The sequence below is a fragment of the Tachysurus vachellii genome, chromosome 22 (assembly GCF_030014155.1).
Source record: "Tachysurus vachellii isolate PV-2020 chromosome 22, HZAU_Pvac_v1, whole genome shotgun sequence".
In the NCBI taxonomy this organism is placed as follows: Eukaryota; Metazoa; Chordata; class Actinopteri; order Siluriformes; family Bagridae; genus Tachysurus; species Tachysurus vachellii.
Genome location: NC_083481.1, coordinates 11427210 through 11571388, shown reverse-complemented (window position 1 = coordinate 11571388; position 144179 = coordinate 11427210). Strand labels below are relative to the sequence as shown.

General features: G+C 37.6%; 7 protein-coding genes across 18 annotated transcripts; 5 read left to right on the top strand and 2 right to left on the bottom strand.

Moving 5' to 3' along the window:
- Positions 1 to 3483: 3483 nt before the first annotated feature.
- Positions 3484 to 7947, top strand: lmod1b (leiomodin 1b (smooth muscle)). The gene is made up of 3 exons (XM_060858349.1): positions 3484 to 3933; positions 5152 to 6876; positions 7088 to 7947. Exons 1-3 carry the CDS (start codon positions 3667 to 3669, stop codon positions 7112 to 7114), a joined length of 2019 nt encoding a protein of 672 aa, XP_060714332.1. The 5' UTR covers positions 3484 to 3666; the 3' UTR covers positions 7115 to 7947.
- A 35175-nt stretch (positions 7948 to 43122) lies between these two features.
- On the top strand, positions 43123 to 48997 carry LOC132838460 (uncharacterized). The gene is made up of 6 exons (XM_060858781.1): positions 43123 to 43255; positions 44000 to 44710; positions 47341 to 47666; positions 47902 to 48085; positions 48254 to 48371; positions 48630 to 48997. Exons 1-6 carry the CDS (start codon positions 43133 to 43135, stop codon positions 48995 to 48997), a joined length of 1830 nt encoding a protein of 609 aa, XP_060714764.1. The 5' UTR covers positions 43123 to 43132.
- Positions 48998 to 51721: 2724 nt separating this feature from the next.
- On the top strand, positions 51722 to 60484 carry LOC132838386 (uncharacterized). 5 transcript variants are annotated; one of them, XM_060858679.1, is made up of 13 exons: positions 51722 to 51989; positions 53721 to 53763; positions 53899 to 53921; positions 54061 to 54191; positions 54340 to 54466; positions 55619 to 55782; positions 56559 to 56712; positions 56832 to 56918; positions 57136 to 57306; positions 58730 to 58792; positions 58982 to 59044; positions 59368 to 59436; positions 60109 to 60480. In XM_060858679.1, exons 3-13 carry the CDS (start codon positions 53909 to 53911, stop codon positions 60297 to 60299), a joined length of 1233 nt encoding a protein of 410 aa, XP_060714662.1. In that variant the 5' UTR covers positions 51722 to 51989; positions 53721 to 53763; positions 53899 to 53908; the 3' UTR covers positions 60300 to 60480. The 5 variants fall into 5 exon arrangements, with proteins under 5 accessions (XP_060714662.1, XP_060714665.1, XP_060714664.1 ...); XM_060858682.1 differs by lacking the exon at positions 60109 to 60480 and adding an exon at positions 59880 to 59969; XM_060858681.1 differs by lacking the exon at positions 56832 to 56918.
- A 2870-nt stretch (positions 60485 to 63354) lies between these two features.
- LOC132838390 (uncharacterized) lies at positions 63355 to 72101 on the bottom strand. The gene is made up of 17 exons (XM_060858685.1): positions 71835 to 72101; positions 68853 to 69306; positions 68445 to 68550; positions 68066 to 68283; positions 67635 to 67766; positions 67280 to 67447; positions 67027 to 67163; positions 66532 to 66643; positions 66352 to 66432; positions 65317 to 65496; positions 65094 to 65184; positions 64882 to 64959; positions 64628 to 64688; positions 64311 to 64349; positions 64037 to 64224; positions 63736 to 63920; positions 63355 to 63599 (listed from the first exon to the last, which is right to left on the bottom strand). Exons 2-17 carry the CDS (start codon positions 69021 to 69023, stop codon positions 63357 to 63359), a joined length of 2190 nt encoding a protein of 729 aa, XP_060714668.1. The 5' UTR covers positions 69024 to 69306; positions 71835 to 72101; the 3' UTR covers positions 63355 to 63356.
- Positions 72102 to 76720: 4619 nt separating this feature from the next.
- Positions 76721 to 89439, top strand: LOC132838307 (uncharacterized). 4 transcript variants are annotated; one of them, XM_060858570.1, is made up of 17 exons: positions 79712 to 79783; positions 80022 to 80140; positions 80539 to 80706; positions 80784 to 80882; positions 81342 to 81574; positions 81669 to 81847; positions 81931 to 82024; positions 82207 to 82547; positions 82755 to 82872; positions 82950 to 83039; positions 83131 to 83245; positions 83544 to 83660; positions 84189 to 84371; positions 84537 to 87434; positions 87516 to 87668; positions 88123 to 88319; positions 89075 to 89439. In XM_060858570.1, exons 2-8 carry the CDS (start codon positions 80098 to 80100, stop codon positions 82495 to 82497), a joined length of 1107 nt encoding a protein of 368 aa, XP_060714553.1. In that variant the 5' UTR covers positions 79712 to 79783; positions 80022 to 80097; the 3' UTR covers positions 82498 to 82547; positions 82755 to 82872; positions 82950 to 83039; positions 83131 to 83245; positions 83544 to 83660; positions 84189 to 84371; positions 84537 to 87434; positions 87516 to 87668; positions 88123 to 88319; positions 89075 to 89439. The 4 variants fall into 4 exon arrangements, with proteins under 4 accessions (XP_060714557.1, XP_060714555.1, XP_060714553.1 ...); XM_060858571.1 differs by having other exon boundaries at positions 88117 to 88319; XM_060858574.1 differs by lacking the exons at positions 81669 to 81847; positions 81931 to 82024; positions 82207 to 82547; ... (7 more) ...; positions 88123 to 88319; positions 89075 to 89439 and adding exons at positions 76721 to 76857; positions 76969 to 78243; positions 78553 to 78924; positions 79283 to 79415; positions 81088 to 81146 and having other exon boundaries at positions 79703 to 79783; positions 81342 to 81422.
- Positions 89440 to 93585: 4146 nt separating this feature from the next.
- On the top strand, positions 93586 to 102439 carry LOC132838346 (uncharacterized). Its single transcript, XM_060858624.1, has 17 exons — positions 93586 to 93639; positions 96594 to 96703; positions 97006 to 97111; positions 97273 to 97490; positions 97790 to 97921; positions 98109 to 98276; positions 98393 to 98529; positions 98914 to 99025; positions 99125 to 99205; positions 100064 to 100243; positions 100376 to 100466; positions 100601 to 100678; positions 100872 to 100932; positions 101211 to 101249; positions 101336 to 101523; positions 101640 to 101824; positions 101961 to 102439. Exons 3-17 carry the CDS (start codon positions 97090 to 97092, stop codon positions 102201 to 102203), a joined length of 1935 nt encoding a protein of 644 aa, XP_060714607.1. The 5' UTR covers positions 93586 to 93639; positions 96594 to 96703; positions 97006 to 97089; the 3' UTR covers positions 102204 to 102439.
- Positions 102440 to 105119: 2680 nt separating this feature from the next.
- LOC132838374 (uncharacterized) lies at positions 105120 to 113820 on the bottom strand. Of its 5 annotated transcripts, XM_060858657.1 has the most exons (13): positions 113546 to 113820; positions 111772 to 111814; positions 111614 to 111636; positions 111344 to 111474; positions 111069 to 111195; positions 109753 to 109916; positions 108823 to 108976; positions 108617 to 108703; positions 108229 to 108399; positions 106744 to 106806; positions 106492 to 106554; positions 106100 to 106168; positions 105133 to 105445 (listed from the first exon to the last, which is right to left on the bottom strand). In XM_060858657.1, exons 3-13 carry the CDS (start codon positions 111624 to 111626, stop codon positions 105255 to 105257), a joined length of 1233 nt encoding a protein of 410 aa, XP_060714640.1. In that variant the 5' UTR covers positions 111627 to 111636; positions 111772 to 111814; positions 113546 to 113820; the 3' UTR covers positions 105133 to 105254. The 5 variants fall into 5 exon arrangements, with proteins under 5 accessions (XP_060714644.1, XP_060714642.1, XP_060714640.1 ...); XM_060858659.1 differs by lacking the exon at positions 111614 to 111636 and having other exon boundaries at positions 105132 to 105445; XM_060858658.1 differs by lacking the exon at positions 106492 to 106554.
- Between the last annotated feature and the right edge of the window lie 30359 nt (positions 113821 to 144179).

The window sequence follows — 144179 nt, the reverse complement described above, 5'->3', positions numbered from 1 at the left end:
TACACACAGTGTCACTTCTTATCCTTGAACAGAAAAAAGCATACATGTCAGCAACATGACCATTGAGAAACAATGCTATCTTAATTAAAATACCAAATGTTAAAATAAAAGGCTGTGCTGTTTTAAACCCTGCAACTCTTCTTTCCTCTACAAAGCCACACAATTGTCTAGCAGGTGTAAAACAAAATTGCATTTCCTTTTAAAATGGGAGGAGACACCATTGCAAAATCCACACCTTGAACTTTGTAGATGTATCAGGCTTCACAGACTGCAGTAGGGGTACGCAGTAGTCACACAACATGAAATACTGAAAGCTGAACAACAAGCAGAACACCTCTCTGCCCAAGCAGCAGAGGTAATTGCTCTAACAGAAGCATGCAAATTATCACAACACAAAAGTGTTATCATTCACACTCATAGCAAATATGCTTTTGGGATAGTACATGATTTTGGCATGTTGTGGAAACATAAAGTTTTTTTTTTTATTTTTAGGTAAATCACATGCAATCATGCACAGTGCCTGGATTTTTGAGCTCCTGGAGGTAATCCTATTACCAAAGTCTACTGATATTTGCAAATGTGGAACACATACACAGAAAAATTATTCCATTTCACAGGGTAAAGCCAAAGTGGAAGCAGCAGCAAAGCAGCCGCACAAAAATCCTTTGTATGTTGAAAATCCTTGCGTATCCTTGTATCCTTGCGTATGTTGAAAATATGTACTCCCACAGCTGACCTTAAAGGTCTACAGGTGCCATACACAGCAGACGAAAGAGCAGCATAAAAAATAATAAATAGGGTTTGGTATGGAACCAGTGACAAACCCTGGTTGCCAAAGAAATTGTTTCCTTACTAAGTGCTAAGTTGACACAAGGGCAAAACCATGTGTTAAAAGCAGGGATGTCAACAGTATTTCCAGATACTGGTACACCAAGGGCTTTACAAGCATCGTTTACAAGGTTTTTGGGAGTAATTCATTACTCCAAAAAACATTGTAAAGATGCATAGTGTGTGCGATAAACAACAATGGCCAAGGTGGTAAAGGTAAACAAAGTGCTCATCCTTCACAAGAGCCACCCTTTGAACATGTACAGATGGATTTCATTGAATTGTCACCCAGTGAAGGGCAAAAATACTGCAAGCAGTATAGAAGTAGAGTGTGAGAATGGCACACTAAAGAATAAACTGGATAAATGCTATGATGAAACAGACCTGCCTTGGACAAACACCCTCCCCATATTATTATTGTACATGATAACAAGAACAAGCAAAACTAAGCCTGTTTGAGATGTAGATGCAGACCGCCAATAATGACCAGCCGATGTCAACATGAAATACTGTGTAATTGTGCAAATTTTCCTCTATTCTGTCTCAAAAGCAGGTGAGCAGGTGAAGGAATTGCTGAAAAAGATATCCGCACAATCTCAAACAAGGCAATTAGGTGGCGGCGAAGGACTTCAGAAGAAAAAAGTGGAAACCAGGCAGTGGCTGGGACTGTTCCAGTTACTTCTGACCATGCAGACTGCGGTGAAGATTGCAAATTGAGCAACGTGGATTCAAGTTAGCCACTGTAATCTCCCTGTAGGTTGGATATTGTAATGCTTTCTGTCTAGATGTTCAACATCTTTGACATTTCCCTGAGTAGCGCTGTTGTTCAACACAACACAAACATCCCTCAACACTTGACTGAGAAGTTGAGCCTGCTGGGCCTGAACACCTCCCTCTGCAACTGACTGGGAGACCTCTCTCATGGACACTTACATCACATGCTGCATCTGCAAAGACAACAGCATTGTGGATGACCCCACACACCCCTCACACACTCTTCAGCCTCCTGCCGTCTGGAAAAAAGGTACCAAAGCATTCGGGCCATCACGACCAGACTGTGTAACAGTTTCTTTCCACAAGCCATCAGACTACTCTAGAACTGAACTGAACTTTACAGAGCACAATACTGACACACACAATAACACTAAATACACACTCTTCCAGTTTACATCCATGTACACAGCATCACCATATCAAACTGTTTACATGCTGTTTTGCACACTGTTTTTGCTCTTTGCACATGCTGTCTGCTCTTTGCACATGCTGTCTTTCACATTTCAGTCTTTTGTCCTGCACTGTCTTTTTGTCTTTTGTCTTGCTTTGTCTTTGCACCAGGTTGCACAGATGCATTTCATGTGGCTAGGACTAACTTACTTAAGTCCTTAGCTCTGTTTTTGTTGTATGTAGCACCGTGGTTCTGAAGAAATGTTGTCTCATAGTGAAATAAAACAAAGTTTCTCCAGGACCATGGTGTACTGCAACAGCTATATATGGTTGAAATGACAATAAAAGCTTCTTGACTTGACCTGACTTGACGACATTGACGGATCTTCCGTGGAGATCATCAAGAGCATCAGGTGCTGATCAGGTGTTATAATGTACCCAGTGATTGAAAATGTTTTCCTTTCTTCGTTTGGTGTTTAATCATAATTATAAATAATCAAAGTAATGAATGACAGAGGCCCGTCCTCTCACATTTTTTGCAAGGAGTGTTGGGTCCTGTTGCATAGTAGTACAATAAATTGTGAAACCTTTTACTCTTGCCCTTGCCTATCAGTCTGATATTAAACTTGTGTAAAAAGTGTGCAGCTCATTCCAGAAAGGTGTGATTGAGTTTTTTTAAGTGACATATCAAAACACTTAGCACAATAAGGAGAACTGTTTTTTATAAATGCTGATGACATCCCTGCCTGTCAACACCCAAAATAAGTGTAATCACAAAATTACTGCAACATGGATATATAACATATGTCAAAACCCCTCAGCACAATGAGAACTTGTGTGATGTGAATTCTGATGAATCACAAAATTACCACATGACATAACAGAACACTTAGTTATAGAAGTGAAATACTTTTATAATCAATCTATTTTGTGTAATCCAGATGAGGATAGGTTTACTTATGATTCTGGTTCCTCTCAAAGATTAATCCTAACAGCATTTTAGGAGTATTTCCTTTTTACTGTAACTTCTGGCTTGCTCGATAGGATATTGAAGTTGAAGAGCGCTGTCCACACGCAGAATTGTGCCTAGGGTCCCTCTACTGGACGTTATTCTGGTATTTTCTGCAGGATCACAGGGCTGTTAGTAGTATCTATTATAATGCCGAAAATCGTTTTATTGGACTAATTGAGAAAAAATTTTATATTAAAGATAAAACAAAACAAGATTCTAGGCTGTATACAGTGTTCCCATACGCTTAATCTCAAATAATTCGTGCTATTTCATGAAGGATGGCAATAATTTTTGTGGTTTGTATTTACGTACTTCATCCTTGCATATGCTGTCGCACTTCAACACAAGCAGGAAGGAGTATGTTTGTATCTAGGATGCCTTGGAGTTTTAGTAAACCACGAACTCCCCATCGCCTTTAAAGGAGTGTGTACTGGCGGCTAAATATGGGCATGGGATCGGAATGGATTTCGTGGAATTTCCAAGCACTCCACAGCAGTGATGATAGCAGTGCCGAAACGGAGTCCATTTCACTCAGTAGCTTTTTCTTAAATGTTTGGTCTAGTTTATGGAAATACATAAACAGAGACTAACAACTACGGCTATTTGGTGAAGTGTCAAATAACCTTATCTTCTCTATCCTTCATCTTTTCAACTTCGTGATCATGTCTAGGAGAAAAGTAAGGGGACTCACTCGAACCGGGCGCCAGGTAAGCGAGGATCCGGATCTCGACAACTTGCTGTCAAACCTGTCGCCTGAAGAGATGGAGGAGCTACAAAAGGAGGTGTCGACAGTGCCCGACCCAGACCCGAGTGAGATTATCATATTAGAACAAACCGATTTAAAGCAATCCATTCCTTATGAAAGAGATTCCATCTTGACCAATAACGGCGAGTTAAAGACGGGTTTCCAAAGAAACCTCTTCACTGAGGTATGAAAATATATCCGTTTTAATGCTAACTGGTTCTTGCATCATCTACCGCTCACATACGTTTGCTGTTAAAATATAGACAGGCAGGCAGACTTTTGCTGTTAAAATATCTATCTAAAATATTTGGCTGTACTCTATCTATCTATCTATCTATCTATCTATCTATCTATCTATCTATCTATCTATCTATCTATCTACATAAATGATTATAGTGTTTCAATTGCAATAATTGTTAAATTGGCATTTGTGCATTATGATTGTTGTTGGTTCTGAAGCTAAGCTTGATTTATTGGTACTTTATACACTACCATTTAAGGTTACATCTAGCAAGGCATTGTACAGCAAACAGACTGTATCTTACAAATTAAGCCATCAAATGCTTACCAGTTGTTGCCACTATAAAATGCTTGCTCTATCTAAATAAAATATCAGATGCTAAATGTACTGTTATCATCTCACATAATTAACTGTACAACAAACTGTATATCTATCTATAGAGCGCCTGCACAATTGTAAAACTGCACAATTGAAATGTACTTGTTTTCTGTAAATGCTCTTATGCAACTGCAACTTCATCCCTGTTTGAAAAGAAGAACAAAGTCAAAGACATTTTGTCATATGCGTAGTATGCCAGAAAACGAATTTTACATTGAGGCAGAGATACAACAGAAAAGAACTCACACATCTTTAAGAGACGTGACTAGTGGTATTCGTTCCAAATGTGCATGCTGCATGTTTGTGAGAACCATAGGTGCAGAATTCAATCATTATAATCATGGTTACTATAACAAAAATGTGGAAAACAAAGAATAAAAAATATCATCTTCACCACAATTCAGTTACAGTAACTGTTGGTAATTGGTAATTATTCTGCTTGAGCTTCTCCACATTTGCATAATGACATGACTATCCTCAAAGAAATATCACACAGAGTAGTGATAGCACACATTACAATTGACTCACATGATGTCATAATTTTGCTACTGTGCAGGCCTATTCATAACACTGGACTTCTTTTAGGTTCACTGAAAATGTAGCAGGCAATATTGAAAAACTGGATGTTTTGTTAGGAGCATGAAGTATTTAATTTAAATGTTAAATAGAATTTTATTGTATCTACTCTGCCTTGCTGTTATTTATAATGAGCATAATACTTCTGCATGAAAATTCACTAAATGCATGAAGCCATAAGATTTCATGGCTATGTTTTCTTATTAGGGTGAGCCTAGAAGGGAAAGCCGGAAACAGGAATATCTCAGAAAAATGGGCCTGAGTCAGGAGACAAATGTTTCCAGTAATGACAGCAGAGAAGGAGACGTATTCATGTTCAATGCTCCTGTTAAACAAGTGAATAATGTAGAGAACAGGAACACAAGAGCCACAGATGTTCCTAAAGATGTGAGAGAAAGGCAATTCAAGAGGAATGAGGAAAGTGAAATGGGATTTGAGGTCAGGGTGAAAGAACAGGATGGCATGCACAAGGATAAACGGAACAAAAAAGAAGGCAGCAGCAAGACAAAAGAGTTGATATACAAGCTTCAAGAACAAAAAGAGGTGTGTAAAGAGGAGAAAAGAGGTGAAAGCTGGAAGAGAGACTCAGGAGACAACAAGACAAAAGAGATGATTTCTAGGTTACAAGGGACGCAGGTGAAAGAAGAAAGAATGGAACATGAAATGAAAGCAGAAATCAGCAAAAGACAGGAAAGTAGGACAAAAGGCCTTTTTTTAGAGGAAAACCAAAATTTGGTTGTTCAGACCAAAAAACAGGAAAGCAGCATAGATAAAGAAAAGACAGAAGAACAAGTAGAAATAGTTAAGTTAGTTGGCAAGGAAAAAGAAATTATTCTGATGGATTCTAGTAAAAATATTGAAAGTATAGATAAAGAGAGTGAGAAAGAGAAGAGAGAAAATAGAGTGAAAGAAGTATTAAAAATGAGTTCTACTGACATTGGAAAAAAGAAACCAAAAGCACAAAATGAGATTCAAAACGATACACATGAATCCACCAAAGAAGAAAAGGTTGGAAATTATGTGGAAGAAAATAACACAAAAACCATGTCAAAAGAAGAACATGAGGAAGAGTCTGCTAGCATGTTTGCTGAAGATCTAGAGAAACTACTAAGCAATGATCCAAGCATGACCGAGGTCAATGTCAACAATTCAGAAGTCATCAATGTTAAAACCCTTATTCAGTTTGCTGAAGCATTAAAAAACAACACACATGTCAAGACATTCGCCCTTGCTAATTGCCGTGCTGATGACCATGTGGCCTATGCTATTGCAAGCATGTTATGCAGCAACAAAATCATCACTAGTATCAACATGGATTCTAATCTTCTCACCAGCAAGGGCATCATGGCACTGGTCCAAGCCATTCAGTACAACACTTCCCTAACTGAGCTACGCTTCCATAATCAGCGGCATATCTGTGGAGGCAAGACAGAAATGGAGATGACAAAGATTTTGAAGGATAACAAAACTCTACTCAAACTTGGTTACCATTTTGAATTGGCTGGCCCACGCATGACCATGACCCACATACTCAGTCGTAACATGGACCGGCAGAGGCAGAAGAGGTTGCAGGAGCATAAACAGACTACAGCCCATGGAAATGGAGATAAGAAAGATTTACTACAGGTCCCAAATCCTGGCTTCAAAAAAGGTTCCCCAAAAAACTCACCAAAGCCATCTCCTACTCCATCTCCTGTACCATCCCCTACATTAACCCCAAAGGCCTTTAAAGTACCTGGTGGTCCTCTACTCCCACCACCTGGAGGAATACCACCACCACCAATTCTAGACGGCGAATTCCTGAAGAACTCTCTGACCCCTATGTCACAGAGAAAGCTTGAGGACAAGACTGGAGGCCGAGGTGGAGGTCTAAATTCAAGGGATCAACTTCTAGCCTCTATAAGGGGTGCCAATACTAAACAGTTAAAAAAGGCAAGAAATATTTTATCATTATTTTAAACTTTAAACATTATCATCCATTTAACGTGTTAAAATATTTTTGCATGCAAGATACCTAACAAACAACACTGGATATATGTTTATACATTGATGGCCTTGTAACATTTAATACTAAGAATATATACTCCAATACTCCATATCATTACTAAACCTTCATTGAGCAATTTTCTTTCTTTTCACATAGGTTGCATTACCAAAACTACTGCAATAATCAGACAGGGAAAAGTTAAACACAAAGTGACAAGCAGGTTGCAGACATCTCACCTTGTGAAGATCAGGCCTTGGCATCTTCTACATTAAGTGTACTATGGCCTATAAGACAGGCAAGGATGTGTTTGATGAATACAGTATAATTCTGTAGGATACAGCTTCAGCCCAGTATTCTCCATAAGCTATGGAAAGCAAGGGAAGCCTGGTACAGATGTTGTGCCCCAGACTGTGTTGATATTTGCACTAAGTGAAGTAATTCATATGGTAAACAGATGAATGTGTGTGATACAGGATATGTGTCTCTATGTGTATGGAGAACTCTGCATGCAGGAAAACTGATTGTGATAAAATTGCAAGTTATTTATAAATTATTATAAATTATATGCTAATGATAACTCTAATAACCAAATATTTTTGCTAAGTTAGCTGACATTTAAACAATATGGAATGTTTAATGATTTTTTTCCAAAAAATGTAAAAAAAAAAAAAAAGTTTTCCAGTTTTACTATATTGTACACAGTTCATCAGTGCACATTGATATAATATTATGTATTACTGCTTATGCTTAATTAATGTTGATCATTTTTGTTATTTCCTAAAAAGTAGTATATGGCTTTTAGTTACTACATATATTACCTTTGACATAGTAAGTACTGTTGAATAATCTGTTCTACATTGGATTTTATTGTGCTAATCCTCTTCAATATTAGTATCGCCACAGCCACATATTTGAGTGTCACTCTTCTCACACTCTTCTCACAGCTGGGCAGGTGAAAATTTTTATTTTATAGTAAAAAAGATTTATGCTATTTTAATAAAGCTATCTGTTTTGAATGGTTTCTCTAAGATTATTCCAAGAATGCAATAATATGCTTACATAAGAATAAACTTTTAAAATGTTATTTTATTGACACAGCATAATTAGTAGACAATAACTTATTTGTTTAAATGGGCATAAATTTTTTTTATTTATGCTACATCCCAATTTAGGGTTGAACAATAAGAGATAACTGTGATGAAATTATGTGGATGAATAAAGAAGATACTGGCAAATAAAAAACATTCAGAATGACTATAGGAATATATAGAATGACTGCCTTGCCTAGACAAATAAAGAAAATAAACAAATGACAAAAGCATCCTTCCCTTTTTAGCAAAAACACCCACACCCAGCAGCAAATGGCAGCACTTCACCCAGTGACTTGGACACTACACAAGGATTTGTACCAAAATTTATGGTCAAGAGTCACAAATTATAAGCAAATGAGCAGACAAGATGCTGTAATTCACTCTGGCAGTGCTATAAATTCTGTTGCAACAATATAATGACATGTCAGGACTCTGGAGGTAAGCCAGTAGACAAACAAGACACCTGGAAACAACATAGGAAACACAGAATCACTCATAGCACACAACCATAATGTGCAGAGCAACACATAATGCATAATGCAATAATACAGACAGAATAAATATTATTTTATTATATATGTAATTATAAATATAAAATTAATTTGCCAATAAATTTATTCAGTTCTCTTCATCAAAACAATGGCAATGTTTCAGAATTTTCTGAATATTTCAGAACATTTACATACTGCTGTATTATCAAACCCCCTCACCAATATTAGAGGTAGTGTTAAAATGTTATAGCATTTGTCCAGGAGTGAATCCCCTCTTGAAATGTGAAACTGGGGATGAACAGCAGCAGCGCAGTTTATATTCAGCTTTCTAGTGCTTACCCTCAGCACCCATGAAATGCCTATATTTGGCCATTTTCAATGGCTGCATTTCATTCCTTTCCCCTTTCTAATAAGGGGAATGACACAGCCAGCAATGTTTGAATGTCCACAGCCACAGCGAGTGAAAGAAAGAGAGAGAGAGAGAGAGAGAGAGAGAGAGAGAGAGAGAGATTATAGTTCATATTTTTGTTTTAAAATACCAAGGTGACTGAATATGCCTTGACATTTTCTTTCTTGGAGAATTTCTGTAAACACGTAAATTGTGATTACTTGTTCATCAGCAAAACTGTAACTTTTTCGAGTTTGTCTGTTTCATTTAGGAAAATATGTGATAGGCATCCTGAATAGTCAATTCAATTTTCATAATCACCTGAAAGCTTACCAACATAGTAAACATAATGGCGAATGGCATTTGTGAATGTTTAATAGTTCTGCTCTGGAATATGTTTTATTAATTCAATTCAATTTAATTCAATTTGTTTGTATAGTGCTTTTGAAAATTCACATTGTCTCAAAGAGGCTTTACAGAGCTATAGAAATATAAAAAGGTAAATGCTCTAACAACTATCTCTAATGAGCAAGCTGGAGTCAACAGTGACAAGGTAAAACTACCTGAGATGACTTAGAAGGGAACCCACCCTGATTCCAGTGCAAATTCCGAGTTCAACACAGACTCAACACTAATTCCTTCATAGGTATGATTGTAATCATTTGATGGACAATGTACATTATCTGCAAAATGCAGACAGGGACTCTGGCAAGACCAGCTAAGGCAGCATAAGTAAAATGGAGAGCCAGGAGGTGACACAGACAAGAGGGTTTCTGAGACATAAAGCATCCCACCAGTCCACAGTCAGCAAACCTAAGTGACTTGTGAGGGTGGTAAGGTGACAGCATCTAGACATCTCAGTTTACCAAACACTCTACGCCCATGAACCTTCCAGATTCACTCCTTTAACTGCTGGGCTCTGTAAGAAAAAGGTCTGCCCCCTGCTGTAGACTTTAGTACATGTGGTACTACCAAATAGCCTGCAAAGTTTGATCGAATTAGGCATGACGGATTATAACAAAACAAAATGTACTGTCTCGTGAAACCATTTAATGCTTCATAGGTTATTTTATAATTATTTTAATGTTATTTAATTATAGGTAGTTTATAATCAATGTGGAATGTGACGGGAAACCAATGCAGTGAATTTGTATTTTGAATTTGTATGATTTTGACAGGAGATATTTTTATAGAGAGAAAAATATTTAAAGATATATAAAGTTTAAGTTTATTTTTTTATAAAATGGCACAAGAGCAAAGGAAACTTTTGCGGCATGTTCATAGTTGTAACTTGTATAATTTTGACAAGGGATTTTTTGATGGCGAGCAAAGTATTTTGTTATATAAAGTTTAAGTTTATTTATTCTGTAATAATATGCCTATCTGTTTTTATTCATATTTATGTTCAAAAAAACATTTAGTTTTAGCGTATTCAATAAATGTTTATCCTGTTCGGCCCGTGACCTAAAGTGTGCTTTGAGTTTTTGCTGTGCAGTTGGGTTTGACACCTCTGTTCTAGATGTTTTTAAAAAGCCTTATATGACACAAACACACACTCAGGAAATAAATGGAAATAAAAATATTAAGCCCCCTGACACACAGATACACATAGTTAGTTACAATCACACCCTTAGACAGAGGTCCCTGTCCAGAGCGTCATACAAAATTTTGTATGTGTATCTTAGGCACCGCCCTAGTGGCAGCCTGTTGCAGCAGCTCCTGTTAAGTTTGTACTCTTTTTATTTATTTTATAGTGTTCAGGCACTTTTTGTTTTTTCTTTTTTAGTGTATGTGTGTGTACCTGTTAAACTGCACAATGGACATCAACAAAGTCACTGAGTTTGCGTTACTTTTCCTGCTTTTTTGGACTTTGTTTACAGTAGCGTCTGGAAACTCTGCTCACAGCCACGGTCCTATTGTTTACACCAGGGATCAGCTGTTAGCATTCCGCAACACGGCGATGCTACCACGGGAAAAAAAAAAGGACATTCCTCGCGAGCTAAGAAGGAGACGATTGGGGGAACCATGCTGGGGCTCTTTGTCAGACTAAAAGGAGACGTTACAGACCAACTCTCCCGTTCATCGTTATGGGAAATGTGAGATCTTTAACCAACAAGATGGATGAGCTAGCGGCTCTTACCCTGCATCAGAGGGAATTCCGGGAGTGTAGCATCATGGCTAACTAAGCTAACACCAGATACGACTGGAAAGATTTCAACTACTGCCTGCAAACAGAATGAGGGAGAGCGGTAAGAGAAAGGGTGGAGGACTGGCAGTTTTTGTGAATAATAGATGGTGTAAATCTGGTCACATCACTATTAAAGAACAGATCTGCTGTAAGGACATTGAGCTGTTAGCCGTGATCATGAGGCCGTACTATCTGCCCAGGGAATTCTCGCATGTTATCGTGATAGCTGCATATATTCCCACCTCTGCTGATGGTGAATCAGCGTGCGACGTTCTACATTCTGTTGTTAACAGACTGTTAACACAGAGCCCAAATGCCCTTCTCAATATCTCTGGAGAATTCAATCATGCCCCTCCATGCTCCACTCAGCCCACATTCACCCAGTATGTTTCATGCCACACCAGAGACAATAAAACATTGGATTTATTTTATGCAAACTCAAAGGAGGCTCACACTTCAGCACCCCTCCCCCCTTGGAATGATTGGATCACAATCTCCTACCTGTGTACAAACCCCTTGTATGCAGGCAACCAGCTGCCTCCCGCACAGTGAGGAAATGGTCTGATGAGACCAGTGAGGCTCTGAAGGACTGTTTTGAAACAACTATGTGGGAGGAATTGTGTAATCCTCATGGGGAGGATATTGACAATCTAACAGACTGTATTATGGACTATATCAACTTCTGTGTGGAGAATACTGTACTGTTCCTACCAGGACTGTACTGTGTTTTCCCAACAACAAACCATGGATTAACCCTGATATAAAGACTCTTCTTAAAGAGAAGAAGAGGGTTTTTAAATCTGGGAAACAAGGAAGAGCTGAAAACTGTCCAGAGAGAACTGAAAACGAAGGAAAGGCATGCTACAGAAGATGGAAGATCAGCTGCAGCAGAACAACGTCAGTGGTGTGTGGAAGGGGCTCAAAACCATCACTGGTCATAAGGAGTCCAGCTCTCAGGCTGAGGGTGACCAGAAGTGGGTGAATGATCTAAATCTATTCTTTAACAGATTTGATCAGCCACCCTCCCCAGGCCCATCTAGTCCCCTCTGCTGCAACCCCCCCGCTTCCACAGCAAGCTGTTCCAGCCCCACCTCTCTCTGCACTGCTATCAGCTCACAGCCTACACACAATACACCTAACCCCCCCCACCGCCAATTCCCTCCAGCCCCCACTCCAACCAATACACACTGCCCCTTACAGAAGCCCAGGTGAGAATGGAGCTCAGGAAGATCAAAGCGAGGAAGGCTGCAGGTCCAGACGGCATCAGCTCCAGGCTCCTTAAGACCTGTGCAGACCAGCTGTGTGGCATACTGCTGTACATGTTTGACCTGAGCCTGAAGCTGGGGAAGGTGCCTGTACCAAAGACGTCGCACCCAAAAGACCTTGGGGACTACCGACCAGTAACACTGACCTCGCAGCTGATGAAGACATTGGAGAGGCTGGTGGTAACTCATCTGCAACCTCTGGTGAGCCCATCAATGGCTCCACTTCAGTTTGCCTACCAACCTGGCATTGTAGTGGAAGACACCGTCATCTTCCTCCTGAATCGGGCTATTTCTCACCTGGAAAAGGCTGGGAGAACAGTGACAGTCATGTTTTTTGACTTCTCCAGTGCTTTTAACACCATCCAACCTGTGCTCCTGATGGATAAGATGGTGTACATGGGAGTGGACCATCATCTGTCTGCCTGGATATTGGACTACCTCACAGATGGACCACAGTATGTGAGGACTCGTGACTGTGAGTCTGACATGGTTGTCTGCAACACTGGAGCCCCACAGGGAACGGTTCTGGTCCCGTTCCTCTTCACCGTCTACACTACAGACTTCATGTTCAGCTCAGCAACCTGTCACCTACAGAAGTTCTCTGATGATTCTGCCATTGTCAGTCTGATCACAGATGACGATGACAAGAGTACAGAGGACTGATCCACAACTTTGTGGACTGGTGCCAACGGGCCTGCCTGCAGTTAAATGCGGGGAAAACCAAAGAACTGGTGGTGGATTTCCGTAGGCACAAACAAAATTCATTACCACCAGTGAACATTCAGGGAAAGGACATGGTGAGAGTGGACTCTTACAAATACCTGGGTGTTCATCTGAACAGCAAACTGGACTGGACAGTCAATACTGAGGCAATCTACAAGAAAGGGCAGAGTAGACTCTTTAGGCTGAGGAGACTAAGGTCTTTTGGAGTGCACGGAGAGCTACTGAAGACCTTTTCTGACTCTGTGGTGTCCTCAGCCATATTCTATGGCATGGTATGCTGGTGCAGCAACATCTCTACTGCAGAAAGGAAGAGACTGGACAAGCTGATCAGGAAGGCCAGCTCAGTCTTGGGGATTCCTATGGACACTGTACAGGAGGTGGGAGAAAGGAGGATGGTAGCAAATCTATCATCATTGCTGGAGAACAACTCTCACCCCCTGAATGAAACGGTTTCAGCTCTGAGCAGCTCCTTCAGGGAAGTCGTGGCCTAATGGTTAGAGAGTTTGACTCCTAACCCTAAGGTTGGGGGTTTGAGTCTCGGGTTGGCCACAACTGAGGGGCCCTTGAGCAAGACACCCCCCCCAATTATTTCTTAATATTCACTTGAAATAAACAGTATTTTGCTAGCTTATTCACTTATTTTTGACACAAACACACACTCAGGAAATAAATGGAAATAAAAATATTAAGCCCCCTGACACACAGATACACATAGTTATTTACAATCACACACTTATACAGAGGTCCCTGTTCAGAGCGTCATACAATATTTTGTATGTGTATATTTTGACCCTAAGGTTACAGACTTAGGATATCATCAACTTAAAACTCTGTTCCTTTTTTTTATTATTTCTTAATATACACTTGAAATAAACAGGGTTATGCTAGCTTATTCACTTATTTTTAACACACACACACACACACACACACACACAAACAAAGCTCCATTTTCTAACTTACTTTACCTACACATTATAACTGATTTGTTTAATGATAAACTACACTAATGAATTAATGAAAGCAACGCAATGAAAATATTCACAAATTGCTTAATGTGGAGAGAGGAAAACACAAATAAGCAAATTCATGTACGTTAATATGAAACAATTCCTTATTCAATATTGTTCCTGGGGCTTAATATGTTCCTGGGGCTTGAATATTGCACAATCATTGCAAATTTAAAGAAAAAATCATTTAACTTTGTTTATGTCTGTTTCCTTTGCCTGTTGAAGAGACTAAACATGGAGGAAGCTACAGATGAAGGAAGATCCTGAAAGTTGGTTTTAGGTAGGCTAGAGAGAGTTATCTTAAAGGACTGAGGAGTGTGTCAGTTTCTTCCAGGAATTCCCCTAGGAAGAGGTAATTGAAATTGAATGGTATTTAAAAGAGATTAAAGGTTAAACAAGACAAGGTAAGACAGTAGACCTGTACCACCATCCCTGCCTGTTTCTAGTGGTGATTGAGAGAACACATAGGCAGAGGATAGAGCAGCCGGTGTAGTACTGTTCTGTGTGGATATCCAAAATCAAAGCAGTAGTGGGAGTTTAATACCAAGATAAAGTCAGCTTTCCCTATGACAGATTCCAGTCTGCCAGAGATTAAAATATGATTTAGGAAAAAGAACTTAACAGGAAAAGTATTATTCATCCATTCATTCATTCATTCATTCATTCATTCATCTTCTACCGCTTATCCAAACTACCTCGGGTCACGGGGAGCCTCATCTCATGTGTCATCGGGCATCAAGGCAGGATACACCCTGGACGAAGTGCCTACCCATTGCAGGGCACACACACTCTCATTCACTCACACACTACAGACAATTTTCCAGAGATCAACCTACCAATCAAAGTCTTTGGACCGGGGGAGGAAACCGGAGTACCCAGAGGAAACCCCCGAGGCACGGGGAGAACATGCAAACTCCACACACACACAAGGCGGAGGCGGGAATCGAACCCCCAACCCTGGAGGTGTGAGGCGAACGTGCTAACCACTAAGCCACCATGCCCCCAGGAAAAGTATTACTTTAGACAAAAACAAATGAGCCTTGGTCCCATTTACATTTACAGAGGGCTTTTTTTATTATTAAATGGAGTCTTTTGTTTTTTGACATTTTAGAAAAAAAGAATTCTACATAAATAACTTATTACATCTCATAACTAATTACATTTTTACATTTACAAAAACATTTAGTGAAGCCTGTATGATTTGTTCAGTGGCAGCAATGAGTTATTTTGCTTAAAGAGACTGAAAGTCAGAATATATACAGTATTTCTAAAAGATGTGGTGTGATAACCAGGATCCCTTGTTTTAAAACCTTTTTCAGGGTAAAACTCCTAAACACATGTGCTCTGATCAGCATCCAAGTTTGAATCCATGAAGGCATGCCTTAATGTATTAGCCAATCATGGTGTTGAGGCAGATGAGTGCAGGGTCGATCTTATAGACTCAGAACACTCATCTTTATCTATGAACAAAACACTGCCATTTGCCATATTTAATTCCATCAGTTACTGGAAGCATTATTGAAATTGTAATTATTTTTATTAGCCCAATAATACTATGTGAATACTAAGTCAGTGAGAACAGAAATACTTAAGATATATTTAAGATATAAAATGTCCATTATATTTGTTACATTATTTGGCTGCATTTTTAGGGTAGCTTTAATTATTATCTTTACTTGTTTAATTTTATTTTTTATCCTTAGCCAGGAAAAATGCAGAGAAACCCACAGGTAGGGTAGGCCCTGAGTTCACTTAATTAGTAAGAAGTGAGACCAGTACTTTGGTGGCAGGTCTGAAAATAAGACTATTCCCTGGATGAATGTGTCTCTTTGAATCCTTGTCACCAATGTACTTATTCACTGTAGTGGAAATTTTCACTTTAGAGATGTTCAAAATAACCTGTCCTTCTATGCTTCTATGCTTCTCATGGCTGGTAGTTATTGTGACTAGAGATTGCAGTTGTTTTCCTAAAACAGCTTCCAGCAGACCTTTCCCATGGGACCTTGGTAGGTACAGGTTAGTTTGATCGGGAGATGAGCAGCCGTTGTGCATTTAAGACAATGGTTAATGATGTTTTGCTTTTACATGTCTATTTGTCTGAATCCTGTATAGAAAATCTTCATATAATCAATGATCTGGGCCCTTCCTCTCTCATGTTACATGCAGAATGTTGGGCCCTGCTGTGCAGCTGAACACAATAAAACCATGAAACCTTTTTTACTCTTGCCCGTGCCTACCAGTGTGATATTTTATAGTTTAACTCTCTCAAACCTTAAAACTTCCACAAGTTGGCGTTGTCGGGAGGATCCCACACTTGAGGATCGGCTATGGGAAATCCTGAGGAGGTGTACTGCAGGCACCTTGGAGGCTGTTAACTTCACCCCGAACCGCAAAATTGGCCATAAGCGTGAGAGGACTTGGTAGTTCACCATGAGCCACCTCAGCGCTCGAATCAAAGTAATTGGACACGTGGAAGGTGAAAGAATTTATTTTTATTCGTGTTAGAGAACACTGCTTAATCTGAGAAGTAATTGTAAGGTTGTAAGGGTTTTTCCAGAAAACCATAGTTAAATTCATTAGTGTTGAATAGTAAAATTATATTTTTGGTTGTCTCTGTGTGGAAAGGGCTGTAAAGACAGGATTTAGACCTGGTTCTGTCGACAGGTCAGGGACCTGGATAGGCACCTAGTGCATGGCCTAGAAATAAAAAGTAAAGCATGGCACTAATCTGGGATTAAGTGCTACAGGTGTCTTGTTTGAGAGGTTAGGAGCTGACGAGCTCGGCGTAGACTCTCCGGAGAGCAAAGCAGGTTAGGGGTAAAGAGAAAAGTATACACACATAGCACAGAGTACAGATAGAGACTAAGAGACTAAGACAAAAACAGGCTTTCTGGCACAGAGACTGTCAACATTAAACTAAGATGGTCATGGGCAACAGTAAATCTAAGAGCAAACTCAGGTCCAGTGACACACACTGTGTTTTTACTGAGTTTGCTCTTAGATTTACTGTTGCCCATGACCATCTTAGTTTAATGTTGACAGTCTCTGTGCCAGAAAGCGTGTTTTTGTCTTAGTCTCTTAGTCTCTATCTGTACTCTGTGCTATGTGTGTATACTTTTCTCTTTACCCCTGAGAAATATTATATGAGAAAGAATTATATGAGAAATAATTATGGTCCTGATTCTGTATCACAACTGATGTGGTGAGTGACGGAGTGTGTCTTCCCTCATGGCAGCAGTTTTAACCTGAAACACTCACTGAAATATTATATACTCCAAATTGAAAAAGATAATGTCAGGAAGAAGGAGAAGAACAGGATAAATGTAAACTGGACAGCTTTTCACGTGAGGCAGAGACAAGTTTAAGAAAAGCACAATCTAATCCAAAGAGATTTACACAATATGTACAGAATACACAGAGTGCACTGAGAAACTCACAAGGTCTCTAGTGTCTTAAGTCCTTCTCAGATGATCCTGACCTGGATGGACCGCCTCCTCGACCACGTCTGGGAGCGGCTGCGTCATGTCGACAGGTGCGCACGGATACGGAGCTGAGGAGAGTTCTTCTTTACGAAGAAGAGTCCACCTGTCGAAGAAGAGTCTTCGACTTCGGACAATAAAGAGCAACTTCAGAGTGTGATTACAATGCACATGGTGGAATTAGCAGGGCCGGATTGAGACCCCATGTAAGTACACCGTCCCTGGACACTAAAGGACATTGAGCATGCTCATGAGCACCTCCCTGACCAGAGAGAAGTCGGGGGGGGGAAAGGTTTGGTGTGGAGTGGGAAAGTTTTTGCAAAGAATTTCATCCCACCTCACTTGAACTGAGGCGCCTGTTGGGAAGAAAAATAGCAGATGACATAACGCGAATTGAGTAAGAATGACCATATGAAAATATGTGCATGAGACACTCAGATCATGAGAACGGGAGGAATGCCACTGAGCCTCATTGAACAACATGCTCTGCATGTGGAAAAGCTGCTTGCGCAAACGAAGCAGGAGCAGGAAATGAAGAAAGAAGTGCAGACATACAGATTTCAGCTGACAATGATGCAAGCCGTGGTGATGTCCTGAACACATCAAGGACGAGGGAGATATCGAGGAAGAGGAAGTGGCAGAAGAGGAAGAGCGGGAGAGAGAGTGGATGTTTTATTTGCGGAGGACAAGATTGCTGGGCAAGGGAATGCCCTAAGAGACGCAACGAGGAAAGTGCATGACCATCAACATCTCAGGACGGGGTCAAGGAGGTCAGTCCTGAAGGGATGGGTGAGTCAAAATCTTTGATGCTTTGCAATGAAGGAACACTTCAGCTAACTTCTGATTCCATCTTAAATGTTAAAGTTTTGAATGCTATTGATTTTCTTGCAAAGAAACATTCTCCACAAGGCACATATGCAAAGTAAAGTTTTGATGCCTACAAGCACAGTACACATATTAAATGTAGAAGTTAAAGACATTGTGTTTTTAGTACATTCTGGTGCAGGAAACTCTGGAAATCACTTTAGAGATGTTCATAAGAACCTGTCCTTCTACGCTTCTATGCTTCTCATGGCTGGTAGTTATTGTGACTAGAGATTGCGATTGTTTTCCTAAAACAGCTTCCAGCAGACCGTTCCCATAGGACCTTGGTAGGTTCAGATTAGCTTGATCAGAAGATGAGCAGGCGTTGTGCATTTAAGCCGATGGTTGATGATGTTTTGAATCCTGTCTATAAAATCTTGATGTAATCAATGATCTGGGCCCTTCCTCTCTCATGTTACATGCAGAGTGTTGGGTCCTGCAGATGCATAGGAAAAATACAACCCCTGAAGTAGATCAACATACTGTATAGTTAGAAAATGAATAAATTACTGTAGTGATAGTTTCATAATAGTGACATAGATATAGAACAGAATCATATCATAAGAATTATATATCACAGGTAAGGTGAGGGAATGACTCTTCAGGCTTGTGAGGGATTGATTTTGAGATAGTTGAAATTGAGCTGAATGTGATAGCCAAGAGACTCTTCCAGAACCCAGAGCTGAAAAATGTTCAGGGTAATAAGGAGATTTTTACTCACCATACATCACCGACTGTATACAAAACTCTATATTGATTGAGATTATAAAAGTCAGGCAAGGAAAATGGGGGCTATTAATCCTAATAAAAAAAAAAGTATGTAAAAAACAATTAGTCTATAATAATATGTATTATTTCATCCAGTTGGGTCATTTTAGCTACCATGGTTATATTTTAATGGGTGAACAAGGGTGAATGAAAATGGAAATCGCTACTAAGATGATCAAATAAGACCTTCAGTTACATTCCTTACTTACCAGTTAGAGTTTACTCTAACAAAAATCTGTATCAATCCAATTTGATGCTCAAAACAGGCTATTGTCACACCGGGGGGAGGAAGTCAGACCCTGATACAGGATAGCTTCAAATAAATAGGGTTTAATAACTTAAATACACTAAACAGGAACATGGCAGAAAACTAGACAGGACACAGGACGAGGAAGAACGACATACTCTGAAGTTTTTTAACACATAGGGAACAGGTGTGCAGAGACAGGGAGGAGTAAACAAGGGCGGGGCACACATGACACGGAAGATAAGCAGAAGCATATGGACAAGTCCGAGCTGAACCGTAACAGCTATACAGTTATACATATTTAGTAAATGTATTTAGGTCAGTTACAATGAGCCTGTAGTAAAGGGTGTGTCCAATAACCTGTGTGAATGCAGATGAAAAAAACACAGATTTAATATAGCTAACACTAATTTATATTTTATCCTCTCCATTTAGTAGAGAGACACACAGATTGACTACATTTATGTAATCCTAAAACAATGTAACTATTTAATTTAACTTTTATTAACTGTATAAACTCACAAAAATGAACCATAGTCTGATATTAAATTCCAAATTAATGCAGTGTTTAAAACCAAGCTAAATAAAATAGAAACCCAAGAGCAGTACAAACATGGGGAAATAGGTTTAGATGAATAAACTGAAGGCTCATAAAAGTCAGTTTTTTGTAAGATTTGTGATTAATGTTAAATTAATAAGGATATATAATAATAATAATAATAATAATAATAATAATAATAATAATAATAATAAGCATGATATTTAAATGCTATTTACATTTACACAAGAAATATTTTTAAGGGCTCCAGATGCAATGTATGAGAAAGAAATAAAACTGGACACATTTCCGGTCCAGTTGAGGAGTTCATTTTCTTTTTTTAAATGGACTTTGTAAATGAAAGAAATACAACATTGTCCACTGAGCTGTTGATCAAGAGAAGAGTTGGACTGGTCTGGTCACGGACCAAGGTGCATTTGGTATATTACAGATTTACTGAAACCGATGTTGTTTTTGGATGCTGTTACTGAAATCGATGAAAAAATAAAAATCACCAAAAGACATGGAGGAGTCTTTAAGAATGCTGCAAGCTCGACACAGACAGCGTTTCCTTTGGACGTCCTCAATGTCTGGAAGTAAAGTTCCAGTGATGAGCTGAGCAGTTTTTATCACCTGCTGCAGTGCTTTGTGGTCTGTGGCTCCCATACCAGAATGTGATACTGTACAGTTGGTCAGGATGCTCTCAATCACAGTGATAAAAGTTCACCAGGATGGCTGAAGACATGTTCAACTGGCAGCTTGTTGATGTAAGGGGTGTGTGCATCCTCTCTCTCTTCTGAAGTCCATGATGAGCTTCTTGTTTTGGAGGTGTTAAGATTGTTGCAGCCTACAGGGAAGATACCTCTTCCCTATAGGCTGTCTCATCGATGGCCCATTAGATTAGCGGGCTAACACAGCCCTGTGCAAAGGGTGATGAGGCAGAGCAGATGTAGCCTGATCTGACATGCTGGGGTCTGTTGGTCAGAAAGTCCATAAACCAGTGACAGAGAGAGGTGTTGATGTCTAGAACCCCAAGTATTTTAGAAAAGTCAAAACACATGCTGATATCTAAGATTTCATGAAAGAAACTCAAAATAATGATCAAAATAAATGAGTTGAGTGAGATGCCAAAAATGAGTGGTAGATCCCTGCATTCATTTGGAGCATCTGGGATTACTGTGAAAGAGAAATTTACAGCACCGTTAAGGTGTTTTGGGAATAATCAACAGTCATTCAAATTTTCATTTCTGCTATCTGAATGCTGCCCGATTAATCTGATGGGCAGGGATTTATTAAAGGTATGTACAGTACAAGTCAAACAGTTAAATTTCAGGACCTTAAGTGGGACCCCAGTCCTCTTCTGTATGTGTATAAGGGGAAACTCAGCTCCTCTGCTGTGAATTCAGTGAATCAAGCTCTCATAGATAAGGCCAGTGCTGCTACTAACACTACACACAGAGACAATACATGAACACACATGATCTGCACTGCACAGCTCACACATGCTTAAGGGACTAGATGCACATTATGAACAATAGGTTTTGGTACAGCCCCAATGACAAACCATGCTTGCCAAATAAATTGTTTCCTTACCATAATAAGTTGATGCATGAGTAAGACCATGCATCAAAAGGAGGGAGGTACAACAGTATCTCTAGATATCGGTACACCAAATATTTTGTGCTCCGCATTTTTCCGCAAAGAACATCTGTTCTGCTCCCATCACCCTTGGCACGTCCTGATTTTGCCAAGTCTGTGTCGCCCTGAGACCAAATTTTTTTTATGATGACCCTGGGACAACAACTTCCTCAGCCAATCAGAGTTTACGACGTCATCACTATATGCGACCCAATTACTATCACCATTTTGCAGAGTCCGCAAAATACAAAATAAACAATGTTCTGCTCCTGCACCGCACCAGTGGCAAAATCAGGACGTGCCACCCTCAAAAAGTTAAGACCGTGCCTTAATTTTTCATAAGGTATTATTTTACAGAAGTATATATCATTCAGCTCTGACCACCATTAGACAGAATTTGAGACCCTACTGCGATCCGCTGTGAGATCCAGGTAGAACCGATTGAAACAGATCATTTATTCTGTTACATATGTATATGTTGACCTCAAGTCATCACTGATTTATTCTGTTACATATGAATATGTTGACCTCAAGTCATCACTGATTTATTCTGTTACATATGAATATGATGACCTCAAGTCATCACTGATTTATTCTGTTAATGAATATGCACTGTAAATTCGAATTAGTTCATTTTACTTAAAAAAACTTTGGAAACCGATTGCCTTATTTTTTCAAAGCAAACTTAAGGCAAAAATCTAAGTTAAGTTAATAATTAGCTACAGGTAAGCTGAATTTATTATTTCTGAGTAAATTTATTAATAAATGTCAAGTAAGTATAATAAGTAAATTTAAGTTAATATACTTCTAAATGGTTATTAATATTTAAAATATAATACTTATTAATATTACAGAAAAAAATTAAGTAAGCCTACTATATTAAGTTAATATTCCATTTTAAGTAATGACAACATAAACTATGTGCAATCAGTTTCCAAAGTTTTTTAAGGTAAAGTGAACGATTTTTTTTAAGTACTGCTAACAAAAGACAAAGACACTTATCACAAATCTAAAACTCTGAATTTTTTTAATAAACAACAGAGTTTTAAGAACAATACAGAAGAAATACAAAAAATATAAATACTGTATATACTTCTACTTAAATAGCATGGGGACCTAATCAATAACTGCCACTTGACATCAAACAAATAACATGCAGTCAAGTGATGTGTCACCCCAAAAAAACACAGTCAAGTGATAGGTCACCCCAAAATGAAAATTCTGTCATAATATACTCGTTCTCTTGTCATTTCAAACCCATTAGACTTTTTTCTGCAGAACACAAAAGACATTCTGAAAAATGTTGGTATACCAAAGAACCACTGGCACCCGCTGACTTCTATTGCCAAATGACAAGTGAAAGAGTGCCAGCAGTTTTTTTTCTACTTCTATTTTTTCATCTTTTATGTTCTGCAAAAGAAAAAAAAATCACACGTTTAAAATAACAATAGGGTGAGTAAATGATTACAGAAGTTCCATTTTTGGTTGAACTAGCCCTTTAGATTCCAATTCTCAACTTTAAATAAAAATGACAAAGTCTAAAACAGACATTTAGCTGAAAGGTTTAGTTATAACAATTCTTTAAAAAAATGCTGAAAAGAATTTTAACATGTCTTTGTAACATGTAATATGTCAAAAGCAAAAACAGCAGCTTAGATTAAAAGCTGGTTTTTAAGAGTTTGAAGTTTGGGCTTGAGATTCTTACTTCCCAATGACAGAAATACTCTCTGAATAGCATCAAATGTGCTTCTCATTGTCTTTGGGTAGTCTAAATTTAGAGTATAGATCAAAGCAAAGAGAAGACATACAGCATGTGGCAAGTTTGGGACATCACCAACCACAATTTTTCCTTCGAGAATGATTTCCCTTAATGAGTCGACATTGAGGGCATGTGGAGTTTGGGCAGGCATGTCTTCTGGTAAAACTGTGAGCAGGCCAACATCAGCTGCACTCAGGTCTACATTCACATCTGAATCCTACAGAGAAAAGTAACAAGTGGTAATTTCTCCATACCTTGGAACAGTGTCCTGTGTAAGCATGAAGCATAAGAAAGTGTGATCTTGTTTTAAAGGGAAAGTTGATTGAAAAATGCTAATTCTGGCATTAATTACCTTTATATTGTTTTACACAAGATACCAATTATGATATCTTGAGCTTCCCTGACCAGTTTTGGACATCATTTTCACTTTCAACATCCAGAAAGATAGTAAAGACATTGATAAAACCGGCCATGTGATCATAGTTGTTCAAATGTAATCTTGAAGTCACAGGGATACTTTGCTTGTAGAAAAACAAACTTTATTAAACAATTTATCCTCTTCTGTGTTAGCCTCCACTGTTACTATTATTGTCACTTCATCAAACTACATTTGAATGACTATGATCACAAAGACTATTTTAATAATCTCTTCCCTACATTTCTGCACATTGAAAGTGATCTCTGAGATGCTGGCTAGGTCAAGAGACAAATAACTACTAATAGCTAATACACAATTTAGCATTAGCACAAATAACAAAGAAGTAAACACCAACATATACTTACAAAGCATGTCCTGAAAAATTCCACAGAATCATCCACCAGGAGGATTGGAAGGCCATGAAGTACTGCGGTGCGCACACAAGTTACATCAGATGACTATGAAAAACAGAAAATGAGGTTAACGATCATACACAGACTATACAATAAAGACAACTACATGAAGGTTTACCTTTAAATCAACCTGACGCAGAATTGCATCAAGCATTCTTCCTTGGTTTCCTCCTTTTTTCCTGAAAATTTCAATCAAACGTGTAGAGTGTTTGTCCAATGCTTCATTCTCAGATTTTTTCCAGATATGCGATTAAATTCTGCAAAGATCTGAGAACAAACACAAAGTGGTTATTTACAATAAAATAAGATCCTGAATAATAAGATGTTTAGATTGTAAAGAGAATACATACCTGGCTTTCGGTGAAAAGTGCAGGCCACTTTTCGAGGATCTCACAAATAGGAGGTTCAGAATGAATGATTTCGTTCCTTCTCAAGGCAAATGTGCTGTCCATCTTCTGGCCAATCAGGCTCATGTTTCGGGTCCTCTTCTTCATTTCTTCTACAAGTTCTACTCTTGTGCGTTCTTGACTTTCTTCATTTTCCCCATTGGGAAAATTTGGCAAGAAATTTACTTCAAACCGTCTAGGTTTTTTAATGCCTCTCTTCTGCACGTTGTCTGTTGCACCCCTCTTTCCCTTGACAGCAACATCACTACAGCCACATTTACGCAGCTTTCTTCTATAGTTTGCCATTTTAAATTTCAGGCTGTTTTTCCAACCAGCTGCGCCTGTTGAGGAGCCAGGTTCGGTCAAACATGGATGTGCTTTGACAAGAGCTGCGGCTACTTGAGCAAAATCTTCATCTCTTGGATATGCCTTAAATGTGTACATAGCCCCTGCAAGTGCTTCCAGTATATCATGTTTTAGGTCTCTTCCAACAGTAAGACTTGTTCCATCTTTCAGAAAAGCAAGGTTTCCTTGACGGAGACGGTACTCAACATTTACAGAAAAATTGGGAATTTCAAATTCCTCAGGCCAGGCACACTGTCGTTCAGAAGACAACTGTTCTGATGTCTCAGAACCTGAGAGAAGTACTGTGTCAGCTTGACTTGAGGAGGGAGACGTGAATAGAGGAATTATTTTCAGTGTTGCCCTCTCTGGCAAATCATTGATGTCGCTGAGGTTGCATAGTGCATAATTAAAATCAGGGTCTTCATACTGAACGTTAAATGAATATGACACTTGCAGCTTCTCTTGCAGCACATGTTTCAAGCCATCAACATCAGCTGGTTTTTCAGAAATGATTACTTTCCGGATGTCACCATAACGTAGCACAATAACGTGAAGTATCATTGCCATGGTTAGATGAAATTCTGAAGTAAAAAAACTAAATTCAAAATCACAAATAATAAAAAAAAATATCGTAATCATGTAATTTAGCAGCAGATGTAATGTTTCAATGTGACTAACAAATGACCTCGGACATTGTACGCTCTCAAAGGGAAGGGGTCATTAAGGTCAGAAGGCAGAATGACTTGCACTGAATGCAAACTACACAATTCATAAGAGCGCAACCGCTCAATGTACCATGCAGTCTGGGGTTTACAGAGGAACATTATGTCAGTGTTGGTTGCCAAAATCTTCTCAATCTGCATGAATTCTGGCAAACCTGAACAAGATCCAACTGATACTACCATGTCCGGGCAATACTTAATACCATCAATGGTAACACTGGGCGAAACAAGCACTGTACAGCAATTCGGACTTCTCAGGCGCAGATATTCTTGAACATTGTCAGGAAAAGCTGTTACAAGTGAACTACAGACCCTATCCATTTGTATACCTGGCTTGAAAAAAGAACTTGCATCCATGTGATAGGCTGCTGTCATTTGATGCTTCTTGGCTAGCATTAAGGGGACATTTTTGAAGTTTTGTGCATCACGGATCACTTTCTTAAAAAACTTATGTTTCCAGGGAAAAGTAATGTTTTCCGATTAAATCCTGCAAACATAATGCCATCTCTACAGGAACAATGCCCTCCAACAGATCATGTAACAGATCTGGGGGGGAACCACCAATTGTGTGAAAGTGTTCCAAACTGTCACTCAATGGACAGCTACTCTTCACACCATACTGCGCAACCAAAGTACTGTCCTGTTGAACATCTCGTACATGCTGCTGATGTTTTTCTTTTGTTCGTATTTCAAAGCAGCCTGACCTAATTTCCTTTACATTAATGTCCTCCCTTGTGGCCATGCAAAATCTACATGGGAGATTCACTCTAAAGCTCTCCTGAAAACCTGCTAAGGAATGTGCACCCAAATTATCTGCCAGGACATGCAGAACAGACCCCCTGATACATGACCCCAACTGCTCAACAAATACTCCTTGCTGTTCAAGACATTTTAGGTCTTTAATTAGAGGGTCAAGTATTTTTGAGTAGCCATGCTTCTTAACTACACTTGTTTACACAAAAGAGCTAGCTGAATGGTGTGTAAAGATGACGTGTGCTTTGCTGGCAAGTTGGCAAGAACCCAGTAGATAGCACACAATTTGTGCTTCTTCCGTGATGTTCCGAGTGGATTAGCCACCTCGAAATCATCTATGTATAGGTTAAGAAATATTTTAACACCATCTTCTGCAAAAAATTAATTCTCTCTATAATGTGTACCATCCATGTAATTGCTGTATCCCTTTGACGTCTCAATTGAAGTCAGAACCTTATCAAGAACTTCTTGTTTATTCAGCAATTTCTGCAACAATTCAATAATCGGGACATACACGTAATACTCATCATCATCAATTTTGTATTCAACAGGCATGATAACCGGAAATTCATCCAAGAAGTATGATGTTCTCCTATTGGTTGTGGAAAGAGGACCTCCTTCCTTTGTACATTGTAGCAGCACACTGCTGTCACTGACTGCCCTGACAATTTCTTTCACAACTAAGTTGTCTGCCCCACCATAGTGTTTAACAATAATCTGTTGTATTGTGCTACGTAACAATGACTCGGACAGCAAGTTAATTTGATTCAACTGCTGGATTATTTCTTGTGTTGCACTATCGGAAATATGCAATATGGTTCGCATTTTGAGAAACAGGGATGCCAAGTTGTATTCAAGCTTTTGTTGTGTGTCATTCAGCTGGTCTTGCTCCATTGCCACATTACATCCATCTTCACTGTCTGAGCTGTCAGAAACAGGGGGAGTTGAACCTTCTTCTGTGTAGCTTAAATGAGTATTTGAAGCAATTCCCAACTTCAAATGTTCAGGACATTGGTGTTGGTGATGTGCCTTACTTTTATGGGCGTTAAATGTGGAATAAACATTTGTCTCAAATGAACAGTCTTTATAAGGACACTGCACTTTTTCATTATTCCTCAAATGAGTACGCAAATGGGCAAAATAATTAGATTCACTGCATAGCTCCACTAAATCACAAACATGGCATTTGTAACATACTGCACCATTACTAGACCTCCCTGATAACACACTTCTTTGTGGGGGATGGATTTTTGAAAGATGTACTTTCAGTGCATTAAATGACTTAAAAGTACATGGGCAATCTGAGTGGAGGCATGGTATTGGAACAATTTGAGTATGGTTTATGCGATAGTGCTTAAGAAGTTGTGCCCTTTTCTCAGATGTAAAGAAGCAAAACTTACAATTCCACTGCATGGCAGAAGGCAATCAACAGGAAACCTAAAAAGAAAAAAATAAATGAATTACTTAAGTTAAAGACAAGGTAAAGGCAGAGTAACTTGCAATGAAGTTCACATGCTCATTTAGCATTAAATTTTTACCAATAAAATGAATTAATCCACAACTTTAACAATGAACAATACTATTGAAAAAATCAAATTATCATGCAAGTCATATGAAAAATGTTTGGTGAACTATTTCTTTAAAACTAAAACACGCAGCTTTAATCTGTACTATTCAGTAACCTACACTTCAACGCTTTCTACAACGCTGTCTTTTAAAAGATTCACGCCCAGTGCACGCGTTGGTGATATTCAGACCGGCTGTGTAATTAACGTTACTTTTGTATTTCCGCGCGGTGGTTTCGCGCGGTGGTTCGCAAGTCATCACCTAAATCAAAATCTGATTTTTGAATGCAGTTCAAATGTAATTACTAAGGGATCTGTTCTTTTAAATGTGTTGATTTTTCTAAATACATTCAGTCATGTATATTATGTGCTTAGAGCTGTCATTTTTATAACGTTATATTTTATCATCTATCTACGGTGGCCGAGAAGTGCAAAACTCATTAACAAATCCAAAAACACATTAACAAATCCGAAAACACATTAACAAATCCAAAAACACATGAACAAATCCGAAAACAAATTAACAAATCCGAAAACACATTAACAAATACGAAAACACATTAAAAAATCCGAAAACACAACGACAAGTCAGACAACCTGGAAACAGTAGTGTATCGTTTTTGAATGGAAACTTACCGATCATTGGATAAGACACCTGTCACTCAAGATATACAGGTATGGAATCTTATGTGTAATGTGTAAAGTTCTCCATTTAAATATAAGAAAATAATCCATTCCATTCATCCAATCCAACTTTTCCCTGCTGCAGACTGTTAAACTTCATGTATACCTTGAGTGACAGGTGTCTTGTCCAATCACAAACTATACCAACCGCTTCCGGGTTGTCTGAAATGTCGTTGTGTTTTCTGATTTGTTAATGTGTTTTCTGATTTGTTAATGTGTTTTCTGATTTGTTAATGTGTTTTCTGATTTGATAATGTGTTTCGTGCACCCATTCAGACAACCTGGAAGAGGTTGGTATAGTTTGTGAATGGAAACTTACCGATCATTGGACGACACCTGTCATTAAAGATATACAGGTGAATGAAAGGTGTCTCGTCCGATGATCGGTAAGTTTCCATTCACAAACTATACCAACCTCTTCCGGCTTGTCTGACTTGTTAATGTGTTTTGGGATTTGTTAATGTGTTTTGGGATTTGTTAATTTGTTTTGGGATTTGTTAATGTGTTTTGTGATTTGTTAATTTGTTTTCGGATTTGTTCATTTGTTTTCGGATTTGTTAATGTGTTTTGGGATTTGTTCATTTGTTTTCGGATTTGTTAATGTGTTTTCGGATTTGTTCATTTGTTTTGCACTTCTCGGCCACCGTATCTATCAAACTAATTTCATATAATGAATGTCAGTAATCTAGAAGACTTAAATGTTTTCCAACTCTTGCGCAGTACATTGTAACATCATGAAATCCATAATTCCGGATGGATAAGAGGAGGTCTATCAATTAACAAACTCTGTTACTTCTGTATTTAAAGGGCACCAAGTGACCAAGAGCACACAATGGAAGGTATGATTTTGTTTCATTTATTGTAATTGAACAATTTTTATTTCCACAGTGTATACCTTGCTCGTGGTTGGGGGGACGGGTTGCTTCCACATAAGCTACATGAGAAATAACTTATTTCAAACAGTCCATATTCCTGACATACAGTATATACTGTATACACACACTGTATGTGGGTCAACATTTTATAATAAGTTTCATTAATAAAATTTTAAAACTTTATAAAACTGCATGTTGTTACAAGCTTGCTACCAAAGTTTCATGAATAAATAAGTATTAAAAAAAATCAGGTGAACAGATCTGGTCCACAACACAAAATAATCATTGAATCTATAATAATGACCCTCTGAAAAAGTGTGCATAGCCATGCATTTTTTGGGGTGTTATAACCTTGGATTATTTTTAGGTGGGTCACTGTTTTAGTTGCTGCCTATTGTTATATTTATTTAATCTGTGATATTTAATAAATCATAAATAGTTTCAGATAGTATAATCCATGAAAAACATTACAGATTCTCAGTACACTAACTACACATACACTACACTAATTTACGAAAAAGAAATATCATTTTTAAATTATTAAATATAGCATCTCATACTATAATATATAAACTGATATTATCTGTTTTGTACCACATTCATCCACATGATAAAAGTGTGACACAAAATCACAGTAATTTCTTTCCTTGTTTCCTTGTCCATTTTACAGGAACATGAATTTAAGAAAAAAGCTGAGATGTTTTACTGCCATTTTAAAAACTTAAAAGATGTCTGCAAGTACTTCAAGGACCACTGGGAGGCAATTGGTCATCTGTGGTCTAACCTCGGAAGATGCTACAGTATAAGCATGGAGACTCTGACACAAACAATATAATTGAACGGTATATATCATTTTTGTGAATGTTTACTTCATTATGCATTTGTGGGCATTTCATGTTAGTTTCATGTTAGTTGAAAGCTAGTATAGTGTCTTGAGTATGTAATAGTTTGATTAAAAGTGTACAATTTTATAGTTCGAACCTATTGCTACACTTTAATCCGATCTTTGTCCCCCTTCTAGTTTCTTTCACCGTTTAAAATACAAATTCCTCTGTGGCATCCGAAATCGTAGTTTGGATCATCTTATTGATGTGCTGCTGAACAAGACTGACAAGTACTTCAATATAATACAGGATTTGCAGTCTGTTGGGAGGGTCAATAACCCTCTGGAATGCAAAATGGAAGAAATAAATTACAGTAATTCACTTGTAGTTTACAGTGTGTGTCCTGTAGAACAGTTCTGCAGTTGTGTAGCTGGTACAAGGAAACAAACATGCAAGCATCTCTTTTTAGTAAGCCTTCTCACTTGTGCTAGTCCAGAGACTTTTCCTGATTTGGACACAAACTGCAGGCCCATGCCAGTATGTTGATTCTGAGGCATAAGTATAGCATTGAACATTTCAGTAGAGTATAGCATTAAACATAAGTATAGCATTGAACATAGTGCTATATAGCATTGAACATAGTGCTATGAACATTTCAGTAGAGCTGATACACAATGAAATTGAGAATGAATGGCTAGATGAAATTAGGTATCACACAACTATCACAAAATTGGAAAGGGAATTAAAGATTCTACAGACATGGGAGAACATTCCTGAGGATATTGCCCAAAAAGTGAATGAACTAGAAGTGCAAACAAAAAAAGAAAGTATGAACATTAAAGGATTTGGGAGACATTGTGATGCAGACAAGTCACGTAAAATACGTCAACTGTTTGCAAACAGAAAAAGAAAGACAGACAGAAAAACAACCCCAGAAACAATGACAGATGTCACATTAAGTTTTCCTAAGTCAAATAGAAAACGCAAAGCTAACAGTGGCCAAAAATAACTAAATCAATTAAGGTTTGAGAGAAACTTTTTATTAAAGTGCATGTTTTTGAACATTTTGAACATTGTACATATTGTCAATCAGCCAAGAATAAAACAAAAAACATTGTATTTCGTGTCTAAAATGAAATAAAAATGAAATTGTGATCAAGAACCTTTCTGTTTTTATTTGCAAATCTGATCCAAGTATATGTACTGAAGCAGATTATCTCATACAGTCCGCTAAAAAGGATACAAACATATTAGCTGCTGTAGGCCCAAAGCGGTGAGTGGCCAAATCCAGCTCTGATTCAGGGCCATGGTTTTGTAGATTAATCTTCATTTGTTCAATGCTCCTCCTGCCAACAAACAAAGCACAATATTCATGTTACATTATATTCATATGTACTGTAAGAATAAATCAGTGATGACTTGAGGTGGGGGGCACGGTGGCTTAATGGTTAGCACGTTCGCCTCACACCTCCAGGGTTGGGGGTTCGACTCCCGCCTCCGGCTTGTGTGTAGAGTTTGCATGTTCTCCCCGTGCCTCGGGGGTTTCCTCCGGGTACTCCGGTTTCCTCCCCCGGTCCAAAGACATGCATGGTAGGTTGATTGGCATCTCTGGAAAATTGTCCGTAGTGTGTGATTGCGTGAGTGAATGAGAGTGTGTGTGTGTGTGTGTATGTGCCCTGCGATGGGTTGGCACTCCGTCCAGGGTGTATCCTGCCTTGATGCCCAATGATGCCTGAGATAGGCACAGGCTCCCCGTGACCCGAGGTAGTTCGGATAAGTGGTAGAAAATGAATGAATGAATGAATGAATGACTTGAGGTCATCATATTCATATGTAACAGAATAAATCAGTGATGACTTGAGGTCATCATATTCATATGTAACAGAATAAATCAGTGATGACTTGAGGTCATCATATTCATATGTAGCAGAATAAATCAGTGATGACTTGAGGTCAGCATATTCATATGTAACAGAATAAATCAGTGATGACTTGAGGTCATCATATTCATACTGTATGTAGCAGAATAAATCAGTGATGACTTGAGGTCATCATATTCATACTGTATGTAGCAGAATAAATCAGTGATGACTTGAGGTCATCATTGTTACGACCGGGTCTAGGTCAGATCGTAACATACAGGTAAAAATTAGAACTCAGCATGAAAAGAGAAAGGGAACAAAAATACAACTGGCACGACAGTTTCACTTCTTGGATTTATTCCGTCTTCTCTTAGGTGGTTACGGCTTCAGAGGTCGGAAAGGCCAAAATAATAAATAAAACTCCCTCTAACTCAACAAGTAGTACTCAGCTAACCTAATCCAAAGAAAAGAAAAGAAAATACATGTTCTTCCCTCGCTCCCTATCTAGCCAAAAAAACAATAATAAACCGTATAACAAAACTGGCACCGACTTCCTACTAACCACCGAACAAGGTGTATTTACAATATCTACATATATCAATATTTACAAAAACTACATAGAAACACATACAACAGGACACACACAACGAGGCAGAAAACACAAAATGTCTAAGCCAACCCAAAATTTCGACATACAACACAGCATCCAAAACCGGCTTTTTCTCTCTTTCTCTCTCTCCGTTTCACTCTCGCTGACGTGGTTTAAATGTCCAGCTGCAATTCCCATCCAGCCAATAGCACGACGAAGAGGCGGGGCATCGTGTGTCATGTGACGATCGTCCAATGACGTACAGGCGGATATATGACGTAATTGGAGGAGCTGAAAGGAAAACAGACACCGAAAAACACCTACAGTAGCCACCAGTGACGATCACAAAATAATAAGCAACATAAAAAAAAACACGCTAAGGCGTAACAATCATATTCATATGTAACAGAATAAATCAGTGATGACGAGGTCATCATATTCATATGTAACAGAATAAATCAGTGATGACTTGAGGTCATCATATTCATATGTAACAGAATAAATCAGTGATGACTTGAAGTCATCATATTCATAAGAAACAGAATAAATCACTGATGACTTGAAGTCCTCATATTCATACTGTATGGAACAGAATAAATCAATGATGACTTGAGGTCATCATATTCATATGTAACAGAATAAATCAATGATGACTTGAGGTCATCATATTCATATGTAACAGAATAAATCAGTGATGACTTGAGGTCGTCATATTCGTACTGTATGTAACAGAATAAATCAGTGATGACATGAGGTCATCATATTCATATGTAACAGAATAAATCACTGATGACTTGAGGTCGTCATATTCGTACTGTATGTAACAGAATAAATCAGTGATGACTTGAGGTCATCATATTCATATGTAACAGAATAAATCAGCGATGACTTGAGGTCATCATATTCATATGTAACAGAATAAATCAGTGATGACTTGAGGTCATCATATTCATATGTAACAGAATAAATCAGTGATGACTTGAAGTCATCATATTCATAAGAAACAGAATAAATCACTGATGACTTGAAGTCCTCATATTCATACTGTATGGAACAGAATAAATCAATGATGACTTGAGGTCATCATATTCATATGTAACAGAATAAATCAATGATGACTTGAGGTCATCATATTCATATGTAACAGAATAAATCAGTGATGACTTGAGGTCGTCATATTCGTACTGTATGTAACAGAATAAATCAGTGATGACTTGAGGTCATCATATTCATATGTAACAGAATAAATCACTGATGACTTGAGGTCGTCATATTCGTACTGTATGTAACAGAATAAATCAGTGATGACTTGAGGTCATCATATTCATATGTAACAGAATAAATCAGTGATGACTTGAGGTCATCATATTCATATGTAACAGAATAAATCAGTGATGACTTGAGGTCATCATATTCATATGTAACAGAATAAATCAGTGATGACTTGAAGTCATCATATTCATAAGAAACAGAATAAATCACTGATGACTTGAAGTCCTCATATTCATACTGTATGGAACAGAATAAATCAATGATGACTTGAGGTCATCATATTCATATGTAACAGAATAAATCAATGATGACTTGAGGTCATCATATTCATATGTAACAGAATAAATCAGTGATGACTTGAGGTCGTCATATTCGTACTGTATGTAACAGAATAAATCAGTGATGACTTGAGGTCATCATATTCATATGTAACAGAATAAATCACTGATGACTTGAGGTCGTCATATTCATACTGTATGTAACAGAATAAATCAGTGATGACTTGAGGTCATCATATTCATATGTAACAGAATAAATCAGTGATGACTTGAGGTCGTCATATTCGTACTGTATGTAACAGAATAAATCAGTGATGACTTGAGGTCATCATATTCATATGTAACAGAATAAATCAGTGATGACTTGAGGTCATCATATTCATATGCAACAGAATAAATCAGTGATGACTTGAGGTCATCATATTCATATGTAGCAGAATAAATCAGTGATGACTTGAGGTCGTCATATTCGTACTGTATGTAACAGAATAAATCAGTGATGACTTGAGGTCATCATATTCATATGTAACAGAATAAATCAGTGATGACTTGAAGTCATCATATTCATAAGAAACAGAATAAATCACTGATGACTTGAAGTCCTCATATTCATACTGTATGGAACAGAATAAATCAATGATGACTTGAGGTCATCATATTCATATGTAACAGAATAAATCAATGATGACTTGAGGTCATCATATTCATATGTAACAGAATAAATCAGTGATGACTTGAGGTCGTCATATTCGTACTGTATGTAACAGAATAAATCAGTGATGACTTGAGGTCATCATATTCATATGTAACAGAATAAATCACTGATGACTTGAGGTCGTCATATTCATACTGTATGTAACAGAATAAATCAGTGATGACTTGAGGTCATCATATTCATATGTAACAGAATAAATCAGTGATGACTTGAGGTCGTCATATTCGTACTGTATGTAACAGAATAAATCAGTGATGACTTGAGGTCATCATATTCATATGTAACAGAATAAATCAGTGATGACTTGAGGTCATCATATTCATATGCAACAGAATAAATCAGTGATGACTTGAGGTCATCATATTCATATGTAGCAGAATAAATCAGTGATGACGAGGTCATCATATTCATATGTAGCAGAATAAATCAGTGATGACTTGAGGTCATCATATTCATATGTAGCAGAATAAATCAGTGATGACTTGAGGTCATCATATTCATATGTAACAGAATAAATCAGTGATGACTTGAGGTCATATTCATATGTAACAGAATAAATCAGTGATGACTTGAGGTCATCATATTCATATGTAGCAGAATAAATCAGTGATGACTTGAGGTCGTCATATTCGTACTGTATGTAACAGAATAAATCAGTGATGACTTGAGGTCATCATATTCATATGTAACAGAATAAATCAGTGATGACTTGAGGTCATCACTGAGGTCATCATATGTAACAGAATAAATCAGTGATGACTTGAGGTCGTCATATTCGTACTGTATGTAACAGAATAAATCAGTGATGACTTGAGGTCATCATATTCATATGTAGCAGAATAAATCAGTGATGACTTGAGGTCATCATATTCATACTGTATGTAACAGAATAAATCAGTGATGACTTGAGGTCATCATATTCATATGTAACAGAATAAATCAGTGATGACTTGAGGTCATCATATTCATATGTAGCAGAATAAATCAGTGATGACTTGAGGTCATCATATTCATATGTAGCAGAATAAATCAGTGATGACTTGAGGTCATCATATTCATATGTAGCAGAATAAATCAGTGATGACTTGAGGTCATCATATTCATACTGTATGTAACAGAATAAATCAGTGATGACTTGAGGTCATCATATTCATATGTAACAGAATAAATCAGTGATGACTTGAGGTCATCATATTCATATGTAGCAGAATAAATCAGTGATGACTTGAGGTCATCATATTAATATGTAGCAGAATAAATCAGTGATGACTTGAGGTTGTCATATTCTTACTGTATGTAACAGAATAAATCAGTGATGACTTGAGGTCATCATATTCATATGTAACAGAATAAATCAGTGATGACTTGAGGTCATCATATTCATATGTAACAGAATAAATCAGTGATGACTTGAGGTCATCATATTCATATGTAGCAGAATAAATCAGTGATGACTTGAGGTCATCATATTCATATGTAACAGAATAAATCAGTGATGACTTGAGGTCATCATATTCATATGTAACAGAATAAATCAGTGATGACTTGAGGTCATCATATTCATATGTAACAGAATAAATCAGTGATGACTTGAGGTCATCATATTCATATGTAACAGAATAAATCAGTGATGACTTGAGGTCGTCATATTCATATGTAGCAGAATAAATCAGTGATGACTTGAGGTCATCATATTCATATGTAGCAGAATAAATCAGTGATGACTTGAGGTCATCATATTCATATGTAGCAGAATAAATCAGTGATGACTTGAGGTCAGCATATTCATATGCAACAGAATAAATCAGTGATGACTTGAGGTCAGCATATTCATACTGTATGTAACAGAATAAATCAGTGATGACTTGAGGTAATCATATTCATATGTAACAGAATAAATCAGTGATGACTTGAGGTCATCATATTCATATGTAACAGAATAAATCAGTGATGACTTGAGGTCATCATATTCATATGTAACAGAATAAATCAGTGATGACTTGAGGTCATCATATTCATATGTAACAGAATAAATCAGTGATGACTTGAGGTCATCATATTCATATGTAACAGAATAAATCAGTGATGACTTGAGGTCATCATATTCATATGTAGCAGAATAAATCAGTGATGACTTGAGGTCAGCATATTCATATGTAACAGAATAAATCAGTGATGACTTGAGGTCATCATATTCATACTGTATGTAACAGAATAAATCAGTGATGACTTGAGGTCATCATATTCATATGTAACAGAATAAATCAGTGATGACTTGAGGTCATCATATTCATATGTAGCAGAATAAATCAGTGATGACTTGAGGTCGTCATATTCTTATTCATATGTAATAGAATAAATCAGTGATGACTTGAGGTCATCATATTCATATGTAACAGAATAAATCAGTGATGACTTGAGGTCAACATATACATATGTAACAGAATAAATGATCTGTTTCAATCGGTTCTACCTGGATCTCACAGTGGATCCCAGTAGGGTCTCAAATTTTGTCTAATGGTGGTCAGAGCTGAATGATCTATGCAGTGCTCAAACTAGCGTTGCTTTGTTCCGCATTTCGTTCGTCTTTAAATGCAACTATTTAATCGCATCTCTTTGACAGCTATCAACAGTCGTTATCAGACTGTTTTAACTGGCGCTAGAAAGTTAACGGAAACTTATATCAGTGAAAGGCTAACGCGGTTAACTTGGCAATTCAATCTAATATTACAATTTCTGCTGTGAAATCCCCACAAATCTAAAAAGAAATATGAAGCTTACTATCATTAATATACTTCTGTAAAATGATACCTTAAGAAAAATTAAGGCACGGTCTTATCTTTTTGCTGGTGGCACGTCCTGATTTTGCCACTGGTGCAAGTGCAGAACGTTGTTTATTTTGTATTTTGGCGGACTCTGCAAAATGGTGATAGTAATTGGGTCGCGCGCATAGTGATGACTTCGTAAACAATGGTTGGATGAGGAAGTTGTTGTCCCAGTGTCATCATAAAAAAAATTGGTCTCAGGGTGACACGGACTTGGCGAAATCAGGACGTGCATCACGCTTGACACAGGGCTGTGTTAGCCCTCTTATCTAATGGGCCATCGATAAGACAATCCCTGTAGGCTGACAACAACCTGCTCCTTAACACCTACAAAGCAAAGAAGCTCATCATGGACTTCATAAGAGAGAGAGGAAGCACTCACCCCCTACATCAACAATCTGCCAGTTGAACATGTCTTCAGCCATCTTGGTGAACTTTTATTGCTGTGATTGAGAGCATCCTGCCAACTGTATCACAAACTGGTATGGGAACTGCGCAGCCGCAGACCACAAAGCACTGCAACAGGTGATAAAAACCACTCAGCTCATCACTGGAACTTTACTTCCAGCCATTGAGGACGTCCAAAGGAAACACTGTGTCGTGTCGAGCTTGCAGCATTCTTGAAGACTCCTCCATGTCTTTTGGTGATTTTTATTTTTTCATCGATTTCAGTAACATAGCATCCAAAAACAACATCAGTTTCAGTAAATCTGTAATATACCAAATGCACCTTGGTCCGTGACCAGCCCAGTCCAAATCTTCTCTTGATCAACAGCTCAGTGGACAATGTTGTATTTCTTTCATTTGCAAAGTCCATTTAAAAAAAAGAAAAAATAAACTCCTCAACTGGACCGGAAATGTGTCCAGTGTTATTTCTCTCATTTATTGCATCTGGAGCCCTTAAAAATATTGCTTGTGTTAATGTAAATAGCATTTAAATATCATGCTTATTATTATTATATATATCCTTAATTTAACATTAATCACAAATCCTATAAACAGACTTTTATGAGCCTTCAGTTTATTTATCTAAACCCATTTCCCCATGTTTGTACTGCTCATGAGTTTCTATTTTATTTAGCTTGGTTTTAAACACTGCCTTAAATTGGAATCTAATATCAGACTATGGTTCATTTTTGTGAGTTTATACAGTTAATAAAAGTTAAATTAAATAGTTACATTCTTTTAGGATTACATAAATGTAGTCAATCTGTGTGTCACTCTACTAAATGGAGAGGATAAAAAAATAAATTAGTGGTAGCTATATTAAATCTGTGTTTTTTTGTTTTATCTGAGTTCACACAGGTTATTGGACATACCCTTTACTACAGGCTCATTGTAACTGACCTAAATACATTTACTAAATATGCATAAATGTATAGCTGTTACGGTCATACGGTTGACCATGTGCTTCTGTTTATCTTTAAGAATGTGAATAATTACACGGCCTAAAGAGCGCAAATATCCCATTCGAAACAGAATCCTGTGTGGCCAACACCCAACTTCTGACCTCCCCTGCTGCCCGTGGGAGTAGTGCGAAACTAATTCAACCTTGTAAAGGTTGCAGAGCTGTTGAATAAAGGAGGACACAGAATTGTGACCCTGATCAGAATGAATCCGACCAGGGGCCTCAAACTTATAAAACCACTCCACAACAAGCACCTGGGCCACTGTCTCAGCCCGTTGGTCCAGAGTAGGAATAGCCAGAGTGTATTTGGTAAAAACATCAGTCATTACCAGAATATTTTCCAACCCTGAACGAGAAGGCTCAAGCACAGTGAAATCAATTGCTAGTATTTCATTTGGCCTTGATGCCATTAAATGGCCCATAAAACTACGTGCAATGGGCTGTAAGTCTTTAGCAGACTGACACCTTTTGTATCTCAGTGGACATACCTGGCCAGTAGCATCGCTGACGTACCAACTCTGTGGTGCGCTCGATACCCTGGTACCCATGCTCCTGATGAAGCTGTGTCAGAACCTCAGATTTTAAGACAGCAGGCAAAACCAACTGGAAGACCTCCTCATCCCCATCAGGGCGGAACACACAGCGGTAGAGCAACCCATCTCTCTACCAAGCTACCCCACTGACAGAGCAAGATTAAACTGGGTTTGGACAACAGTCTACGTTCCTCCACTCCAGGATATGCCTTTCGTTTCCAAAATTATCAAACTTCCTCAATAACTGGGTCTGCCTCTTGAAGCAGACCTAAATCTGCTGCAGAGTGACTCAGCAAAACAGTAATCAAGTGACAGTAACAGTCGCTTGAAGAACAGTCTCCAACCCCCCACCCCACCCCCCAATTTGCTTAACCGAGAGAGGAATTTCAGTACCTGGAAGCAAAGTCTCCTCCACATTATGGTCCGTTGGGTGCTGCCTTGACAGGGCATCTGCATTTCTGTTACTTCTGCCTGATCGATATTTCAACTCAAAATCAAAAGCAGCAGGTTGCACTGCCCAATGCTGCTCAGTTGCCCCAAGCTTTGCTGTCTTCAAGTGACTGAGAGTGGTCGATTTACTCTTTAATGCCTCAAAACTACTCTGGCAATGTTCAGTCCAGGCATTAAGAAAACACTGCTCCCCTCGTTTCCTAGATCTATTATCTGCCAACTCGGCCACCAGTTTATGCGGAGGGGCTGCCAACTTAGCAAACCCCTCTGCACTGCATATTGAATCTCATAAGCCAATGGAACAGATTGACTGCGTCCCCTTGCACCCCCAGGCATTCCCTCCCATTCCCACCAAATGGCCTCGCTGCGCACCTCCAAATGGGTAGAAGTTGGGTGACGGCAGACTAACTGTTTAAGCTCACGGCGAAGACTAAGATCAAGAACATGCTCGACAAACTATTGCATAATAAAACATCTGCATTTGGTATGGCGTGGGGCGTCTGCTGTTTCACTTTCTCAAGGAGGCCCATCAGGGTGAGGGAGAATTCCAATAGAGTCTCCCCCTCCTGTTGCCCTCTAGAGAAAAAGGCCTGCTGCAGAGCTACATAAGACAAAGAGCACCCATACAACTCTCTCAAAGCCTGAATTATTTTGTTTGGGTCTCCACGCTCTGCATCAGAATGATACCGGATCTCATCCTGTGCCTCACCCTCTAGATGGTCAAAAAGGAAAAAGGCTTGATCAGCCATAGACAAATGACTAGCATGCATACATGCTTGGGCCTCCTCAACCCATTCACTAACAGTAATGCCAGACCGGCCACTAAATTTTGGGCATTTTCGATCTCTGGGCACAAAAACGAATCTCTCGGTTAACGACGCACCAGGACCAACAGGTTGAAGTATATATAGAAAATAGGCAAGGGGAGAACACCAAGCCCAATCAAGGAGGCGGTGACAGACAAGTACCTCAACGGATGTACACTGCTGTTTTGTAACCTATAAATAGCAGAAAAGAAGAGAAAAAAAAACGCAAACAAAACAAACAACACCATAAAATGAAACTTAATTCTAAACAAAACCCACGTCTCTGCCAAAAGTAGATCCTGCTGACTAAGCTAGAATGTGGTGAAGTGGTATGAAGGAAGAGAGACACAATATGCAAACCTTAGATTTAAAGACTAACAGACTACACCACCCAGGGAACTATGTATCACTTCACAATACTATAAGGATCACAGGTTTGTTCTACCAATAAATGAGCAAGAGACATGTGTACAAAAAATAAAATTTCCTTTATTAATACAAGACAGGCTGAAACTAAAGTAGATTTAAATATCCACACCATGCACGTGCTCAGTCACACACACACTCACTCAGTGCTCGGTGAAATTACTGTTGGTGGTCACACAGTACACGGTATACAGAAACACGCTCAAGAAAGAGAAGGAAAGACAGCCCTCTCTGCCTTTAGGCCTACAGCTCCTGCAGGGAGTACACAAAAGAGCAACAACATAGATCAAAATTGACAATGTTAAGCCAAGAAAAAACAAATAAACTAAACAAAAGAATAAAGATTAACAAAACTCGGGAGAAACCCAAAAATATAAATCAGACTTCAGGCTTAATTTATTTGGGATGATCTAACTCAATTGTATTAAGTAATTAAAACTACAGTTAAACAAATTGGTTAATGCTGAAAGAGAGCCATTGAATTACATGGAAATACTTTCCATGATTGATTTAAGTACATTCTAAGTAAAGTATTACATTTCAATTTACATTAAAAGGTTGAAGCACAAAGTCTACTTGGTGTTAAGGGTAGAAATATGAACACAAAACCACTGGTCATTAAGTTTAATTAACAAAGTGACGGGATGAGTCACATAAGTGCACACCATTCTTTGCACAAAGGTGTTGGTTTTGTAACATGTCTACTTTACAAATTTCTTGAAAACATGAAACATAGTACATAAAAAGGGTATATGAATGAACTATAGTACCTCGTAATGTTTAAACTTAAAATTGTTTTAAAGCAAACCAGTATAAAACTAGATTTGTAAAGTTTGTCGCGACAAACTTTGACGTTGGCTTTGATGAGGCAAGTATTTGCAAAGGCCGGTGCTTTTTGTAGGCGAGTGGACATAAGGGTCAGTGTTACTTTTGGAGGGAAGTGGACAGAAAGATAGGGTGCCAAAACATTTGGAGGCAAGTGGAGATGAGCATGTGACAGCATTCGAATACTCCTGAGGAAGTTCCCCTCATTGGGCTGAGTATGTTGATATGTCACATGTTCATGTTGTGCTAATTTTTGATTTTCACGTCACATCACGTGACGTCACATGACGTCATCAGAATACCCGCGAGGCAGTTCCCCTCATTGTGCTGAGTGTTTTGATATATCCAGTGTTGTAATGTAACGGAGTACAAATACTTCGTTACCGTACTTAAGTAGAAATTTCACGTATCTGTACTTTACTTCGCTATTTAAATTTATGTCAACTTTCACTTTTACTCCACTACATTTCCTAGATAAAATGTCTACTTTTACTCCGTTATATTTCCACTAAGCGTCTTCGTTACTCGTTACTACAAAATAAAATCAGAAGAAATGTGTGCGACTGCAATAAGGGAGGTTTGGCGAATCACTGCTCCTAGATTACATTACGCAGCTCCGCACGCTCTATTTCAGCATAATGTTACCAAAGGAGGAGGAAGCACAAATAAAACCGCCATGGAAGCACCTGCTGGAGGACCTCCTGTTATCGAGGATGACCACCCCGATGATAGTGGTGAACAGGGTGAAGAAGTTATACACCCGTGGCCGTATTTACAAGAAATGTTTCTGTACAATGGTATAAAAGATTCTTCCTACCGGATGAAGTGCCTCTTATGCCTACCGAAAAGCACAGAAATTTTGGCATTCAAAAACTCCCCGTCCAACCTGAAGAAGCACATCGAGGTAAGTTAAATTAATAGTTATTCAGTAAAGCCACAATGTCAATGTGATTCAACATTAGTTATCATAAGCCGTATCAGATATCTGGCTAACGTGATAGCCAGACTAACGTCTGCTTGTTAACGTTGCTAATTAGCATGGCGCACATGTTTAATTTACGTCAACTTTAACGTTACACCGCTGATTTTCCCCTGGATTTAATTCAACCGAGAACTCTCAAAGACATGCCCATAATACTGAAACATTCTTAACTGTTTATGGTATATCATAACTGCCGGGCCGAATATTAAAAACTGCTATGTTAATCAGTGGCAGGTTAGAAAGAAAGTGTTAAGGGCTATTCACGTCTTCAAAAGCATCATACGTTTTGTCAAACTTGAGATTTCCTTTTATGTTAATTAACTCAAACTCAGTGGTTGTAGGATAATGTTGGGCTAAAGTTATAAATTGTGAATGTACGCTTGCATTGTTGATCAAAGTCACAGTGCTTTTATTGCCACAACGAGTTGGCGGATTTTATATTAGTAGAGCAGCTATCTTAAAGGGATATTTCACTTTTTTCAAAAATCTGCTCATTTTCCAGCTCCCCTAGAGTTAAACATTTGATTTTTACCGTTTTGGAATCCATTTTATAAACATTATCTAACTGCAAGTAAGTTAAGCAGTCAAATGACAATTGTTTGTGTTGTGTGACTTTTAAATCTTGTAGCTAAAGTTGCTCATTAAATGTCTCTCCCTCTGAAACAGAGAAAGCATGTACACCACCTCAAAAAGTATGAAGGGCTTACATCAACAAAGAGAAAAAGGGCTCCTGAGACTCCTACCACCACCTCCAGCATCAAGCAGACCACATTGGTGAACTCCAGGACTGTGTCTCAGAGGTCCATTGACAAAGGTATAATGACTTATGTGGTCCAAGGACTCCGGCCATTCCATGTTGTTGAAGAACAAGCATTTCAAGATTTTGTGAAGGAACTGCAGCCTAATGCTAAAATTATGTCACGGCTGACTCTGCGCTCTATGATTGATGATGCCTCCAGGGGAATGAAGAGGGCTGTGACTGAGGCCATGAGGGGAGTTGACCATATCGCCACCACCACCGACTGCTGGTCTGTCAGAAGGCGGAGCTTCATTGGTGTTACTGCCCATTGGATTGACCCCGACAGTCTCAAAAGATGCTCAGCAGCCCTAGCCTGTAAACAGCTGAGAGGTTCGCACACATTTGATGTGTTGGCAAGTGCCCTGAATGACATCCACTCTGAATTTGAAATTCGGGGGAAGATTGTGCGAACAACAACAGACAATGCCTCTAACTTAATAAAAGCGTTCAACATTTTTGGTGAAGATGAGAACAATAATGCCATTGGAAGTGATGGTGATCATGGCAGTGCATCTCAACCAGGAGAGGAAGATGATGATCAAGAAGGGGATGAAGAAGTGGAGTGTGTTGATGTGTCAGCACTTCTTTTTTTTTTTTTTTTTTTTTTTTTTTTTTAATAGTTAAATATATTTTTATTTTATTTTATTTTTTTTTTTTTTATTGAAAAATCAACAATCACAAATACAAGAATGTATACAGAAATTCTCCATTTTCCTTTTTCAAACAACAAAGAGCAGACACTCCCACCCCGCCACCCAAAACAAAAACAAACCCCCAGACAAAGACACACACACACACACACACTCACGCGCGCACGCACAAACACCCCACATCCCTCTGTTAAAACAACTGAAGAAACGGAAAAAAAGGTTATGCATACAGTCCAATTATTGACCGAATTAGAACTCTAATCAGGTAACACCTGTAGTCTCCTAAAGTAAGAAATAACAGGTTGCCACTTGCAAAAAAAGGTATCAGTAGAACCCCTCAGTGTATATTTTATTTTCTCCAAGTTAAGAAAGAACATCAGATCCTTAAACCACTGAGAGATGGAGGGACATCTTATTGCCTTCCAGTGCAGAAGTATACAACGTCTGGCCAACAAAGATGAGAAGGCTAAAACATCTTTGTGTACAGAACTCAGTGATACTGACTCATTGGTAATACCAAATATAGCGATCAGAGGGCATGGCGTCAATTGCACTTCAAATATGGAGGACATAATGCCGAAAAAACCTGTCCAGAATGCGTGTAATTTTGGGCACAGAAAAAACATATGACTTAGATGACAGGGGGAAGCATGACATCTGTCACATCTGTCCTCTACCCCAGGATAGATTTTTGCCTGTTTAGATTTGGAAAAATGAATTCTATACAAAACCTTAAACTGAATGAGACTGAGGCGAGCACAGGAAGTGGTAGACCGTATCCTATCTACGGCTTTCTCCCAATGTTCATCGCCTAACTGCAGCCCTAACTCCTCCTCCCAAGCCGTCCTGGTTTTATCTATATTACAGCTATTGAGAGATAAAATGAAAATGTATATCTGGGAAATCAAGCTATGCTGGTGTGGAGTGAACATGACTAAACTCTCCCAAGGTTGCTTGGGGGGTACAGAGGGAAAATTGGGAAGGCATTTAGATACAAAGCTGCGGACTTGGAGATATCGAAAAAAATGAGCTGAAGGCAGCCCATACTCCAAGGACAGGCTGGCAAAACTTCTAAAGATGCCATCTTCATACAAATCATAAAGTTGCTTGATGCCTTTTTCGTGCCATAGTGAAAAAGCTGAATCTAAAAAAGACGGGGGGAACAAATTATTTTTATTCAGGGGGCCCAGTGCTGATAGAGCCCTAAATTTAAAATGACGCCTAAACTGAAACCAAATCTTAAGTGTGTTCAGTACGACTGGATTGTCAGTGTATTGAGATGGTTTGATCGGAAGGGGTGAGCAAAGCAGAGCTGATACAGAGGATGATCTACAAGACAGTAGCTCCAGATTGCACCAAGTGGATTCCGTTGAATTGGTCCAGGAGTTTAGTTTTTGGATATGTGCAGCCCAGTAGTATATTTGAAAATTGGGCACAGCAAGCCCACCACTGAGCCTACATCTCTGCAATAGAGTCTTACGGATTCTGGGAGGTTTTCCACCCCAAAGAAAAGAATTAATGATTCTATCTAAAGAATCAAAAAAGTACTTAGGTAAAAATAATGGAAGCGATTGAAAAAAATAAAGAAACTTGGGCAGAACAATCATTTTAACTGCATTGATTTTTCCCATTAAAGACAGAGGTAGACTGCTCCACCTCTGAAAATCCGACTTCATGTCTGCCACAAGCGGAGCTAGATTGGCATGAAAAAGTTTGGGTAAGGAACGGGTCACCGTAATACCAAGGTATTTAAAGCCTGAACAGTTGAATTTGAACGGCAGATTCAGGTGCTGAAGTTGTAGAGCGGTATTGTTTACCGGATAACACTCACTCTTAAGAAAATTCAGTTTGTATCCTGAAAAAGAGCCAAAATCATTTAAGATAGATAAAATAACAGGAACAGAGCTTGCAGGATCCGTCACATATAGCAACAAATCATCGGCATATAAGGATACCTTATATTCCGCCCCCTTGCGAGTTATACCTTTAAAGGCTAATGAGGATTTACGTTTAATGGATAATGGCTCAATGGCAAGAGCGAATAGCAGTGGTGACAGTGGGCACCCCTGCCGGGTTCCACGCCCGAGACTGAAATAATCAGAGCTAATATTATTTGTACGAACACTGGCTTGCGGGGATTTATAAAGGAGGCGGATCCAGGAGACAAATGCATCACCAAACCCAAATTTCTTCAATACCGCAAACAGGTATTCCCACTCGACTCTATCAAACGCTTTCTCAGCATCCAATGAAACGACAACCTCAGGAAACGGAGATGACTGCTTAGAGTAAATTATATTGAAAAGTGTACGAGTGTTAAAAAATGAATGCCGCCCTTTTATGAATCCAGTTTGCTCCATAGATGATACGTGGTAGTACATTTTCTAACCGGGATGCAATTACTTTTGCCAACACTTTCACATCGGCATTCAGCGGTGACAGCGGTCTGTACGACCCGCACAGGTTGGGATCCTTGCCCTTCTTCAAGAGAAGGGCTATTGAGGCTTGATTAAAAGAGGGTGGTGTGTCAGCACTTCTGACTGAAGATGATGGTTTAGAGTTCCAGCTCCCAAAGGCACCAGCGCTGTGCTTGTCACCTACTCAACCTAATAGCTACTGTTGATGCCATGAAAGCAACATCCAGTGAGGTGTACAAGAAAGTGTACCGTTCAACATTTGGGAAGTGTAGTGCACTTTGGAACAAATGTGGAAAATCCACCCTTGCAGCCGAAATTGTTGAAGATGCTTGCTCCCTCCAGCTGCTGTGCCCGAATTCCACCAGGTGGAACTCCCTGTTCCTGGCAGTGGAAAGACTGCTGAGAATAATTAAAGAAAAGGGAGAGGGGACCATCAGAGTCATCTGCACTGACTTAAAGCTTCCAATGTAAGTAGGAATTATGTTTAATTTTGTTTTATTTAATCATAATCAAACATCTGGAATGTCTTTCTTTGTCCCATTCCTTCGTGGACACTAAAGCTTTACATTACATCACATTGTATCCCAACTTCCACTTATTATTGGTCAATTTTACCGAATTACTCTTCCCGCAGTTATTTTGATGAATCCAATGAAATGGTTAGTGTGTTATAAAAACAATGTTGTGTTTTGTTTTCAACAGGTTTAATCCAGCTGAACTCGCCTTTCTCGCAGAGTATGCCGCTGTCATGAGCCCTGTTGCCCAGGCTACCAACATCTTGCAAGCAGAAGCAAATGCCATGATGGGGTGGCTACTTCCAACCATCAACCTGCTCACTGTCAAGCTTGACAGAGTCAAGTTTCCACTGAAGTACTGCAAGCCTCTGGTGCCCTTTATTATTGTATTTATTTTCTATTGGCTTAACTCTTCAATGATTAATTTTAATTATATTTAAGTTTCTTTGGCACTTTGTCTCAATACTTAAATGTTTTATGTTAAGTACATTTTGAATTGCCTTGTTGCTGAAATGTGCTATAAATAACCTGCCTTGCAGGTGGGAATCATGAACCGTTTTGGCCACATGTCAGGAGAACCAGAGTTGATCGCTGCTGCAATTCTGCTTCCGAAATTCCGAACGATGTGGACAAAGGATGAAGCCACAATCAAAACGGGTAAGATATCATGGTGATGGTGAAAAATTAGGTGTTTATTTTGACAATTTGTCATACTGGCAATTCAAAAATCAAGATTCTGATTGCTGCACAACAAATTTACCCTTAGTACTAATAAAGAAACCTTGAATTATAGGTGCATGGATAGTACATGAAACTAAAATAACAAACCTGAAATTAAAAGTTTGTGTTGGGGTCATGGCAGATTAGACAGTTGCATTAGTTGTATAATTTATATTTTTATCCACACTATTTCAGGAACTGACTACATCAGGCAGCATCTAGAAGAGCCCTCACTGCAGATAGGCCATGCCAGCAGGTCCACTTCGTTTGATGAAGATGACTTTTTCTCTGCCCTGCAGTCATCTCAAATACAAGATGGCGCCAAACCGCTGGATGGGTACTTGGCCTGTTCAGCAGATCACATGGACTTGCTGAAGTCCTTCCCAGCAGTGTGCAAGCTTTCTGTGAAGCTGAACACTCCTCTACCTGCCTCGGCGGCCTGTGAAAGGCTATTTAGCATCGCAGGACTTGTCTTCAGTCCAAGAAGAGTAAGACTGAATTCTGGCAACTTTGAAAACCAGCTTCCTTTGAAGATGAACAGACACCTTTTCAGTTTAAACTAATGACTGGCAAAATTTTGGTCATGTGGTATGAGCATTTGTAGGGCTTACTCCCCAGGTCACAAGCCCTACAAATGCTCATACCACATGACCAAAATTTTCACCCTACCAGCAGTTAATTTATTCATTTATTTTTTTTAAGAAATGTTATTTATTTTTCATTTTTACCTTAAGTTCATACAATAGTGAAATTTCTGTTTCTCTTTTTTTCTTTGATGTCAGTTCTAAAAATATGTGAGATTAAGAAGATATGGGAACCCTGAGTATGCTTTACTATAAGAAAGTCAAAATAAAGTTCACAATCAAAGTTACTTTGTACAGTAAATATCAGATACTTTAAGACTTTTACTTAAGTAATATTCTAAAAGGTGACTTTCACTTCTACCAAAGTCTTTTTCTAGTACGATACTTGTACTTTTACTCAAGTATTGCTTTCTAGTACTTTATACAACACTGGATATATCACATGCCCATGTTGTGCAAAATTTTTTATTTTCACGTGACATCACGTGACGTCACATGATGTCAACAGAATACACGTGAGGAAGTTCCCCTCATTGTTCTGTGTGTTTTGATATGTCACATGTCCATGTTGTAAAAAGTTTTTTGATTTTGCATATTTTGGGGCGGGGCTGCGGCACAACCGAAAGGTCAGTCGGTACACCAATTTAAAACTTTGTTCAGAGTATCACCCTAAAGGAGCTGGCCGAGTTTGGTGTAGATAGTTCGAAAGCTTGCCGAGTTATAAACCTCAAAATTTTATAATGGGAATCTATGGGAAAAAAGGCCAATTTGAGACCCGGTACCGGAAGTACCGGTACTCGGATCGCTTAGAAAATTAATAGCAACAAACGTCAGACCAGGGTCTACAACATATCTGAATTTGGTGCATGTGGCTCGAAAGCCCTAGGCCGCATTAAATTTTATATATTTTTGTCTAAGCTTAAATAGGAAAACAGAATGTTGGCTTCTACAAAGCCAAAATAATGATCATAAAATCTGAAACAGAAATACTGCATGTAAAAAAAGGTTACATTTAAATTTTCAACTGTCTTATAGCACCTCACCTCAAATAATTAGAACTGTCCCATGAAATGTCAGTGAACTTAAGACTTTAACAAAGGGATGATTGGATAATATCCACTTTACTTCAAGTGGACAATCTTCAACGCAACAGAGCCTGTATAAGCCTGTATATAAGATTATTTTCTGCAAAGCTTCAAACGTATATTTATGTTCTGGAGGGTAGCATAGATTTAAAGAATACACTAAGGAAAGCAATATGGCCAATGCAAAAGGTACATTCCCCAGTTCACAGAGTACAGTCACCCCCTCTAGAATGACTCCCACATCCTCTGGGGGATCACTAAGCTCATCACCTTCATGTCGAATAACATAGATGCCAAAGAGGGTCTCTTCCATGGCTGTGTCTGCTTACATCCTCTGCCTATAAAAAAATAATCAGTTCTTTTAAACCCTGATGTTAATTACATCCCACCCCATCCCGTAATTAAATTCCTTTTCATAACGTTATAAACATATTAATGTACAACAGCTAACAGTTAAATTATCAAAAAAATGGAACCAGATCTTTGAAATGCCTTTCTTATACATATTTTAAACTAATGTGTCCCACAAGGAACACTCTTGAATTATCACAGAGACTATTCCCTTACTTAAGCTAAAGGTATAACAACATACCATGTATTTCTTCACCAGCTTCTCCTGATCTTCATTCAAGTACACACAAAGTCCACTTAGGATGCATTCACGTCCAATATCAATGATATTTTTCTGCAAATCAGAGAATAAATATGTGAATTTCTAGATGAAAGTGCAAAATGAAATTATATAACTAGTTATAATATAACAGGAAGAAATATGGTCTATCAAGGATACAATTTCTGGAAAAAGAACCATGACGCTAGTTTTTTCCCCAAAGAAATTAAATTTCACAATATGTTTAGACATACATGTTTTGTAAAAGGTTTTTTGGACCCCCTTTTAAAATATTCTCATTCATTATTTCTTCTTAAAATGTTTTGGACGACAATTAAATAAACCCAAATAGGTTTAATAGATTTAGAGAGTCCACAAGAATCCACTCTCTAAGTATATGAAACATTAAGTTCCAGCTTGTGCTAGATGCTACGACTTGATAGCACAAGCTGGCTTGTGCAAGTATGACTTGACTTGAGACACAGACAGCATGTGTAGTTTATCTTTATAATCAAGAGATTTTGTAAAGGTCACAGTTAAGAGCTGCTTCTAAACTTTGAACATGGCAACTCACACATGATGTGTGGCTTTTCTCCTAATACCATATAGAGCAATGTCAGTAAGTAAGAATGTCATCAAATCATCTCCCTAATCAAAGCAAAAAAGACATTTCTGTGAGCGTGTGTCTTATTTTTAAAACTCAATACCTGGGTCAAGGGTGTCATGATGCTCTTGAGTCTCCTTCCTATTTATCCACCTTTCTTGCTATATGCCTTGATTAGATTTGCAGGGTGAACATCCAGCTGGGAGAAAAACTTGCAAATGGACTGTAGTGATCCTTTTGAATTCTGCACACACCTATGAATAAACATTTTATTACATAACCCATGTATTAATAAGTGAATACACAATTACAACTACTGAAGTGTGACCATTAGCAAATCATCAGTTCATGAGTCTTTTCATTGTATTCTAAATCCTCTAACAAAAAGAAGTATGTTGTTTCACCCGCTTCGAATGTTATCACACTATTGAATGGATGTTATCAGTGGTTAATGGGACCATCGATATGGTCCAGTTGGGGCATGCTGTGGCTACTGGAAGGCTCAGAAGGTTGTTATCATCTATCAAATGCTCAATCAATGAATACAACTACAAGAGAAGACTCCAGATCCACTCAGAGGAATCCAGTTGACCGGGAATCCAGTTCACCGATGACTGGACGTCGACTGGATAACGCGGCAACGTTGGGCACTTTCCTGGTTAATTGTTTCAGGTAAGACCAATTAAATGATAAAACAGAGCATTTAAACTGTTATTAATTAGCCAATAAGCGAAAACAATACAGAAAACGTGTTTTAAGGCGGCGATGCATGAGTGTTGACATGAGATAACCGTGTTGAAATGGTGTTTGTAAACGTTATATATTACGTTATTAGCATGTTGTACGTGCCTGTGGCCTGGTATGAAATAAGAACCGTGTTGAAATGGTGTTTGTAAACGTTATATAATAAAGTTTCGTGACATGAGATACTATTTAGGCTGGTCAAGCTGGACTTAGCTGGTCAGGCTGGAAGACCAGCTGACCCACCAGCTTGACCAGCTTTGCCAGTCTGGGAGCACCAGCCCACCGTCACCTGCTTGTTTTTTTTTTTTTTTTTTCAGCATTAACGTTATTAATTACCATGTTTTACATGTCTGAAGCCAATGAGGAAATTTAGTTTAATATTAAAACGCAAAGTTAGCCTGTAAAATGACGTTTTCCACACTGTAAGGCAATAAGGCTGATTGCTTATATTGTTTATCTGCTTTTTATCGCTTGGAACTTGGAAAATAAAACCCAAAGGCACAGGTCTGTCTGTCTGTCTTGCTTATCTGTTTATGTACTGTACACTGTAAAAAAAACTCTGTAAAAAAGGGAAAAAATTACCAGAACATTCTCCATTTTGTTTACGGACATTTCCTTTAATTCAAAAAAACAGAACATTCTGTAGATTTACAGTACATTCTCCGTAACCTTTAGGGACACTTCAATCCGCCTATGAAACGCAACAGTGGTGACAATCAACAACAAAGCTTCATGCCGCAATGCAGGCTGGGTACCAGGATTGTAGAAAACTCATTCACAACACCCATCATGCATTGTGACATTACAAAATTGTGCAACGTTCTTACCATTTACTGTCACCATTGTTGAGATTTGTATCCAAAGTGTTGATGTCTCTCTGAAGCTAAAAAAACTAGCACATTACAGCAGTCTTATTCAATACAGTGTCATTTGCATAGAGCATCACTTTTATATGCTTTATCTCTTTATTGTTATTTTATCATTTCATGTTTAAATAATAGGCAGCATAACATATAAACAATCAATCTTAGATGACATGATAGTTTTTCCTCTATAGTCTTAATAAAATATTGTTGCAATTGCTAAAAGAGGAGAGTTACTGTAGTTCAGTGAAGGTCAAGAGACAAATGCCTAACTAACGGAAACAGTAATCACCATAATGGTGACTTCAAATGAATCTAAAATAAACACAAACTGGAGATTTAATGTGATAAATTTGGTGGAAAATATCCATTTGACTTGTGATCACATTACTTATCATCCATGTTTAGAAAATAACTCTGCAAGCAAGTTGTAATTTTAGGTTTCAAACAGAGATGGTGATAGAAAGGCAAAAGTGAAAGATTAAAAGCTGATTAAAAGGCAAAAGTAAAAAGCTGCAATCACAGAAGTGTGCGAAAAGTAGGAACTTTATGGCAAACGTTTGCATGATGACCTCATGTAATGGCCGCCTTGCTGTCTCCTCAGGGGTTATTGCACCCACAATTCAATGCATTATTAAAAATACGGATAAAACACCTGTAAAACAGAAATCACGGAAAATTCTTTTATATTTATACGGTACTTTGTCCGTTTTTTTACTGAATTTTTTTACAGTGTATTTGTCTGCCTTTGTAACATTAATTCATCTTTACCTAACTTTTTGGTCTTGTTTTACAGCATCAGTTTCCAACGGGTTTCCAGAAGTACAAGAACTTCTTTGGTAAGTTTGTTTTATTACTTACATGCTCTATGTCTATGTTGAACAATCCAAAATTAGGTTTTGGGCCAAGCTGTTTAGAGAGAGGGCCCATTCACAAATCTGTCTAGTGCAAGTTTCTCTCTGTTCATGTTTTAGGTGTTTGAAGATGGCCCAGAGAGGTAAGTCTTACAATTCCTAATCTAGAAGCATTAGGCGAGTGTGTCTGAGAATGATGGTTACGATCTGCAAAATCCACACTTACCCTCAACACTGTCTACTATAACTACCTAGCCTTTTCTTTCTTTGTTATTCAACAAGAGAGAACATACATTAATGAGGAGCAAAGGGAAACCCTGAAATCCTTTTTTAAGGAAGGAATGACACGTGTTGGCTCACCCATAATAATAAGAGCTGCTTCAACTACTGGATTGGACACCAGTGTCATAGAAGTAAGGTTTACTTTAGTGCCACACTAACAATAAACAGGTCAAATAAATATATCATTCTGCTGTACCGTTGGTATAAATTAAGTGTTTTGTTAACATTCAGTTTAAGTGGTGTAATACTCTTTCGTTATTTTTAATTTTTCTCTTTCAGAACTGGATCGGTAATTACAAAAGGTCATTAAATGCTTCATCTGAGCCCCGACCATTAAAGGCCAAAGTTCACATCCGAGAGCTGTCCCCATACAACCTTTTTTGTAGGGACATTCTTAAAAACAAAGGTGAAGGACAACATTAACATATACTTTTAATTGTTATACTAAATGATTTGTTGCTGTACATCAGAGTTGTAAAACAGATTTTCAAGATTGTTGTGTGTATTGAATGAATCATCAGGTCATCTACTTCACACCTTACTGTATCTTGTTTTAACAGAGTTGTTACAGAGAAAAGGGTTTCACAACACAAGTGAACCAGTATGTATACTCGCATTATGTGAACCGTACCCGCATACGTTTGACTCCAAAGTACGGTTCATTTTGCTAGTGTGATCGCTTACTGTACCAGGGTGCGGTACCCTTAAGCTTTCCCTGGTATGCTTTGCAGAGGTGGTGTTGGGTATGGTTCCTGTCCCTGTAAAACACTCTGATATGCGCGGCACAAATACGTACAACCATGTGTCACTGCATCCGCACAGCATAACAGAGGTGTGTTTGACATTATGCGCGCTGCCTGGACCGATTTGCTTATGACATTAAAGCAGCTTGTGAGTGATTCACAAGTTTACATGTACATGAAATCAAAATAAAGTAATTCGTATATATTCATTTTATGCATATTTGCGTGCTGTCCGGGGAGGTCTCCGAGCTTGGAATTTGGCCCGAACCCAGTGTATCCCCCTTTTTTTTCTGGGAAAACAAAAAGCCAAGAGTGAGGCAATGGGGTGGTGTAGGGATTTTGTGAAAGTTGTCGAAGGATAGAGGTGAGAGACGGCTTTACAGTATATACCGGCTTCCTCTTGCACTTATTGGTTGATTACTATTGGTTGATTACCTGAATGTGTGCCTCCCAAATTTTGTTAAATAAAACCTCATTTGGGAAGCAGACTGCTCCTAATATGCTTTTAAATCTCTCTCGCGGTTATTTAAAGTCATACGCCAAACAATCTGCAAAGCGCGCATGATTTCAAACACACCTAATAAGCCATAAACTCATTATTACGATGAACTCCGTTGTGCATATCTTACAGTTTTCTTCAAAACAATTGCATCTTACTCGGGTATGGATCATAAAGTGTGGATCATAAAGCTGGGGAGGGGGGACAATCGTACTTTGGTACGGTTCGGTCTGGTTAAGTATAATGTGAGCATGCCCTGAATTTACTTTAAAAAAGAGAAGCTGACTCATTTCTGTGCATCTATTTTTTTCCTCAGGCACAATGAAAGATATGGGGAGGTGGTCCACATTAGGGAAAGAGGACAAAGACAAATACTGTCAAGAAGCAGCAGCACTGAGGGCACATGGCCAGGCACAGGACCTTAGCCCTGAGATGAGGGATCACCAAATTAAAATGCACCTGAAGAAGCTGAAGTTAGAGGTTTGAAAATAAGTGTCATTTGCTAGGAATTAGTGGTATTATAGTATTAGATACAAGGGTGATCAACAGCAATTGTGATGTGAGCAGAACATGTGATAGACAACTAGATTATTTATCTGTAGATTTTTTTCATCATTTCAAATGAATTCATCCCCAAAAAATATTCCATCTGATTTTTGTTTACAAGGCTATCAGCATCAAATATTCTCACATTGAAGAGATTGTCAAAAGCACATACAACCTTCTCAGACTAAATTCCTACTGGTTGGGCTAGTCTATTTAGATCAAGGTGGTCAATTGAAACATTAGTAGTCAAATATGGCCATGAGTCAAATATTAGTTGGATATTGGACTCTATGCAAGCACAGCTAATGTATAGATGGTTTCAGCGGCAACAACATAAACAGATTGGTTTTGTGGCCCAAACGTAACTTCCGGTAAACTTCCGCAAAGAATCAGTAACAACAGAGCCCCTCTAGAGCAGAGCCACTGTCCTGCAGAGTTTAGCTCCAACCCCAATCAAAAAGACCTGAGCAAGCTAATCAAGAGCTTCAGGATCACTTGTAAATTATAGGCAGGTGTGTTGGCGCTGGGTTGGAACTAAACTTTGCAAGATAGTGTGCCCTGCAGGAGCAGGGTTGAAAACAAGTAAATTACCTTAGTACAAATCATAGCTAAAGCATATATATACTACACTGAGCTAATGTTACTGTGAAAAATGAATGTATACAATTATTTACTATTTTTGTGGTTGTCTTTATATAAATATTGTAAAGGTGTCCAAGCTTGAGGATTTAAGTGTGGAAACAGCTGTTTTATCTTTTGATCGACAAAAGTCCAGCTTAGAGGTGTATGAGCTGAGCAGCAAAGGAGCTGCAGATTTCCTGCACTCAACAGACACAGTTAACAACTTTGCACTGCATTTCAAAGGTAATATTGGTTATATGAAATATCCATATATTCACAGAAATGGACTCAGGTTTGTAATAGTGCAAATATACATAATACAGTTTTATAAAATTAATTGTTGTCTGTTGTTACATCTGTAGCCAGCTCCTCAGCTGCAACATCGAGTACCAGAGTTGAGGTCAATGTGCTGCTGAGAAAAGTGCAAGATCTGTTTAACCAAAAATATACTAAGCATATGTTCAAACACTTTTTAAGTCTTGACAACCTATTATACCTTCATGAATGCATGGCATTATTATCAAATCAATAACTTATTTGTGTCCATCAACCATAAGATTATGACACCTTACCAAAATGACTGTTTACAGGATGGAAGAGTCACAATTTTCCAACTGTGTTACAATGTGTAACATGTACATGCATGTGTTTGCCCGTGTCTTTCAGAGGAGGCCGGAGGTACTGGAAGGCTCCCCTACCAATCCCTGGTGAATCAGGGAATGACAATTAAAGTTGCTGGACTTCCCAACAGCCTTACTTTCAAAAAGCCATCCTATTATGGAAGGAATCAGTTGGAGGCCATTTTGCAAGCTGCTGAGGAGATTTCATTTGAAATCAGTAAGTGGGATTAACAGTGGTTGTGTTTCTCCACTTGTGTTTTGGCAGATCATTTGGCTCTATGTAAAGTGGGAAAAATATGTTAACTAAAGAATAATACAGGCCTACATGTGAGTCTATGTATAGTGCTGCACTCTAAAAATGGCCGGGTTCTTTTTGACCCATAATGGGTAAATATTGTACAGAGCACATGCTGGGTTAAAAATGACCCATAATGGGTAAATATTGTACAGAGCACATGCTGGGTTAAAAATGACCCATAATGGGTAAATATTGTACAGAGCACATGCTGGGTTAAAAATGACCCATAATGGGTAAATATTGTACAGAGCACATGCTGGGTTAAAAATGACCCATAATGGGTAAATATTGTACAGAGCACATGCTGGGTTAAAAATGACCCATAATGGGTAAATATTGTACAGAGCACATGCTGGGTTAAAAATGACCCAATGTTGGGTTGTTGTTATGCAACCATGGGGTATAATAATGCAGTAGTTGGGTTAAAACATCCCGGTATTGAGTCAATGTTAACCCAGCGGTGTGTTCTGTCCAATATTTACCCAACATGCGTAAAAAATAACCCAGACATTTTTAGAGTGTGGGCCATTGCATTTCTCTCTGTCCCTTCACCCCAACCAGTAGAGGTAAATGGCTGCCCATTCTGAACCATGGTTCTGCTTGAGGTTGCTGCCTATTAAAAGGAAGTTGCCACTGCACTTTTAGAAAAAAAGGGTACAAAAGTTGTACCTTTTTGTCACTGGTACACTGCCTTTTAAAAAGGTCCTAAAATGTACCATTTAGGTATTTACATTTACGGCATTTAGCAGACACCCTTATACAGAGTGACTTACAACTGAGATTTAAGGGCCTTGCTCAGGGGCCCAGCAGCAGCAGCTTGGTGGACCTGGGGTTCGAACCCATGACCTTCCAATCAGTAGCCCAACACCTTAACCACTGAGCTACCACTTCCAGATATGTACAAAAGTGTACTCTTGAAAAGGTACTGCCCCAATGACAACTTTTTCTGTGAGGTATTTTGTTATGAATTGGCACTATAAAAAATAAATGTAATTCAATTGAAACAGACACATACAGAATCCATAACCTGAATCTATGACAGTTTGTAAGGGATGTGAGTCATGTGACACTATTTCTCAGTTGGAGTTTCCTCATTATAGTGCAACACATTTTCTAAAAAGGCACCGCTCCAGAATATCCTATAGCTGTTTAGTTGAATTTGACTAGTGATTGTGAAGCCCTTGGCAACGTTTGAATTCTACGTATAAAATTACTGTGAATTATATTCCTTCATTAATACTGCTGTGTGATTTTTTTTTTCCTCCTGTAATGCAGGAAGACCAATTATTTGTTATGCTTATCCTACTAAGTGTTTTTTTTTTTTCCTAAACATATCAATCAGATGCAGCACAATGCAACACCACTGACACAGCAGAAGGAATGTCAGAGGCCATGGACGCAGAAGGTACGCTGAGTTGTTATATATTTATTTAAAGATAAAATAAAAACATTAAACTTAAGAAGCATCGTTTACTAGATATGTAATTTTGGTCATTACACTGCACATTTGACCACTGTACACATTATTGAAATAATGAAATGAAGTCAAAAGATGAAATCTGTGTGTGATAGTTTAATATCTTCAAATCAACAGACACCGCAGATGTTGTCCAGACGCAGTCAGCAGAAGAAATTTTAGAGGCCATGTGTGAAAATGGTATTTCTTTTAAGTCTGCCATTGACATAGGACACAAAGAGAAAAGCTCACTTGTTTAAAAATTACAATTTATAGATACAATATTTATTCAGGTGACATTTAACATCTTTTATATGATTAGTGTTCTGATAATTTTACACTTTAATTTACGCTGTTGAGATATAGTTGCAAACACTGAATGATACTGTATCTATTTTTAATCTACAATTTACTAATTAACTATTGACAGTACAAATGCTGACAAATTGCATTATGAATTTGTAATTTAGATTTAGAATTTGTATTAATAAAGTTGTTGTTGTGTTGTGTTTTATGTTCTTTAGGTACAGAGCTGGAAAAACAGTCCTCAGAAACAGCCACTACAGTAGCCATCGTGATGACTGCAGATGAAGGTACAGTATCTTTTCAAATTGTGGTGATTTTTACGTCCCATTGAGAATAATAAGCTCTTCCTCAAAGTAGACCAGGCCAAATAGACCTGGTTTGGAGGCAGCAACATAGATAAAAACAGGTAGTTTCAACAGATTACACTACTTTATCCAGACCAGATATTGGAACAGAACCATAGGCCACAACATTTTAAAAGGGAAACAATCCAGTAGACAGTGACACATTGTGACAAATCAGACTCAGATTCTTTCATTTAGGACTACGACCTACGACTGTATGAGTTATGGCATTACAGTTATTAATAAATCATAAACCTGTATCAATGTGAAGTAGAGCTGAAGAACAAAGTGGTGGTGAGATTTTTGAAAATTGAGTTACACTTCTGAATCAGGTTTGATTTACATAAATTTATGAAATGGAAAACCAAGAGTTTTCCTTGTTTCAGGGCTACACTAATGCCGCTTTCTGAAATGGGCCACAGGAATTCTTCTTTGTTGACCTGCTTGTATCGTATGATTGAGCGTCAGCAAGATGGGTATATGCAATACCCACATTTTATTTTGGCAATGGTTACAAATGAATAAACTGCCTTTGAAATGTTACTTTAATTATGCTCATGAGTATAATTTCAACTAACTGGCTTGACTTAAAAATATTTGTTTTTTATTTGATAGATGGAGGCAATCTTTGCTGTGTCTGCCACATCCATTTCGATGACAGGAAGAAGAACGCTTCAAAGAAGTGGCGTTCATGGGCACAGTGTGCCAATCATGGTCACACACTGCATGTGGTTTTAAAAAAAACATGTGTCTTAAATGCCAGTGTCAAGACACCATGCAAACACCCTGAAGCGCTGCATCAGTGATAGGAAACAAGATGCGTTAACAAGATGTTTTATGTTCCAACTTGTTTGAGTTGTTTTTACTTTGTTCATGACCCCATCCCTACAAACACACACACACACACGTTTTTTTTTTAATGTATTAAGTTACATGTAATGTTGTTATTGCAAATTTATTGTACCGATTACAGTTATCAGAATAAAACTGATTTTTCATTCACTCTAATTTTTATTTATTGTTGTCATTTGTTGGCACCATAAGCGTGGTCCCCTTTACCTGGGACATGTGGGGAACAATTAATATGTATTGTATTGAATTTAGTCCCCAGGTTGTAAATGATGAGTAGCCTATTGTTTCATCTTTTATCAATGGTTCAGTAGGGTTGGGTGTTGGCAAGGAGCTCACCATACTTTTCAATACAGTGAGTCACAGTTCGTTTTCATTTTATGATTAGATACTTCACATAACTTTAACTTCTTTTTCGCAGTCTTGCTGTCACTGAGAGGTATTTGGCAAAATGAATATTGAAAAGTTTGTTTGTCAGAGCAGTAGTGATACTTGTGGATACTTAGATATACAGTTGAACAGTACAATTAAATTTTTAAACTTTAAATATAATGGTTGCTATGAACGATGATGAGGATGATGATGTTATATGTATCTGCTTTATCAAAGTTATTTTCCTCCATAATACAGATAAATTTGAAGCAAATCTCTATTACCACATTTAATGTAATGAAATGAACCGTCATGACAGAAATATATATTTATATATGAATTGAAAGTAATACAAAAAATTTGAGACCAGAAATCCATCATGAGTTAAAAAACTGGCTATGATGCTCAGTTGTAAGGAATGTTTTGGAATGATTAAGTAATTTCACATTATATGTCATTTTGTGTTAAAATTAATCATTGACAACCTAAGTAACACAATATGTGGTGTTCCAATAATAACACAGAGATGCATTTAGTGTGTTCCCAAAATAACACTGATTGTGTTGTTTTAACACATCTGTTTTCAGAGTGTAGTTATTACTCTACAGTATGCTGTAGCATTTATTAACAAAGTTTTAAATAATATATACTGTATACTACAATTTACTATAGTATGGGTATTTACTACTTTAACTATAAACTACTTTAGTACTGTTTTATGTGGGCAGAATTTTTATGACCGGACACACCTGATCCATAGACATTCATGGTATAGTTTGCATACTGCTCAGGCCTGTCTTTGTGCTTAGAAACCTGGACAAGAAGGAACATGAAACAATACATAGGCTTCATATACTAGATTTGGTACACATAGCTGAAGCATTTACTTTCTCACAGTGACAGGTTTTGGAAGGAGGGAAATGGTACTCTAATGGGTAAACTAAATAGGCCTGTTTGCCATTTTTAGTAGAGCTCAAAAGAAAACATTTTAACAGAAATAAATAGGCTAGAGAAGATGCAAGAGAGCATACATTATGTATAATGTTTGCTAATCTAGGTTTTGGCAACCAATAGGCCTAATAGTCATCTACTACAAGTAGCCTACAATCGGAGACGACTACCCATCAGACTATGGTCTTAGTTATTAATTATTATAGCAGCATTAACATAAATAGAAAGCCTATGCATATAAGCCCAAACAGAAATGCAGTTTGTGTGTGTGGACCACTGACCAGGTATTCCTCAAGGTTTGGGGTCTGTTTACACAGCCAGAAACAAACAAACAAAAACAAACAAACAAACAAAAAGCTATTTTATCTAACCCTATTGAGCCTTCAAAGTGCTCTCTGAAACTACACCTGAGATGGCTTGTGTACGTTGAAATGAGAACATGAAAAGTTTGTTGTAGAGCTAAGCCAAATACATCGTTACAAAGGTCTTGACCTGGAGAATAACATATGTCAGTATGAAGAATCTACATGGCTCCTGCTTTGAAATATTGACCTTTGAATCATCACCTTTGTGCATTTTTGAAGGCTTATAATTAGGCAACAAAAGGGGCTACAGACATGGGACCAACTGTTAATGAGAGCTCTTGACCTCAGTTATCATGTCAATATAGTCAACTTGGGACACTGTCAAATATGGTTAAAATGAATTTATTTTAACCTATTTAACAATTAAATATTTAAAATCTGATTGCATAAATGTGTTTACAATCCCCTAAACTCCTCACTGTACTCTCAACTCACTATTTACAACCTCCAATTATAAGAAAAACAAATGTTTTAAAAAACTACAATTCCCAACAGGTGCGCAATGCAACTTGACACAAATCATCACTAAAATTGTAGTTTTTCTGGTTTGCAATGTAGGGCTGTAAAAACATTTATCTACTGAATATCTCAACATCTAGTTCAGACAAACTATTAATTATACTGCATCTAGATGATTAACTACGTTAAGCAAATGTACATAAGTTGTTTTTTAAGATATTTTAGCCGAAACAGTGTTTTTGGTTAGATGGGATACAGCTACGCGATTTAGGGTTAGGTTTGGGGTAGAATTCGGATGGAAACAGAGGTTCTGGTTTCAGTGATAGCAGGGTCAATAGCAACCACCATAGCAACGAACTATATAAAACTAAATGGAATAAATTCACTGAACAAAGAATGTAAAAATAAAATAAAAGCAGCCAATGGGAAAATAAAAAAATAATTAATCCACATAAACTTAGTTCAGGAGCATTTCAAGCCAATAATCGTTATGTAAGAACCTACTGTATGTGACACTGTCTTGTGGATTATGACTGTAAAATCATTGTACAAGTCATTTATTAAGTTAATCACGTTTCATTGACCTCAAGTGTGCTGTGACAATGGCTGAAAACATGACAATAACTCATTGTGGAAAACATTTTATTTTTTACAAACTTATACAGTATTTGTTTCAAAGGATTCAACTGGAAATTAAAAAAAAATCTGCAGTGCTAGTTATCATATTCATCCTCACTGTCATCCTCATTGTCATCATTATCACTATCATTGTATACCAGTGTCTGTATGCTTGGCATGGGGAGGGCCTGACACAGGGCCTGTGGGGGTTGTCTGCAGGAACAATGTCTGGTACATGTGGGTGAAACATCACAATGGCTTGAAGTCGTTTTCTTTACAGCTGATGGAGACGTTGAATGAGAGCAGCTTTTGCACCAGGCTGCTCAGTGTCTTTGATGGCAGAGCACAGAAAGGCTGCTGCTGATGGAGATGTTCAGTTACACTTTTCATTTCTTGGTAAAGCATGCGCTTTTCCTCAGCTGCCCGAGTCTTCATATGCAAGGCATCAATCCCTCGCCTTTTTAGACTCCTCGAAACATTATCTTCTTCAATCTAGGAGACAAAAGAAAACAAAGTGCTATGTCAATGTTACCAGGTGGTTTCTAATACGATTGGCAGGTAGTTAGTTTGTCAGATGGTTACTAGAGTGACTGCTGTGTGGTTACTAGGGTTAAGTAACTATACTTACAGTGTCATCAAAGCAGAAATAGACATGCCAAGAGGGATCACATGCTTCCTGAAAATCAATTGTCGCAGGGAAGATGCTCATCTGCGGGGGCCATTGAATGCTGTTGTATTCTTTTATTGCCTGTCTCAGTCTCTTGTTGGAGCTTGCTACCTGCTTGGAGAGTCTAATGGCAATGCCCTGCCCATCTGAAGCAAAGTTAGGAAACACGCATGCAGAAAAATGAATGTATTAATTTGTATTATAGTCCTTTTTAAGTTGAAACTTAATGTTTCATTGTATCTACTTATCCACAGCACTTTACCTGGATATTTTCTTTTCAGGTGGAGGAGGACTGCTCTCTCCCTTGATTCAGTTCTAGCCTTGCAGATCAGTCGGCCTCTGAGCTCACGGTCCACATCTTTAAGAGTAGACTGGAAGTCTGAATCAGACTCTTGCCATCTTCTCCTAATGTGGTGTTTTTTCTCCATGTTCAGCAGAGAGTCCTCAATTCTACAATGGTCAGCAAATAATTATTATTAAATGGTATGTACACACTTGATCAGAGAACAGTAACAGACAGATTACTGCTTACTTACTCTGTTTCACCCTCCTTGTGTGACTCTCGAGTCCCAGATCTACACATTACAAAAAGTTCAGTAGCTAGCAAGCAGAAAGCATTACTGTGGTACACCTGACCAAACATATGTTACAAGTAAGGCCTTGGTGGTAATTGATTACTAATTACACCACATTCAAGTATTGCAGAATTATTGCAAATCTTCATTTATAAGCACTGGTGACAGTTTCCTTAAAAACTATGCTGTTACTATGATCACATGTTGAAGCACATCAGCAGGGCACATAAAGACAGCTGTAATTACCATAGTCTTACATAAACACATTAAACTCTTACTTGAACTTGTAGAACTGAATCAGTCTGATGATGTAGTCCCTTTTCCATCTACAGACAGTGTCTGGAGAACAAATAAAGAAGACATTACTACCACTCTAATAAAATAATTAATTTCATGTTACTTCTTCACATAGCTTACAGGATTATATTTTATTACTGTACATGGAAAGGTAAGTCTAACATTTGCAATATTCTTTGTTAATAATATTCATGACCTTCTTACAGTATTCAAGACATTAACTTAAGTTCCTTACTTATTGGTTTCTGTTTCTGTTGGGCTAGCTCCATCTCCCTTTTTTTCCATCTCTCCATGTCTCCTTCAGAAACCAATACTACACAACAAAAATAACAGAAACCAAGACACACGTCAATCCTACATACTCTTGTGCAAAATGCACTTGTAAATGGAATGTAAAATTCTCCCATCTTCAACTATTGTTACCTGCTTCTTATGTGTATTGTTTACCTGGTGCCTCTCTGATGACAGAGGAGATATCTTCTTGAGCGAGAATCGATATTTTCTCTGCTTTGTCTAGTCTTTGCAGGAGCTGCACTTCCGAAAAGACGGTTTAATCTACTTATGCTTCCCAATTTGTGTGTGATTAGCTTCACTCCAGAAAATATAAAATGTATAAACAGTGAACAACCAGCACAAAATTTTGAAAGGTTATAGAGCAGTGGACAAACCTTAGGTCAGTTGATTTCCTCCATCCATAATGCAAAAGGGCATCAGTCAGTAGGTCAAGGCGATGAGATGGAGTCATCTCCTTTGTGACTCTGGCAAATCTTCGGAGGAAAGACCACAGCCTTTCCATTCCTTCCCCATCTGTGAGCCCAAACCCATCGAGCCGTCTGGTACTGTACTTGATCTATGATTAAAGCAAAGTGGTAAAATATCACATACTGTACACTGACACTGAGCATGATCCTACTGCTTATAGTGATCACGGTTACAGTGTTCAACCACTTACATGAATCAAAAAGCTTGGGGCAGAATCATTCCTATAGAAATGCTGTGTAAATAATTTGTTTATAGTAATCAAGTAGTCCACTTACGATGTTCATATTGGGTATGTTTGTGTGTATATGCATATGCCTGCTGTGCGCAGTTGCGTGTCATGTGATGTTTTCCTTTACTCACACTGCTGTTGTCTAGTGAGTTATTTCCCACCCATTCCTGCGCTGCTGGTGTTGTTATGGGACTTTTATGGTGCATAATTAAAATCCCCGCACTCTCACAGCAGCAGGTAGGTATACTGTATGTAATGTAAGTGGAGTGTAATGCCTTCACCTTGACCATTCAGACAAGGCCCAGAGCAGGAGAGGGCCTTAGGGGTCAGCTTATGTTATTTTATCTTTAAATTAATAAAAATAGCAAAGCTGTTCATTACTTTATATTCATGTAATTATTATAAAAATTAGATGGTAATCTGCATAAAAATAAACAAAGGAAGCTAAATTGGTTAAAACAATCCTCTGCTTATAGTGATTAGTTTGACCCAGACAGATTTGAGATAAGCAGTTCCACTGGATTGTCCTACACATTGCATCTCTGAAACAAGTTTAGACAAACACCAGGTTAGAAAAATGTTAGCTTAAAGATTATTTTTAGGCATTTCTAACTAATTTCAGCTTTGCAGTGCATAGACAGGAAAAATGGAGTGAACAAGGAGTGAATTATGTGTGTAACATGTCCTGATGTCCCTATGACGTCAATGAATTACCTGGCAGGGCAATTTGTGTCCATAAACATGAAATGCTGGTACGGCCAACGAGATGTTGTGTGGTACGCCCTCCCCGGATTTCTGTTTGACCACAGTATGACAATTTTGAGTTGATGTGTCAAGGTATTTTCTCAAAACAATAATTCAGTTTTACACAGAAAAAAAAAAAATGGTACTTACCTGCAAATGTGAGGCAACAACACAGGCAATGTCATAGACTACTCGCAGTTGTATGTTCTTGTCCTCACATCTTTGAAGTAGCGCATCGATGACATACAGGGGATAGGCTAATCTATTTCAACACAAAAATGTTAATGATAAAACACTTTATACTGAGGAAAAGTTAAAAATAATTATACAATCTCCAGCATCACAATCAATACCTAAATACTCAATAAGAACACTCAGAATGATCCAAAACATTTTATGTTTTCTTATATTAGTGAATATTATAGAATTGTGGTAAAGTTTACATTTTGTAATATTTTGGAATCTCTAATATACATTCCATGAGGTTTCTATTTGGTGACTTAAAAAAAATGAAATAAAATATGGCTTATGTTAGGGTCATGCTATTTTAGGCATTTTATGAATAGCTAGAATCAAACAAGGGAATTATCATTCTGGAACACTGGGTAAATAGTAAGAGATGTCACTACAATGGCATAGACTTGCCGTTCTCCTTGGCTCATGTTGACAAACATTAGGGGCATTTCATGACGACAGGATGCTCCAAACACTCCTGTAACATCAAGTTTCTTTGCTTGTTGTTGTGACCTCAACACATTGCCAGCCTTAAAGTTACTGCAGTCCTAAAGATTTAATAAAAACATTGAATTTATGGGAGGAATAATGGTCTTTTTCCACAAGTTAAATCTAATATTTTATGGACTCCGACCTAATAAAGTATTCTGCAACTATGACTAACTTCGTGAGGCTTTGAGCTGTCAAGATGTGATAGCAGGTAGTCCTCTACATCCTTTTCATCAACAAACATGCGGGTTCCATGTAATGGCTCAACCGCACTTGTCCCTGAGCTTTGCTTCCTCACAAGGCCAAAGTTGGCATCCAGTGTCACGATCATATCTCCATCCGCCTAGAAAACAAACAGTTACAGTAATCCTGGTTTTGTGTCTGCACCAGGTTTATACACTTATGCTGTTACTGTTTTATTATAATACTTTAACCATAATTGCATTTTCCAAGACCATATGGCAATTGATATCTGCAAATCAGATAATTCTGTATAATCAAAAAAGAACCATGTTAGAACTAGAACCAACCTTTGGACATGCTGGGCATGTGGTCCCATCATCTAATTGTGGGCAAACATCTACCGAACTTCTTTGTCTGAAGTGGTGATGCCTAAAATGGGATATGGATTCTCCCACCAGGGCTCTGTAAAGGGTGTTGACCTACGGTATAAGCAGCAGTCAGTGAAAACATTACAGGTTCACATATTACATCTGGTGATGGTGGTAAAAACACTCAGTTGTTATTTTATAGAAAAATATTTTGCACAAAAACTGTTGCACAATATTGTTTTACCTCAATTATCTTGTTTTTGTAATTGTTTGAATCAAAATTTAAATTGAAAATCAAAAACAATTAATTGTACAGCCCTACAATATGGACTCGTTAGTCTTCCATGAAAGTAACGGAAATGTTCACTTCACAGACAAGGCTTCAAACTGACTTCTGTAAACTGACTTACCTCTGCAAGTGTGAGGTTATTTTTCCAGCGCAGGGTGTTGCAAAAACCCTCAACAGAAACCTGACACTCCAGTGACAGACAAACAAAAAGCTCAAGCAGAGGGATGGAGAAGGCTGTCTGGGGCTTGTCGGCTGTTGCTGGCCAGAGCCCATACCTTAGCAGTGTGCAGGTTTCTGGTTCACACGCACACATATCGACTGTGACAGTGCAGAGCCGTCCTGCCAAATTAAAAGAGGTAAATAAAGATATAAACAACTACTACTATTGAGACTACCATATCAGCATAGACTAAATCAATTGAGTGTGTCACCTATAGCTTAATGATTGATATTATTGGAATCAGGATTTAAAGCAAGCAGGATTTTGTAAAATGACAAACCTGTGCTAACAATGACCTTCATGTCCTTTGTGTACACAGTATGGGTGTTATGGCCTTCAGGTAAATATAGGAATAACCCCAGGGAGGATGGCTCATAGTAGGCATTCTGTAAGAAAGATTTTAAAACTCAAGACATTAACACAGAGGTTCTCAACTCTGGCCCGCGAGATCCTCTTTCCTGCAGAGTTTTGTGCCAACCCTGATCAAACTCACCTGCCTGCAATTATCTGGTATTCCTGAACACCTTAATTAGCTTGCTAAGGTGTGTTTAATCAGGGTTGGTGCAAAACTCTGCATTAACAGTTGATACGCCATAGTACCAAAACAATTTAGAAAGAATCGAATGAATCTGTTGAAATTACTGTGACTTTGCTGTCTGTATGTATGAACATATGCTATTTTACTTACATTCCACTTATCAGGAAGATGCAGTGAATTTCTGTGAGTCCTCTTCAGACAAGCCTCACAAAACACTGCAGTGGTGCTGCACTCAATGCACCTATAATCAGCATGTTTTTCTAGGCAGACAACACACTGGGTTGTGATTGGTGCTGAACATTCAAACGACACCTTAAGCATGTCATCCTTGACTGCATCCCAGGCATGAAGCTCTCTCTTCTTTGCCTTACTGTATGCAGTCTCAGAATATAAACTACAGCTTGGTGCCACATCGTCAGGTTCAGCCTGTTGAGGCGTAATAGATGTGGAAGGGTCCAAAGAGTGGGTGTGTTTGGAGTTGGGCTGAGGAGGAGCTTGACCAAGGTAAGAAAACTTTGCAGAGCCCGTGATAGAACCTCCTCACCACCTTAATCTTAACATTCCTGAAGCGTGTGTGCTTAACAGCTTTTCCCATATCTGAAATCTAAATATTAGGCAATTATTAGATAAAGCAAAGTGCAACCCATACTGTACTTTTTTATCACCGCCTAAAAGACTGAAACGCATCAGTAAACATGCGATGCAGGTGAGGTATATGTATTTGGTAAGACAGATAGAATAGATTGATAGATAGATATATAGATAGATAGATCGATAGATTGATCGATCGATCGATCTTTAAGGTGGCAGTAGCTGGTTTAAGCTGGTCCTCCCAGCCTGGCAAAGATGGTTAAGCTGGTGGGTCACCTGACCAGCTAAGTCCAGCTTGACCATCTTAAAAGTGACAAAAACACATCTAGACCAGCTTGCTACACCAGCTAAAACCAGGCTGAAAGACAAACTAAAACCAAGTTATGCTGGTTTTAGCTGTTTTTAGGTAAGGATAAGGCTATTAACGTAATATATAGCATTTACAACAATTACAACACGGTTGTTATCTCAGGTCACGCCACTTTAAAACACATTTTCTGTTCAGGCATGTAAAACATGCTTATAAAGTTAATGCTCACATATGTAAAGGGCTAATAACGTAATACAGTAATCCCTCGCCACTTCGCGGTTCAAGTTTCGCGGCCTCAGTGCATTGCTGATTTTTCAAAAATATTCATCAAAAAATAAAAATAAAAACGGTTTCCCAGGATGCCAGACAAAGAGAGAAACTCTCTCAGAGGCTTTGTACATACCCACGGGCACTCAGACAAGGCACATGATTGGTTCCCGGCGCGAGATCTGAGCTGATTGGTTGCGCATCATCGCATCCTCTCCCAGCTTCTTCCCTTGTTTTATCTCGGCACTCTCGTTCACGCTATCAACTGTGTCTCGCGTATTGTGTTCGAAATTAACTTTTTGTTAAGCCCTTACAATGCCTCCTAAGCGCCGTGCCCCTGTGAAAGATTCCTCTAGTGAGCACAAGAGGAAGAGGAAGATGATGACCATCAGTGAAAAGGTCAAACTTAGGGCCAATCCTACTTTGCGGATTTTCACCTATCGCGAGGGGTTCCGGTCCCCATTAACCGCGATAAACAAGGGATCACTGTATATAACGTTTACTAACACGATTGCAGCACGGTTCTTATTTCATACCAGGCCACAGGCACGTAATAACATACTAGTAACGTTAATGCGCACGTATGTGACGTAAAGATAGGCTAATAACCATAGGCTATATACCATTTACAAACACCATTTCAACATGGTTCTTATTTCATACCATAGATATCTACACTTAGATGTCGCTTTGGGGTTCTAAAAATGCATCAAAACCGCCGCCATCTTGGAACAGGGGTCTTGTACTTCAAATTCATGGACGATGCCGGACTTTTGTGCTGCGTTTGGATGTTCAAATGAATGAAATCTAAAAACCAGACAGCAAGGGATTACATTTCACAAGTGAGAATGTGTTTTATGATATTGAATGTTACGAAATTATATTTCTGGTTACGTTGGTTTCTTTCAGTCCTTGGTTAACGACCGCAGCTAATCCATGCTAGTTACCCTTTAGTTTTGTAGATTCCGAAGCTCTTAATAAGGAAATTAAAAATTGACCCATGCTTTTTTGTTTAAAGGTGAAGACCCAACTTCATGTATGTTTTGTAAGATTCCCTTATCTGTCAAACATATTTTATTAGATTGTCCTGGACTTAACACAAGCACGTTCACTTAAGGACATATTTAATGAGATTATGCCTGAAAAGGTTTTGGAGTTTTTTTTATCGTATGTTAATTTAAAAAAACAAGTATAATATGACTTGCTGTTTATATTTGTTTTGGTTTTATTGCATTTATATGATATTTGTGTTTTTGTAATTGAATTTTTGCCATGAAAATAGCTTTGATTGCTGACATGGCATTAAATAAAATAATCTGAATCTGTTTGTAGATTCCCAAGTGATAAACAGAGATGTCAGTCATGGACAATAGCACTCAGGAGAGAAGGCTTCGAGCCAAAAGACTGCAGCTTACTGTACAACTGTCATTTTCGTCCTGAAGATTTACTAGCACTATGCATTATATTTTGGAAAAGTAGATTATCTTAATATCAAAAACTTAAATTTTATCTGGACTCAATGATAAATACATGTCTGACCGTTGGAACGACCAAAAAAAACTAGAAAATCGCATTCATGACGATTTATGATGATTTTATTTCTTTGCCTACATTTACACTGATGCATTAAAGAGGAGGGGTCCCGTTTCCAAGATGGCGGCTCTATTGACGCATTCGTTCCAATGAACTGCAGTAGCTAAGGCGACATCTAAGTGTAGATATCTATGATTTCATACCAGGCCACAGGCACGTAAAAACATACTAGTAACGTTAATGCTCACGTATGTAACGTAAAGATAGGCTAATAACGTAATATATAACGTTTACAAACACCATTTCAACACGGTTATCTCATGTCAACACTCATGCATCGCCGCCTTAAAACACGTTTTCTGTATTGTTTTCGCTTATTGGCTAATTAATAACAGTTTAAATGCTCTGTTTTATCATTTAATTGGTCTTACCTGAAACAATTAACCAGGAAAGTGCCCAACGTTGCCGCGTTATCCAGTCGACGTCCAGTCATCGGTGAACTGGATTCCCGGTCAACTGGATTCCTCTGAGTGGATCTGGAGTCTTCTCTTGTAGTTGTATTCATTGATTGAGCATTTGATAGATGATAACAACCTTCTGAGCCTTCCAGTAGCCACAGCATGCCCCAACTGGACCATATCGATGGTCCCATTAACCACTGATAACATCCATTCAATAGTGTGATAACATTCGAAGCGGGTGGTTGTTTCACTTAACTCATGCAAACTGAATAGTGCTGGCCAACTTGTTTTGAAATCTGCTATCATGGGTGCATCTCGAACCACTTCTTGCCTTCTGTGAGCAAATGTCTTCTCCATCAACATTGCCACCTTATATTCATTGTTTCTTTTTTCCACTTCTGAGAGGAGATCTACTCTTAAAAGTTCTTGAGTCTCCTTTGTTTCACCAGATGGATAAGCAGGACAGTAATTGACTTCTGCTTTTTTGGGCTTTTTTACACCATAAGCAGGACTGCATCTATCATTAGGTTTGTTTATAAGGGCATTTACTGATACTTCTAGGCATCCAAGACGTCTCAGCTTTGTAGTTACCAAGTTTATACTTCAAGCTTGTCTTCCAGCCGTCATATCCAGTGGCTGAACCAGGCTCTTTCAAACAAGGATGAGCTGACACAAGAGCTGCAGCTACATCCTTAAACTCTGCATCAGAGAGGTAGACTTTGTACTGAATAATTGTTTCAATTAAGCCATCCAGAATGGAAGACTTGAGTTTAGTATCAGGACTCAATAAAGTTCCCTTTTCTTTAAATGCAGCATTGGCCATTTCTAGCTATACTTCAGCGTCATAAAAGAACCTGGGCACCTTGAAGACCAAGGGCCATCCAGAGAATCTTGAGGAGATCAACTCGGGAGAAGACAATATGTCTGTATCAAATGAGGTAGAAGATGAAACGGACACAGAGTCATCTGAAGAGTGAGCGGAGGCAACAGGAGAATAGAGCTGGGAATAGAGCTTTTTGCGATGGACTGTACTCCAATGAATGTGCAAAGCATTCCATGTCTTAAAGGAACACAGACAATTTGTGTGTAGGCAAGGGTAGCGTTGCCTGTGACGGTGCTCTAATCTAATATGTTGTAGTAGCTCATATCTACTAGATAAAGTTACACTACATGCCTTACACTTCCACATCCTGATCCTGAGTAATAATTCTTCCTCCTGTCCCCCTACTTCAATCTCTTATACAGACATTAATTGTTTTAAAAAATCAAATAAAAAGAAACATTTCAATTATAAATCTAAATTTACTAAATTATGCCTATAACCTGTAATGACTGATGCAGATGGACTTCAGACAAGTGCAGGTTGAAGGCACACTTGCAGCTGGACAGACCATCAGAACACTATGGCAGTAACCAATTGCTGTGATAAACAGAGACGGATGAATTAATAACAGTGATTAAAATTATTATTTTTTATCAACATTACTATTATAATTATTAGTAGTAATAATACACTATTATTATTATTTATTTATTTTATTGTTGCATTTATACAACCAATATAATTTTAATATGGAAGTGTACACACTCCTACCAGCTGTTAGACATATCCTCTGATGGTACTGAACTTGATCTCATCTGGTGTTTACGTATTCACAATGTACCAACTCATCTGCACTAATGCACAGCACAGTACTACACTAACATAACCACATAACTAGTATGTACTAACAAATTGACAAGTTATTTGGTGACTATTCTTCTTTTTCTTCTTCCGGGTTTTTCATTCAGGGGTTGCCACAGCGAATCATCTCTCTCCACCTATCCCTATCTTCTGCATCCTCAACACTTGCACCCACTAGCTTCATATCCTCATTAATTACATCCATATACTGTAGCTCCTCTTTGGCCTTCCTCTTTGCCTCCTGCCTGGCAGCTCCATGTCCAACATTCTCCTACCAATATCCTCACTCTCCCTCCTCTGAACATGTCCAAACCATCTTAATCTAACTTTGTCCCCAAACGTCCAACATGAGCTGTCCCTCTGATGTACTCGTTCCTAACCCTGTCCAATCTTTCACTCCCAAAGAGAACTTCAACATCTTCAGCTCGGCTACCTCTAGCTCTGACTCCTGTCTCTTCTTCATTTCCACAATTTTCACAATTCGGGGTGAAACAGAGAGCGATTGGGTAGATGAGGCTTCCACAGATGATAGTGAGCTGTTCTCGGGAGTGTGGTGTTTAAATGACAAAAAAAAGATTATAATGATTCACACTGTACAATATTACACAATGTCCATGTCTGCTTTTATTTTGAATAGTTGTGTTGTGGTGTGTGGTGTTTTTACTTACATTTTTGTTTCCAAACAGAAAGACGCTTTCTGGCTTGTACAGGTCTTAATGCAGTCAACAAATCAGCCTCCGTTATGAACATTAGATCATCATACGTCTCGACTCCAATGGACTGTAAGTGCTCTTCCAGGATGTTTTTGTTTATTGCTTGAAGTTGTGGTAGGACTTCCATGATGGTGACATCTAGGAAGGTTTGCTCTGAGTCACTCATATTTGCATTTTGCATATTAAATGCCACCTTCAAACAGAACAGAAAAAATATATAGTACATGCACTTAACAGAGCAGGGACATGCATCAGGTAACACTTATATTAATGTCAAACTATTTACAATGAGAAGTGAGCTTTAATTGGACTTTATTTTGCCACAATACTGTGTTTTAGTGGAATTACTTGGTATCAATTAAGAATGTATGATACCAAAGGATAGAAATCGGGCAGGTCATTAATGTTGATACACTGTAACCCAAGACTGTCCTTTGTCACAGAATACAGATGGTATTCTGAGAGGAAGATGCCTTTGTGGATATCCATCAAAACATACACTGATGTGTCATTTTGAATCAAGATGAGTAGAAGTTCACCAAACTCCATATACTCATCATTTCTGTTCACAAGAAACTGTCCTTTTTTATATGCAGTGCCCTTGTACTGAATGTCTGTGGTAACTGTATTGCTTTCTGAAAAGGCTAACTCCCTGACTGCATGTTTAATAGTGTTACTGTAGAGATTGGGATATAATGCACAGCTATCTTTCACTTGCAGTAGTTTACTGCATTCTTGCCCAGCTAAAAGATATACCTGATACATCTGATGACGCTCTGACAAAGTTTGGCAAATGTTTTTGAAGTTTTTCAAGTGTCTGGCACATCTTTCAAAATAGATGTGTTTACTTTCAAACCTGAGCGTCCATAACCTCATCAATGGACAATATTTCTAAAGCAGTGCTGAATAATGGCGCAAATAGTGGTGCTTGGGTTTTAGTAGAATTCCAGGAAACAACCCCTGCTGAAAAATCCAGCATAAACGAGCATGAATTCCATGCTGGCCCAGGCTGGTTTTTACTGGTTCATGCTGGTTATAGTGCTGGTATAATGCTGGTCAGTGCTGGTATAGTGCTGGTATAGCTGTGTGGCCAGCATAGTCATGGTGCTATCAAGCAAAATGGGGCTGGTGTAGCTGGTTAACCAGTATGATCTTTCTGGAATGAGCTTTATGGGAACAACCTTTATTTTTGCTTGTGTATGTTTCTATGTAACACATTAATATAAGATTAAAACACAATATATTGGAATATATTTAATTATAAGTGTGTTATTTCTTTTGCTCCCTCTTTTGAATAAAGAACTGAAATAACAAAGCTCAAAAAGCTTTGAATAACAAAGAATAAAAACATTAAAAATCGTTCATTAGGGATTAAAGTGCCTCCACAAATTAAATATAGTAATACCAACAAATGTTGACTTCCCGGCCTCCATGAGGGAAGCAGCATATAAATCATACAGAATGATGGTTTATGGTTTTTAAAAGATATATATATCTTTCAAATATCTATATATACCTCATCATGGATTATATATATATATATATATATATATATATATATATATATATATATATATATATATATACTGTAAAAGTAAAGTAATTAAAGACAAAACCCTTAGACAAAACTGTCAGTGCAGTAGATGGATTAAGAACACAATGTAGTAAAGATGTGGTCCAGTTTGATACTGAATCATGAAAGTTTATTCAAAATATTGATCAGTTGACTTTTAATTGGCCCTCATGTAAATCGTCCTTTACAGCTTTTTGTATTTTCTTTACAGAGAAAAATATGGAGAGACTCTCAAATATTTTGGCATCATGTCTTTCTGCTGAGTCTCAGTCTCAAAGAAGCTATGCTTCATCATGGTCTTTTCGGAAGCAGAAAGCCTCAGAGCGCTGGAAAGAGGCAAGACCGTACCACCTACAATGCCTTATCGCAAAGGAGGCTGTTGGTCATCCCTTGTGTTGCCTTTGCCACGAGCCTGCTGTTATTAGGTTGGCTTTCAATAATATTAAACTTTAATTACCCAGGGTTGGTTTGCTGAGAATTAATGCTCAGTGGCGTGCTTTATAAGCTAAGTATATATAAGTATATATATATAGCTATATATATAATCCATTTGTGTCAATTAAGAAGTAGTTAAGTTGTTTGTCTGTTTTTTAGTATCTCTATGTGAAGAGATATTACCCAGCATCAGCCTTTCAACCTTTAAAGCAACTATGTTCATGAAGGTAAATGTAGTTCCTGCACTTTCCAAAAATAAATCTCGCAATGTTTTCGACTACATTATATACCTTACAGTGTTTTTCGAAATTGGTATAAGTGCACGTGTTCCAGATCATCATGTTTTTGCCACCGTAATTAGGACTTTGTTTTGGGTTAAATAAAAAGCTTCCGCTTCTACACGACGAATCTGCTGATCACTTGGAATCAGAATGTTGGCATACGTGAGGTACCTGGATGACGGCTGCACGCCAGTTGTTTCGACTAGCGAAATTAAGGACATTAACTACGACATGTTTGACCAAACTCAGGTTTATTCGGTACGATGGAAGCAAGACTTCTTCAGGGCACAAATACTAATGCTTAAAGGTATGTAACTTAAGCAGTAGCTGTTTTATCGTAACTCGTTCACTGCACAATATAAACAAAATAAGAGTGATATATAGTTTTGTTTCTTATTTTGTTTCTATAATTTTTCAGAGAATAAAGAAGACATAGAGCAGGGGTTGTCTACAGGCAAACGACTCCGGATAGCACCTCTTAACAAAACATGGTCGTCGCTACTTGTTACTCGCTAAAAGAGAGAGTGGAAGCTAAGAACAAAAAGGTGTGCTGTAAAGGTTATATTGTATAACGTTATTTGTGCACATGCGTATATTACAGTGTGATGCAACCCAGTCTCACGGCAGTTCGTGTCACAGGACACGAAATGTAATCTATTCAATTCGTGTTCGTGGACACGAATTTCCCCTTTTTTTCGTGTCCCTCAGCACGACTTTCGATCTAATGTATTTCAATAGGAAACTTTTTTCGTGTCCCTCAGCACGACTTTCGATCTAATGTATTTCAATAGGAAGCATCTTTCGTGTCTGCACCACGTTTTTTTCTGCCACTCGAAAGCATTGTTTTTGCTCATTTGTTATTCATTTTAATTCATTTTTAATCTTTAAGCACTACATTACTCAACATTTAAGCAGGAGATTTTTATCCTTGTTATTATTGCTTTGTGCTATGGTCTACTTTACTTTTACTGTGTTGAAGACGTCAGCTAAAACTACATGATGACCCACCGCCGATTCTCTTTTAATGACATCCTCATCTTTCTTTCAACACATAAACACGAAAGTGTGCTTGATAATGCAACAATACGATGTCATGACCATCCGTATTATTTTATTTTCCTTCTACTACAACCCAGTCTCACGGCAGTTCGTGGCATAGTCACGAACTGTAATCTGTTGATTCGTGTTCGTGGACACGTATTTCCCTTCTTTCGATCTAATGTATTTCAATAGGAAGCATCTTTTGAGTCCGCTCCACGTTTTTCTTTCTGCCACTCGGAAGCATTCGGACAGTAAACTAAATACTACAGTACCCATGAGCCTTTTCTATTTTTACTATGTTGATGACGTCAGCTAAAACTACCTGTTGACCCACCGCCGATTCTCTTTTAATGACATCCTCATCTTTCTTTCAACACAAAAACACGAAAGTGTGCTTGATAATGCAACAATACGATGTCATGACCATCCGTGTTATTTCATTCTCCTTCTATTGTGAGAACGGGGGATTAACTGTGATGATTATTAAGTCAATTAAAATAATATAAAAAATAAATTAAATTAATTAGTGGACGCCCGTATTACCCGTGAGCCTTAGCGGAGACGGCTGCTATGGAGACGGAGCCAGCCCGCTTTGCGATTGGTTGATTTCTGCAGGCCGCGAATTCTCCATTGCGCTCAACCCACTTCCCAGGTAAGCCACGAGACTTGAATGTAATGGTCAAATTTGTTTAAATGTTATAATTGATGCTTTTCTTTGGGATTAGACTCACATGGTTTACATGTTAGAGCAAAGAATTAAAGGCCGACCGACGGTTTCCATATTAACAGTAACAAAAAGAAGAAAAAAAAACCACGCACCTTTTGTGCAATCATACAGAAAATGGGAAAAACGTGAATTTTATTGATTTAAGTATTTTAAGGATAATTTGTCACATTTTAAACATTTTTTCAACATGTCTAGCCTTCACTACATAATGAACTTTTTCTGTTCTCCCTGCAGATCCCGTCAAACTTCACCTTCACCCTAAATAATCACCTCATTCCCAAAAACCAAAGGCACTTTTAAGAGCCAACCTCTATCTATCTATCTATCTATCTATCTCTCACTCACACACAACTTCTCTGTTCATCTATATTTCTATCAATTTCTTCAATATCTATCTGTTCTCTATCTCTATTTCTCAATCTTTCCTCTCTTTCTGTCATTGTCTACTTGTCTGTTATCTGTCTCTGTCTGTCAGTCTGTTTGTCTGTATTTGTCTGTGTTGCAATGGCCACCAGATATGTCTTTGACCCACAAAACCCCCAGTACCAAGAGGGGAGACGCATGGTTCTTGAAATGGAACTTGACCACCTTACAGCTGAATCCAAGGTCAGAGTTTTTATATACCTCAATCATGTTATACTTGAACATACAGACGGGGACAAATTTAAGTAAAAACATAATGAATGTGGAAGGATGAGTGTATTAGATTTCAGACAGGTATATTGCATGATGAGTTAAGCAATTAACATCCTATCATATTCTCTGGCATATGTAAATGAGGGAATATATTTTGGAAGAATGGAGCTCCATCCCCTGAGTTAGAGACTTCTATGCCAAGGCTCATTCAAGCCGTTAACACCTTACTAACACACAATGCTGTTTTCTTTTTACTAGTTACATTTCTTTTGGTTCCAGTACATTCAACATTATCAGTCTTACAAGAAATATTCACTCCAACACACAGAGAGCAGCTTTGGAGAGGAAACGTGCAGGCTCTGGAGGAGAACCTCCACGGACCTCCAAAAGGGTCTTTAGAGGGGTAGGTCGTGGCAAGCCAAGGGGAAGGCGAGGAGGGCAACGCAAAGCCTCAGCTACAGGTTATATGTGAATTATTTGACGTTTTTTGGAATTTACTATGTAAATAGTGGACCAACTGAAATTAGAACACTGTGATTGATTGATTGAGAATGTAAAATACTCCAATATCCAAAAAGATATTAAAAAGTTCATAAACCTTTTTGTGGCACTATTATAGAAGACATTACCAAGTACTTAACAGAAATGTCTGATTTCAAAAATTGTTCAGTATATACAGTGGGTTGAAAAAAAAAAAAGAACATGAATGCAGTTTTAGCCTAACCTGTTATTCTTCTGTGTTTTACAGTCACATACCCTCCGGTTGAGTGTTCCCTGTCATCCAGTGTGGAGGTTCCCTCAGAAATACTAAATCCTCAAGAGGAATTTGGTAAATAACAGTGATTGATTTAAGTTTAAATCTGAAAGTCATGTAAAAGTAAAGTAATTAAAGACAAAACCCTTAGACAAAACTGTCAGTGCAGTAGATGGATTAAGAACACAATGTAGTAAAGATGTGGTCCAGTTTGATACTGAATCATGAAAGTTTATTCAAAATATTGATCAGTTGACTTTTAATTGGCCCTCATCTAAATCGTCCTTTACAGCTTTTTGTATTTTCTTTACAGAGAAAAATATGGAGAGGCTCTCAAATATTTTGGCATCATGTCTTTCTGCTGAGTCTCAAAGAAGCTCTGCTTCATCATGGTCTTTTCGGAAGCAGAAAGCCTCAGAGCGCTGGAAAGAGGCAAGACCATACCACCTACAATGCCTTATCACAAAGGAGGCATTGTAGGTCATCCCTTGTGTTGCCTTTGCCACGAGCCTGCTGTTATTAGGTTGGCTTTCAATAATATTAAACTTTAATTACCCAGCGTTGGTTTGCTGAGAATTAATGCTCAGTGGCGTGCTTTATAAGCTAAGTTGCATGTCTTGTGGAATGGTAGAAAACTTGGATACCCAGTTGAAAACCACATTAATGACAGGTTAATGTCATTAAGGAACTTTGTGCTGTGAGGAGCTACTACGCAGTCCTATAAAATCAAAACAGAACTACTCAAAGTAAATTTGAAATAACTTAAATTATTCACCTGAAATAATGTATTATATTAGAATGTTTTTTTGTTTTGTTTTTTTTCTCCCTAGGTGCAGAGTGTCTTCCTGAGGATTGGTTCTGTGGGGACTGTGATGTATTGCATCACAAAAAACAGCCACTCCACAACAGGGAAAGTGTGATTCATGGGTTTTTTGAAGCCATTCCTCCAACCTCATGCATCATTAAAGGAGAAGGTGGATATTGCACCCATGAGCAAGGTACATTCTCATGAAAGTCTTAATTTTGCTGTTCATGTGTTTCAGCAGCCAGTTACAGATAATCAGCTTTTTGCCAGCTTGCATTTTGTCAACTGTGAAGGTGCCAGACTGCTCCTGTGAAGGCACAAGCTTCACTGTATTACCAGGCAAACCAGTGATTTTGATTACCATCAATGGTAAAAACAATATACACTATTTAGAATTCTATTTTAGATTTGATGTTTTTCACACTGGTGTGCTGTGACATTGTGCCCGTCAACACCCATGGTATTGACATTAACTGGAACAAATACAGACATCTTTTTTTTTATTTTTGTCCTCTGGAAACAAAAAAAAATAGTTAGCTGTTGCAAAGCAGTAACATCCTTTGCCTGCTTCCAGGATGAAGTCCAATCGACACAGCTGTTTGGAATTTGGTGAATTAGACAAATGTAAACAATGTAGGTGTGATACTCAAGAAGTATGAGTGCTATACTGGGATTATAGGAACTTAAGCAATGTCTCTCAACCATTCACAATGTGCAGAATGAACTGTTGTAAAATAAATTATGTGGTAAATTTATTTATTTATAAATGTTTATGTTTATATGTTTAATAAATGTTTATTTGTTTGTTTATTACTTTTTTGTTCCAAGGGCGTTTTGACTTGCATCAGCCACTATATGAATGTCAAACATGCCAGCAGCAGTGGACTCCTGATTTGAAGGACCTCCTTAGGAGTGGATATTGGCCAGCCTCTGTCAGCAATTCAACGCTATATACACTGGACCTCCTGAGCTCCTTTCAGGAGCTCAAGGTCATCGCTCCAGGATTCTCCAGACAAGCCTTTGCAAAGCTGCTGGAGCATCGGACTAAGTGTGGAGGAAGAGTAAGTGTAATTGTTATTATTGTTATTAATTATAACATGTCTTTCCATAAGCAGACAACATCACAAATACTATTTCTTTCTATATATCTTCCAGAATGGACATATCAACAGCGATGCACTGCAGCGGAGCTTTTTGGAGTTTTCCTACGCTTCTTTTGAAGAAGACCAGCTCTGCTGTAGTGCACCTTTCACCTGCCCAGCCTGCACGCCGGAAATGTTGGCTGTTTCCGCCGATGGGAACAGAAAGCTATATCGCTTTCACCGAAACACAAGGTGGTTTTTGTTTCAGTCTTTTTATTGATTTATTTATTTTATATATGTAATGGATGGATTCTCTATTTTTCTTTCTTTCTCAGCTCTGATGATCCTAGTTTTTTTGAAGGGCTCTTTGTGGCTGAAGACAGTGTGGTGTCTACATTTGTTGACACCATACAGAAAGCAGTGAGAAATGCAAGTATTTATCTTAACTTGACAAAATAGTTGACAAAAAAAATAACCTTGTGTCTGTCCTTGATTTCCTCCCCACTTCAACTACTTCTGCCTACCAAGTACTCTAAAATCAAATTGAGAGAATAAATGCTATATATTGTAAGACACCATTGCTTTTATTTGATTTGTTGTTTGTGTCATAGACACAGGGAAGAGGCGCATGTGGGGACTCCCAGTGGACAGCAGCGAGGGAGACGTCAAGGAAGGCTTCCAAATTGGATGAAGAGGGGATGGAGGTTGCTGTGTGTCGCCATGGGTTTCTTCTGAAGGCCCTTAATATGTACAGAGGGGAGATATATACCCCCTGTATCTTCAAAAGGAGCTTATGCCAGCCAAGGCAAAATTCTTTGCTATGGATGTGGCTTGCAAATATTGGCCATACTTGGAGAAAGCTGCTCGAGTCCTTCCTGCCCTTCAGGAGCTCAATGAAATGAAACCCTTCCTCAGCATAATGCATGCTCGAGCCCATGCTACAAAGTGTGAGGTATGTATAATATATTTGCATCATATGTACATTTGTAATGTTTACACGCACATTAATAATATGAAATGAAAAGGCTACTATACTAGGTAGCCTTTTTGCTTTACAATTTCTTGTACAGATTGTAGAGCATTTTGAGGCAATTTGTGATATAGGGATATATAAATAAAATTTACTTGAATTGATTTGAATTCCACCCTTTACTAACAGATTAAATGGAGCGGTAGGAACCAGGAAGGAGCAGGAACAACAGCCGGAGAGGAGGTGGAGCAAGTGAACAGCTACCTGTCACGTTGTGCCCTGACTACCAAATATATGTCCAAAGCAGGTGATCAGAGTGTTTGCAAAATTCCTAAATACTTTTATTAGATTAAGCATCATAACCTCATTATTTGCTTTCAACAGCACGGGTGGACATGGTTACTTTGCACGCAGTGGGGTGGAACCACAAAAATAGTCTCTCTACATCAGGCACTTTCCACAAGATATGTGAAGGTAAGTCTACTGTTAATTGTTTTGCGAGTCCTTTTGTTGTGTGCACTTGGCAAGTTTTAATCCTGCTTATTGTATTAACACTGTTTATCAGACTTGTCAGAGACTCCAGGATGAGACTGCAAGGCTAGATGAACTCAAAACAGAGCTATACTGCACTGAATTGGTGTCACAGTGGCTCTCTGATGTGAAGGAATGGGCAGCTGATGGTAAGCATGACCAAATAAAAGAAACAACAAATTTCCTTTTTACTACTATTTGAAATTTTAAGTTTGATTGATCATCGCTGGATTACAACAGTTGGTGACATCACCTGCCACCAAAGACCACCATCCAAGGTTATGCCACATATATATGTCTGGTTTATTTTATGTTCCAGTTTCCCTGCAGGAAATGCACATACCAAGTTCAATGAAGTTGGATTCAAATGAGTTTTATGTATAAATTCAAACACTGAAACAGTTCTGTGTTTTAACAGTGAATTTGTTTTCACTATTAATTCTACAGAGACACCAGATACATCTTATGCCAGTCAAGGCACCACACACAGAGGACTTCAGCAGTCAATTGAGGGGCTTTACCTTAGTGTGAGCCAGCGGAAGCAAACCCTCTACCGCCAGAATGGTATAAATGTATAATATAAAAATTGATAACATCAAGCTACTGTACTGTATGCATCCTACTCAATCAAAAAATACATTGAAATACAAATAGTATTATACTTTTTATTTATTAATTTATTTATTTTTAAAAAAGTAATTACATAGTGTGTGTATATATAAAGTAATGCTATTAAAATGTATATATATATATATGTGTGTGTGTGTATATATACTGTATAAAGTGTATGTGTATGTATATATATATATATATATATATATATATGTGTGTGTGTGTGTAATATATATATATATATATATATATATATATATATATATATATATATATATAAATAAATAAATAAATAAATATTTTTCATTCTTACCAATAGATCACCCTAAATGTTACACACTACACCTTTGAGTTACCGGTTTGCCAAAGTAAATTAGAATTTTCACATGCTTCAGTTTTGCTTTCATATTTTGGGAGCTATATAATTTTTTCTTATTGAACAGTCACAAACTTCTATCCCTGTACTTCATGTTTTTGTAGACAGCAGCAAGTTTCGCCACCGCCTTCGAAGGAAGCTGGCAGAAGACAAAAAGCTCCTCCTTCAGGAGATCCAGAAATACAATGGTCTTGTACAAGACTGCCACAAACATAGATGTAGCTACTGTGGAGTATTCCCTTAATGGAGAGAGCAATGTGTCTCAAATATGGCCATGGGAGGTTCATGTATGTCAGTTTCCAGAAGCTTCTCACAAATTTATTTACAGTTCTGCTGTATAGACTATACTGAAAAAACACACAAACTAAATGAATATTACAACACTCAATACGTTACATGCATGCAACGTATTGAGTGTTGTAATATTCATTTAGTTTGTGTGTTTTTTTCAGATTTTTTTATTATGCATCAACTTGAAAAGGTGCATCCATCCATCTTCTACCGCTTATCCGGGGCCGGGTCGCGGGGGCAGCAGTCCAAGCAAGGACACCCAGACTTCCCTCTCCCCAGACACTTCCTCCAGCTCCTCCGGGGGAATACCGAGGCGTTCCCAGGCCAGCCGAGAGACATAGTCCCTCCAGCGTGTCCTAGGTCTTCCCCGGGGCCTCCTCCCGGTTGGACATGCCCGGAACACCTCCCCCGGGAGGCGTCCAGGAGGCATCCGGAACAGATGCCCGAGCCACCTCAGCTGACTCCTCTCGATGTGGAGGAGCAGCGGCTCTACTCTGAGCTCCTCCCGAGTTACCGAGCTCCTCACCCTATCTCTAAGGGAGCGCCCAGCCACCCTGCGGAGGAAACTCATTTCGGCCGCCTGTATCCGAGATCTTGTCCTTTCGGTCATGACCCAAAGCTCATGACCATAGGTGAGGATCGACTGGTAAGATCGACTGGTAAATAGAGAGCTTCGCCTTGCGGCTCAGCTCTTTCTTCACCACAACAGACCGGTATATCGACCGCATCACTGCAGAAGATGCACCGATCCGCCTGTCGATCTCCCGCTCCATCCTTCCCTCACTCGTGAACAAGACCCCAAGATACTTAAACTCCTCCACTTGAGGCAGGAGCTTTCCACCAACCTGAAGGGGACAAGCCACCCTTTTCCGGCTGAGAACCATGTCCTCAGACTTGGAGGTGCTGATTCTCATCCCTGCCGCTTCACACTCGGCTGCAAACCGTCCCAGTGCACGCTGGAGGTCCTGATTTGAGGAAGCCAACAGGACAACATAATCTGCAAAAAGCAGAGACGAAATCCCGTGGTCCCCAAACCGGACACCCTCCGGCCCCCAACTGCGCCTAGAAATCCTGTCCATATAAATAATGAACAGAACCGGTGACAAAGGGCAGCCCTGCCGGAGTCCAACATGCACCGGGAACAAGTCTGACTTACTGCCGGCAATGCGAACCAAACTCCTGCTCCGGTCATATAGGGACCGGACAGCCCTTAGCAGAGGGCCCCGGACCCCATACTCCCAGAGCACCCCCCACAGATCACCACGAGGGACACAGTCGAATGCCTTCTCCAGAGCCACAAAGCACATGTGGACTGGTTGGGCAAACTCCCATGAACCCTCCAGCAACCTGGTGAGGGTGTAGAGATGGTCCAGTGTTCCACGACCGGGACGAAACCCGCATTGTTCCTCCTGAATCCGAGGTTCAACTATCGGCCGAATTCTCCTCTCCAGTACCCTGGCATAGACTTTTCCGGGGAGGCTGAGGAGTGTGATCCCCCTGTAGTTGGAACACACCCTCCGGTCCCCCTTCTTAAACAGAGGGACCACCACCCCAGTCTGCCAGTCCAGAGGCACTGTCCCCAGCCGCCACGCGATGTTGCAGAGGCGTGTCACCCAAGACAGCCCCACAACATCCAGAGACTTGAGGTACTCAGGGCGAATCTCATCCACCCCCGGTGCCTTGCCACTGAGGAGCTTCTCAACCACCTCAGTGACCTCAGCTTGGGGGATCGATGAGTCCTCAACTGAGCCCTCTGCTTCTGCTTCCTCAGTGGAAGACATGTCGGTGGGGTTGAGGAGATCCTTGAAGTACTCCTTCCACCGTCCGAGAATGTCCCCAGTCGAAGTCAGCAGTTTCCCACTTCCACTGTAAACAGTGTGAGCAGGGCACTGCTTCCCCCTCCTGAGGCGCCGGACGGTTTGCCAGAATTTCTTCGAGGCCAACCGATAGTCCTTCTCCATGGCCTCACCGAACTCCTCCCAGACCCGAGTTTTTGCCTCTGCAACCACCCGGGCTGAAGCTCGCTTGGCCCTCCGGTACCTATCAGCTGCCTCCGGAGTCCCCCGAGCCAACCAGGCTCGATAGGACTCCTTCTTCAGCTTGACGGCATCCCTTACTTCCGGTGTCCACCACCGGGTTCGGGGATTGCCGCCACGACAGGCACCGGAGACCTTACGGCCACAGCTCCGCGCGGCTGCGTCGACAATGGAGGTGGAGAACATGGTCCACTTGAAGCTCTGCCGGAGGTGGGAGTTGAAGATCTCTCTGACCGGAGACTCTGCCAAACGTTCCCAGCGGACCCTCACAGTACGTTTGGGTCTGCCAAGTCTGTCCAACTTCCTCCCCGGCCATCGGATCCAACTCACCACCAGGTGGTGATCAGTTGACAGCTCCGCCCCTCTCTTTACCCGAGTGTCCAAGACATACGGCCGGAGGTCAGATGAAACAACCACAAAGTCGATCATCAACCTCCGACCTAGGGTGTCCTGATGCCATGTGTACTGATGGACACCCTTATGCTTGAACATGGTGTTTGTTATGGACAAACTGTGACTAGCACAGAAGTCCAATAACAGAACACCACTCGGGTTCAGGTCGGGGGGGGCCGTTCCTCCCAATCACGCCCCTCCAGGTGTCACTGTCGCTGCCCACATGAGCGTTGAAGTCCCCCAGTAGAACGACGGAGTCCCCGGTCGGAGCACTTTCCAGCACCCCTCCCAGAGACGCCAAGAAGGTCGGGTACTCTACACTGCCATTTGGCCCGTAAGCACAAATAACAGTGAGAGACCTCTCCCCGACCCGAAGGCGCAGGGAAACGCCCCTCCTTGTCCTGGGAGACGGGCCAGACAAAGAGCGGTTCAAAACCCCTTTATGAAGAGAAATATAGCAAGGTCCGTGACGTCGCCCGGTATGGCGCAACCGGGGCCCCACCCTGGAGCCAGGCCCGGGGTTGGGGCTCGCATGCGAGCGCCTGGTGGCCGGGTCTTACCCCATGGATTGGGTGGCAGTCGAAGGCGGGAGCCTCGGCGACCCAATCTCCGGACACGGAATCTGAAAAGGTACATTTATAGTTAAAAAACATTGCAATGCTATTATGCAAGATTGTCTCATGCATACATACAACTGTTATTGATTCTTAGCCAACATTTCAATCAAGAAGCAATTGCATGACCAAGTGATGTTGGAGATGCGACTGCAAGAGGAAAAAAGCATTTTGGTTTTGGAGATGGCACAACACTGCACATGGTTGCAGAGCCTGGCAGTGGTTCTCAAGAACAAGATGACTGAGGAGGGTAAGTTGAATAAAACCGCTATTCATTTAAAGTATGAATTTCAAATGGAAAAAATAAATAAACATTATCAGTCTCAGCCACACAATTTGAATGGCGTAGAAGGGTTGTTGCTCTTTTTGCCACAAATGGGGATTATAATTTGCGATGGTAACAAGTCAGTAAGGTTTTAAAGCCTTTCACATTTGCTTGATAGATTTGTTGTATTTGTTGTACTGTGGCTGTTACATAAAAGGAGAAATTAACAAAAGAATTTTGAACATTGAATTCAGCATCATCAAACACACCTATTTCTATTGCCATGGCAATGATACACATTAAAATATGCCAACCATCCTGGTATGTAGATTTGAATGGATGAAATCTTTTAACTCCATTGAAGTTCTTTGGCCTCATTAAGAAATCTTAACAAGCAGTTTGTCTTTTAATGTAATCTCCTTTGTATTTTGAGATGTAGACAAGGGAAATGAGGGACTTTGCTGTCTCTTAAGAAGACGACTGTCAGAGGTGTCAGAACGGTTGCAAGTTGTCCTCCAACAGTACAAGACTGCTTTAGGTCCTGAGGCCTCTGTCCTTCTACATGTTGAAGCAGAAGATCCAAGTGGCTTCAGTAGTCCAGACACCAGTGAGGATGAAGAGGAAAACACAGTTTAGGTATTTTATTTGTTCATATGTTTTTGTTCTCAAGAATAGACTGGAGGTGTTCCATCAAGGTGGATAAAGGAAAAGCCTGGCTTATTTTGATAAATCTTAATGATTTAAGTAAGAGTTCCATGCCATTACTGTGGCTTAAGCCCAGTTCACACCAAAGATTCACAATGAGACAAAACCATTTTTGAACATTACATTGATGTAAACGGGCCCTTTTCAGCTTGACTCTGATGGCGACAATTCACCAGTTGCTGGTTTTCGAATGTAAGGTACAACACCTGTTTCAACATCCAATCAGCTTGTAACAAAGTCAGCCGGTCAAGTCACTAAACTGTTGGCTGGTTGAAGTTTTGGAAGGAGGAAAGAGATGATCAGTTTATCAATTTGTTTGTGGAACAGCACTATCTGTGTGACTCAAGCCTTAAAATTTACTCAACTCTTCAGGGCTGCTTATGTACTTTGTGCACATGCATGCTTATTTAAGCCTGGTTAAAGTCACTGTTGACTAGACATGGCTAATAATTTAGTGGAATGGCTTGAGCCTGCAGTGAAAGTCAGTGTTAATTTAAGCAAGGCTTTTTCAAGTGGACAGCTTACAATTAACTGCATTGATGGATTACCCCCCTGTTAAGCCCCCCTTGCTCTTAATTTATTTGTGTATTTATTAATGCTTTACACACCTTGTTCATTCTAAAACAGTTGAACTTCACCTTCTTATCCTACCTCTTGCTTTTTTTTGTTTTTCTGTATTTTCCCAGATGGAAGATACACAAAGGACTGTGTTGAAGGAAATGGACTCACCCTATATCTGTATATTATTAGTATGCTGATTGATTAAACACATCAAAATATGTATGCATCCTATATTGTTGAAAAGTCTACCTTTGTTGACAATTTATCTGTCACTGTCTTTTTTTTGTCCTTACAAGCACATTGTACATTGGTACAGCAGATTTAGCTAATACATTAAGTACTTGTATAATGCATTAGATTGTATGTAACAGAAAAATACACTGTTTTGTATGCTATGATTATACTTTATATTGTATATTACTTGTTTCCCTGTTGGTGCTTTTCAAGTTACCTTAACCTCGGTCCAGTGTCATTAAATACAACCTTATGACATGTGTGACAAATATGCATTTGGTGTATTTTCAATAAATTATTTCCAAAGATGAGTATTTTGTTTTTATTTTTCCATACATTATTTAAAAACAAAGTTTTATGGTTGATGAAAGTAAATAGCTGGAGAAAGAAACAAATTAAGCATATTTATATGTGTAATCTTGTTTAATTTGACATCACACTGCATTATTAATACATTACTTTAAGGCAGGTATTTTTATTTAGTTACAAACAAACTGCTCTTGGCATTAAGCTTGAGATATAGAAGTAATGTGTATCTAAGGTGTATATGCATAATGTATGCATAGCTTTGTATTAGTATTTACTGCATGTATTTTGGCGAGTGGCTAGACCTGGGAGAGTTTTTGTCTATGTATGTGTGACTGTATTGTGTTTATGTACAGTAGTTTCTGTAAATGCATAGAGGCAAACTCCTCACCTTTCAGTGAGAACATTTTGAGATCAAAATAGGTTATCTATAGGATTTGCATAGATCCAATGAAAATGTGTTTTTATGAAAGGGGGTGTGTCTTACAGGGGTAACCAAATTTATTAGTAGGGGTAATTAGTTTTTTAGTAATTAGTAATGAAAAAATTAGTAATTTATTAGTTAGGGGTAACCAAACCAATTTATTTTTGTAAAATGTTGCAACAATTTTTTGAGAAAAATTAGTTATTGACATATAGGGTAATAATAATACATGAAAAAAATCCCTTGAAGTAACTACAAATGAGCATGTAAAACAAATAACTTTAAATAAATAAATAAATAAATCATTGCGAGCATACTACTGCCCCGTGCAATGTTCTCATCTTTTTTCCCCCACCTGTTTGCGTCCCTGATATGTGTTGAGGACCCCCTTGAACACTTGATGGTTCATCTCAAGGGGTTTCATCCTTGTAATAAACTTGCAGAAGTAGTGACCAAAATGAATCGCCTTTTTAAATTCCAATTCTGCTGACCGTCCAGTGCATTACTACAGGTGTTGGGGAAAGCCTGAAGGACTTGGGTTGAGACTGAAAACATAGATCTCGCATGTCATCATGAAAATAATGTTAAAAATTAGGCCATGTCAAACAATTTAGTAATTTTTGTCAAAGGGGTTCTGTAAAGCTATGCTTGAGCAAATTCTTTTCAAGAAATTGTGATAATTTAAACTTTTCCGAAGGACTGAAAGAAATTAGCTAATAAAACAGATTCTGTCATATTGTAAACTTGAAAGTGAATCATTTTGGTCACTATTTTCACATAAAAAGGAAAAACAAACAAAAAGCTTCTTTTTTTGGGATGAGTTTGTGGTAATGAAAAGAGAAAATTAAAACTTTGTCTTAGAGCTAAACCAAATACATCAATTGGTATGGTCTCAACCTGGAGAGTAACATGTCAGTATGAAGGTTCTACATGGCCCCTGCGTTCCAAACACTGATCTTTGAACCTTGACCTCGGAAGATGTTTGAAGTCTTATAATCCTGCAACAAAAAGGTCTACAGAGATGGGAACAGCTGTTATAGAGAGCTCTGGACCTCAGCTATCATGTGAGTATAGTCACTATTGGGCACCAACTGGGGGTGCTGTCAAAAATAGCTCACAATTAATTTTCACCCATTTAACAATTATATTTTTAAAATCTGATAACACCAATGTTTTTCCCACCCTCTAAAGCCCTTAAGAGGATCCACAGTTTAATAGTCAACTTCTAAATATGGGGAATATACACTGTATTTAAAAACTACAATTCCCAGTACAGACGCGCCAATGAACTTGTTACTAAGCGTTCAAATCAGCGTCCACACTTGAAGTTCGTCCAAAAACAAAAATTATAATATTTTACAAGTGTTTATTGTAGTTCGTTTGTGTTCTTTGACAAAAATACAAATGAAAATACACCAAATGACTATTTATTCACTAAAGGCTTAAAGAGTCATCATAACAATTTACTGACCAGATGCAGAAGTTGAAACCAATATTATTTGGCATGGAGTCTAGATAATGGTGGTGATGCAGGGCTGAAAATCTAGATGCTGATATCTATAACGTTAATCGTCGGAAAACCGCAAAGACGGTTATAGAAGGTTTTTTATAAAAATTAACTGCAAAGGATTTTCACAAATCCAGGGAATTTGGCACTCATGAGGTTGTACAATGTTATGCTATTTGTGTTCAAATTGTTTGCAAGGTTGTGTTTTGTGTCTGTTTCTCCCACAAAAGCATGTTTTTCAAATGAAAACATACTTCTATAGTAGTTTTCATTATTTAATTGGAGACCTTTCTTTTAAAATGTATGTATTGTGAGGATGTATTTTATATCATTCCAGAAGTCAAAGTTTGTTGGAGGTACAGTTATAAAAAGTTGTACTACTACTGCATGTTTCTGCTATAGTAGTGAACTTGATGTAGACAGATTTGTGTGTAACTATAATATATATACAGTCATGTGTTGACATTAAAAAAAGATCAGTTATACCAATACCAGTGATATTTCACCATTATTACCAGAGTTGATAGCACAAAATTAATGCAAACAATCCATTCAATACTAAATAAAAATAACATTTATTGATTTGGTCTTGTGTCTTGTGAATATTAGTTTATTAATGACTGCATCATGCATAAAATTTTGGTGTCCACTTTTGCCATTTAATAATACCATAACTTTTGTCTTACTATGTAGTCATATAATATATAATATAAAACTCTTCTTCTTTTAAATTCTCACTGAGGGCTAAAACCCCTAAAGATGAGACCCTAGAACCGCCCCTGACTTTCAGTACACAGAAAAGTACCATATAAATGTAACAAATTATTATTAATTATGTAAACTGTAATAAAATAACATTTAATTTATAATCATGACATATAAAAACATGTTTCTGAGTGACACCTGAAAAGGAAACTGAGTTGGATTAAGTATATTTCTATTTAAGCCTGCTTGGGGTTAAACCTCATTTGTCACATTTACTGGAGATTTTCATCTTTTCACCACTACAGAAAGATGTGATACAACTTCAAAAAAAAATGTAATAAATAATAAATAATAATAATAATTTATAAATAATAAAAATAAATTACAGAAAAAAATGTAATAAATAGGCAGAAACCAAAATGGATTACAATTGTACATTTTATTTATTTTTATTCATTTGAAGAGAATCCTTTGGCTGCCAGGAATTGGCCCACTCCTTGCCACTAAAAAAAAAGAAGGAAATTTGTTTTGAACTTGTACTTGGGTGTTTCCAATAAACCTTTTAACAAGGGTAAAGCACACATCATTACAGAACATGTAAGTATAACAGTTTAATTTTCCATCTATGAACTACCACCACCATTTGTGAAACAGAGCAGATTAATAACAAATCATTGTAGCCAAAAATAAATAAATAAATAAATAAAAATTAACAAGATAAAGTAACTTAATAATGCATGCAATAATTGATAAAGCAGAAGAACAGAGGAATACATACCATACTGGACAGGGCTCCCAGTCAACCAACATTTCTGCTTTGCCCTGTCAAGAAATTAAAAAGCATTAAAACACATAAATTCAATTCTTAGCATAAGGCTATTATGATTGGTTATAGGCACTGAGTTTCATTGATACAAAGGGTCATTGTTGATATTTACAGCATCTGATAATGAATTTTTCAGCACAAGCTCCTTCCTAATCTGTAATTCAAAAAGACTAAACACATAAAAATGATCTATCTAACAATTATGGTATGTTTAGTATGTATTGCCAACACACAAGGAGGTTTCTAAATATTTTATTACACTCTGCATACTGTGTACACTATGCATTTCTTGTATGACTGTCTAACCGTTCTCACTCTTTCTCTTACAACACTCCTGATGGGGAAAGTCTCTAAGCGAGCGTGATAGGAGCAATCTGTGAACATCAAAAACATGTTTCACACATTTCTTAGATTAGGCACCCGCTTCGAATGTTATCACACTATTGAATGGATGTTATCAGTGGTTAATGGGACCATCGATATGGTCCAGTTGGGGCATGCTGTGGCTACTGGAAGGCTCAGAAGGTTGTTATCATCTATCAAATGCTCAATCAATGAATACAACTACAAGAGAAGACTCCAGATCCACTCAGAGGAATCCAGTTGACCGGGAATCCAGTTCACCGATGACTGGACGTCGACTGGATAACGCGGCAACGTTGGGCACTTTCCTGGTTAATTGTTTCAGGTAAGACCAATTAAATGATAAAACAGAGCATTTAAACTGTTATTAATTAGCCAATAAGCGAAAACAATACAGAAAACGTGTTTTAAGGCGGCGATGCATGAGTGTTGACATGAGATAACCGTGTTGAAATGGTGTTTGTAAACGTTATATATTACGTTATTAGCATGTTGTACGTGCCTGTGGCCTGGTATGAAATAAGAACCGTGTTGAAATGGTGTTTGTAAACGTTATATATTACGTTATTAGCCTATCTTTACGTTACATACGTGAGCATTAACGTTACTAGTATGTTTTTACGTGCCTGTGGCCTGGTATGAAATCATAGATATCTACACTTAGATGTCGCCTTAGCTACGGCAGTTCATTGGAACGAATGCGTCAATAGAGCCGCCATCTTGGAAAGGGGACCCCTCCTCTTTAATGCATCAGTGTAAATGTAGGCAAAGAAATAAAATCATCATAAATCGTCATGAATGCGATTTTCTAGTTTTTTTTGGTCGTTCCAACGGTCAGACATGTATTTATCATTGAGTCCAGATAAAATTTAAGTTTTTGATATTAAGATAATCTACTTTTCCAAAATATAATGCATAGTGCTAGTAAATCTTCAGGACGAAAATGACAGTTGTACAGTAAGCTGCAGTCTTTTGGCTCGAAGCCTTCTCTCCTGAGTGCTATTGTCCATGACTGACATCTCTGTTTATCACTTGGGAATCTACAAACAGATTCAGATTATTTTATTTAATGCCATGTCAGCAATCAAAGCTATTTTCATGGCAAAAATTCAATTACAAAAACACAAATATAATATAAATGCAATAAAACCAAAACAAATATAAACAGCAAGTCATATTATACTTGTTTTTTTAAATTAACATACGATAAAAAAAACTCAAAACCTTTTCAGGCATAATCTCATTAAATATGTCCTTAAGTGAACGTGCTTGTGTTAAGTCCAGGACAATCTAATAAAATATGTTTGACAGATAAGGGAATCTTACAAAACATACATGAAGTTGGGTCTTCACCTTTAAACAAAAAAGCATGGGTCAATTTTTAATTTCCTTATTAAGAGCTTTGGAATCTACAAAACTAAAGGGTAACTAGCATGAATTAGCTGCGGTCGTTAACCAAGGACTGAAAGAAACCAACGTAACCAGAAATATAATTTCGTAACATTCAATATCATAAAACACATTCTCACTTGTGAAATGTAATCCCTTGCTGTCTGGTTTTTAGATTTCATTCATTTGAACATCCAAACGCAGCACAAAAGTCCGGCATCGTCCATGAATTTGAAGTACAAGACCCCTGTTCCAAGATGGCGGCGGTTTTGATGCATTTTTAGAACCCCAAAGCGACATCTAAGTGTAGATATCTATGGTATGAAATAAGAACCATGTTGAAATGGTGTTTGTAAATGGTATATAGCCTATGGTTATTAGCCTATCTTTACGTCACATACGTGCGCATTAACGTTACTAGTATGTTATTACGTGCCTGTGGCCTGGTATGAAATAAGAACCGTGCTGCAATCGTGTTAGTAAACGTTATATACAGTGATCCCTTGTTTATCGCGGTTAATGGGGACCGGAACCCCTCGCGATAGGTGAAAATCCGCAAAGTAGGATTGGCCCTAAGTTTGACCTTTTCACTGATGGTCATCATCTTCCTCTTCCTCTTGTGCTCACTAGAGGAATCTTTCACAGGGGCACGGCGCTTAGGAGGCATTGTAAGGGCTTAACAAAAAGTTAATTTCGAACACAATACGCGAGACACAGTTGATAGCGTGAACGAGAGTGCCGAGATAAAACAAGGGAAGAAGCTGGGAGAGGATGCGATGATGCGCAACCAATCAGCTCAGATCTCGCGCCGGGAACCAATCATGTGCCTTGTCTGAGTGCCCGTGGGTATGTACAAAGCCTCTGAGAGAGTTTCTCTCTTTGTCTGGCATCCTGGGAAACCGTTTTTATTTTTATTTTTTGATGAATATTTTTGAAAAATCAGCAATGCACTGAGGCCGCGAAACTTGAACCGCGAAGTGGCGAGGGATTACTGTATTACGTTATTAGCCCTTTACATATGTGAGCATTAACTTTATAAGCATGTTTTACATGCCTGAACAGAAAATGTGTTTTAAAGTGGCGTGACCTGAGATAACAACCGTGTTGTAATTGTTGTAAATGCTATATATTACGTTAATAGCCTTATCCTTACCTAAAAACAGCTAAAACCAGCATAACTTGGTTTTAGTTTGTCTTTCAGCCTGGTTTTAGCTGGTGTAGCAAGCTGGTCTAGATGTGTTTTTGTCACTTTTAAGATGGTCAAGCTGGACTTAGCTGGTCAGGTGACCCACCAGCTTAACCATCTTTGCCAGGCTGGGAGGACCAGCTTAAACCAGCTACTGCCACCTTAAAGATCGATCGATCGATCAATCTATCGATCTATCTATCTATATATCTATCTATCAATCTATTCTATCTATCTTACCAAATACATATACCTCACCTGCATCGCATGTTTACTGATGCGTTTCAGTCTTTTAGGCGGTGATAAAAAAGTACAGTATGGGTTGCACTTTGCTTTATCTAATAATTGCCTAATATTTAGATTTCAGATATGGGAAAAGCTGTTAAGCACACACGCTTCAGGAATGTTAAGATTAAGGTGGTGAGGAGGTTCTATCACGGGCTCTGCAAAGTTTTCTTACCTTGGTCAAGCTCCTCCTCAGCCCAACTCCAAACACACCCACTCTTTGGACCCTTCCACATCTATTACGCCTCAACAGGCTGAACCTGACGATGTGGCACCAAGCTGTAGTTTATATTCTGAGACTGCATACAGTAAGGCAAAGAAGAGAGAGCTTCATGCCTGGGATGCAGTCAAGGATGACATGCTTAAGGTGTCGTTTGAATGTTCAGCACCAATCACAACCCAGTGTGTTGTCTGCCTAGAAAAACATGCTGATTATAGGTGCATTGAGTGCAGCACCACTGCAGTGTTTTGTGAGGCTTGTCTGAAGAGGACTCACAGAAATTCACTGCATCTTCCTGATAAGTGGAATGTAAGTAAAATAGCATATGTTCATACATACAGACAGCAAAGTCACAGTAATTTCAACAGATTCATTCGATTCTTTCTAAATTGTTTTGGTACTATGTCGTATCAACTGTTAATGCAGAGTTTTGCACCAACCCTGATTAAACACACCTTAGCAAGCTAATTAAGGTGTTCAGGAATACCAGATAATTGCAGGCAGGTGAGTTTGATCAGGGTTGGCACAAAACTCTGCAGGAAAGAGGATCTCGCGGGCCAGAGTTGAGAACCTCTGTGTTAATGTCTTGAGTTTTAAAATCTTTCTTACAGAATGCCTACGATGAGCCATCCTCCCTGGGGTTATTCCTATATTTACCTGAAGGCCATAACACCCATACTGTGTACACAAAGGACATGAAGGTCATTGTTAGCACAGGTTTGTCATTTTACAAAATCCTGCTTGCTTTAAATCCTGATTCCAATAATATCAATCATTAAGCTATAGGTGACACACTCAATTGATTTAGTCTATGCTGATATGGTAGTCTCAATAGTAGTAGTTGTTTATATCTTTATTTACCTCTTTTAATTTGGCAGGACGGCTCTGCACTGTCACAGTCGATATGTGTGCGTGTGAACCAGAAACCTGCACACTGCTAAGGTATGGGCTCTGGCCAGCAACAGCCGACAAGCCCCAGACAGCCTTCTCCATCCCTCTGCTTGAGCTTTTTGTTTGTCTGTCACTGGAGTGTCAGGTTTCTGTTGAGGGTTTTTGCAACACCCTGCGCTGGAAAAATAACCTCACACTTGCAGAGGTAAGTCAGTTTACAGAAGTCAGTTTGAAGCCTTGTCTGTGAAGTGAACATTTCCGTTACTTTCATGGAAGACTAACGAGTCCATATTGTAGGGCTGTACAATTAATTGTTTTTGATTTTCAATTTAAATTTTGATTCAAACAATTACAAAAACAAGATAATTGAGGTAAAACAATATTGTGCAACAGTTTTTGTGCAAAATATTTTTCTATAAAATAACAACTGAGTGTTTTTACCACCATCACCAGATGTAATATGTGAACCTGTAATGTTTTCACTGACTGCTGCTTATACCGTAGGTCAACACCCTTTACAGAGCCCTGGTGGGAGAATCCATATCCCATTTTAGGCATCACCACTTCAGACAAAGAAGTTCGGTAGATGTTTGCTCACAATTAGATGATGGGACCACATGCCCAGCATGTCCAAAGGTTGGTTCTAGTTCTAACATGGTTCTTTTTTGATTATACAGAATTATCTGATTTGCAGATATCAATTGCCATATGGTCTTGGAAAATGCAATTATGGTTAAAGTATTATAATAAAACAGTAACAGCATAAGTGTATAAACCTGGTGCAGACACAAAACCAGGATTACTGTAACTGTTTGTTTTCTAGGCGGATGGAGATATGATCGTGACACTGGATGCCAACTTTGGCCTTGTGAGGAAGCAAAGCTCAGGGACAAGTGCGGTTGAGCCATTACATGGAACCCGCATGTTTGTTGATGAAAAGGATGTAGAGGACTACCTGCTATCACATCTTGACAGCTCAAAGCCTCACGAAGTTAGTCATAGTTGCAGAATACTTTATTAGGTCGGAGTCCATAAAATATTAGATTTAACTTGTGGAAAAAGACCATTATTCCTCCCATAAATTCAATGTTTTTATTAAATCTTTAGGACTGCAGTAACTTTAAGGCTGGCAATGTGTTGAGGTCACAACAACAAGCAAAGAAACTTGATGTTACAGGAGTGTTTGGAGCATCCTGTCGTCATGAAATGCCCCTAATGTTTGTCAACATGAGCCAAGGAGAACGGCAAGTCTATGCCATTGTAGTGACATCTCTTACTATTTACCCAGTGTTCCAGAATGATAATTCCCCTGTTTGATTCTAGCTATTCATAAAATGCCTAAAATAGCATGACCCTAACATAAGCCATATTTTATTTCATTTTTTTTAGTCACCAAATATAAACCTCATGGAATGTATATTAGAGATTCCAAAATATTACAAAATGTAAACTTTACCACAATTCTATAATATTCACTAATATAAGAAAACATGAAAAATGTTTTGGATCATTCTGAGTGTTCTTATTGAGTATTTAGGTATTGATTGTGATGCTGGAGATTGTATAATTATTTTTAACTTTTCCTCAGTATAAAGTGTTTTATCATTAACATTTTTGTGTTGAAATAGATTAGCCTATCCCCTGTATGTCATCGATGCGCTACTTCAAAGATGTGAGGACAAGAACATACAACTGCGAGTAGTCTATGACATTGCCTGTGTTGTTGCCTCACATTTGCAGGTAAGTACCATTTTTTTTTTTTCTGTGTAAAACTGAATTATTGTTTTGAGAAAATACCTTGACACATCAACTCAAAATTGTCATACTGTGGTCAAACAGAAATCCGGGGAGGGCATACCACACAACATCTCGTTGGCCGTACCAGCATTTCATGTTTATGGACACAAATTGCCCTGCCAGGTAATTCATTGACGTCATAGGGACATCAGGACATGTTACACACATAATTCACTCCTTGTTCACTCCATTTTTCCTGTCTATGCACTGCAAAGCTGAAATTAGTTAGAAATGCCTAAAAATAATCTTTAAGCTAACATTTTTCTAACCTGGTGTTTGTCTAAACTTGTTTCAGAGATGCAATGTGTAGGACAATCCAGTGGAACTGCTTATCTCAAATCTGTCTGGGTCAAACTAATCACTATAAGCAGAGGATTGTTTTAACCAATTTAGCTTCCTTTGTTTATTTTTATGCAGATTACCATCTAATTTTTATAATAATTACATGAATATAAAGTAATGAACAGCTTTGCTATTTTTATTAATTTAAAGATAAAATAACATAAGCTGACCCCTAAGGCCCTCTCCTGCTCTGGGCCTTGTCTGAATGGTCAAGGTGAAGGCATTACACTCCACTTACATTACATACAGTATACCTACCTGCTGCTGTGAGAGTGCGGGGATTTTAATTATGCACCATAAAAGTCCCATAACAACACCAGCAGCGCAGGAATGGGTGGGAAATAACTAGACACTAGACAACAGCAGTGTGAGTAAAGGAAAACATCACATGACGCGCAACTGCGCACAGCAGGCATATGCATATACACACAAACATGCCCAATATGAACATCGTAGGTGGACTACTTGATTACTATAAACAAATTATTTACACAGCATTTCTATAGGAATGATTCTGCCCCAAGCTTTTTGATTCATGTAAGTGGTTGAACACTGTAACCGTGATCACTATAAGCAGTAGGATCATGCTCAGTGTCAGTGTACAGTATGTGATATTTTACCACTTTGCTTTAATCATAGATCAAGTACAGTACCAGACGGCTCGATGGGTTTGGGCTCACAGATGGGGAAGGAATGGAAAGGCTGTGGTCTTTCCTCCGAAGATTTGCCAGAGTCACAAAGGAGATGACTCCATCTCATCGCCTTGACCTACTGACTGATGCCCTTTTGCATTATGGATGGAGGAAATCAACTGACCTAAGGTTTGTCCACTGCTCTATAACCTTTCAAAATTTTGTGCTGGTTGTTCACTGTTTATACATTTTATATTTTCTGGAGTGAAGCTAATCACACACAAATTGGGAAGCATAAGTAGATTAAACCGTCTTTTCGGAAGTGCAGCTCCTGCAAAGACTAGACAAAGCAGAGAAAATATCGATTCTCGCTCAAGAAGATATCTCCTCTGTCATCAGAGAGGCACCAGGTAAACAATACACATAAGAAGCAGGTAACAATAGTTGAAGATGGGAGAATTTTACATTCCATTTACAAGTGCATTTTGCACAAGAGTATGTAGGATTGACGTGTGTCTTGGTTTCTGTTATTTTTGTTGTGTAGTATTGGTTTCTGAAGGAGACATGGAGAGATGGAAAAAAAGGGAGATGGAGCTAGCCCAACAGAAACAGAAACCAATAAGTAAGGAACTTAAGTTAATGTCTTGAATACTGTAAGAAGGTCATGAATATTATTAACAAAGAATATTGCAAATGTTAGACTTACCTTTCCATGTACAGTAATAAAATATAATCCTGTAAGCTATGTGAAGAAGTAACATGAAATTAATTATTTTATTAGAGTGGTAGTAATGTCTTCTTTATTTGTTCTCCAGACACTGTCTGTAGATGGAAAAGGGACTACATCATCAGACTGATTCAGTTCTACAAGTTCAAGTAAGAGTTTAATGTGTTTATGTAAGACTATGGTAATTACAGCTGTCTTTATGTGCCCTGCTGATGTGCTTCAACATGTGATCATAGTAACAGCATAGTTTTTAAGGAAACTGTCACCAGTGCTTATAAATGAAGATTTGCAATAATTCTGCAATACTTGAATGTGGTGTAATTAGTAATCAATTACCACCAAGGCCTTACTTGTAACATATGTTTGGTCAGGTGTACCACAGTAATGCTTTCTGCTTGCTAGCTACTGAACTTTTTGTAATGTGTAGATCTGGGACTCGAGAGTCACACAAGGAGGGTGAAACAGAGTAAGTAAGCAGTAATCTGTCTGTTACTGTTCTCTGATCAAGTGTGTACATACCATTTAATAATAATTATTTGCTGACCATTGTAGAATTGAGGACTCTCTGCTGAACATGGAGAAAAAACACCACATTAGGAGAAGATGGCAAGAGTCTGATTCAGACTTCCAGTCTACTCTTAAAGATGTGGACCGTGAGCTCAGAGGCCGACTGATCTGCAAGGCTAGAACTGAATCAAGGGAGAGAGCAGTCCTCCTCCACCTGAAAAGAAAATATCCAGGTAAAGTGCTGTGGATAAGTAGATACAATGAAACATTAAGTTTCAACTTAAAAAGGACTATAATACAAATGAATACATTCATTTTTCTGCATGCGTGTTTCCTAACTTTGCTTCAGATGGGCAGGGCATTGCCATTAGACTCTCCAAGCAGGTAGCAAGCTCCAACAAGAGACTGAGACAGGCAATAAAAGAATACAACAGCATTCAATGGCCCCCGCAGATGAGCATCTTCCCTGCGACAATTGATTTTCAGGAAGCATGTGATCCCTCTTGGCATGTCTATTTCTGCTTTGATGACACTGTAAGTATAGTTACTTAACCCTAGTAACCACACAGCAGTCACTCTAGTAACCATCTGACAAACTAACTACCTGCCAATCGTATTAGAAACCACCTGGTAACATTGACATAGCACTTTGTTTTCTTTTGTCTCCTAGATTGAAGAAGATAATGTTTCGAGGAGTCTAAAAAGGCGAGGGATTGATGCCTTGCATATGAAGACTCGGGCAGCTGAGGAAAAGCGCATGCTTTACCAAGAAATGAAAAGTGTAACTGAACATCTCCATCAGCAGCAGCCTTTCTGTGCTCTGCCATCAAAGACACTGAGCAGCCTGGTGCAAAAGCTGCTCTCATTCAACGTCTCCATCAGCTGGAAAGAAAACGACTTCAAGCCATTGTGATGTTTCACCCACATGTACCAGACATTGTTCCTGCAGACAACCCCCACTTGTGTCAGGCCCTCCCCATGCCAAGCATACAGACACTGGTATACAATGATAGTGATAATGATGACAATGAGGATGACAGTGAGGATGAATATGATAACTAGCACTGCAGATTTTTTTTAATTTCCAGTTGAATCCTTTGAAACAAATACTGTATAAGTTTGTAAAAAATAAAATGTTTTCCACAATGAGTTATTGTCATGTTTTCAGCCATTGTCACAGCACACTTGAGGTCAATGAAACGTGATTAACTTAATAAATGACTTGTACAATGATTTTACAGTCATAATCCACAAGACAGTGTGTCACATACAGTAGGTTCTTACATAACGATTATTGGCTTGAAATGCTCCTGAACTAAGTTTATGTGGATTAATTATTTTTTATTTTCCCATTGGCTGCTTTTATTTTATTTTTACATTCTTTGTTCAGTGAATTTATTCCATTTAGTTTTATATAGTTCGTTGCTATGGTGGTTGCTATTGACCCTGCTATCACTGAAACCAGAACCGCTGTTTCCATCCGAATTCTACCCCAAACCTAACCCTAAATCGCGTAGCTGTATCCCATCTAACCAAAAACACTGTTTCGGCTAAAATATCTTAAACAACTTATGTACATTTGCTTAACGTAGTTAATCATCTAGATGCAGTATAATTAATAGTTTGTCTGAACTAGATGTTGAGATATTCAGTAGATAAATGTTTTTACAGCCCTACATTGCAAACCAGAAAAACTACAATTTTAGTGATGATTTGTGTCAAGTTGCATTGCGCACCTGTTGGGAATTGTAGTTTTTTAAAACATTTGTTTTTCTTATAATTGGAGGTTGTAAATAGTGAGTTGAGAGTACAGTGAGGAGTTTAGGGGATTGTAAACACATTTATGCAATCAGATTTTAAATATTTAATTGTTAAATAGGTTAAAATAAATTCATTTTAACCATATTTGACAGTGTCCCAAGTTGACTATATTGACATGATAACTGAGGTCAAGAGCTCTCATTAACAGTTGGTCCCATGTCTGTAGCCCCTTTTGTTGCCTAATTATAAGCCTTCAAAAATGCACAAAGGTGATGATTCAAAGGTCAATATTTCAAAGCAGGAGCCATGTAGATTCTTCATACTGACATATGTTATTCTCCAGGTCAAGACCTTTGTAACGATGTATTTGGCTTAGCTCTACAACAAACTTTTCATGTTCTCATTTCAACGTACACAAGCCATCTCAGGTGTAGTTTCAGAGAGCACTTTGAAGGCTCAATAGGGTTAGATAAAATAGCTTTTTGTTTGTTTGTTTGTTTTTGTTTGTTTGTTTCTGGCTGTGTAAACAGACCCCAAACCTTGAGGAATACCTGGTCAGTGGTCCACACACACAAACTGCATTTCTGTTTGGGCTTATATGCATAGGCTTTCTATTTATGTTAATGCTGCTATAATAATTAATAACTAAGACCATAGTCTGATGGGTAGTCGTCTCCGATTGTAGGCTACTTGTAGTAGATGACTATTAGGCCTATTGGTTGCCAAAACCTAGATTAGCAAACATTATACATAATGTATGCTCTCTTGCATCTTCTCTAGCCTATTTATTTCTGTTAAAATGTTTTCTTTTGAGCTCTACTAAAAATGGCAAACAGGCCTATTTAGTTTACCCATTAGAGTACCATTTCCCTCCTTCCAAAACCTGTCACTGTGAGAAAGTAAATGCTTCAGCTATGTGTACCAAATCTAGTATATGAAGCCTATGTATTGTTTCATGTTCCTTCTTGTCCAGGTTTCTAAGCACAAAGACAGGCCTGAGCAGTATGCAAACTATACCATGAATGTCTATGGATCAGGTGTGTCCGGTCATAAAAATTCTGCCCACATAAAACAGTACTAAAGTAGTTTATAGTTAAAGTAGTAAATACCCATACTATAGTAAATTGTAGTATACAGTATATATTATTTAAAACTTTGTTAATAAATGCTACAGCATACTGTAGAGTAATAACTACACTCTGAAAACAGATGTGTTAAAACAACACAATCAGTGTTATTTTGGGAACACACTAAATGCATCTCTGTGTTATTATTGGAACACCACATATTGTGTTACTTAGGTTGTCAATGATTAATTTTAACACAAAATGACATATAATGTGAAATTACTTAATCATTCCAAAACATTCCTTACAACTGAGCATCATAGCCAGTTTTTTAACTCATGATGGATTTCTGGTCTCAAATTTTTTGTATTACTTTCAATTCATATATAAATATATATTTCTGTCATGACGGTTCATTTCATTACATTAAATGTGGTAATAGAGATTTGCTTCAAATTTATCTGTATTATGGAGGAAAATAACTTTGATAAAGCAGATACATATAACATCATCATCCTCATCATCGTTCATAGCAACCATTATATTTAAAGTTTAAAAATTTAATTGTACTGTTCAACTGTATATCTAAGTATCCACAAGTATCACTACTGCTCTGACAAACAAACTTTTCAATATTCATTTTGCCAAATACCTCTCAGTGACAGCAAGACTGCGAAAAAGAAGTTAAAGTTATGTGAAGTATCTAATCATAAAATGAAAACGAACTGTGACTCACTGTATTGAAAAGTATGGTGAGATCCTTGCCAACACCCAACCCTACTGAACCATTGATAAAAGATGAAACAATAGGCTACTCATCATTTACAACCTGGGGACTAAATTCAATACAATACATATTAATTGTTCCCCACATGTCCCAGGTAAAGGGGACCACGCTTATGGTGCCAACAAATGACAACAATAAATAAAAATTAGAGTGAATGAAAAATCAGTTTTATTCTGATAACTGTAATCGGTACAATAAATTTGCAATAACAACATTACATGTAACTTAATACATTAAAAAAAAAACGTGTGTGTGTGTGTGTGTTTGTAGGGATGGGGTCATGAACAAAGTAAAAACAACTCAAACAAGTTGGAACATAAAACATCTTGTTAACGCATCTTGTTTCCTATCACTGATGCAGCGCTTCAGGGTGTTTGCATGGTGTCTTGACACTGGCATTTAAGACACATGTTTTTTTTAAAACCACATGCAGTGTGTGACCATGATTGGCACACTGTGCCCATGAACGCCACTTCTTTGAAGCGTTCTTCTTCCTGTCATCGAAATGGATGTGGCAGACACAGCAAAGATTGCCTCCATCTATCAAATAAAAAACAAATATTTTTAAGTCAAGCCAGTTAGTTGAAATTATACTCATGAGCATAATTAAAGTAACATTTCAAAGGCAGTTTATTCATTTGTAACCATTGCCAAAATAAAATGTGGGTATTGCATATACCCATCTTGCTGACGCTCAATCATACGATACAAGCAGGTCAACAAAGAAGAATTCCTGTGGCCCATTTCAGAAAGCGGCATTAGTGTAACCCTGAAACAAGGAAAACTGGGTTTTCAGGAATTTATGTAAATCAAACCTGATTCAGAAGTGTAACTCAATTTTCAAACCACTTTGTTCTTCAGCTCTACTTCACATTGATGCAGGTTTTTGATTTATTACTAACTGTAATGCCATAACTCATACAGTCGTAGGTCGTAGTCCTAAATGAAAGAATCTGAGTCTGATTTGTCACAATGTGTCACTGTCTACTGGATTGTTTCCCTTTTAAAATGTTGTGGCCTATGGTTCTGTTCCAATATCTGGTCTGGATAAAGTAGTGTAATCTGTTGAAACTACCTGTTTTTATCTATGTTGCTGCCTCCAAACCAGGTCTATTTGGCCTGGTCTACTTTGAGGAAGAGCTTATTATTCTCAATGGGACGTAAAAATCACCACAATTTGAAAAGATACTGTACCTTCATCTGCAGTCATCACGATGGCTACTGTAGTGGCTGTTTCTGAGGACTGTTTTTCCAGCTCTGTACCTAAAGAACATAAAACACAACACAACAACAACTTTATTAATACAAATTCTAAATCTAAATTACAAATTCATAATGCAATTTGTCAGCATTTGTACTGTCAATAGTTAATTAGTAAATTGTAGATTAAAAATAGATACAGTATCATTCAGTGTTTGCAACTATATCTCAACAGCGTAAATTAAAGTGTAAAATTATCAGAACACTAATCATATAAAAGATGTTAAATGTCACCTGAATAAATATTGTATCTATAAATTGTAATTTTTAAACAAGTGAGCTTTTCTCTTTGTGTCCTATGTCAATGGCAGACTTAAAAGAAATACCATTTTCACACATGGCCTCTAAAATTTCTTCTGCTGACTGCGTCTGGACAACATCTGCTGTGTCTGTTGATTTGAAGATATTAAACTATCACACACAGATTTCATCTTTTGACTTCATTTCATTATTTCAATAATGTGTACAGTGGTCAAATGTGCAGTGTAATGACCAAAATTACATATCTAGTAAACGATGCTTCTTAAGTTTAATGTTTTTATTTTATCTTTAAATAAATATATAACAACTCAGCGTACCTTCTGCGTCCATGGCCTCTGACATTCCTTCTGCTGTGTCAGTGGTGTTGCATTGTGCTGCATCTGATTGATATGTTTAGGAAAAAAAAAACCACTTAGTAGGATAAGCATAACAAATAATTGGTCTTCCTGCATTACAGGAGGAAAAAAAAAATCACACAGCAGTATTAATGAAGGAATATAATTCACAGTAATTTTATACGTAGAATTCAAACGTTGCCAAGGGCTTCACAATCACTAGTCAAATTCAACTAAACAGCTATAGGATATTCTGGAGCGGTGCCTTTTTAGAAAATGTGTTGCACTATAATGAGGAAACTCCAACTGAGAAATAGTGTCACATGACTCACATCCCTTACAAACTGTCATAGATTCAGGTTATGGATTCTGTATGTGTCTGTTTCAATTGAATTACATTTATTTTTTATAGTGCCAATTCATAACAAAATACCTCACAGAAAAAGTTGTCATTGGGGCAGTACCTTTTCAAGAGTACACTTTTGTACATATCTGGAAGTGGTAGCTCAGTGGTTAAGGTGTTGGGCTACTGATTGGAAGGTCATGGGTTCGAACCCCAGGTCCACCAAGCTGCTGCTGCTGGGCCCCTGAGCAAGGCCCTTAAATCTCAGTTGTAAGTCACTCTGTATAAGGGTGTCTGCTAAATGCCGTAAATGTAAATACCTAAATGGTACATTTTAGGACCTTTTTAAAAGGCAGTGTACCAGTGACAAAAAGGTACAACTTTTGTACCCTTTTTTTCTAAAAGTGCAGTGGCAACTTCCTTTTAATAGGCAGCAACCTCAAGCAGAACCATGGTTCAGAATGGGCAGCCATTTACCTCTACTGGTTGGGGTGAAGGGACAGAGAGAAATGCAATGGCCCACACTCTAAAAATGTCTGGGTTATTTTTTACGCATGTTGGGTAAATATTGGACAGAACACACCGCTGGGTTAACATTGACTCAATACCGGGATGTTTTAACCCAACTACTGCATTATTATACCCCATGGTTGCATAACAACAACCCAACATTGGGTCATTTTTAACCCAGCATGTGCTCTGTACAATATTTACCCATTATGGGTCATTTTTAACCCAGCATGTGCTCTGTACAATATTTACCCATTATGGGTCATTTTTAACCCAGCATGTGCTCTGTACAATATTTACCCATTATGGGTCATTTTTAACCCAGCATGTGCTCTGTACAATATTTACCCATTATGGGTCATTTTTAACCCAGCATGTGCTCTGTACAATATTTACCCATTATGGGTCATTTTTAACCCAGCATGTGCTCTGTACAATATTTACCCATTATGGGTCAAAAAGAACCCGGCCATTTTTAGAGTGCAGCACTATACATAGACTCACATGTAGGCCTGTATTATTCTTTAGTTAACATATTTTTCCCACTTTACATAGAGCCAAATGATCTGCCAAAACACAAGTGGAGAAACACAACCACTGTTAATCCCACTTACTGATTTCAAATGAAATCTCCTCAGCAGCTTGCAAAATGGCCTCCAACTGATTCCTTCCATAATAGGATGGCTTTTTGAAAGTAAGGCTGTTGGGAAGTCCAGCAACTTTAATTGTCATTCCCTGATTCACCAGGGATTGGTAGGGGAGCCTTCCAGTACCTCCGGCCTCCTCTGAAAGACACGGGCAAACACATGCATGTACATGTTACACATTGTAACACAGTTGGAAAATTGTGACTCTTCCATCCTGTAAACAGTCATTTTGGTAAGGTGTCATAATCTTATGGTTGATGGACACAAATAAGTTATTGATTTGATAATAATGCCATGCATTCATGAAGGTATAATAGGTTGTCAAGACTTAAAAAGTGTTTGAACATATGCTTAGTATATTTTTGGTTAAACAGATCTTGCACTTTTCTCAGCAGCACATTGACCTCAACTCTGGTACTCGATGTTGCAGCTGAGGAGCTGGCTACAGATGTAACAACAGACAACAATTAATTTTATAAAACTGTATTATGTATATTTGCACTATTACAAACCTGAGTCCATTTCTGTGAATATATGGATATTTCATATAACCAATATTACCTTTGAAATGCAGTGCAAAGTTGTTAACTGTGTCTGTTGAGTGCAGGAAATCTGCAGCTCCTTTGCTGCTCAGCTCATACACCTCTAAGCTGGACTTTTGTCGATCAAAAGATAAAACAGCTGTTTCCACACTTAAATCCTCAAGCTTGGACACCTTTACAATATTTATATAAAGACAACCACAAAAATAGTAAATAATTGTATACATTCATTTTTCACAGTAACATTAGCTCAGTGTAGTATATATATGCTTTAGCTATGATTTGTACTAAGGTAATTTACTTGTTTTCAACCCTGCTCCTGCAGGGCACACTATCTTGCAAAGTTTAGTTCCAACCCAGCGCCAACACACCTGCCTATAATTTACAAGTGATCCTGAAGCTCTTGATTAGCTTGCTCAGGTCTTTTTGATTGGGGTTGGAGCTAAACTCTGCAGGACAGTGGCTCTGCTCTAGAGGGGCTCTGTTGTTACTGATTCTTTGCGGAAGTTTACCGGAAGTTACGTTTGGGCCACAAAACCAATCTGTTTATGTTGTTGCCGCTGAAACCATCTATACATTAGCTGTGCTTGCATAGAGTCCAATATCCAACTAATATTTGACTCATGGCCATATTTGACTACTAATGTTTCAATTGACCACCTTGATCTAAATAGACTAGCCCAACCAGTAGGAATTTAGTCTGAGAAGGTTGTATGTGCTTTTGACAATCTCTTCAATGTGAGAATATTTGATGCTGATAGCCTTGTAAACAAAAATCAGATGGAATATTTTTTGGGGATGAATTCATTTGAAATGATGAAAAAAATCTACAGATAAATAATCTAGTTGTCTATCACATGTTCTGCTCACATCACAATTGCTGTTGATCACCCTTGTATCTAATACTATAATACCACTAATTCCTAGCAAATGACACTTATTTTCAAACCTCTAACTTCAGCTTCTTCAGGTGCATTTTAATTTGGTGATCCCTCATCTCAGGGCTAAGGTCCTGTGCCTGGCCATGTGCCCTCAGTGCTGCTGCTTCTTGACAGTATTTGTCTTTGTCCTCTTTCCCTAATGTGGACCACCTCCCCATATCTTTCATTGTGCCTGAGGAAAAAAATAGATGCACAGAAATGAGTCAGCTTCTCTTTTTTAAAGTAAATTCAGGGCATGCTCACATTATACTTAACCAGACCGAACCGTACCAAAGTACGATTGTCCCCCCTCCCCAGCTTTATGATCCACACTTTATGATCCATACCCGAGTAAGATGCAATTGTTTTGAAGAAAACTGTAAGATATGCACAACGGAGTTCATCGTAATAATGAGTTTATGGCTTATTAGGTGTGTTTGAAATCATGCGCGCTTTGCAGATTGTTTGGCGTATGACTTTAAATAACCGCGAGAGAGATTTAAAAGCATATTAGGAGCAGTCTGCTTCCCAAATGAGGTTTTATTTAACAAAATTTGGGAGGCACACATTCAGGTAATCAACCAATAGTAATCAACCAATAAGTGCAAGAGGAAGCCGGTATATACTGTAAAGCCGTCTCTCACCTCTATCCTTCGACAACTTTCACAAAATCCCTACACCACCCCATTGCCTCACTCTTGGCTTTTTGTTTTCCCAGAAAAAAAAGGGGGATACACTGGGTTCGGGCCAAATTCCAAGCTCGGAGACCTCCCCGGACAGCACGCAAATATGCATAAAATGAATATATACGAATTACTTTATTTTGATTTCATGTACATGTAAACTTGTGAATCACTCACAAGCTGCTTTAATGTCATAAGCAAATCGGTCCAGGCAGCGCGCATAATGTCAAACACACCTCTGTTATGCTGTGCGGATGCAGTGACACATGGTTGTACGTATTTGTGCCGCGCATATCAGAGTGTTTTACAGGGACAGGAACCATACCCAACACCACCTCTGCAAAGCATACCAGGGAAAGCTTAAGGGTACCGCACCCTGGTACAGTAAGCGATCACACTAGCAAAATGAACCGTACTTTGGAGTCAAACGTATGCGGGTACGGTTCACATAATGCGAGTATACATACTGGTTCACTTGTGTTGTGAAACCCTTTTCTCTGTAACAACTCTGTTAAAACAAGATACAGTAAGGTGTGAAGTAGATGACCTGATGATTCATTCAATACACACAACAATCTTGAAAATCTGTTTTACAACTCTGATGTACAGCAACAAATCATTTAGTATAACAATTAAAAGTATATGTTAATGTTGTCCTTCACCTTTGTTTTTAAGAATGTCCCTACAAAAAAGGTTGTATGGGGACAGCTCTCGGATGTGAACTTTGGCCTTTAATGGTCGGGGCTCAGATGAAGCATTTAATGACCTTTTGTAATTACCGATCCAGTTCTGAAAGAGAAAAATTAAAAATAACGAAAGAGTATTACACCACTTAAACTGAATGTTAACAAAACACTTAATTTATACCAACGGTACAGCAGAATGATATATTTATTTGACCTGTTTATTGTTAGTGTGGCACTAAAGTAAACCTTACTTCTATGACACTGGTGTCCAATCCAGTAGTTGAAGCAGCTCTTATTATTATGGGTGAGCCAACACGTGTCATTCCTTCCTTAAAAAAGGATTTCAGGGTTTCCCTTTGCTCCTCATTAATGTATGTTCTCTCTTGTTGAATAACAAAGAAAGAAAAGGCTAGGTAGTTATAGTAGACAGTGTTGAGGGTAAGTGTGGATTTTGCAGATCGTAACCATCATTCTCAGACACACTCGCCTAATGCTTCTAGATTAGGAATTGTAAGACTTACCTCTCTGGGCCATCTTCAAACACCTAAAACATGAACAGAGAGAAACTTGCACTAGACAGATTTGTGAATGGGCCCTCTCTCTAAACAGCTTGGCCCAAAACCTAATTTTGGATTGTTCAACATAGACATAGAGCATGTAAGTAATAAAACAAACTTACCAAAGAAGTTCTTGTACTTCTGGAAACCCGTTGGAAACTGATGCTGTAAAACAAGACCAAAAAGTTAGGTAAAGATGAATTAATGTTACAAAGGCAGACAAATACACTGTAAAAAAATTCAGTAAAAAAACGGACAAAGTACCGTATAAATATAAAAGAATTTTCCGTGATTTCTGTTTTACAGGTGTTTTATCCGTATTTTTAATAATGCATTGAATTGTGGGTGCAATAACCCCTGAGGAGACAGCAAGGCGGCCATTACATGAGGTCATCATGCAAACGTTTGCCATAAAGTTCCTACTTTTCGCACACTTCTGTGATTGCAGCTTTTTACTTTTGCCTTTTAATCAGCTTTTAATCTTTCACTTTTGCCTTTCTATCACCATCTCTGTTTGAAACCTAAAATTACAACTTGCTTGCAGAGTTATTTTCTAAACATGGATGATAAGTAATGTGATCACAAGTCAAATGGATATTTTCCACCAAATTTATCACATTAAATCTCCAGTTTGTGTTTATTTTAGATTCATTTGAAGTCACCATTATGGTGATTACTGTTTCCGTTAGTTAGGCATTTGTCTCTTGACCTTCACTGAACTACAGTAACTCTCCTCTTTTAGCAATTGCAACAATATTTTATTAAGACTATAGAGGAAAAACTATCATGTCATCTAAGATTGATTGTTTATATGTTATGCTGCCTATTATTTAAACATGAAATGATAAAATAACAATAAAGAGATAAAGCATATAAAAGTGATGCTCTATGCAAATGACACTGTATTGAATAAGACTGCTGTAATGTGCTAGTTTTTTTAGCTTCAGAGAGACATCAACACTTTGGATACAAATCTCAACAATGGTGACAGTAAATGGTAAGAACGTTGCACAATTTTGTAATGTCACAATGCATGATGGGTGTTGTGAATGAGTTTTCTACAATCCTGGTACCCAGCCTGCATTGCGGCATGAAGCTTTGTTGTTGATTGTCACCACTGTTGCGTTTCATAGGCGGATTGAAGTGTCCCTAAAGGTTACGGAGAATGTACTGTAAATCTACAGAATGTTCTGTTTTTTTGAATTAAAGGAAATGTCCGTAAACAAAATGGAGAATGTTCTGGTAATTTTTTCCCTTTTTTACAGAGTTTTTTTTACAGTGTACAGTACATAAACAGATAAGCAAGACAGACAGACAGACCTGTGCCTTTGGGTTTTATTTTCCAAGTTCCAAGCGATAAAAAGCAGATAAACAATATAAGCAATCAGCCTTATTGCCTTACAGTGTGGAAAACGTCATTTTACAGGCTAACTTTGCGTTTTAATATTAAACTAAATTTCCTCATTGGCTTCAGACATGTAAAACATGGTAATTAATAACGTTAATGCTGAAAAAAACAAAAAAAAAACAAGCAGGTGACGGTGGGCTGGTGCTCCCAGACTGGCAAAGCTGGTCAAGCTGGTGGGTCAGCTGGTCTTCCAGCCTGACCAGCTAAGTCCAGCTTGACCAGCCTAAATAGTATCTCATGTCACGAAACTTTATTATATAACGTTTACAAACACCATTTCAACACGGTTCTTATTTCATACCAGGCCACAGGCACGTACAACATGCTAATAACGTAATATATAACGTTTACAAACACCATTTCAACACGGTTATCTCATGTCAACACTCATGCATCGCCGCCTTAAAACACGTTTTCTGTATTGTTTTCGCTTATTGGCTAATTAATAACAGTTTAAATGCTCTGTTTTATCATTTAATTGGTCTTACCTGAAACAATTAACCAGGAAAGTGCCCAACGTTGCCGCGTTATCCAGTCGACGTCCAGTCATCGGTGAACTGGATTCCCGGTCAACTGGATTCCTCTGAGTGGATCTGGAGTCTTCTCTTGTAGTTGTATTCATTGATTGAGCATTTGATAGATGATAACAACCTTCTGAGCCTTCCAGTAGCCACAGCATGCCCCAACTGGACCATATCGATGGTCCCATTAACCACTGATAACATCCATTCAATAGTGTGATAACATTCGAAGCGGGTGGCTTGTCAGATGTGTGCTAATATAAGGTTGCTCGAAAAACCATGAAAGGAAGGCGCTAGAGCTCTGAGACTGCGGGAAACGCGTTTTCAGCTCCTGTGAAGCACTTTTCTACATGCATGAACTGATTCACTCAAAACACATGCTGATACTTAAGATTGCATGAAAATGATCATACCACACACAAATCATCAGATTTTCGACTTTAAATCATATTTTTAGTAACATATTGGCCTTTAATATGAACTATCATATTTGATATTATTTACCATAAAATAACGTAAAAAAGCATTTTTCAGACATAAACACACTGTGTCCTATCATGTTTCATGGAAACAACGTGAAACAGCCCTTTTCAAGCTTGTCAGATGTGTGCTAATATAAGGTTGCTCGAAAAACCATGAAAGGAAGGCGCTAGAGCTCTGAGACTGCGGGAAACGCGTTTTCAGCTCCTGAGAAGCACTTTTCTACATGCATGCACTGATTCACTCAAAACATATGCTGATACCTAAGATTGCATGAAAATGATCATATCACACACAAATCATCAGATTTTCGACTTTAAATCATATTTTTAGTAACATATTGGCCATTAATATGAACTATCATATTTGATATTATTTACCATAAAATAACGTAAAAAAGCATTTTTCAGACATAAACACACTGTGTCCTATCATGTTTCATGGAAACAACGTGAAACAGCCCTTTTCAAGCTTGTCAGATGTGTGCTTATTTAAGGTTGCATGAAAAACCATGAAAGGAAGGCGCTAGAGCTCTGATACTGCGGGAAACGCTTTTTCAGCTCCTGTGAAGCACTTTTCTACATGCATGCACTGATTCACTCAAAACACATGCTGATATCTAAGATGGCATGAAAATGATCTTACCACACACAAATCATCAGATTTTCGAATTTAAATCATATTTTTATCAAAATACTGGCTTTTAATATGAACTATTATATTTGATATTATTTACCATAAAATAACGTAAAAAAGCATTTTTCAAGTTATTTTATGGTAAATAATATCAAATATAATAGTGTGTGGTATGATCATTTTCATGCAATATTAGATATCAGCATGTGTTTTGAGTGAATCAGTGCATGCATGTAGAAAAGTGCTTCTCAGGAGCTGAAAACGCGTTTCCCGCAGTCTCAGAGCTCTAGCGCCTTCCTTTCATGGTTTTTCGTGCAACTTTAAATAAGCACACATCTGACAAGCTTGAAAAGGGCTGTTTCACGTTGTTTCCATGAAACATGACACGACACAGTGTGTTTATGTCTGAAAAATGCTTTTTTACGTTATTTTATGGTAAATAATATCAAATATGATAGTTCATATTAAAGGCCAATATGTTACTAAAAATATGATTTAAAGTCGAAAATCTGATGATTTGTGTGTGGTAAGATCATTTTCATGCAATCTTAGGTATGAGAATATGTTTTGAGTGAATCAGTGCATACATGTAGAAAAGTGCTTCTCAGGAATTGAAAACGCGTTTCCCGCAGTCTCAGAGCTCTAGCGCCTTCCTTTCATGGTTTTTCGAGCAACCTTATATTAGCACACATCTGACAAGCTTGAAAAGGGCTGGTTCACGTTGTTTCCATGAAACATGATAGGACACAGTGTGTTTATGTCTGAAAAATGCTTTTTTACGTTATTTTGTGGTAAAAAATATCAAATATAATAGTTCATATTAAAAGCCAGTATTTTGATCAAAATATGATTTAAAGTCGAAAATCTGATGATTTGTGTGTGGTATGATCATTTTCATGCAATCTTAAGTATCAGCATGTGTTTTGAGTGAATCAGTGCATGCATGTAGAAAAGTGCTTCTCAGGAGCTGAAAACGCGTTTCCCGCAGTCTCAGAGCTCTAGCGCCTTCCTTTCATGGTTTTTCGTGCAACCTTAAATAAGCACACATCTGACAAGCTTGAATAGGGCTGTTTCACGGTTTTCCATGAAACATGATAGGACACAGTGTGTTTATGTCTGAAAAATGCTTTTTTACGTTATTTTATGGTAAATAATATCAAATATAATAGTTCATATTAAAAGCCAGTATTTTGATAAAAATATGATTTAAAGTCGAAAATCTGATGATTTGTGTGTGGTAAGATCATTTTCATGCAATCTTAGATATCAGCATGTGTTTTGAGTGAATCAGTGCATGCATGTAGAAAAGTGCTTCTCAGGAGCTGAAAACGCGTTTCCCGCAGTCTCAGAGCTCTAGCGCCTTCCTTTCATGGTTTTTCGTGCAACCTTAAATAAGCACACATCTGACAAGCTTGAAAAGGGCTGTTTCACGTTGTTTCCATGAAACATGATAGGACACAGTGTGTTTATGTCTGAAAAATGCTTTTTTACGTTATTTTATGGTAAATAATATCAAATATGATAGTTCATATTAATGGCCAATATGTTACTAAAAATATGATTTAAAGTCGAAAATCTGATGATTTGTGTGTGATATGATCATTTTCATGCAATCTTAGGTATCAGCATATGTTTTGAGTGAATCAGTGCATGCATGTAGCAAAGTGCTTCTCGGGAGCTGAAAACGCGTTTCCCGCAGTCTCAGAGCTCTAGCGCCTTCCTTTCATGGTTTTTCGAGCAACCTTATATTAGCACACATCTGACAAGCTTGAAAAGGGCTGTTTCACGTTGTTTCCATGAAACATGATAGGACACAGTGTGTTTATGTCTGAAAAATGCTTTTTTACGTTATTTTATGGTAAATAATATCAAATATAATAGTTCATATTAAAAGCCAGTATTTTGATAAAAATATGTTTTAAAGTCGAAAATCTGATGATTTGTGTGTGGTATGATCATTTTCATGCAATCTTAGATATCAGCATGTGTTTTGAGTGAATCAGTGCATGCATGTAAAAAAGTGCTTCTCAGGAGCTGAAAACGCGTTTCCCGCAGTCTCAGAGCTCTAGCGCCTTCCTTTCATGGTTTTTCGTGCAACCTTAAATAAGCACACATCTGACAAGCTTGAAAAGGGCTGTTTCACGTTGTTTCCATGAAACATGATAGGACACAGTGTGTTTATGTCTGAAAAATGCTTTTTTACGTTATTTTATTGTAAATAATATCAAATATAATAGTTCATATTAAAAGCCAGTATTTTGATAAAAATATGATTTAAAGTCGAAAATCTGATGATTTGTGTGTGGTATGATCATTTTCATGCAATCTTAAGTATCAGCATGTGTTTTGAGTGAATCAGTTCATGCATGTAGAAAAGTGCTTCTCAGGAGCTGAAAACGCGTTTCCCGCAGTCTCAGAGCTCTAGCGCCTTCCTTTCATGGTTTTTCGTGCAACCTTAAATAAGCACACATCTGACAAGCTTGAAAAGGGCTGTTTCACGTTGTTTCCATGAAACATGACAGGACACAGTGTGTTTATGTCTGAAAAATGCTTTTTTACGTTATTTTATGGTAAATAATATCAAATATGATAGTTCATATTAATGGCCAATATGTTACTAAAAATATGATTTAAAGTCGAAAATCTGATGATTTGTGTGTGATATGATCATTTTCATGCAATCTTAGGTATCAGCATATGTTTTGAGTGAATCAGTGCATGCATGTAGCAAAGTGCTTCTCGGGAGCTGAAAACGCGTTTCCCGCAGTCTCAGAGCTCTAGCGCCTTCCTTTCATTGTTTTTCGAGCAACCTTATATTAGTACACATCTGACAAGCTTGAAAAGGGCTGTTTCACGTTGTTTCCATGAAACATGATAGGACACAGTGTGTTTATGTCTGAAAAATGCTTTTTTACGTTATTTTATTGTAAATAATATCAAATATAATAGTTCATATTAAAAGCCAGTATTTTGATAATAATATGATTTAAAGTCGAAAATCTGATGATTTGTGTGTGGTGAGATCATTTTCATGCAATCTTAGATATCAGCATGTGTTTTGAGTGAATCAGTGCATGCATGTAGAAAAGTGCTTCACAGGAGCTGAAAAAGCGTTTCCCGCAGTATCAGAGCTCTAGCGCCTTCCTTTCATGGTTTTTCATGCAACCTTAAATAAGCACACATCTGACAAGCTTGAAAAGGGCTGTTTCACGTTGTTTCCATGAAACATGATAGGACACAGTGTGTTTATGTCTGAAAAATGCTTTTTTACGTTATTTTATGGTAAATAATATGAAATATAATAGTTCATTTTAAAAGCCAGTATTTTGATAAAAATATAATTTAAAGTCGAAAATCTGATGATTTGTGTGTGGTATGATCATTTTCATGCAATCTTAGATATCAGCATGTGTTTTGAGTGAATCAGTGCATGCATGTAGAAAAGTGCTTCTCAGGAGCTGAAAACGCGTTTCCCGCAGTCTCAGAGCTCTAGCGCCTTCCTTTCATGGTTTTTCGTGCAACCTTAAATAAGCACACATCTGACAAGCTTGAAAAGGGCTGTTTCACGTTGTTTCCATGAAACATGATAGGACACAGTGTGTTTATGTCTGAAAAATGCTTTTTTACGTTATTTTATGGTAAATAATATCAAATATAATAGTTCATATTAAAAGCCAGTATTTTGATAAAAATATGATTTAAAGTCGAAAATCTGATGATTTGTGTGTGGTATGATCATTTTCATGCAATCTTAGATATCAGCATGTGTTTTGAGTGAATCAGTGCCTGCATGTACAAAAGTGCTTCTCAGGAGCTGAAAACGCGTTTCCCGCAGTCTCAGAGCTCTAGCGCCTTCCTTTCATGGTTTTTCGTGCAACCTTAAATAAGCACACATCTGACAAGCTTGAAAAGGGCTGTTTCACGTTGTTTCCATGAAACATGATAGGACACAGTGTGTTTATGTCTGAAAAATGCTTTTTTACGTTATTTTATGGTAAATAATATCAAATATAATAGTTCATATTAATGGCCAATATGTTACTAAAAATATGATTTAAAGTCGAAAATCTGATGATTTGTGTGTGATATGATCATTTTCATGCAATCTTAGGTATCAGCATATGTTTTGAGTGAATCAGTGCATGCATGTAGCAAAGTGCTTCTCGGGAGCTGAAAACGCGTTTCCCGCAGTCTCAGAGCTCTAGCGCCTTCCTTTCATGGTTTTTCGAGCAACCTTATATTAGCACACATCAGACAAGCTTGAAAAGGGCTGTTTCACCTTGTTTCCATGAAACATGATAGGACACTGTGTGTTTATGTCTGAAAAATGCTTTTTTACGTTATTTTATGGCAAATAATATCAAATATAATAGTTCATATTAAAAGCCAGTATTTTGATAAAAATATGTTTTAAAGTCGAAAATCTGATGATTTGTGTGTGGTATGATCATTTTCATGCAATCTTAGGTATCAGCATATGTTTTGAGTGAATCAGTGCATGCATGTACAAAAGTGCTTCTCAGGAGCTGAAAACGCGTTTCAGCAGTTTCAGAGCTCTAGCGCCTTCCTTTCATGGTTTTTCGTGCAACCTTAAATAAGCACACATCTGACAAGCTTGAAAAGGGCTGTTTCACGTTGTTTCCATGAAACATGATAGGACACAGTGTGTTTATGTCTGAAAAATGCTTTTTTACGTTATTTTATGGTAAATAATATCAAATATGATAGTTCATATTAAAGGCCAATATGTTACTAAAAATATGATTTAAAGTCGAAAATCTGATGATTTGTGTGTGGTATGATCATTTTCATGCAATCTTAGATATCAGCATGTGTTTTGAGTGAATCAGTGCATGCATGTACAAAAGTGCTTCTCAGGAGCTGAAAACGCGTTTCCCGCAGTCTCAGAGCTCTAGCGCCTTCCTTTCATGGTTTTTCGAGCAACCTTATATTAGCACACATCTGACAAGCTTGAAAAGGGCTGTTTCACGTTGTTTCCATGAAACATGATAGGACACAGTGTGTTTATGTCTGAAAAATGCTTTTTTACGTTATTTTATGGTAAATAATATCAAATATAATAGTTCATATTAAAAGCCAGTATTTTGATAAAAATATGATTTAAAGTCGAAAATCTGATGATTTGTGTGTGGTATGATCATTTTCATGCAATCTTAGATATCAGCATGTGTTTTGAGTGAATCAGTGCATGCATGTACAAAAGTGCTTCTCAGGAGCTGAAAACGCGTTTCCCGCAGTCTCAGAGCTCTAGCGCCTTCCTTTCATGGTTTTTCGTGCAACCTTAAATAAGCACACATCTGACAAGCTTGAAAAGGGCTGTTTCACGTTGTTTCCATGAAACATGATAGGACACAGTGTGTTTATGTCTGAAAAATGCTTTTTTACGTTATTTTATGGTAAATAATATCAAATATAATAGTTCATATTAATGGCCAATATGTTACTAAAAATATGATTTAAAGTCGAAAATCTGATGATTTGTGTGATATGATCATTTTCATGCAATCTTAGGTATCAGCATATGTTTTGAGTGAATCAGTGCATGCATGTAGCAAAGTGCTTCTCGGGAGCTGAAAACGCGTTTCCCGCAGTCTCAGAGCTCTAGCGCCTTCCTTTCATGGTTTTTCGAGCAACCTTATATTAGCACACATCTGACAAGCTTGAAAAGGGCTGTTTCACCTTGTTTCCATGAAACATGATAGGACACTGTGTGTTTATGTCTGAAAAATGCTTTTTTACGTTATTTTATGGCAAATAATATCAAATATAATAGTTCATATTAAAAGCCAGTATTTTGATAAAAATATGTTTTAAAGTCGAAAATCTGATGATTTGTGTGTGGTATGATCATTTTCATGCAATCTTAGGTATCAGCATATGTTTTGAGTGAATCAGTGCATGCATGTACAAAAGTGCTTCTCAGGAGCTGAAAACGCGTTTCCGCAGTTTCAGAGCTCTAGCGCCTTCCTTTCATGGTTTTTCGTGCAACCTTAAATAAGCACACATCTGACAAGCTTGAAAAGGGCTGTTTCACGTTGTTTCCATGAAACATGATAGGACACAGTGTGTTTATGTCTGAAAAATGCTTTTTTACGTTATTTTATGGTAAATAATATCAAATATGATAGTTCATATTAAAGGCCAATATGTTACTAAAAATATGATTTAAAGTCGAAAATCTGATGATTTGTGTGTGGTATGATCATTTTCATGCAATCTTAGATATCAGCATGTGTTTTGAGTGAATCAGTGCCTGCATGTACAAAAGTGCTTCTCAGGAGCTGAAAACGCGTTTCCCGCAGTCTCAGAGCTCTAGCGCCTTCCTTTCATGGTTTTTCGTGCAACCTTAAATAAGCACACATCTGACAAGCTTGAAAAGGGCTGTTTCACGTTGTTTCCATGAAACATGATAGGACACAGTGTGTTTATGTCTGAAAAATGCTTTTTTACGTTATTTTATGGTAAATAATATCAAATATAATAGTTCATATTAAAAGCCAGTATTTTGATAAAAATATGTTTTAAAGTCGAAAATCTGATGATTTGTGTGTGGTATGATCATTTTCATGCAATCTTAGATATCAGCATGTGTTTTGAGTGAATCAGTGCCTGCATGTACAAAAGTGCTTCTCAGGAGCTGAAAACGCGTTTCCCGCAGTCTCAGAGCTCTAGCGCCTTCCTTTCATGGATTTTCGTGCAACCTTAAATAAGCACACATCTGACAAGCTTGAAAAGGGCTGTTTCACGTTGTTTCCATGAAACATGATAGGACACAGTGTGTTTATGTCTGAAAAATGCTTTTTTACGTTATTTTATGGTAAATAATATCAAATATGATAGTTCATATTAAAGGCCAATATGTTACTAAAAATATGATTTAAAGTCGAAAATCTGATGATTTGTGTGTGGTATGATCATTTTCATGCAATCTTAGATATCAGCATGTGTTTTGAGTGAATCAGTGCCTGCATGTACAAAAGTGCTTCTCAGGAGCTGAAAACGCGTTTCCCGCAGTCTCAGAGCTCTAGCGCCTTCCTTTCATGGTTTTTCGTGCAAACTTATATTAGCACACATCTGACAAGCTTGAAAAGGGCTGTTTCACGTTGTTTCCATGAAACATGATAGGACACAGTGTGTTTATGTCTGAAAAATGCTTTTTTACGTTATTTTATGGTAAATAATATCAAATATAATAGTTCATATTAAAAGCCAGTATTTTGATAAAAATATGATTTAAAGTCGAAAATCTGATGATTTGTGTGTGGTATGATCATTTTCATGCAATCTTAGATATCAGCATGTGTTTTGAGTGAATCAGTGCATGCATGTACAAAAGTGCTTCTCAGGAGCTGAAAACGCGTTTCCCGCAGTCTCAGAGCTCTAGCGCCTTCCTTTCATGGTTTTTCGTGCAACCTTAAATAAGCACACATCTGACAAGCTTGAAAAGGGCTGTTTCACGTTGTTTCCATGAAACATGATAGGACACAGTGTGTTTATGTCTGAAAAATGCTTTTTTACGTTATTTTATGGTAAATAATATCAAATATAATAGTTCATATTAAAAGCCAGTATTTTGATAAAAATATGATTTAAAGTCGAAAATCTGATGATTTGTGTGTGGTATGATCATTTTCATGCAATCTTAGATATCAGCATGTGTTTTGAGTGAATCAGTGCATGCATGTACAAAAGTGCTTCTCAGGAGCTGAAAACGCGTTTCCCGCAGTCTCAGAGCTCTAGCGCCTTCCTTTCATGGTTTTTCGTGCAACCTTAAATAAGCACACATCTGACAAGCTTGAAAAGGGCTGTTTCACGTTGTTTCCATGAAACATGATAGGACACAGTGTGTTTATGTCTGAAAAATGCTTTTTTACGTTATTTTATGGTAAATAATATCAAATATAATAGTTCATATTAAAAGCCAGTATTTTGATAAAAATATGATTTAAAGTCGAAAATCTGATGATTTGTGTGTGGTATGATCATTTTCATGCAATCTTAGATATCAGCATGTGTTTTGAGTGAATCCCTACATGCATGTACAAAAGTGCTTCTCAGGAGCTGAAAACGCGTTTCCCGCAGTCTCAGAGCTCTAGCGCCTTCCTTTCATGGTTTTTCGTGCAACCTTAAATAAGCACACATCTGACAAGCTTGAAAAGGGCTGTTTCACGTTGTTTCCATGAAACATGATAGGACACAGTGTGTTTATGTCTGAAAAATGCTTTTTTACGTTATTTTATGGTAAATAATATCAAATATAATAGTTCATATTAAAAGCCAGTATTTTGATAAAAATATGTTTTAAAGTCGAAAATCTGATGATTTGTGTGTGGTATGATCATTTTCATGCAATCTTAGATATCAGCATGTGTTTTGAGTGAATCAGTGCCTGCATGTACAAAAGTGCTTCTCAGGAGCTGAAAACGCGTTTCCCGCAGTCTCAGAGCTCTAGCGCCTTCCTTTCATGGTTTTTCGTGCAACCTTAAATAAGCACACATCTGACAAGCTTGAAAAGGGCTGTTTCACGTTGTTTCCATGAAACATGATAGGACACAGTGTGTTTATGTCTGAAAAATGCTTTTTTACGTTATTTTATGGTAAATAATATCAAATATGATAGTTCATATTAAAGGCCAATATGTTACTAAAAATATGATTTAAAGTCGAAAATCTGATGATTTGTGTGTGGTATGATCATTTTCATGCAATCTTAGATATCAGCATGTGTTTTGAGTGAATCAGTGCCTGCATGTACAAAAGTGCTTCTCAGGAGCTGAAAACGCGTTTCCCGCAGTCTCAGAGCTCTAGTGCCTTCCTTTCATGGTTTTTCGTGCAAACTTATATTAGCACACATCTGACAAGCTTGAAAAGGGCTGTTTCACGTTGTTTCCATGAAACATGATAGGACACAGTGTGTTTATGTCTGAAAAATGCTTTTTTACGTTATTTTATGGTAAATAATATCAAATATAATAGTTCATATTAAAAGCCAGTATTTTGATAAAAATATGATTTAAAGTCGAAAATCTGATGATTTGTGTGTGGTATGATCATTTTCATGCAATCTTAGATATCAGCATGTGTTTTGAGTGAATCAGTGCATGCATGTACAAAAGTGCTTCTCAGGAGCTGAAAACGCGTTTCCCGCAGTCTCAGAGCTCTAGCGCCTTCCTTTCATGGTTTTTCGTGCAACCTTAAATAAGCACACATCTGACAAGCTTGAAAAGGGCTGTTTCACGTTGTTTCCATGAAACATGATAGGACACAGTGTGTTTATGTCTGAAAAATGCTTTTTTACGTTATTTTATGGTAAATAATATCAAATATAATAGTTCATATTAAAAGCCAGTATTTTGATAAAAATATGTTTTAAAGTCGAAAATCTGATGATTTGTGTGTGGTATGATCATTTTCATGCAATCTTAGATATCAGCATGTGTTTTGAGTGAATCAGTGCCTGCATGTACAAAAGTGCTTCTCAGGAGCTGAAAACGCGTTTCCCGCAGTCTCAGAGCTCTAGCGCCTTCCTTTCATGGATTTTCGTGCAACCTTAAATAAGCACACATCTGACAAGCTTGAAAAGGGCTGTTTCACGTTGTTTCCATGAAACATGATAGGACACAGTGTGTTTATGTCTGAAAAATGCTTTTTTACGTTATTTTATGGTAAATAATATCAAATATGATAGTTCATATTAAAGGCCAATATGTTACTAAAAATATGATTTAAAGTCGAAAATCTGATGATTTGTGTGTGGTATGATCATTTTCATGCAATCTTAGATATCAGCATGTGTTTTGAGTGAATCAGTGCCTGCATGTACAAAAGTGCTTCTCAGGAGCTGAAAACGCGTTTCCCGCAGTCTCAGAGCTCTAGCGCCTTCCTTTCATGGTTTTTCGTGCAAACTTATATTAGCACACATCTGACAAGCTTGAAAAGGGCTGTTTCACGTTGTTTCCATGAAACATGATAGGACACAGTGTGTTTATGTCTGAAAAATGCTTTTTTACGTTATTTTATGGTAAATAATATCAAATATAATAGTTCATATTAAAAGCCAGTATTTTGATAAAAATATGATTTAAAGTCGAAAATCTGATGATTTGTGTGTGGTATGATCATTTTCATGCAATCTTAGATATCAGCATGTGTTTTGAGTGAATCAGTGCATGCATGTACAAAAGTGCTTCTCAGGAGCTGAAAACGCGTTTCCCGCAGTCTCAGAGCTCTAGCGCCTTCCTTTCATGGTTTTTCGTGCAACCTTAAATAAGCACACATCTGACAAGCTTGAAAAGGGCTGTTTCACGTTGTTTCCATGAAACATGATAGGACACAGTGTGTTTATGTCTGAAAAATGCTTTTTTACGTTATTTTATGGTAAATAATATCAAATATAATAGTTCATATTAAAAGCCAGTATTTTGATAAAAATATGATTTAAAGTCGAAAATCTGATGATTTGTGTGTGGTATGATCATTTTCATGCAATCTTAGATATCAGCATGTGTTTTGAGTGAATCAGTGCATGCATGTACAAAAGTGCTTCTCAGGAGCTGAAAACGCGTTTCCCGCAGTCTCAGAGCTCTAGCGCCTTCCTTTCATGGTTTTTCGTGCAACCTTAAATAAGCACACATCTGACAAGCTTGAAAAGGGCTGTTTCACGTTGTTTCCATGAAACATGATAGGACACAGTGTGTTTATGTCTGAAAAATGCTTTTTTACGTTATTTTATGGTAAATAATATCAAATATAATAGTTCATATTAAAAGCCAGTATTTTGATAAAAATATGATTTAAAGTCGAAAATCTGATGATTTGTGTGTGGTATGATCATTTTCATGCAATCTTAGATATCAGCATGTGTTTTGAGTGAATCCCTACATGCATGTACAAAAGTGCTTCTCAGGAGCTGAAAACGCGTTTCCCGCAGTCTCAGAGCTCTAGCGCCTTCCTTTCATGTTTTTCGTGCAACCTTAAATAAGCACACATCTGACAAGCTTGAAAAGGGCTGTTTCACGTTGTTTCCATGAAACATGATAGGACACAGTGTGTTTATGTCTGAAAAATGCTTTTTTACGTTATTTTATGGTAAATAATATCAAATATAATAGTTCATATTAATGGCCAATATGTTACTAAAAATATGATTTAAAGTCGAAAATCTGATGATTTGTGTGATATGATCATTTTCATGCAATCTTAGGTATCAGCATATGTTTTGAGTGAATCAGTGCATGCATGTAGCAAAGTGCTTCTCGGGAGCTGAAAACGCGTTTCCCGCAGTCTCAGAGCTCTAGCGCCTTCCTTTCATGGTTTTTCGAGCAACCTTATATTAGCACACATCTGACAAGCTTGAAAAGGGCTGTTTCACGTTGTTTCCATGAAACATGATAGGACACAGTGTGTTTATGTCTGAAAAATGCTTTTTTACGTTATTTTATGGTAAATAATATCAAATATGATAGTTCATATTAAAGGCCAATATGTTACTAAAAATATGATTTAAAGTCGAAAATCTGATGATTTGTGTGTGGTATGATCATTTTCATGCAATCTTAGATATCAGCATGTGTTTTGAGTGAATCAGTGCCTGCATGTACAAAAGTGCTTCTCAGGAGCTGAAAACGCGTTTCCCGCAGTCTCAGAGCTCTAGCGCCTTCCTTTCATGGTTTTTCGTGCAAACTTATATTAGCACACATCTGACAAGCTTGAAAAGGGCTGTTTCACGTTGTTTCCATGAAACATGATAGGACACAGTGTGTTTATGTCTGAAAAATGCTTTTTTACGTTATTTTATGGTAAATAATATCAAATATAATAGTTCATATTAAAAGCCAGTATTTTGATAAAAATATGATTTAAAGTCGAAAATCTGATGATTTGTGTGTGGTATGATCATTTTCATGCAATCTTAGATATCAGCATGTGTTTTGAGTGAATCAGTGCATGCATGTACAAAAGTGCTTCTCAGGAGCTGAAAACGCGTTTCCCGCAGTCTCAGAGCTCTAGCGCCTTCCTTTCATGGTTTTTCGTGCAACCATAAATAAGCACACATCTGACAAGCTTGAAAAGGGCTGTTTCACGTTGTTTCCATGAAACATGATAGGACACAGTGTGTTTATGTCTGAAAAATGCTTTTTTACGTTATTTTATGGTAAATAATATCAAATATAATAGTTCATATTAAAAGCCAGTATTTTGATAAAAATATGTTTTAAAGTCGAAAATCTGATGATTTGTGTGTGGTATGATCATTTTCATGCAATCTTAGATATCAGCATGTGTTTTGAGTGAATCAGTGCCTGCATGTACAAAAGTGCTTCTCAGGAGCTGAAAACGCGTTTCCCGCAGTCTCAGAGCTCTAGCGCCTTCCTTTCATGGATTTTCGTGCAACCTTAAATAAGCACACATCTGACAAGCTTGAAAAGGGCTGTTTCACGTTGTTTCCATGAAACATGATAGGACACAGTGTGTTTATGTCTGAAAAATGCTTTTTTACGTTATTTTATGGTAAATAATATCAAATATGATAGTTCATATTAAAGGCCAATATGTTACTAAAAATATGATTTAAAGTCGAAAATCTGATGATTTGTGTGTGGTATGATCATTTTCATGCAATCTTAGATATCAGCATGTGTTTTGAGTGAATCAGTGCATGCATGTACAAAAGTGCTTCTCAGGAGCTGAAAACGCGTTTCCCGCAGTCTCAGAGCTCTAGCGCCTTCCTTTCATGGTTTTTCGTGCAACCTTATATTAGCACACATCTGACAAGCTTGAAAAGGGCTGTTTCACGTTGTTTCCATGAAACATGATAGGACACAGTGTGTTTATGTCTGAAAAATGCTTTTTTACGTTATTTTATGGTAAATAATATCAAATATAATAGTTCATATTAAAAGCCAGTATTTTGATAAAAATATGATTTAAAGTCGAAAATCTGATGATTTGTGTGTGGTATGATCATTTTCATGCAATCTTAGATATCAGCATGTGTTTTGAGTGAATCAGTGCATGCATGTACAAAAGTGCTTCTCAGGAGCTGAAAACGCGTTTCCCGCAGTCTCAGAGCTCTAGCGCCTTCCTTTCATGGTTTTTCGTGCAACCTTAAATAAGCACACATCTGACAAGCTTGAAAAGGGCTGTTTCACGTTGTTTCCATGAAACATGATAGGACACAGTGTGTTTATGTCTGAAAAATGCTTTTTTACGTTATTTTATGGTAAATAATATCAAATATAATAGTTCATATTAAAAGCCAGTATTTTGATAAAAATATGATTTAAAGTCGAAAATCTGATGAATTGTGTGTGGTATGATCATTTTCATGCAATCTTAGATATCAGCATGTGTTTTGAGTGAATCCCTACATGCATGTACAAAAGTGCTTCTCAGGAGCTGAAAACGCGTTTCCCGCAGTCTCAGAGCTCTAGCGCCTTCCTTTCATGGTTTTTCGTGCAACCTTAAATAAGCACACATCTGACAAGCTTGAAAAGGGCTGTTTCACGTTGTTTCCATGAAACATGATAGGACACAGTGTGTTTATGTCTGAAAAATGCTTTTTTACGTTATTTTATGGTAAATAATATCAAATATAATAGTAAATATTAATGGCCAATATGTTACTAAAAATATGATTTAAAGTCGAAAATCTGATGATTTGTGTGTGATATGATCATTTTCATGCAATCTTAGGTATCAGCATATGTTTTGAGTGAATCAGTGCATGCATGTAGCAAAGTGCTTCTCGGGAGCTGAAAACGCGTTTCCCGCAGTCTCAGAGCTCTAGCGCCTTCCTTTCAAGGTTTTTCGAGCAACCTTATATTAGCACACATCAGACAAGCTTGAAAAGGGCTGTTTCACCTTGTTTCCATGAAACATGATAGGACACTGTGTGTTTATGTCTGAAAAATGCTTTTTTACGTTATTTTGTGGCAAATAATATCAAATATAATAGTTCATATTAAAAGCCAGTATTTTGATAAAAATATGTTTTAAAGTCGAAAATCTGATGATTTGTGTGTGGTATGATCATTTTCATGCAATCTTAGGTATCAGCATATGTTTTGAGTGAATCAGTGCATGCATGTACAAAAGTGCTTCTCAGGAGCTGAAAACGCGTTTCCGCAGTTTCAGAGCTCTAGCGCCTTCCTTTCATGGTTTTTCGTGCAACCTTAAATAAGCACACATCTGACAAGCTTGAAAAGGGCTGTTTCACGTTGTTTCCATGAAACATGATAGGACACAGTGTGTTTATGTCTGAAAAATGCTTTTTTACGTTATTTTATGGTAAATAATATCAAATATAATAGTTCATATTAAAAGCCAGTATTTTGATAAAAATATGTTTTAAAGTCGAAAATCTGATGATTTGTGTGTGGTATGATCATTTTCATGCAATCTTAGATATCAGCATGTGTTTTGAGTGAATCAGTGCCTGCATGTACAAAAGTGCTTCTCAGGAGCTGAAAACGCGTTTCCCGCAGTCTCAGAGCTCTAGCGCCTTCCTTTCATGGATTTTCGTGCAACCTTAAATAAGCACACATCTGACAAGCTTGAAAAGGGCTGTTTCACGTTGTTTCCATGAAACATGATAGGACACAGTGTGTTTATGTCTGAAAAATGCTTTTTTACGTTATTTTATGGTAAATAATATCAAATATAATAGTTCATATTAAAAGCCAGTATTTTGATAAAAATATGTTTTAAAGTCGAAAATCTGATGATTTGTGTGTGGTATGATCATTTTCATGCAATCTTAGGTATCAGCATGTGTTTTGAGTGAATCAGTGCATGCATGTAGCAAAGTGCTTCTCGGGAGCTGAAAACGCGTTTCCCGCAGTCTCAGAGCTCTAGCGCCTTCCTTTCATGGTTTTTCGAGCAACCTTATATTAGCACACATCAGACAAGCTTGAAAAGGGCTGTTTCACCTTGTTTCCATGAAACATGATAGGACACTGTGTGTTTATGTCTGAAAAATGCTTTTTTACGTTATTTTATGGCAAATAATATCAAATATAATAGTTCATATTAAAAGCCAGTATTTTGATAAAAATATGTTTTAAAGTCGAAAATCTGATGATTTGTGTGTGGTATGATCATTTTCATGCAATCTTAGGTATCAGCATATGTTTTGAGTGAATCAGTGCATGCATGTACAAAAGTTCTTCTCAGGAGCTGAAAACGCGTTTCCGCAGTTTCAGAGCTCTAGCGCCTTCCTTTCATGGTTTTTCGTGCAACCTTAAATAAGCACACATCTGACAAGCTTGAAAAGGGCTGTTTCACGTTGTTTCCATGAAACATGATAGGACACAGTGTGTTTATGTCTGAAAAATGCTTTTTTACGTTATTTTATGGTAAATAATATCAAATATAATAGTTCATATTAAAAGCCAGTATTTTGATAAAAATATGTTTTAAAGTCGAAAATCTGATGATTTGTGTGTGGTATGATCATTTTCATGCAATCTTAGATATCAGCATATGTTTTGAGTGAATCAGTGCATGCATGTAGCAAAGTGCTTCTCGGGAGCTGAAAACGCGTTTCCCGCAGTCTCAGAGCTCTAGCGCCTTCCTTTCATGGTTTTTCGAGCAACCTTATATTAGCACACATCTGACAAGCTTGAAAAGGGCTGTTTCACGTTGTTTCCATGAAACATGATAGGACACTGTGTGTTTATGTCTGAAAAAAACTTTTTTACGTTATTTTATGGTAAATAATATAAAATATAATAGTTCATATTAAAAGCCAGTATTTTGATAAAAATATGATTTAAAGTCGAAAATCTGATGATTTGTGTGTGGTATGATCATTTTCATGCAATCTTAGATATCAGCATGTGTTTTGAGTGAATCAGTGCATGCATGTACAAAAGTGCTTCTCAGGAGCTGAAAACGCGTTTCCGGCAGTCTCAGAGCTCTAGCGCCTTCCTTTCATGGTTTTTCGTGCAACCTTAAATAAGCACACATCTGACAAGCTTGAAAAGGGCTGTTTCACGTTGTTTCCATGAAACATGATAGGACACAGTGTGTTTATGTCTGAAAAATGCTTTTTTACGTTATTTTATGGTAAATAATATCAAATATAATAGTTCATATTAAAAGCCAGTATTTTGATAAAAATATGATTTAAAGTCGAAAATCTGATGATTTGTGTGTGGTATGATCATTTTCATGCAATCTTAGATATCAGCATGTGTTTTGAGTGAATCCCTACATGCATGTACAAAAGTGCTTCTCAGGAGCTGAAAACGCGTTTCCCGCAGTCTCAGAGCTCTAGCGCCTTCCTTTCATGGTTTTTCGTGCAACCTTAAATAAGCACACATCTGACAAGCTTGAAAAGGGCTGTTTCACGTTGTTTCCATGAAACATGATAGGACACAGTGTGTTTATGTCTGAAAAATGCTTTTTTACGTTATTTTATGGTAAATAATATCAAATATAATAGTTCATATTAATGGCCAATATGTTACTAAAAATATGATTTAAAGTCGAAAATCTGATGATTTGTGTGATATGATCATTTTCATGCAATCTTAGGTATCAGCATATGTTTTGAGTGAATCAGTGCATGCATGTAGCAAAGTGCTTCTCGGGAGCTGAAAACGCGTTTCCCGCAGTCTCAGAGCTCTAGCGCCTTCCTTTCATGGTTTTTCGAGCAACCTTATATTAGCACACATCTGACAAGCTTGAAAAGGGCTGTTTCACCTTGTTTCCATGAAACATGATAGGACACTGTGTGTTTATGTCTGAAAAATGCTTTTTTACGTTATTTTATGGCAAATAATATCAAATATAATAGTTCATATTAAAAGCCAGTATTTTGATAAAAATATGTTTTAAAGTCGAAAATCTGATGATTTGTGTGTGGTATGATCATTTTCATGCAATCTTAGGTATCAGCATATGTTTTGAGTGAATCAGTGCATGCATGTACAAAAGTGCTTCTCAGGAGCTGAAAACGCGTTTCAGCAGTTTCAGAGCTCTAGCGCCTTCCTTTCATGGTTTTTCGTGCAACCTTAAATAAGCACACATCTGACAAGCTTGAAAAGGGCTGTTTCACGTTGTTTCCATGAAACATGATAGGACACAGTGTGTTTATGTCTGAAAAATGCTTTTTTACGTTATTTTATGGTAAATAATATCAAATATAATAGTTCATATTAAAAGCCAGTATTTTGATAAAAATATGTTTTAAAGTCGAAAATCTGATGATTTGTGTGTGGTATGATCATTTTCATGCAATCTTAGGTATCAGCATATGTTTTGAGTGAATCAGTGCATGCATGTAGAAAAGTGCTTCTCAGGAGCTGAAAACGCGTTTCCGCAGTTTCAGAGCTCTAGCGCCTTCCTTTCATGGTTTTTCGTGCAACCTTAAATAAGCACACATCTGACAAGCTTGAAAAGGGCTGTTTCACGTTGTTTCCATGAAACATGATAGGACACAGTGTGTTTATGTCTGAAAAATGCTTTTTTACGTTATTTTATGGTAAATAATATCAAATATAATAGTTCATATTAAAAGCCAGTATTTTGATAAAAATATGATTTAAAGTCGAAAATCTGATGATTTGTGTGTGGTATGATCATTTTCATGCAATCTTAGATATCAGCATGTGTTTTGAGTGAATCCCTACATGCATGTACAAAAGTGCTTCTCAGGAGCTGAAAACGCGTTTCCCGCAGTCTCAGAGCTCTAGCGCCTTCCTTTCATGGTTTTTCGTGCAACCTTAAATAAGCACACATCTGACAAGCTTGAAAAGGGCTGTTTCACGTTGTTTCCATGAAACATGATAGGACACAGTGTGTTTATGTCTGAAAAATGCTTTTTTACGTTATTTTATGGTAAATAATATCAAATATAATAGTTCATATTAAAAGCCAGTATTTTGATAAAAATATGATTTAAAGTCGAAAATCTGATGATTTGTGTGTGGTATGATCATTTTCATGCAATCTTAGATATCAGCATGTGTTTTGAGTGAATCAGTGCATGCATGTACAAAAGTGCTTCTCAGGAGCTGAAAACGCGTTTCCGCAGTTTCAGAGCTCTAGCGCCTTCCTTTCATGGTTTTTCGTGCAACCTTAAATAAGCACACATCTGACAAGCTTGAAAAGGGCTGTTTCACGTTGTTTCCATGAAACATGATAGGACACAGTGTGTTTATGTCTGAAAAATGCTTTTTTACGTTATTTTATGGTAAATAATATCAAATATAATAGTTCATATTAAAAGCCAGTATTTTGATAAAAATATGTTTTAAAGTCGAAAATCTGATGATTTGTGTGTGGTATGATCATTTTCATGCAATCTTAGATATCAGCATATGTTTTGAGTGAATCAGTGCATGCATGTACAAAAGTGCTTCTCAGGAGCTGAAAACGCGTTTCCGCAGTTTCAGAGCTCTAGCGCCTTCCTTTCATGGTTTTTCGTGCAACCTTAAATAAGCACACATCTGACAAGCTTGAAAAGGGCTGTTTCACGTTGTTTCCATGAAACATGATAGGACACAGTGTGTTTATGTCTGAAAAATGCTTTTTTACGTTATTTTATGGTAAATAATATCAAATATAATAGTTCATATTAAAAGCCAGTATTTTGATAAAAATATGTTTTAAAGTCGAAAATCTGATGATTTGTGTGTGGTATGATCATTTTCATGCAATCTTAGGTATCAGCATATGTTTTGAGTGAATCAGTGCATGCATGTACAAAAGTGCTTCTCAGGAGCTGAAAACGCGTTTCCGCAGTTTCAGAGCTCTAGCGCCTTCCTTTCATGGTTTTTCGTGCAACCTTAAATAAGCACACATCTGACAAGCTTGAAAAGGGCTGTTTCACGTTGTTTCCATGAAACATGATAGGACACAGTGTGTTTATGTCTGAAAAATGCTTTTTTACGTTATTTTATGGTAAATAATATCAAATATAATAGTTCATATTAAAAGCCAGTATTTTGATAAAAATATGTTTTAAAGTCGAAAATCTGATGATTTGTGTGTGGTATGATCATTTTCATGCAATCTTAGATATCAGCATATGTTTTGAGTGAATCAGTGCATGCATGTACAAAAGTGCTTCTCAGGAGCTGAAAACGCGTTTCCGCAGTTTCAGAGCTCTAGCGCCTTCCTTTCATGGTTTTTCGTGCAACCTTAAATAAGCACACATCTGACAAGCTTGAAAAGGGCTGTTTCACGTTGTTTCCATGAAACATGATAGGACACAGTGTGTTTATGTCTGAAAAATGCTTTTTTACGTTATTTTATGGTAAATAATATCAAATATAATAGTTCATATTAAAAGCCAGTATTTTGATAAAAATATGTTTTAAAGTCGAAAATCTGATGATTTGTGTGTGGTATGATCATTTTCATGCAATCTTAGATATCAGCATATGTTTTGAGTGAATCAGTGCATGCATGTACAAAAGTGCTTCTCAGGAGCTGAAAACGCGTTTCCGCAGTTTCAGAGCTCTAGCGCCTTCCTTTCATGGTTTTTCGTGCAACCTTAAATAAGCACACATCTGACAAGCTTGAAAAGGGCTGTTTCACGTTGTTTCCATGAAACATGATAGGACACAGTGTGTTTATGTCTGAAAAATGCTTTTTTACGTTATTTTATGGTAAATAATATCAAATATAATAGTTCATATTAAAAGCCAGTATTTTGATAAAAATATGTTTTAAAGTCGAAAATCTGATGATTTGTGTGTGGTATGATCATTTTCATGCAATCTTAGGTATCAGCATATGTTTTGAGTGAATCAGTGCATGCATGTACAAAAGTGCTTCTCAGGAGCTGAAAACGCGTTTCCCGCAGTCTCAGAGCTCTAGCGCCTTCCTTTCATGGTTTTTCGTGCAACCTTAAATAAGCACACATCTGACAAGCTTGAAAAGGGCTGTTTCACGTTGTTTCCATGAAACATGATAGGACACAGTGTGTTTATGTCTGAAAAATGCTTTTTTACGTTATTTTATGGTAAATAATATCAAATATAATAGTTCATATTAAAAGCCAGTATTTTGATAAAAATATGTTTTAAAGTCGAAAATCTGATGATTTGTGTGTGGTATGATCATTTTCATGCAATCTTAGGTATCAGCATATGTTTTGAGTGAATCAGTGCATGCATGTACAAAAGTGCTTCTCAGGAGCTGAAAACGCGTTTCCGCAGTTTCAGAGCTCTAGCGCCTTCCTTTCATGGTTTTTCGTGCAACCTTAAATAAGCACACATCTGACAAGCTTGAAAAGGGCTGTTTCACGTTGTTTCCATGAAACATGATAGGACACAGTGTGTTTATGTCTGAAAAATGCTTTTTTACGTTATTTTATGGTAAATAATATCAAATATGATAGTTCATATTAAAGGCCAATATGTTACTAAAAATATGATTTAAAGTCGAAAATCTGATGATTTGTGTGTGGTATGATCATTTTCATGCAATCTTAGATATCAGCATATGTTTTGAGTGAATCAGTGCATGCATGTACAAAAGTGCTTCTCAGGAGCTGAAAACGCGTTTCCGCAGTTTCAGAGCTCTAGCGCCTTCCTTTCATGGTTTTTCGTGCAACCTTAAATAAGCACACATCTGACAAGCTTGAAAAGGGCTGTTTCACGTTGTTTCCATGAAACATGATAGGACACAGTGTGTTTATGTCTGAAAAATGCTTTTTTACGTTATTTTATGGTAAATAATATCAAATATAATAGTTCATATTAAAAGCCAGTATTTTGATAAAAATATGTTTTAAAGTCGAAAATCTGATGATTTGTGTGTGGTATGATCATTTTCATGCAATCTTAGGTATCAGCATATGTTTTGAGTGAATCAGTGCATGCATGTACAAAAGTGCTTCTCAGGAGCTGAAAACGCGTTTCCGCAGTTTCAGAGCTCTAGCGCCTTCCTTTCATGGTTTTTCGTGCAACCTTAAATAAGCACACATCTGACAAGCTTGAAAAGGGCTGTTTCACGTTGTTTCCATGAAACATGATAGGACACAGTGTGTTTATGTCTGAAAAATGCTTTTTTACGTTATTTTATGGTAAATAATATCAAATATGATAGTTCATATTAAAGGCCAATATGTTACTAAAAATATGATTTAAAGTCGAAAATCTGATGATTTGTGTGTGGTATGATCATTTTCATGCAATCTTAGATATCAGCATGTGTTTTGAGTGAATCAGTGCCTGCATGTACAAAAGTGCTTCTCAGGAGCTGAAAACGCGTTTCCCGCAGTCTCAGAGCTCTAGCGCCTTCCTTTCATGGTTTTTCGTGCAAACTTATATTAGCACACATCTGACACGCTTGAAAAGGGCTGTTTCACGTTGTTTCCATGAAACATGATAGGACACAGTGTGTTTATGTCTGAAAAATGCTTTTTTACGTTATTTTATGGTAAATAATATCAAATATAATAGTTCATATTAAAAGCCAGTATTTTGATAAAAATATGATTTAAAGTCGAAAATCTGATGATTTGTGTGTGGTATGATCATTTTCATGCAATATTAGATATCAGCATGTGTTTTGAGTGAATCAGTGCATGCATGTACAAAAGTGCTTCTCAGGAGCTGAAAACGCGTTTCCGCAGTTTCAGAGCTCTAGCGCCTTCCTTTCATGGTTTTTCGTGCAACCTTAAATAAGCACACATCTGACAAGCTTGAAAAGGGCTGTTTCACGTTGTTTCCATGAAACATGATAGGACACAGTGTGTTTATGTCTGAAAAATGCTTTTTTACGTTATTTTATGGTAAATAATATCAAATATAATAGTTCATATTAAAAGCCAGTATTTTGATAAAAATATGTTTTAAAGTCGAAAATCTGATGATTTGTGTGTGGTTTGATCATTTTCATGCAATCTTAGATATCAGCATATGTTTTGAGTGAATCAGTGCATGCATGTACAAAAGTGCTTCTCAGGAGCTGAAAACGCGTTTCCGCAGTTTCAGAGCTCTAGCGCCTTCCTTTCATGGTTTTTCGTGCAACCTTAAATAAGCACACATCTGACAAGCTTGAAAAGGGCTGTTTCACGTTGTTTCCATGAAACATGATAGGACACAGTGTGTTTATGTCTGAAAAATGCTTTTTTACGTTATTTTATGGTAAATAATATCAAATATAATAGTTCATATTAAAAGCCAGTATTTTGATAAAAATATGTTTTAAAGTCGAAAATCTGATGATTTGTGTGTGGTATGATCATTTTCATGCAATCTTAGGTATCAGCATATGTTTTGAGTGAATCAGTGCATGCATGTACAAAAGTGCTTCTCAGGAGCTGAAAACGCGTTTCCGCAGTTTCAGAGCTCTAGCGCCTTCCTTTCATGGTTTTTCGTGCAACCTTAAATAAGCACACATCTGACAAGCTTGAAAAGGGCTGTTTCACGTTGTTTCCATGAAACATGATAGGACACAGTGTGTTTATGTCTGAAAAATGCTTTTTTACGTTATTTTATGGTAAATAATATCAAATATGATAGTTCATATTAAAGGCCAATATGTTACTAAAAATATGATTTAAAGTCGAAAATCTGATGATTTGTGTGTGGTATGATCATTTTCATGCAATCTTAGATATCAGCATGTGTTTTGAGTGAATCAGTGCCTGCATGTACAAAAGTGCTTCTCAGGAGCTGAAAACGCGTTTCCCGCAGTCTCAGAGCTCTAGCGCCTTCCTTTCATGGTTTTTCGTGCAAACTTATATTAGCACACATCTGACACGCTTGAAAAGGGCTGTTTCACGTTGTTTCCATGAAACATGATAGGACACAGTGTGTTTATGTCTGAAAAATGCTTTTTTACGTTATTTTATGGTAAATAATATCAAATATAATAGTTCATATTAAAAGCCAGTATTTTGATAAAAATATGATTTAAAGTCGAAAATCTGATGATTTGTGTGTGGTATGATCATTTTCATGCAATCTTAGATATCAGCATGTGTTTTGAGTGAATCAGTGCCTGCATGTACAAAAGTGCTTCTCAGGAGCTGAAAACGCGTTTCCCGCAGTCTCAGAGCTCTAGCGCCTTCCTTTCATGGATTTTCGTGCAACCTTAAATAAGCACACATCTGACAAGCTTGAAAAGGGCTGTTTCACGTTGTTTCCATGAAACATGATAGGACACAGTGTGTTTATGTCAGAATCGGAAAAATGCTTTTTTACGTTATTTTATGCTAAATAATATAAAATATGAAAGTTCATATTAAAGGCCAATATGTTACTAAAAATATGATTTAAAGTCGAAAATCTGATGATTTGTGTGTGGTATGATCATTTTCATGCAATCTTAGATATCAGCATGTGTTTTGAGTGAATCAGTGCCTGCATGTACAAAAGTGCTTCTCAGGAGCTGAAAACGCGTTTCCCGCAGTCTCAGAGCTCTAGCGCCTTCCTTTCATGGTTTTTCGTGCAAACTTATATTAGCACACATCTGACAAGCTTGAAAAGGGCTGTTTCACCGTTGTTTCCATGAAACATGATAGGACACAGTGTGTTTATGTCTGAAAAAAGCTTTATTACGTTATTTTATGGTAAATAATATGAAATATAATAGTTCATATTAAAAGCCAGTATTTTGATAAAAATATGATTTAAAGTCGAAAATCTGATGATTTGTGTGTGGTATGATCATTTTCATGCAATCTTAGATATCAGCATGTGTTTTGAGTGAATCAGTGCATGCATGTACAAAAGTGCTTCTCAGGAGCTGAAAACGCGTTTCCCGCAGTCTCAGAGCTCTAGCGCCTTCCTTTCATGGTTTTTCGTGCAACCTTAAATAAGCACACATCTGACAAGCTTGAAAAGGGCTGTTTCACGTTGTTTCCATGAAACATGATAGGACACAGTGTGTTTATGTCTGAAAAATGCTTTTTTACGTTATTTTATGGTAAATAATATCAAATATAATAGTTCATATTAAAAGCCAGTATTTTGATAAAAATATGATTTAAAGTCGAAAATCTGATGATTTGTGTGTGGTATGATCATTTTCATGCAATCTTAGATATCAGCATGTGTTTTGAGTGAATCCCTACATGCATGTACAAAAGTGCTTCTCAGGAGCTGAAAACGCGTTTCCCGCAGTCTCAGAGCTCTAGCGCCTTCCTTTCATGGTTTTTCGTGCAACCTTAAATAAGCACACATCTGACAAGCTTGAAAAGGGCTGTTTCACGTTGTTTCCATGAAACATGATAGGACACAGTGTGTTTATGTCTGAAAAATGCTTTTTTACGTTATTTTATGGTAAATAATATCAAATATAATAGTAAATATTAATGGCCAATATGTTACTAAAAATATGATTTAAAGTCGAAAATCTGATGATTTGTGTGTGATATGATCATTTTCATGCAATCTTAGGTATCAGCATATGTTTTGAGTGAATCAGTGCATGCATGTAGCAAAGTGCTTCTCGGGAGCTGAAAACGCGTTTCCCGCAGTCTCAGAGCTCTAGCGCCTTCCTTTCAAGGTTTTTCGAGCAACCTTATATTAGCACACATCAGACAAGCTTGAAAAGGGCTGTTTCACCTTGTTTCCATGAAACATGATAGGACACTGTGTGTTTATGTCTGAAAAATGCTTTTTTACGTTATTTTATGGCAAATAATATCAAATATAATAGTTCATATTAAAAGCCAGTATTTTGATAAAAATATGTTTTAAAGTCGAAAATCTGATGATTTGTGTGTGGTATGATCATTTTCATGCAATCTTAGGTATCAGCATATGTTTTGAGTGAATCAGTGCATGCATGTACAAAAGTGCTTCTCAGGAGCTGAAAACGCGTTTCCGCAGTTTCAGAGCTCTAGCGCCTTCCTTTCATGGTTTTTCGTGCAACCTTAAATAAGCACACATCTGACAAGCTTGAAAAGGGCTGTTTCACGTTGTTTCCATGAAACATGATAGGACACAGTGTGTTTATGTCTGAAAAATGCTTTTTTACGTTATTTTATGGTAAATAATATCAAATATAATAGTTCATATTAAAGCCAGTATTTTGATAAAAATATGTTTTAAAGTCGAAAATCTGATGATTTGTGTGTGGTATGATCATTTTCATGCAATCTTAGATATCAGCATGTGTTTTGAGTGAATCAGTGCCTGCATGTACAAAAGTGCTTCTCAGGAGCTGAAAACGCGTTTCCCGCAGTCTCAGAGCTCTAGCGCCTTCCTTTCATGGTTTTTCGTGCAACCTTAAATAAGCACACATCTGACAAGCTTGAAAAGGGCTGTTTCACGTTGTTTCCATGAAACATGATAGGACACAGTGTGTTTATGTCTGAAAAATGCTTTTTTACGTTATTTTATGGTAAATAATATCAAATATAATAGTTCATATTAAAAGCCAGTATTTTGATAAAAATATGTTTTAAAGTCGAAAATCTGATGATTTGTGTGTGGTATGATCATTTTCATGCAATCTTAGATATCAGCATGTGTTTTGAGTGAATCAGTGCATGCATGTAGAAAAGTGCTTCTCAGGAGCTGAAAACGCGTTTCCCGCAGTCTCAGAGCTCTAGCGCCTTCCTTTCATGGTTTTTCGAGCAACCTTATATTAGCACACATCTGACAAGCTTGAAAAGGGCTGTTTCACGTTGTTTCCATGAAACATGATAGGACACTGTGTGTTTATGTCTGAAAAATGCTTTTTTACGTTATTTTATGGTAAATAATATCAAATATAATAGTTCATATTAAAAGCCAGTATTTTGATAAAAATATGTTTTAAAGTCGAAAATCTGATGATTTGTGTGTGGTATGATCATTTTCATGCAATCTTAGGTATCAGCATATGTTTTGAGTGAATCAGTGCATGCATGTACAAAAGTTCTTCTCAGGAGCTGAAAACGCGTTTCCGCAGTTTCAGAGCTCTAGCGCCTTCCTTTCATGGTTTTTCGTGCAACCTTAAATAAGCACACATCTGACAAGCTTGAAAAGGGCTGTTTCACGTTGTTTCCATGAAACATGATAGGACACAGTGTGTTTATGTCTGAAAAATGCTTTTTTACGTTATTTTATGGTAAATAATATCAAATATAATAGTTCATATTAAAAGCCAGTATTTTGATAAAAATATGTTTTAAAGTCGAAAATCTGATGATTTGTGTGTGGTATGATCATTTTCATGCAATCTTAGATATCAGCATATGTTTTGAGTGAATCAGTGCATGCATGTACAAAAGTGCTTCTCAGGAGCTGAAAACGCGTTTCCGCAGTTCAGAGCTCTAGCGCCTTCCTTTCATGGTTTTTCGTGCAACCTTAAATAAGCACACATCTGACAAGCTTGAAAAGGGCTGTTTCACGTTGTTTCCATGAAACATGATAGGACACAGTGTGTTTATGTCTGAAAAATGCTTTTTTACGTTATTTTATGGTAAATAATATCAAATATAATAGTTCATATTAAAAGCCAGTATTTTGATAAAAATATGTTTTAAAGTCGAAAATCTGATGATTTGTGTGTGGTATGATCATTTTCATGCAATCTTAGGTATCAGCATATGTTTTGAGTGAATCAGTGCATGCATGTACAAAAGTGCTTCTCAGGAGCTGAAAACGCGTTTCCGCAGTTTCAGAGCTCTAGCGCCTTCCTTTCATGGTTTTTCGTGCAACCTTAAATAAGCACACATCTGACAAGCTTGAAAAGGGCTGTTTCACGTTGTTTCCATGAAACATGATAGGACACAGTGTGTTTATGTCTGAAAAATGCTTTTTTACGTTATTTTATGGTAAATAATATCAAATATGATAGTTCATATTAAAGGCCAATATGTTACTAAAAATATGATTTAAAGTCGAAAATCTGATGATTTGTGTGTGGTATGATCATTTTCATGCAATCTTAGATATCAGCATGTGTTTTGAGTGAATCAGTGCCTGCATGTACAAAAGTGCTTCTCAGGAGCTGAAAACGCGTTTCCCGCAGTCTCAGAGCTCTAGCGCCTTCCTTTCATGGTTTTTCGTGCAAACTTATATTAGCACACATCTGACACGCTTGAAAAGGGCTGTTTCACGTTGTTTCCATGAAACATGATAGGACACAGTGTGTTTATGTCTGAAAAATGCTTTTTTACGTTATTTTATGGTAAATAATATCAAATATAATAGTTCATATTAAAAGCCAGTATTTTGATAAAAATATGATTTAAAGTCGAAAATCTGATGATTTGTGTGTGGTATGATCATTTTCATGCAATATTAGATATCAGCATGTGTTTTGAGTGAATCAGTGCATGCATGTACAAAAGTGCTTCTCAGGAGCTGAAAACGCGTTTCCCGCAGTCTCAGAGCTCTAGCGCCTTCCTTTCATGGTTTTTCGTGCAACCTTAAATAAGCACACATCTGACAAGCTTGAAAAGGGCTGTTTCACCGTTGTTTCCATGAAACATGATAGGACACAGTGTGTTTATTAGATCTCGAAAAAAGCTTTTTTACGTTATTTTATGCTAAATAATATCAAATTTAATAGTTCATATTAAAGCCAGTATTTTGATAAAAATATGTTTTAAAGTCGAAAATCTGATGATTTGTGTGTGGTATGATCATTTTCATGCAATCTTAGGTATCAGCATATGTTTTGAGTGAATCAGTGCATGCATGTACAAAAGTGCTTCTCAGGAGCTGAAAACGCGTTTCCCGCAGTTTCAGAGCTCTAGCGCCTTCCTTTCATGGTTTTTCGTGCAACCTTAAATAAGCACACATCTGACAAGCTTGAAAAGGGCTGTTTCACGTTGTTTCCATGAAACATGATAGGACACAGTGTGTTTATGTCTGAAAAATGCTTTTTTACGTTATTTTATGGTAAATAATATCAAATATAATAGTTCATATTAAAAGCCAGTATTTTGATAAAAATATGTTTTAAAGTCGAAAATCTGATGATTTGTGTGTGGTATGATCATTTTCATGCAATCTTAGGTATCAGCATATGTTTTGAGTGAATCAGTGCATGCATGTACAAAAGTGCTTCTCAGGAGCTGAAAACGCGTTTCCGCAGTTTCAGAGCTCTAGCGCCTTCCTTTCATGGTTTTTCGTGCAACCTTAAATAAGCACACATCTGACAAGCTTGAAAAGGGCTGTTTCACGTTGTTTCCATGAAACATGATAGGACACAGTGTGTTTATGTCTGAAAAATGCTTTTTTACAGTTATTTTATGCTAAATAATATAAAATGTAACAGTTCATATTAAAGGCCAATATGTTGATAAAAATATGATTTAAACTCGAAAATCTGATGATTTGTTTGTGTTATGATCATTTTCATGCAATCTTAGATATCAGCATGTGTTTTGAGTGAATCCTTTCATGCATGTACAAAAGTGCTTCTCAGGAGCTGAAAACGCGTTTTCCGCAGTCTCAGCGCTCTAGCGCCTTCCTTTCGTGGTTTTTCGTGCAACCTTATATAAGCAAACATCTGACAAGCTTGAAAAGGGCTGTTTCACCTTGTTTCCATGAAACATGATAAGACACAGTGTGTTTATGTCAGGAATCTCGGAAAAAAGCTTTTATACATTATTTTATGTTAAATAATATAAAATTAAATAGTTCATATTAAAGGCCAATATGTTACTAAAAATATGATTTAAAGTCGAAAATCTGATGATTTGTGTGTGATATGATCATTTTCATGCAATCTTAGATATCAGCATATGTTTTGAGTGAATCAGTGCATGCATGTAGCAAAGTGCTTCTCAGGAGCTGAAAACGCGTTTCCCGCAGTCTCAGAGCTCTAGCGCCTTCCTTTCATGGTTTTTCGAGCAACCTTATATTAGCACACATCAGACAAGCTTGAAAAGGGCTGTTTCACCTTGTTTCCATGAAACATGATAGGACACTGTGTGTTTATGTCTGAAAAATGCTTTTTTACGTTATTTTATGGCAAATAATATCAAATATAATAGTTCATATTAAAAGGCCAGTATTTTGATAAAAATATGTTTTAAAGTCGAAAATCTGATGATTTGTGTGTGGTATGATCATTTTCATGCAATCTTAGGTATCAGCATATGTTTTGAGTGAATCAGTGCATGCATGTACAAAAGTGCTTCTCAGGAGCTGAAAACGCGTTTCAGCAGTTTCAGAGCTCTAGCGCCTTCCTTTCATGGTTTTTCGTGCAACCTTAAATAAGCACACATCTGACAAGCTTGAAAAGGGCTGTTTCACGTTGTTTCCATGAAACATGATAGGACACAGTGTGTTTATGTCTGAAAAATGCTTTTTTACGTTATTTTATGGTAAATAATATCAAATATAATAGTTCATATTAAAAGCCAGTATTTTGATAAAAATATGTTTTAAAGTCGAAAATCTGATGATTTGTGTGTGGTATGATCATTTTCATGCAATCTTAGGTATCAGCATATGTTTTGAGTGAATCAGTGCATGCATGTAGAAAAGTGCTTCTCAGGAGCTGAAAACGCGTTTCCGCAGTTTCAGAGCTCTAGCGCCTTCCTTTCATG

What these genes read in the sequence shown, in the direction of transcription:
- lmod1b (XM_060858349.1), top strand. Translation starts at nt 3,667, where the DNA reads ATGTCTAGGAGAAAAGTAAGGGGACTCACTCGAACCGGGCGCCAGGTA. An exon ending in AAAGAAACCTCTTCACTGAG is followed by an intron (nt 3,934 to 5,151) that starts GTATGAAAATAT and finishes TTTTCTTATTAG; the next exon opens with GGTGAGCCTAGAAGGGAAAG. An exon ending in ATACTAAACAGTTAAAAAAG is followed by an intron (nt 6,877 to 7,087) that starts GCAAGAAATATT and finishes CTTTTCACATAG; the next exon opens with GTTGCATTACCAAAACTACT.
- LOC132838460 (XM_060858781.1), top strand. Translation starts at nt 43,133, where the DNA reads ATGTTTCTGTACAATGGTATAAAAGATTCTTCCTACCGGATGAAGTGC. An exon ending in ACTGACTTAAAGCTTCCAAT is followed by an intron (nt 47,667 to 47,901) that starts GTAAGTAGGAAT and finishes TGTTTTCAACAG; the next exon opens with GTTTAATCCAGCTGAACTCG. An exon ending in TGAAGTACTGCAAGCCTCTG is followed by an intron (nt 48,086 to 48,253) that starts GTGCCCTTTATT and finishes CCTGCCTTGCAG; the next exon opens with GTGGGAATCATGAACCGTTT.
- LOC132838386 (XM_060858679.1), top strand. An exon ending in TGGACACCAGTGTCATAGAA is followed by an intron (nt 54,192 to 54,339) that starts GTAAGGTTTACT and finishes TTTCTCTTTCAG; the next exon opens with AACTGGATCGGTAATTACAA. An exon ending in GGAGATTTCATTTGAAATCA is followed by an intron (nt 57,307 to 58,729) that starts GTAAGTGGGATT and finishes CATATCAATCAG; the next exon opens with ATGCAGCACAATGCAACACC.
- LOC132838390 (XM_060858685.1), bottom strand. Translation starts at nt 69,023, where the DNA reads ATGCTTAAGGTGTCGTTTGAATGTTCAGCACCAATCACAACCCAGTGT. An exon ending in ATCTTCCTGATAAGTGGAAT is followed by an intron (nt 68,551 to 68,852) that starts GTAAGTAAAATA and finishes TCTTTCTTACAG; the next exon opens with AATGCCTACTATGAGCCATC. An exon ending in GGAGGAAATCAACTGACCTA is followed by an intron (nt 65,185 to 65,316) that starts AGGTTTGTCCAC and finishes ACCGTCTTTTCG; the next exon opens with GAAGTGCAGCTCCTGCAAAG.
- LOC132838307 (XM_060858570.1), top strand. Translation starts at nt 80,098, where the DNA reads ATGGTCTTTTCGGAAGCAGAAAGCCTCAGAGCGCTGGAAAGAG. An exon ending in GGACTAAGTGTGGAGGAAGA is followed by an intron (nt 81,575 to 81,668) that starts GTAAGTGTAATT and finishes TATATCTTCCAG; the next exon opens with AATGGACATATCAACAGCGA. An exon ending in TACAGAAAGCAGTGAGAAAT is followed by an intron (nt 82,025 to 82,206) that starts GCAAGTATTTAT and finishes TTTGTGTCATAG; the next exon opens with ACACAGGGAAGAGGCGCATG.
- LOC132838346 (XM_060858624.1), top strand. Translation starts at nt 97,090, where the DNA reads ATGAAGGTCATTGTTAGCACAG. An exon ending in CATGCCCAGCATGTCCAAAG is followed by an intron (nt 97,922 to 98,108) that starts GTTGGTTCTAGT and finishes TTTGTTTTCTAG; the next exon opens with GCGGATGGAGATATGATCGT. An exon ending in ATTCAGTTCTACAAGTTCAA is followed by an intron (nt 100,933 to 101,210) that starts GTAAGAGTTTAA and finishes TGTAATGTGTAG; the next exon opens with ATCTGGGACTCGAGAGTCAC.
- LOC132838374 (XM_060858657.1), bottom strand. An exon ending in GGACATTCTTAAAAACAAAG is followed by an intron (nt 109,917 to 111,068) that starts GTGAAGGACAAC and finishes TTTTTTCCTCAG; the next exon opens with GCACAATGAAAGATATGGGG. An exon ending in GGAGATTTCATTTGAAATCA is followed by an intron (nt 106,807 to 108,228) that starts GTAAGTGGGATT and finishes CATATCAATCAG; the next exon opens with ATGCAGCACAATGCAACACC.